Source organism: Schistocerca gregaria, chromosome 3 (assembly GCF_023897955.1).
Source record: "Schistocerca gregaria isolate iqSchGreg1 chromosome 3, iqSchGreg1.2, whole genome shotgun sequence".
Lineage (NCBI taxonomy): Eukaryota > Metazoa > Arthropoda > Insecta > Orthoptera > Acrididae > Schistocerca > Schistocerca gregaria.
In genome coordinates, this window is record NC_064922.1 from 254327679 (window position 1) to 254471857 (window position 144179).

Here is a 144179-nt window from a genome sequence, read left to right on the forward strand (position 1 = left end):
AGCGACGGGAGCGACATCACTGTACGTTTATAGCAGTCAGTAGGGACCTGTGAGATACCGGATCCTCTCGTGATTGAATGCTGGAACATTACAGCTTTGCCATGTTGTCAAGTAATTTCAAAAATATATCGTCAAGAAACATAATATGTCTCATTAGCTACATTTTTACTCAGAAACGAGCCAACGGAGACCACGGGTCATTTACACCTTGATATTAATTTTCCGGGTGAAAGCGAGGTTTGCCTTGTGCATTGAATGATTCCAACTTTGTCCTGCAGCGACAGGTAATGGTCAAGTGAACGCGTAGTAGTTTGTTCCTCTACCGTAGGCTATGTCAGTAAAACAAGCTGGTGCAGCAGCTTTCAGAGTAAAAGTAAACATTCCTTCTCCCGTCAAGGAAGAAATTTCATTCTCTGTATTAAGCTTAGCCGGCCGGAGTGGCGGTTCTAGGCGCTATAGTCTGGAACCGCGTGACCGCTACGGTCGCAGGTTCGAATCCTGCCTCGGGCATGAATGTGTGTGATGTCTTTAGGTTTGAGTAGTTCTAAGTTGTAGGCGACTGATGACCTCGGACGTTGAGTCCCATAGTGCTCAGAACCATTTGAACCATTTGTATTGAGCTTGCAACAGACGGAGAGGTGCTGGCTATCTCTGTGGCTTACAGTGATACGTCTTCCGGGAGTAGTTCGTGTACACTCAAAGGAAAAAAAAAAGAAAAAAAAGAAATTATCCGAATGGAACGGAAATCCGTAGACCCGATGTTCATGTACAGGCAAACAAATGACGACAGTTTCAGAATAATTGGATCATTTATTTAGAAGAAAAACTTTTACAAATTGAACAAGTCAGCAACTCGACAATTGGTCCTTCTGCAATCTGTAATTCGGCTTGGCTTTGATCCATGGACTTTTTGTGTTTCGTGACGCTATGTGTTCAACTGGCACATTAGATCGTAAAAATTTCGTGGTGGTTGGAGGGCCCCGCCTATGATGTTTCAAACGTCCTCAATTTGGGAGAGATCGGGCAACATTGCTGGCCAAGGGTTTGGCAAGATCGAAGAGAAACAGTAGAAACTCTTACCGTGTTTGGGTGTACATTATCTTCCTAGAACGTAAACCCTGGATGGCTTGCCATGAAAGACAGTAAAATGGGCCGTAGAATATCGTCGACGTACCCCTGCATATTAAAGGTGCCGCGGATAACAACCAAAGGAGTCCTGCTATAAAAAGATATGACACCCCAGACCATCATTCCTGGCTCTCGGGTCTTCAGACCGGTGACAGTCAGATCAGTAACCCACTGCTGTCCGGGACATCTCCAGACACCTCTTCGGAATCTAAAATCATTGGCTGGAGCATAAATGTCGTCAGTTACGAGTCCCGCTTCGAACTGAGCCCCTGTATCAAGCCAGGAAGCATTATCGGCATTATGGGCGGGATCCTCTACCAGGACTGGGATTTTGACGATCTAACGCGCCAATTGGAGAGAATTTGGCATGGTATCCCTCCTAACAACTTTATCAATAAATTACAAACCGAGTAACTGCTTGCGTAAGGGCCAGAGGTGGATTATAGCGTTATTTACTCGTACTTCCTCAATGTGTGAAGCTCTTTCTGTTGAATACATCATCAATTTTTTCTGAAATAATAATAATTTGTTTGTTTTCACGTCTACCATTTTCCATTCCATTAGGATAATTCCTTCGAGGCACGTTTGTTTTAGTGTAATATCCTAGGAGATTGCGATTAGTATTTTATCTAAACGTGGGTGTATTATTTGGAGGGTTGTAGGACAAGGAATAGAAAGAGCAGTGTCACAGTCCTACAGAATGGTGTGAGTGAAGATTTTCGTCTAGAGTAAAAGCTGTTTAGTAAATAAGGTACAGATTTCGCAGCTACACCTCTGGCCATTTAAAATGCTGAACTAAGAATGACATCAAATAACGAGATTATCTTTCTTATAACGTGATTCTTCAGTTTCTCCCGGCGTATTTGTTGCTCGAACAGTTTACGGGTGTACTACCGGTCCATCGTGTCCAACGGCCACAATATATCGGCGATCATGTGACCATCGTCAGGTGCGCTGACGAACTAAGCTCCTGTGGGCGGGCGGCCGTATTAAATCCCCTCCCCTCTCGAGGAGTTCTCTCCGCGATAATAGGACGAATATTGAGGAAACACGAGTAAGAACTGTCTTTTGCCCACCAAATAAAACACGAGCATTACTGGGAAGTGTCAAAGGAGATCTCAGTTTGCGGAAGGCCAGCATATACCGGATTCCGTGTCAATATGGAAAGATTTATATTGGACAGACAGTGCGAAGATCGTTGTCGAGGACATCAGAGGCACACTCAACTTGGGTACCCCAACAAGTCAGCGGTCGCAGAGCACTGTTTGTGCACAAATCACGAAATGGACTACCAACATACCAGGGTCTTGGCACAGGTATCTAAATACTGGGACACATCGTTAGAGAGGCTATCGAAATCTGTACCAGGGAGGGACTCATCAACTGAGAATGCGGCTACAACCTCAGCAGGGCATGGGAACCAGCATTGAGTCTGATTAAAAAGACGCTCAGCAAAGGAAACCAACAAGCGACTAGGGCGGAGGAGGCAATTATACCGAGGCCACAGCAGACACCGACGCCAGCGTCTCAGCGACCGCTGGCGCGCGGTCGCGGACCGCGGAGAGAACGCCTCGCGAGGGGAGAGGATTTAAGACGGCCACCCGCCCTCAGGAGCTCAATTCATCAGCGCACCTGACGATGGCGACATGTCTGATCGCCGAAACAGTGTGACCGCTGGACCCTATGGACCGGCAGCACAGCCGTGGACCGTTCGAGCGGGATCTTTCTTGTACATTCTATACAGTGTAGTAGAAGAATACGCGAGTAAATTTGTAGGCGAGTTAAGGGAGTACACATAGTAGTTACCTCTGCATAGGGTCGACCCGAGAATTACTGACTGATTCCAATCTAGTCCATCGCACTTTAGTCATAATGGCTGGCTAGTCGCGTAGTGACTATCATTCGGCAACCCACTACCAAATGTTTTTAAATGTTGTGGGAACAACAGTCAAGAACTCTCTATAAGGCCAGGACAACATCAACATGCGATTGTGCTTTAGCTTGTTGAAAGCTAACGTCACGCAGTCATCGAAGACAGGGCACAGTCATCTTCTCTAACGTGTAATAAATGGAAGGCCTGCTGTCCAAATTGGGGATATGTAGATAAGAGGTTATCGTGTTGTCTAGTCATTGGTAACCGGTGCCATAGAGCTTGGTGCCAAAACTGATATTACGAAGATTAATACAAATCGGCAACGTTCGTTCTCCGCGGATCATCCATACGCGGATGCATCCATACTGATCCTGCCCGCAGATGTGTTCATCTCGAAGGGTGACACTTCGATCATGTGTGGAGTCGTGTCATTGCGATCACCGCTCTGAGCTGGTATCAGATAGGAAACCGCTACGGTTAACGTTGTTCTGTCAGTCCGTGAAGCTCCACAAACCGTCTGGATACTTATCGTGCTGGAAAAAAGCCCGCTGTCCGAATTAATGTACGCCACTCGCCTGTACCATACTGTACGTCCGAGCAAAGAGTATATAGCTCCTCTCCGGTGTTAATCACGTCGAGACTGCTGAGATCCTACATGTCCTTGCGTGTGGCGGTACTGACCAAATACATTTGTTTTTTCGCAAGAAAAATCCGGTATTTACATTGTCAGGAGCAACAATAGCGTGGAACGATAAAGCACAGTCCTAAGAGGCCTTGTAGACTTGCGACGCGTGTTAATATGCGTCTCTCCTTTTTTCACGAATTGTAACACTACCTTCCCGCAAACAAATAACATCCGTATGTAACTTCTGAACGATAAATTCCTCCATACACATAGACTGTATAAGGCGATAATCCTTCATGTGTTGTGTGGTTTTGCTGATACGCTAATTATCTTTCACGTAGTGTACCTCATCCCACTTTTACGTCTGTTACATACCGCCCTCAAGTTGTGTGAATTTTTGTGTCCAGTAGCGTACTTTTCCAATATCTTACTGTCTTCAACTGATACGTTCCACGTGTGAACACGGTGTGGTTTCAAAAGGTAGTGGACATGTTCTCGAGTTTACGTAGGATTAACTCGTTCTGTTGACAGTCTGTTGCCTCTCCTCACAGACGAGTGATACAGGGATCTACCTGTTTGTTCTCTAAGACCACCAAGCATTTAATACGCTAACCTGTCGTTTCGAAATAGCGTAGAAACTGTCTGAGTAAAACATCATGATCATAGTGTTGCTTGCGTAAGCAACATCAAAGGCGTTGGCCATGTGACAGAAGAATCAGTGGATCATTTGCATGTAACTGTGGAGGAAATCTCTTTTGAGATACACTGATGGGCCAAAATTATATGTCCACTGCACACCGCAGGACTCGTCTAGCTAGCACGTGACACGTTAACGAAAGTACCTAAACTGTCTGATCAAAAGTATCCAGACAGCATTAATGGACATCTACGTGGTGTATGTTTCCCTTCGCCTTTTTGAAGGCTTGAACTCTGCTTTGGGCAGCTAAAGTGAAGGGTCTGAATATCTGCTGGGGAAGAGTCGTCATTACAGAAGGAGTGACTTTGGATCCAGGGGTTCTGGTACGACTAGGTGTTCTACCTTGTCACAAACGTTGTCCATTGGGTAGAGGTCGGGTCTCTTGTCCAATCAGTCCATTTCAGGGAAGTTACAGCCTGCAGACCATTGCCTCACAGATGCTGCATTATGAAATGGTTCATTACCACACTCGTGCAGACTTCATCTCCGAACTGTTCCCCTAAGTTGCTCAGTGTACAATCCCGCGAAATGTATTGATATCTTTCCACATTTAGTGTTTCCTTTAGAGCAATAATAGGATAACAAACTAACTAAGAGAAACACCACTGTTGCCACTACGCATGGCAGCAGGTAATCTTCTCAGGAAAATCCTCAAACACAAAGCCTTCCATTGGTTTGCAACATGGTATAGTATGATTCATCATTACAAATAACTCGCTTCCCATAACCCATTATCCAGTGGTGTCGTCCTTTACAACGTTTCAAACGTCATTTAGCATTGACTACATAAATGTGTGGCGTATGAAGAACTGCTCGACCAATGTCGCCCTCTCTTTTTAACTCCCTATGCACAGTTATTATGCTTGCTGGACTTCTGGTAGCATTTTGTGTAGTATCCTCGTCGCCACTGTAGAGTCCTGTATCGCAAGGAACAGGATGTTGTTATTGGTGGCCAGTAACCTACTTCTATAACACAAATGCACACGTGGATTAATACGGTTCCTTATTTACTTGCACTTGAAACATTTGCTTAACTGGAATAGTGTCCAAGTTCTGTGGTACAAGCTCATGAGTAACAGTCCTCTTGCAGACTGATGTGAGGTCATAACTCCGAACACTATGTACTGTCATAGCCTGTGATGTGAACTCAGCCCGCTATGCGAATTTACTGACAGATGTCAAACTGGAAGAGTGAGTCAGTGAGGCCCTTCAGTCAGTGGCGACGCCCTAAATACCTGCTGTCGAGAGGGCGTTGGCGGCCTCTTGCTTGCGGGTGTGTCTCTGGCCTCTCACGTGACAGGTGCACTTGATCGAGCGCCTACTAATCGATCTTCGCTTCATCTTTGCCGATCAGTGTGCTGGCGACAGCTTACGCCAGCACTATGGGACTTAACATCTGAGGTCATCAGTCTCCTAGAACTTAGAACTACTTAAACCTAAGGACACCACACACATCCATGCCCGAGGCAGGATTCGTACCTGCAACTGTAGCGGTGGTGCGGTTCCTGACTGTAGCGCCTAGAACCGCTCAGCCACCCCCGCCGAACTCTCCTGACCGACCCATTCCGCTCTTACTTCTTCTCTACTTACAACACAATACTTCCAGACTCCTTTTGTATTGTATTTGCGTCACCACCTCTGCGACATTTAATGGTGAATTTTGCAATACTTACATGTGTAAGCAAACTTTTGATGAGACAGCGTACATAATCAGAATAGATACGAATAGAGAAGCACTATAGCAATTATATGGGTCGCAAATGAGGAAATTCACTTAGCTAAGGGACTTTGACAAAAGGGCAGATCGTTATGGACCAGTGCGTGGTGTTGTATTTTAGTAGGCAGCGGTGCATTTTTGGGTAAATATGGGTGCAACTGGAGACTGAAGAAGTCATAGGATTTGCTGGGAAAAGTCTGACTGAATATTTGTGGTAGCTCCGCAACCTGAACCTCCTGCTGGCTAGCTAGGAGCCTGGCCACTGTAGCGCCGCGGACTGCAAGGTTTATCGCGTTAGTGAGGCGTGCCGCGTAGCGGGCCTGCCTATATCGACCGGGGTAGGGAGCGGCGCCCATACGGGAGGCGTGTACTGCACGGGGCGCGAGAGCGAGATAAGGTTCCGCTATCACGGCGCTCGATAGCGGCGACCGCATACCTCTGCTGGTCCTTAATTAAATATCGCAGCGCCCGGCCCCGGCCGCAACAACGTCGCACCTCACGCCGGCCGCGCTCGCAGGGAGAGTGCGTTCCCTACCACATTACGACTCGAGTCCCACTGTTATCACTTCCAGCTTAACATCCACTGTAATTGCAAGGCGCCTAACAGGTTAGAGAGAACAGCTAACGTTCTCACACATACAACACAATGCTGCACATACTTACAAGATGGATGATACTTTTTATTGTTCTGTCAGGCGACTATCAGTATATCTTTAGGAAAGGGAAAGTAACAAGAGAGACTTGTGACGTTTCGGTTGATACTGGAAGCAACACTGAAGAAAAATCAAGACACGTTCATAGGATTTGTCCACCTGGAAAAAGAATTCCACAATGTAGAATGACTGCTAGATGTTCGAAGTTCCGAGAAAAATAGTGGTAAGATATGAGGAAAAATGGGAGATATACTGTATCAACAAGAACCAAGAGGGAACAATAAGAATGGAACATCAAGATCGAAGTATTCGGATTAAAAACGGTGTACCACAAGGTTGAAATCTTCAGCCTCTACTGTTCATCTATACATCGAGAAAGCAATGACGGAAATAAAAGAAGGGTTCAAGAGTGAGGATAAAATTCAGGACATCAATGATAAGTTTTGCTCATGACATTGCTATCGTCAGTGAAAGTGAAGAAAATTTACAAATTGTACTGAACGGAATGAACAGTGTAATGAGTACCGAATTTCGATTGACAGTAAATAGAAGAAAGTCGGAAGTTATGAGATTTAGCAGAAATGAGAATAGGGTTGAAACTTATCATAACTGATGATCATAAAGTGGATAAAATTAAGTAATTCTGCCACCTTGGCAGCAAAACAATGAACGTAGCAAGGAGGCCTAAGAAACCTACCTAGCAAAGGGGGAGCAGGGCAGTTTTGGTAGTAAGATAATCCACGACGGATGTAGCAAGGAGGACATAAAAAGCAGCCTAGCACTGGGTGGAAGGGCATTACTGGTCTTAATTTGAGGAACAAATTTCTGAGAATGTACCTTTCGAGTAAAGCACTGTACGGTAACGAGACATGGATTTTTTTAAAACCAAAACAGAAGACAACCGAAGTATCTGGCATGTGATACTACAAACGAATGTTGAAAATTAGATGGACTGGTAAGGTAAGGAATGAAGAGGTCCTCGCAGAATTGGCGAGAAAAGGAATCTGTAGAAGATACTGAGAAGGACAAGGGGAAGGCTGATGGAACATCTGTTAAGAAATTGGGGAATGACTTCCATGGTTCTAGAGGGAGTTGTAGAAGGCAAAAACTGCAGAGGAAGAGAGAGAGTGGAATACATCCAGCAAATAATTGAGAACTTAGGTGGGAAGTGCTACTCTCAAATGAAAAGATTCGCCTAGCTGACGAATTCGTGGCGGGCCGCATCAAAGCAGTAAGAAGATTGATGACTAATGAAAAAGTAATGGAAACTGATTTCGTTATAATGGAAACCTTTTGATACAGTAATGTATTGAACTCCCCGCTCTTCTCATAAATCCGAGATCGATCTTTTCTAAATCAGTTGCTTTCGATTAAAATTACTTCATACTTCATAACCTAAATTATATGTAATAAAATTTACTTCAGTTGCAACATAACAGACACTAGATGCTGCTAAATATAACTTCTGAAATTACTGGTCCCTCGCTATATAGATGTTATTACTTCTTTTATTTTATTCGGTTTTTCGCATGGAACAGTTTTAGAGTTTGATTTCTCGTTTAGAAATTAACTCCAGCTTTACTGTGATGTATTGTAGAGAAGAACCAAGTCCTATTCACAGTGCGGTAATACGGTTTTTGCGGACTACTACCATCAACTAATCGTGCAAAGCCTGGTATGAGAATCTTAATTTTGATAGTTTCTAGGTAAAACGTTCTGAAGGAATTGCAGTAAGTCAATTCGAAGCATGATTTCTATACCGTGGAAATTTGACAATTAATGTTACTTAAAAGCTATGTTTTAATTACTACTAATTTAAAAAGAATGACGTTATATATTTCGATAACTCCAGCAGTATTTTGGATAGAAGAAATACAATTTAAATTTCTTTATCCTCGTCAAACAGAATCATTTGATATACGTCACGATAATATACTGTTTCATTTCTATTTTCACATGTTTCTAGTAATTTTTGTTTTCGTATGTTTCAGCCATTCTACAGCCTACTGACCCGGTTCAAAGAATATAATATAAGCATATTTTGCATATTATCGGAACCGGTTGTTTGTGACGGAGTCCTAATGTCATTAGGATGCGCTACATTATCGGTATAATTGACCGTCAACATAACTTAAATTTACATGATACTTAATTTGGTTGATAAGACAAAGCGGTTCTGACGTAGGGTACATCTGACGCTTTAAGGACGTCTCTAGCCGCTGCAATAAAAACAGCATTCTCAGGTATAGGTCACTCTGGCAGCAGTAGCAACCATGCCACGTAAATATATATGGGTACTGATACGCTTTTACAGCGACACAGTTCCCGGGATAAAGGAATCTTCATGGTTCTGAGCATATTTCACTAGTGGTCTTACTTTGGAAGTCATACAAATAAACATTACACCAAGTTATTTTCCGTCATTTGCTAAGTTAAAACACACCTCAATTAACTTATGAAGCCTTAGACCTAGTAAGTCACGACAACAAACGTCTACAAAGTATTTATATTTTCGGAATTTGTGAATCTGAAAATACACGTTATTAGTATGGTTTCTGACTGGCGCAATATAAGGAAATTATAGGCAGATCATATCTTAAGTGCTAACTTACGTTGTTGCAAACACATTTCAATTGTATGACAACGAGATTCTGTTCAGGAGTTATGAGACTAACATTACATAGAGCAAGCACCGTGGTGGAGGAAGCTGGCAAGAAGCATCGAATGAGCTAAGAGCACAGGACTGATAGGGGAAGTTACGATGTTTCACACACAGTGGACGTCGGAGAAACTGCTTCGGATACCACAGCACTAAGCATGCTTACAGTGAAAGCTGGAACGTTATCAGCATGAATATAATTGAAATGAAAGTGGCTCAACGGGTATAGGAGTAATAATTTTCAGTCGAAGATGTTGAACCAAATACCATTACACGTGTGTACCGTATGGAAGAATGTGTGTAAGACATTACTAGTGCCAGGTCACTGGTGCATGCAGCTCATTTAACAACTTAATTTATTTAGTTCCATGATAACTCGACTAGTGACAATGTAAATTGTGTGAAAATGTGATCCGTTTTGAATTCTGCGAGGTCAATTTTACCCAGAAGTGTTACACCTTTATTAAGATCATCCATCCTATCCACAGGTATCGAAGTCGCAGCTTTGATTACACTAAGCTTCTGTATTACATTTCTATTTCAGGAGCTCTTATTGGTAACTAACACAGTATAACTTAATAATATCTTCTTTCCTTAATTTCCTGTTTCTCACAACTTGTTTTTCAACTGCCATACGACGCCGTGTCTGGTAGCAGGCCTGTGTGTACAAACACACGTTATTTCCATTTGCATGTCATTGTAATGGCGCTGTAATAGCGTCGCTGTATGAGTAGGGACTTAATAAGAGAGGAAGTGGATGGGACGACATCCAGTTGGTTTGAGCAGTCGTAATTTAAATGTGCAGTACGGCAATACGAAGCACCAGAGTACAAGACATCCTATCTAAATGACATATGGTTAATTTCTGCTGTATTATACGAATTTAGTTGAAAATGTCCACTGAAAATGCCCATGTTTTTAAATAAATTACTTTAACAATCAAATAGTATTATTGCAAAGTGTTGTGCCCATGACTTCTTACAGACCAATGTCGTTTCTTTGTAACAGAACAAAAAATTGGTATTATGTTTCAATAGTTTAAAACAGTGTGTGACATTACGGATGGCGACCGTTTTTCGCCACGTAATTTAGACTTGTACAGTTTTTCAAATATCTCACTTTAACGTACTGCTCTCCGTCGCTGTGTATTAACATTAACAGAGCCTTATCCAATCCTTTAGCAGAAAGCAACATGGCCATTTACAATTAAAACAGGTGTGGTAATTATTAGATACCAAAGCTAGATAATTGCTCTGTGAGGTGTTGGCTGGATGTCATTGGGTGCAGAACAACCAGTCAAATGTCCATGTAGCAGAAGCTGCAGGGTGCGCGGCGGTCAGTCCAAATCTGCATCTAGCTCTCCATCTATATCTATACTCCACAAACCACTTTGTCAGACTTCCATGAAATATTAACACTGTGAGGCTAAACCTGTTGGCTAGCTAGATTCGTACCCACAACCTTGCCTGTCGCTGGCAATGTTCTTACAGACTGATCTACCCGGTAAAGAATCAGTAACTCCTGTATTACCACAATATACGGACGACGGGAGGTATTAGTCTGCAACTCCTCTGCGGCCTATAGCTGCACCAGGTGGGGCTGTTCGCTCGCAGAATGCCGGCGCACTGCACCGACTGCAGAGGCTAGCTCCCCGCTGGTCGAGGAACACACAGCTCGGCGTAGCACCGCTGCCGCCGATGCGAGTTTACGACACCGAGTGTGGGCGCTGTATCAACCCCCTGCGCCACCGGAGCCTCCATGAGGTGACTGTATCTGCCCCCGCGCCTCTCCCCGAATCACCCTTCGCTCTAAGCTATGATACGACTCATCACAGCACATACACTCGACGGATTGCCTGAAACTCGTCATTTTACTCTGCTCTTCCATTACTACTAGTTGTACTCATAGTACATAGCGTCGCCAATAAAAAATGCGTTAACTGTTGTGCGCCATCTTCTTATTGTGTAACAATCACTGTCCGCAGCTCGTGGTCTTGCGGTAGCGTTCTCTTTTCCAGCGCACGGGGTCCCGGGTTCGATTCCCGGCGGGTCCAGGGATTTTTCTCTGCCTCTAGATGACTGGATGTCGTGTGCCATTCATCATAATTTCATCATCATTGACTCGCAAGTCGCCGAAGTGGCGTCACATGAAAAGGACTTTCAATTCCGGCTGCCGAACACCCCGCATTGGGTCTCCCGGTCAACAATGCCGTACGATCATTTCATTTCACTATAGAATAATGACTCGTTCTCACAGCTTCAGTTCTACCAGTATCTCTCACCTGGGTGTCCAAATGTCACAAAAGCTGTTTCTACACTTTGCTTTCAGTACCTCTAAAAGTCTCCATTCCCCCCCCCCCCCCCCCCCCCACACACACACACACACACGCCATCCTTTTTTTTTTTTTCTCCTTTTGCAGGTAGCATATACGAAAGACTACTGCCGGTAAGTCTCTCTACAGATAACGCTTAGCTCTTACTGTGTCGTTCTCTCTGGGCATTTAGACAGATCTTTCCGCGATACACAGTCCACTCTCTGTAGCGTGAAGTAGTGAAAGTGATAACCTTACTTGTTTCCCAGATATTCAGTCGGGATTTTAAGCTTTTGCCAGCGTGTATTCTGGCGACACTGAAGTTGGAGTGACTGGGTTTAAAGATTCACATGAAGCATGTGATTGTGTTGCCTATACACGTTAAATATTTATAAAACCAACAAACTGTAGAAGCGGATTCGTGACTGAAATGGAGGAAAACAGGTCCTATAAACATGCATCGTTGCCACAGCAGATGACCCTGACGAATGACAGTCCCTCTGGCCACCTGCCGTTTGTTCCTAGCGTGTTCCAGGCTGTGTGATCGATGGAGCGTACTTGCAGTAGCACAATAGTCCCCTATTCATTTCAGACCGGCCACAGTGGCCGAGCGGTTATACGCGCTTCAGTCCGGAACCGCACGACTGCTACGGTCGCAGGTTCGAATCCTGCCTCGGGCATGGATGTGTGTGATACCCTTAGGTTAGTTATGTTTGAGTAGTTCTACGTTTTAGGGGACTGATGACCTCAGATGTTAAGTCCCATAGTGCTCAGAGACATTTGAACCATTCATATCGGGAACGAGCTGAGATGGTGTTTTCGTACGGCCTAGCATGTGGAAACAGTCGAGAGACAGCACGCTATACCAAACCAAACACCTTCACAGACACCAACCACATCACACAACATTTCAAGCCCTTTTTGGGCGATTGTGTGATCATCTCTCTTTTCAGACAGACGACGTTCAGGAAGGCCGCAGACTGTACGTGCATATATTTGGTGGACCGGTTTCTACATGACATGCTGCTTCTCGATCGTTTGAATTTGCTTGGATGTACAGAAACAGCATCTCGGCTTCTTTCCAGCATGAATAGCGGATCGCTCTGCTGCTTACAGTACGCTGTGTCAATTACACAGCCTGCAAACCTCAAGGAGCACACGGCAGGTGGTCAGAGGAACTTTCATTCGTCAGCGCCATCTACTGTACCAATGATGCATTTCTGGACACATGTTCATAGTACCTTTTTCCTTCCATTTTCAGTCACAAATCTGTCCTGTACACATCATTGACTCACAATGTGGAGGTGCCCATGGATTGTTAGATATGTTTCGGAAGAGGAATACATTCTCGTGGCACTCACACAATGGTAATTTATTTTAAAGATCTGCTCCTCAGAAGCTTCAGTAATCTGAAATCTGAGATTATGGCGTTTAGTGAGCAACGGCGTATCTATGAATCACAAGACTTCCAATTTGCGTGTTAGACGTCCCTCTACTGCCACGGATTTAAAGGGCATCAGTTTGTACGAACACGGAGTTTAGTTTAACGAATTGCATGTCATATAACGTCTTCTTGCACACTAATACGTTGAAATAGGACATCATTATCATTATTGAAATAGGACGTCATTATCATTACATAATCTGCACTATCTTGAAAAGAATGGGAGAAAGCGTAAGCCGTAGCTTCGTCAGAAGAGCACATCCCAGAGTTCGTCTGAGGGAATTTAGGAAAACCACATTGTTTGGAACCTAAGGTCCGTGTCGTAAAAACATGATGTACTCATTAAGACCGACGCCACTTTAAGGTATCTGTGACACTAGCAAAACTACGTCTGCATAAAATAATCTCACAAACAAGTTTTAAACAGTACGGAAGTAATGGCACAAACAAATTTTAGCTACAGTCTAAAGATAAATATTTTATGTTCTTACGGGAGAGTGAAATTACGGAACGTTGTTATGACTCTATTAAAGTGAATAAGCCATTCAGGAGCAACTGCACAATAGTTTTATTGTTTCCCTGTTCACTCCTCTTCTAGCTGCGGCACAACCGATATTGTTAAGCGGCAGTGACGTAAGGTGAGGAAGTTGTGCAACAGCGTCCGAGTAATAATAGCAGCACGTAACTCCGAGATGCCGCTTGTAAAACTCTGGGACTGGCGCCAATATTTCGACTTCTCATCTAATTTCACAGTTCCTCTCCGCAGTAACATCGAACAGCTGCACTGTGTCAGATGAGAAATGAGTTCCACCTTGAGCGCACCTACACGCCGACACAGCTGCTCGGCACTGCAATACAGCTGAAAGGGACATTAGTAAAACACTGGAACTTCATCCCCACAGTAGTTTGATTCTGAACATTATTGTTTTCTCCAAGTCGAATTTATGTATGTCCACTGAAAATTCGAAACATCGTATAGCAAGAGAGATTCGTCTTGTCTTACGTTTGCGGAAGTTAATCAACGTCACTTAGCCATTGGTTCCATCTAGATATTGTCAATGTGCTGGATTATCTTTTGAGGATTATAGCATAGTGTTTTTAGGGTTTCGTGCCTCAGTCTACATAAACGGAACATTTATAAGACCGCTTTGTTGTCCATCTGTCTGTGTGTTAAGAACTCTTTCTCAGGAAAGGGTAGACGTATCAGTTCACTTTTATGTTACGTATTATGGTCTATGGTCTAGTTATTGGTATTGACCGTGGCATTAAATGGTTTGCCGATGATGCTGTAGTCTACAGGACAGAAGTATCACAAGAAAGTTGTGAACAAATCAATGAGGATTTGCAGAAAATAAATGCGTGGTGTAATGACTGGAAGTTATCTCTCAATATTACACTACTGGCCATTAAAATTGCTACACCACGAAGATGACGTGCTACAGAGGCGAAATTTAACCGACTGGAAGAAGATGCTGTGATATGCAAATGATTAGCTTTTCAGAGCATTCACACAAGGTTGGCGACTGTGGCGACACCTACAACGTGCTGACGTGAGGAAAGTTTCCAGCTGATTTTTCATAAACAAACAGCAGTTGACCAGCGTTGCCTGGTGAAATGTTGTTGTGATGCCTCTTGTAAGGAGGAGAAATGCGTACCATCATGTTTCTTACTTTGATAAAGGTCGGATTGTAGCCTATCGCGGTTGCGGTTTATCGTATCGCGACATTGCTGCTCGCGTTGGTCGAGATCCAATTACAGTTAACAGAATATGAAATCAGTGGGTTCAGAAGGGAAATACGGAACGCCGTGCTAGCTCCCAACGGCCTCGTACCACTAGCAGTCGAGATGACAGGCATCTTATCTGCATGGCTGTAACGGATCGTGCAGCCACGTCTCAATCCCTGAGTCAACAGATGTGGACGTTTGCAAGACAACAACCTTCTGCACGAACAGTTGGACGAAGTTTACAGCAGCACGGACTATGAGCTCGAGACCATGGCTGCGGCTACCCTTGACGCTGCATGCAAATAGGAGCGCCTGTCATCGTGTACTCAACGACGAACCGGGGTACATCAATGGCTAAACGTAATTTTTTCGGATGAATCTAGGTTCTGTTTACAGCATCATGATGGTCGCATCCGTCTATGGCGACATCGCGGTGAACGCACATTGGAAGCGTGTATTCGTCATCGCCATACTGGCGTATCACCCGGCGTGATGGTATGGGGTGCCATTGGTTACACGTGGCGGTCACCTCTTGTTCGCATTGACGGCACTTTGAACAGTGGACGTTTCATTTCAGATGTGTTACGACTCGTGACTCTACATTTCTGCAGGATAATGCACGACCGACTGCATGTTGCAGGTCCTGTACGGGCCTTTCTGGATACAGAAAATGTTCGATTGCTGCCCTGCCCAGCAAATTCTCCAGATCTCTCACCAACTGAAAACGTCTGGTCAATGGTGGCCGAGCAACTGACTCGTCACAATACGCCAGTCACTATTCTTGATGAGCTGTGGCATCGTGTTGAACCTGCATGGGCAGATGCACCTGTACAAGCCATCCAAGCTCTGTTTGACTCAATGTTCTGGCGTATCAAGGCCGTTATTACGGCCAGAGGTGATTGTTCTGGGTACTGATTTCTCAGGATCTATGTACCCAAATTGCGTGAAAATGTAATCACATGCCACTTCTAGTATAATATATCTGTCCAATGAATATCCGTTTATCATCGGCATTTCTTCTTGGTGTAGCAATTTTAATGGCAAGTAGTGTGCTAACCTATTGCGTATAACAAGACGAAAATCAACATTAATGTTCGAGTACAAAATAAATGTCCAATCTTTGGAAGCGGTAACATCCGTCAAGTATCTGTGTGTGACTATTCGAAATGATCTCAAATGGAATGATTAAATTACCCAAGTAATGGGAAAGGTGAACTCTAGTTTGCGGTTTATTGGTGGAATCCTGAAGCGATACAGTCCTTCAACAAAGGAAATTGCCTTAGCAGTTGGGTCTGATTCAAGAGATTGAGAAGGTCCAAAGAAGAGCGGCAAGGCTCGTGACTGGTACATCTAGCCATTGCGAGAGCGTTACAAATCTCAATGTTTTAAGTGGGACATACTTGCAAATAGACGACACGCTAAACACAAGGGGCTGCTCACCAAATTCCGAAATCCGATATTCGCTGAGGATTTAGAGCAGATATTTCTACTACCAAGTTTCAAATCGCGCGATGATCAACATTGAAAGATTAGGGAAATTAGAGCTCGCGCCATTCGCGAACAGAGGTCTGGATGCGGGGGTGGGGGGTGGGGGTGGGGGGGGCTGGGAATTTTGCCCTCCGCCACACACCGCTTGGTGGCTATCGGAGCATATATCTAGGTGTAGATAGAGGTGTAAAGGTTTTAAGTTTCTAAGGCAGTGCAATCAAAAGGGACGGTCATTTATGTAACCAATTTTTTGATACTCGAAAACTCACTCATCCAAAGCTACAGGGTACTTCCCGTTGACCTAGAATCATGGCTTTCCGCATGAAGCAAGGTTTCACAGCACAAGTAAAGAAAAAAAATCTGATACTTGAGAATTTGTTATTATAACAGATTTTTATCTTTTTACGCGTCAGTCCGTCTGTCTTTTAAGGCCCCTTTTTGTCAGAACAGGTTGTCGCATCAAGTTGAAATTTATGGTCCCTTAGCAGAGTAAAAGATTTAAGTTTGTAAGTCAATGCAATCAAAAGAGTCGTTCATTTGTGTCACGTATTATGATACGCGCTAACTCGCTCATCAGAACGTACAGTGTACTTTCCGTTCACTTGGAATCATGGAATTCGGGTAGAAGCAAGGTTTCGCATGCAGTGCAAGCAAAGCAAAAAATCTAGAATGTTGTTAAATTGCCTTTATATCACATAAAATATGTTTTGCCATTTGCACATATACTGCTTTCACCATCCATCTAAATCATACTAGACGAATATTACACATGTAAATATAAAATGTAAGTTTACAGAAGAACTATCAAGGAACAGTAGTGTGTTTTCCGACGTTCTTATTTCATCTACACGACAAGTTTCGGCATCCCATTAATGCCACCGGAAGAATCATGCATGTTACAAACAAGGAGTACGTTGTAGTACACGTCGACGTAGACCATTAGTTGACATTAAAGTAAACGAATTGTAATAATAGAAGTACTTAAAACCTACGAAACGCAACATGCAACTTTACAAAGAGCAACTGCGCGCACAAAGCAGAACAAATAATAATACGTACACTTACTGGTTAGCATCGAAACTAACTATTTTGACATGGCAGCGCTACTACAGAACCTCCCAATATTTAAAAAAAAACTAAAAATAGACAAAATACAAAATTAGACGCACAAAAGAATTAAGTTTGTCTAGTGATCTTTGAAATTCTTTAAACGAAAATTTTCGTAACTCATATAGGTGAGGAAAAACTATTCTCATTAAAATTAGGAGTCGCTATTTGACCTATGTAGTAGTGTGTATATCTATCCCCCAAGTAACATCACCACTAGTGATTTATCAGAATTAATTGTCATGATATCAAAAAACGCTACTAGAGGCAAAACCCAAAGTCCGCAAAATTACTAATTAAACAGCCGTGAGAAAACAGCTTGTGGAGAATACCCATAACATAGAGGGCATAAAGTTATTATATGAAACAAAACAAAAAAAATAGAAATATATGACTTAGAGTTTCTTAAAGATCAAGTAGTCGGTGGATAACTGCTACGGTGGAACCAACAGGGAAACCCAAATATCATATTAACTAAGGGGAGTCCCCTGGAAATCTTAGTTGACTATGTAATTACTGTTCCCTTGGAAATACAAGGTACCACAAAATCAACCTATCTATAGAATGGTGAAAGCCATCCCGAAGCAAGCTATTTCGCAAAATTAGTGTGAAGACAACCAGGCTGAAGCACTCTAGTTAGGGAACGTATTGGCGCCAAAAGGAGTAATATTTGTGAGCAGAAAAGGAGTTGTTAAATGACCAGATAGTTCAAGCTAAAATGGAACGGAAAACCAAGTGAGTAAAACAGCCAATTTAGTAGCCACGAAACTACGTCTGCCAGGAGTCTCGACCAACATAGTAAATCTTGTGACCCACAAAAGTAGCGTATAACATTCTTAAAACTCACGACAGTAATCATGTCGAAGTCACTCAAAAATAGTTAAAAATCATACAATTCACGTGTATGGCAAGACCATCATAAAATTCCCCATAAGATGTATCGAGAAGTAATGGTCACACAGTTGCAGCTATGGTAAACAAACCGAAACGTATCTCGTGTACTGCAGTCAAACACCAACTACTCCACATACGAACTGGGGGAGTTTGTCAATTTGAATCTAAAATGCACCAGGTTAAAAAAACGCTTGCAAACAAATTAATTACTACAGATCAAGCCAAAAGGTAACAACCACCACTTCATTGTCCTAAATCTGAGATCTGAGAGAGATATCACTATCATAAGAAAAATCCCACACTACACTAGTACAAGCTCACAAAGGAAAATACTATTGATATGTCGCATGTTTTTCTGACTCACTGTTTTTTGGTTATTTGTAAGCTTGATGTCCTATCTCTCTATTTTTTGATTTGATATACAACATTATGCCCTCAAACTATTTTATGAGTATTTCCCGCGAGTTCTTGACTTACTGTTATTCATTTAGTAATTTGTCGGACGTTGGATATTGCTTCTGGTTGCGTTTGTTGATAACGTGACAACTAATTCTAGTGTCTAACTAGTGGTGACATTACTTGGGCCATAGATATGCACACTATCCTGTACTTCGTGGGTCAAATTGCGAACTTTAATTTGAATGAGGATAGTTTTCCCTGAGAACTACGGTGATTCTCATCTATATGAGTTACAGAATTATTTTATACAAAATGGAATGAGTAGACAGCACTATTTGACTGTGCGCCCGATTTTGTATATAATCTTTTCTTATTTTTGTTTTTTGTAATGTTTATCGTGCGCCATTATAACTCTGGCGCCCAAACAGTTTCTATGCTAAGCCGTAAGTGTACATATTATGGTATGCTATGCTTTGTGAGCACTAGTACCCTTCTTGAAGCTCCATGTTGCATTTTCTACGTTTTAAGGACTTTTATTATTACACTTCGTTTCCTGTAACGATAGCTAGTGTTAAACCCTGACATGTACTATATGTATACACGTTTCTAACGTGATGGCGAAACTTGTCGTGTAAATGAATTAGCTACTGAAAACATACGTCTGTTTGGTGATTTTTGTTTGGTAAATATCTGACCGGCCCCTGTCCCGTCTCCGCGATGGATCAACAGAGGTGAAATGTACATTGTAATCATGTTTTAGTAAGTAAACAAGATATGTTTTATTAAATCTTCTCTCTCTATAGATATAAACTAAAGTCCCCTGCTCGCTTCTTTTTATATGTCCAGGATGGTTTAAGGAACTACCGTAGAGATTTTGATACGATCTTGAAATTCCCAGGACTAATATCTGGTCAGCATAGATATCGGTAACAGGCAAAAATCGTAAGTCATTGTAATTCAAGATTCCCAGGATGGATTAACTATACATTTCCCCTTTCAGGCTGTACGACAGCCACTAAAAAGAACTGCTGAATCTGTTGATGAAATGTGTCAACTGTTGTCGAATTTTTGTGATCCACGAACGATTTCAGATTGTGCAAGTTCTTACTAGCTATGTTTTCTGTTAAGGTAACGTATTTATTGAAACAACGCTGTGGAATACTAATGGAAAAAAATCTTGTAATTTATTTTTGTGTGAAAATACGTAAAACGTAGATAGCTGTATAAGAAAATATCACAATAAATAAATAAAAAGTTCTTTGGCTCCAGCTGAAAACGAAGTTGACTTCACAAAAACGAGAAAAAATACAAACAAACTGAATAACTGCACAAGAACGACTTTAAAATTTCTGCAAGCACTGTTCAAGTCACCAGTTATGCAACAGGGTAATACATGTCAACATTCGAAATAGTTCTGTCTGTACTCCTTCATAAACCATTCTTTTTGCATTTCGTTTTAACTTATGACTAGAATACCACCCCACCGTTGTGTCTTCGTACTCAGCTCTGAGTTATTGTATTCGAAAACTGCTGGTAAAAAAACTTTGATCACGATAAACTCATCAGCGTTTTCAGGAGTTACGGAGTGTATCATATCTGATCGTTAAACTATATGACAAGGTCGTAGGTTGAACTGCAACTCCGTCCACAATGTCCTATGGAGTGAGGTTACGCAAAGTCGTTAGTGATTATCCATTTGCGAACTGGTAAAGTTATTACTGACGACTTCTGTTGGGAAAATCGTAAGTAGAGTGTTTACATCCAATTGTCTTTCATGATAATCACCATCACTGAGATAATCAAAGTCAACACTACACTTCTCAAGATAGGGTCTGGAAAGACGACGCGAAAAAGCTGTTTTCTGACCGCCAAGGAGATAAAAAGCTGGCAGCGTTCCGTTTTAAACATGCCTTAGTGTTGTTGAAAGGACTGATTTTCCTTGAGTGGCCGGAAGTAAACATGCGTATTATCATGTATTACGAAAACAAATAGGTGAAAATATACAAAATAGGAGGTAAGTTGCTGCAGTACTCATCTATCCGAAAAGTAGCAATTTCGGAGATAACTAGGAATGTGTGATTAAGAACTACTGTCATTATACCTACAAATTTATTTTAAATGTAAATTATTCAAAAATTTGTTATCTGACAGGGCTGCAAATTCAACGACAGACTACATTAACAACAAACTAAATACAGTGCATTATATCTTACAATTAACTGTATACTGATGCATGTTAAAGGACGTATTTCACTCATCCAAACATTTAGATGCGATACTGTACTCATCTCGGCGGCAAGCTAAGAATTAGAAATTATTAAAAAAAAAAAACAAAAAAAAACAGGATCATCTGGTAAATCTAGATAATGTACAATTCATATTTCAAATTCTTCAGCCATATCAACATGAGTGAGTTATCTTCCATTTTGAGATGTTCGAGACAGAAATATCCAGAGGATGATGGTCAGCTGAAACTTGATGCCACAGTCTTTGCCCATCCTATCCGTCTTAGACCATTTTGGTGGACCAGAGAACTCAGAAGTAAAATGTGCCGGTTCTCCATAATGCATCTACATCATTACCCAGCCATGGGCCGTTGTAGAAATTTAAGCCCAATTCGATTGGGACTTCATCTACAAGCTTTCATCTGAATTACTTTTTTACCAACTAGAACAAATTTACAGACTGAAGAAAGTGGTGCCACATAACCATACATCCGCAACTATCTTGCGAATGACTCATTCGTGGGCCCATGTTTAGGAGCATGTTTTTGCGTCTGTTATCGTATACCACCTCTGATGTCAGTTTTCGCTATTAATTGTGATACATCGTACCTGTCCAAGTGTACAATTTGTGAACGTTATGCAGAACCTTAACAATGTGTTAAAAATTGGAGTTTGGAAATGCCGGCGCTTACTGCATACCCTCCAAATAAGCACGATGCATACACTCCAAGAAAAAAGGTAACGACGTTCCACGACTGAATTATCCCACTGCGACGGAAATCGGTAGATGTGATGTGTAAATTTAGAAAAATTGATGATTTATTCAAAAAAAAAAAAAGAGCTCCACGAATAGAGCATTTGCCCACCGCTGGCCCTCATGCAGGCAGTTATCGGCTTGGAATTGTGTGATGGAGTTGTTGGGATGTCCTCCTGAGAGATATCGTGTGAAATTGTGACCGATTGCCGCATTAGATCGTCAAAATCCCTAGCTGGTTGAAGCGCTTTGCTCATAATGCTCCAAACGTTCTCAGTTGAGGGTACATCCGGCGACCTTGCCTAGATATGTATCGGCAAGCACGCAGACAAGAGGCGTCTCCAGACACATCTTCCGCTGGAATCTCATTGAAAGGAGTATTGCTGTTTTCAGTGATGAGTCCCAAGTCGAACTGAACCCCGACGACCAGCGGAGGTGTGTTTGAAGACGCCCAGGGCAACAATGGGATACCAACCTGACAGTCGCCAGCCTGACAACAACTAGGGATGGTATGGGGTGCCATTTCTTTCCAGAGCAGGGTCCCTTTGGTTGTCATCCGCGGCACGCTTATGTATTCTAAGCCCAGTTTTGTTGTCATCCATGGAAAGAAATCCTGGGTTTACATTTCAGCAAGATAATGCCCGTCGCACACGGCGAGAATTTCTGCTGCTCGTCTTAGTGCTTGCCGAACACCGCTTTGAGAGCAAGGTCACTAGATCTCTTCTCCATTGAGAACATTTGGTGCATTATGAGCAGGGCCGTCTAACCAGCCAGGGATTTTGACGACATAACGCGCTAATTGGACAGAATTTGGTGCTATATGCCTTTCGAGGACATCCAACAAGAATGTCAATCAGTTCTCACATAAATGCCAGAGACGGATCAACACGTTTTTGACTTATTCAATTTTTGACGCTCTTTCTCTTGATAAATCATCTAATTTTATCTGAAATTGTAATCATTTGTTTGTTTGTACATGCGCATCTACGAATTTCTGCCCCATTCGGGTAATTTCTTCATTAAGTTCTTATTACTTAGAGTCTGTATATCCATGGAGGCCAACGGCCTTGTCACAGTGGTAAAACCTGTTTCCGTCAGATCACTGAAGTTAAGCGCTGTCGGGCTGCGCTATCACTTAGATGGGTGACCATCCGGTCTGCCGAGTGCTGTTGGAAAGCGGGTGAACTCTGACCTTGTGAGGCAAACTGAGGGGCTACTTGATTGAGAAGTAGCGGCTCCCGTCTCAGAAACTGACATACGCCGGGAGAGCGGTGTGCTGACGTGTAGCGTGTACACAAATATCGTAGCAACTTGAAGTGAGGTGAGGTGAGATCTCAATAAGCTTCTAAGGAATTCGTCTAGGGAAGGGCAGGGGGATGTGAAATCCTGAATAAATGCCCCTTCATATCCGCATCCAGTGACGCCTGTGGACTGAGGATAACACGGCGCCCGGTCTGTACCGTTGGGCCTTCGTAGCCTGTTCGGGAGGAGTATATCCATGGCGCCTGTAGCGTCGTTGTATCGCAGTTGTCGTCTCGATCTGATTCAGAAATACTTTACATGATCAATGCTTATCCATCAGGAGCCGATGATGATTTATGAAAGTCTACCACAGCAAACCGTTCCTCTGCTCTCGGGAATACCAGCCTCCTAGCTTCCAACAGACCGTACACAATCATCACATTCAGTTCTAGGAACACTAAAATATCAGTGACTAAATTTCTACCGTAAACTAAAGAAAAGAACCGCCGTAGATGGCTGCAAGTGACAGATTGAGCAGCGAAAATATGCACTTCCACCGTCTTCAGAGCTAAAAACGCCTTACCCAACTACACTTTATTTTTGCTATTTTCTTTCGACTTCACCGATCTAAATTTTGCCATTCCTGAAATTTCCTTCAATTCCATGCTATTCACATCTCATTTCACATCCCCCTGCCCTCCCCTAGACGAATTCCTTCGAAGCTTATTGAGATCTCACCCCACTTCAAGTTGCTACGATATTTGTGGACACGCTACACGTCACAAACTTATTTGGGTAAGGGTCCTAACTCCTCATCCAATCTAAGCCTCAGACGGACCTTAATCAATTCTCAATTTTTATACAACACATGTTCCAAAGTAAATTCAACTTACTCCGTCTTCCTTAGCCAACACGTCTTACACAAATCTATCCTACTGACAGTGGTCCAGTTTCTCTCCCGTCCCAAAATGAAGTAACTGCCACTTATACCCCAAACCACTGTTCCACACCTCCCATTATCACTAGCTATGTAACAACAGATTACAATCCCCTATACAATGTTCGGACAGAATTTCACCAAGCTCCCGTTTTCTGATTTAACAATGCCAAGAGAAGCTACTAATTAACCAGCGGTGCAGAGCCATCAAATATCGAACATATGTTTTAATATAGTATTTTAACCTCTTTCCGGCATTGCAAATATTGATATAAGGTTCAAAAATCATATAGGGTAAAGAACGCAGTAGTGATACATGACAGCCCGCCACCACGACGGGGAAAAGGAAAGCTCAATAAACAAAATTATAAAAACGGAAGTAAGAGTGTGATGCGATAGCTCGTTCTAAGAATCTATTAAGGGGAATCGTCGACGGCTCACGTACCTGTTCAGGTTTCAGGAAAAAATATGATTGAGAAAACTTTTAATAAAGTTTTCGTGGCGAGAAACTTTGTTTCCTTCATTGATCGACCCCCCCAAAAAGATACGGTAATTCCTTACGCGTCACACTTGGGTTCATACTACTCATTGGTTTCACTTCTGAAACAGTACTATTTAAAGTGAACTGCACTATAACTGGTCACCTTTTTGCCTACGTAATGAAGATACTCACTTGCCACGATGGTAAGGCGTACGCTCTAGAGAAATCACTGAAAGTGAGTTGCGTAGTCCCCTTTCGAACAACTAAATATTGATAGAATTATTCGTATGAGAAGGAAAGGCATATATCACATGTGTATTGTGGAGATAATTTGAGTCGATGTGCTCATGGACTCCTTGTTGCAGCTGTTTACTAAGAGGACTGTATAGTTGTCATACATTTATAATATACTTGACAATTTATGTACTTTATGATAACACTAACACTTTCGTAATTAATCACACGCCCCTTAACAAGTACTGATTACTCAGTTCGTAGGAGAATAGACGCACTGTATGTCACTGCATCACAGTGCTCATACAGAAACGCCACCTTTCATTGTAAGAACACTGATCTCTTCACAGCTTCCTGTTTTAATATCCCCTTCTCATAAGGTAGACCACATCCCCACTGGCGAACTTCTGACAACTTGGGTGGAAAGAAAACGTATTCAAGTTTCTGAAGTAATATTGTCAGGGTTTACTTTATTTGAAATCTGTTGCACCGCTTTCCGATTCGACACACGGGTCTGGGCAGCGAGAAATATGAGGACAAACTGCACCCTGGTGACAGTAGAGACAGAGCGCCGCTTCTCGGAGGCCAGGCACAGTCTGGGAAACGGATACCCGGGGACGAAATCCAAAGTTAAGTTCCGCGCGGACACAGGCGGCAACAGCCAAACTCCGGACGCAAACTTGTTTCCTCGCAGAAGTGGATTCGCAGATGCGTCTGCTTGTCTGCCGCTGCCGCCCGCGAGAAATCGCCTTATGAGCGCAACTTGACGTAACTGAACTAAACTTGTCGCCGTCAGGGAAGAGCCGAAACTCACTGGCCCCTGACGCTAGTGTAGCCTCTCCGTTGCGTACACACATCCAGTTTGGGAGGAACTACTTAAACGCTCTCTGCAGCATTACTGCAGGGAGTAGAAAACCCCTGCGTGGTCGTTCTAGATAAGGTTTCCACAAATTATACAAATTAGCCTATTATTAGTTTTTCCTTTTGTAGTGCTGACAGTCATTATTTCTTTTGTTTGCGTTTCATGGGTTGCGCACTATGGAAACTAAAGCCTACAAATAAATATAAAACTCAAACGTATCTATGTGATTCTGGAGACTTTTTCAAGTCTCTAACATCCGTGAAGTATCTATGGAGACTGAAGCGAAGAATAAAAACGGATAACGACGCTGGGTTTTGAACTCAAGACTCCTGCTCCTAGGCAGATGCACTAAGCACTATACCACTCTGGAGCAATGACTTTCCACAACTGCACGAGATTATCTACCACGCCTCCCTCCTCAGTGCGAATTCTGACTAAGGAGGCAGTCTTGCTAGCATTGTCCACGGAGTTGTGCAAAGCCGCTCTGCCAGGGTGGCGTAGAGGTCAGCACCGCCGCCTAGTCAGCAGGAGACCTTGTTTCGAAACCCGACCATGGTAAAAATTTTCATTCGTCACTTCTCTCTGCATATACAGGGTGTTACAAAAAGCTACGGCCAAACTTTTAGGAAACATTCCTCACACACAAAGAAAGAAAATATGTTATGTGGACATGTGTCCATAAACGCTTACTTTCCATGTTAGAGCTCATTTTATTACTTCTCTTCAAATCACATTAATCACGGAATGGAAACACACAGCAACAGACCGTACCAGCGTAACTTCAAACACTTTGTTACAGGAAATGTTCAAAATGTTATCCGTTAGCGAGGATACATGCATCCACCTTGCGTCGCATGGAGTCCCTGACGCGTTGATGCAGCCCTGGAGAATGGCGTATTGTATCACAGCCGTCCACAGTACGAGTACGAAGAGTCTCTGATTTGGTACCGGGGTTGCGTAGACAAGAGCTTTCAAATGCCCCCATAAATGAAAGTCAAGAGGGTTGAGGTCAGAAAAGCGTGGAGGCCATGGAATTGTTCCGCCTCTACCAACTCATCGGTCACCGAATCTGTTGTTGAGAAGCGTACGAACACTTCGACTGAAATGTGCAGGAGCTCCATCGTGCATGAACCACATGTTGTGTCGTACTTGTAAAGGCACATGCTCTAGCAGCAGAGATAGAGTATCCCGTATGAAATCATGATAACGTGCTCCATTGAGCCGAGGTGGAAGAACATGGGGCCCAATCAAGACATCACCAACAATGCCTGCCCAAACGTTCACAGAAAATCTGTGTTGATGACGTGATTGCACAAATGAGTGCGGATTCTCGTCAGCCCACACATGTTGATTGTGAAAATTTACAATTTGATCACGTTGGAATGAAGCCTCATCCGTAAAGAGAATATTTGCACTGAAATGAGGATTGACACATTGTTGGATGAACCATTCGCTGAAGTGTACCCGTGGAGGCCAATCAGCTGCTGATAGTGCCTGCACACGCTGTACATGGTACGGAAACAACTAGTTCTCCCGTAGCGCTCTCCATACATTGACGTGGTCAACGTTTCCTTGTACAGCAGCAACTTCTCTGGCGCTGACATTATGGTTATTGTCAACAGCACGAAGAATTGCCTCGTCCATTGCAGGTGTCCTCGTCGTTCTAGGTCTTCCCCAGTCGAGAGTCATAGGCTGGAATGTTCCGTGCTCCCTAAGACGCCGATCAATTGCTTCGAACGTCTTCCTGTCGGGACACCTTCGTTCTGGAAATCTGTCTCGATACAAACGTACCGCGCCACAGCTATTTCCCCGTGCTAATCCAAACATCAAATGGGCATCTTCCAACTCCGCATTTGTAACTGACTGCAAAACCACGTTCGTGATTAACACTAACCTGTTGACGCTACGTACTGATGTCATTGATGCTAGTAATGTAGAGCAATGAGTCGCATGTTAACACAAGCACCGAAATCAACATTAACTTCCTTCAATTGGGCCAACTGGCGGTGAATCGAGGAAGTACAGTACATACTGACGAAACTAAAATGAGCTCTAACATGGAAATTAAGCGTTTCCGGAGACATGTCCACAGACATCTTTTCTTTGTTTGTGTGTGAGGAGTGTTTCCCGAAAGTTTGGCCGTACCTTTTTGTAACACCCTGTATAACTCTAAAACTGACTGTGAAAAGTCCTGTCCGCTGTTCTTTGTTTGTGGATGGTTTCTCTTTGTTTTGCTCTTCTTCAAGCCTTGCAACGACAACTTTTCAGTTTGCAACTTCCGATTAGGCGTTTGGATGAGTGGGCGCGGAAGAGAGGTTTTAAGTTTTCCACCGAGAAGTCTGTATGTGTTCTTTTTAACCGTTCTCGTTCGATTTTAACCTTTCCTGAGTTGCGGATGAGGGACACTATTCTTACTTTTAAAGACACGGTGAGGTTTCTGGGGCTCATTTTTGATTCGAAGCTCACGTGGTTACCTCATCTTAAAGACCTGAAACGGCGGTCACTTAAGGTTTTAAGTATTTTAAAATGTCTTAGCCACAGTACATGGGGAGTTGACAGGACTTGTCTGCTCCAGTTTTACAGGGCGTTTGTGCGATCTCGGCTAGATTATGGGTGCGCGGTGTATGGGTCTGCGAGGCCTTCTTACTTAGAGATGTTGGACGTTGTGCACCATGGAGGGCTTCGGTTGGCCACTGGGGCATTCCGAACTAGCCCCATACCAAGCCTCTGTGCAGAGGCTGGTGAACCGCCACTTCATATGCGGCGACGGCTACTTACAGTGCGCCAGACGTATAAAACTTTGTCCACAGCATACACCCCTGCATACGATACCGTTGCTCAGCCTCCTCTGACACAGTTATTTCATAATAGGTAACATGCGACGCAGCCCTATGGGATTCGCGAACAGGATTGCCTCGCTGCGATGTCTGTGGCTGGTCTTCGTGTTTTGCGTCGCGGTTGGAGCACATCCCCACCTTGGATCCTCCAGAGACCCAAACTTATTTTACATTTGACTAATTTTAAGAAAGATCGATCACCAGATTTTACATTCCAATCTCTGTTTTTTAACATTTTAGATGTGCATCACAGTTTCACTGTCGCTTACACTGATGGCTCCAAACAGGAGAATTTCCTTGGCTGTTCTGTAGTGTTCCCCGGTCAAGTTACCCGGATTCGCCTCCCTGCTGAATTTACCGATTTCGCAGCGGAGCTCCACGCGATCCTGAAGGCTCTGGAGCAGATGAACCGTGTTCGGGGCGATCGACTTCTTCTCTCCTCCGATTCTCTTAGTGCCTTACAATCACTGCAGAACCTGTACCCGACTGAGGGGATGGTCCAGCTGATACATGACCAACTGTACTTGCTCCAGCGGCGGGGTACAGAAGTATCCTTCTGCTGGGTGCCTAGTCATGTCGGCATATGGGGCAATGAACAGGCCGATCGGACTGCCAAGGAGGCCAGCAGAGAGCAGGATGTGGTACAGTGTCCTATTCCCTTGCAGTCAGTCATCGCTGCACTCCACAGGAAGTGCATGGAGTTGTGGGAGGACGAATGGCTGGCGGTGACGACCAATAAACTGCGATTGATAAAGTCAACCACTCGGCCGTGGCGTTCTTCCTCCCGGTTGCTCAGGCGGGAGGAGGTGGCCCTCACACGTCTTCGGATAAGGCACTGTCCTCTCACACATAGCTTTTTATTACGGCGGGAGGATCCTCCGTTTTGTGATGCATGTGGTGTGCACTTCTCTGTCCAGCACATTTTAACAGACTGCATTTTATACCGTGATGCACGGGCAGAAGCACAAGTTGATGGGGATCTGCCTTCTGTTTTAGCTAATGATGAGACGTGTGTGTCTAGGGTTTTTAAGTTTTGTGATGTGTCTGGACTCTGGCCTAAACTTTTAGGCTGGAGGTTTTAGTGTATTGCAGTGTGGCTAACTCCTCCCCTTTTTTCCTTGCGGTCAGCCAGCCACTTCCATCTGCTACATTGTTTTAGCTACCTCTATCGTTTTCTTCCTGTGTTGTCCATGTTTTACTGCTGACGCTCTGCTTCATCCCACGCTTTGGTGTGGGTGAGCACATGTTTTTCAACGATTGTCCCCATGTTTTCTGTTCCATTTTATATTCCTGTTCTGGGATTTTTCTTTACACCCGTCTCACTAAGTTACTGAACGGGCGCTGAAGACCTTGCTGTCGTGCGCCAAAAACCCTCTACTACTACTACTACTACTACTATGAGTAAGTTATAAACAATGTCCGCCGCAAAACCGATGCAGTCGGTTCTTGGAAAAAATGGAGAGGGGGTAAGAAGATAAAAGATTTCCCAAGCCAGTCCTCATTTTGTAGCGTCAAACAACATGAATACTGAAGAGAAGATTGTGTTAATTATCACACTGTTAGTTTTAGATTAATTTAGCAAATTTTTGTCATCTGCTAGTAAAAAAATCGCTGAACGTGTGTGAAAACGTGCTGGAAACGTTTCTCTATATATTACAGTAAAACAAACTAAATTATTTGACTGGTACCATCACCAATAACTCATACATAGCTCATCACACTGACACGTAGCCACTATGGTCGTATTTAAGTACCTAATTGTTTATGAATGATAGAGATCAGTCATCAGTCGTCTTTGTTTTAATTTTTTTTGATGGTTTTATTATGCAAATCCAAATTTTGGCCTGTGTATAGCCATAATCGATGTACTATTTTTTAAACACAATGCATGTTAGTTCCCTTGTTTGGACGTCAGTCACAGTTCTTTAGTCAGTTTAAAGAAAGTTTACCTATAGTAAAAAAAGAAGGCAAATAATAAGTGAAAAAAATGATGGAACTTCGCATGTACAAAAATTATTTTGTTATGTTTCACTGCTATGAGTGAATCCTGAATCCTTCCTGGTCATGCTGACAAAGTTTTGTGATTTGGAAAGGAATAGACAGTGGTGCCTCTCCCACTCCAAGCCGACCCGTTTGACGTCCAAACCCCCCTAAACCCTAATGTTAATGGCTGAATAACGGTACTTCATTTCGCTGTGATACATTAAACGCCTCGTCCATTTTGAGCCGAATTAACGCATGTACACCTCGTTATTGTTCAACAGCGTTTTTAATGCTGCAGCTTTGCTGACTGCAAGAGTGAACTGTTTCTTCTTCTACCACTGAACACATTTTTAAGCAAAGTTATGCACACTGTTAATAATTGCATGTAGTGCAATGATCGATTAACCAGAAACTGGATTTGAATCATCTTAATGTGGTAATCATTACAAAACATAATGGCTGAATTAAAACAATATCGAATATATTACAGCATAGAGTATTAATCACAACTGGTGAGACAAATAGTGATAAGTGGTGGTTGTAGTTAATTTGACGACTGTAAACTACTTCAAGCAAACTGTTAGAGAACCAGGTCGAGAGTGCGATGACTTGATCTCCTAGCAACCTACACGCCCGATAATTTCGATTCAGTTTACATGGAGAAGGTATAATATCAGTAGCAATGGGTATTACGAAGAACTCTACGGAAAATAATAAAAATGATTAGTTCTCCAGGAGTGATGGAATACAAAATGCAGAGTATCTGAGGACAAAGACTTGGAGCAAAAATGAATAAAATTCAAAATTACAGCACCAGCGCTTGTCGAGCAAGGTTGTAAGGCCTGGGAAACATCCAACATGAAGTTCCGAAGTGCTCCCCCCCCCCCCCCCCCCAAGGGGGAATAAAATGAGTCCCCAAATGAGGACATTGTGTTCAACTGAGTACAGTATTAGTTTTAAAAAAAAAATTAAGTGTTTCATTTGAATTATTTCACCAAAATACAGCCGTCAGGTGTGGCCGTGCGGTTCTAGGCGCTTCAGTCTGGAACCTTGCGACTGCTACGGTCGCAGGTTCGAATCCTGCCTCGGGCATGGATGTTTGTGATGTCCTTCGGTTGGTTAAGTTTAAGTAGTTCTAAGTTCTAGGGAACTGATGGCCACAGATGTTAAGTCCCATAGTGCTCAGAGGCATTTGAACCATTTTTCACCAAAATATATAAATTAGACGAAGTTTACTTAATGATTGTATACATAAACTGTGGGTGGTACAAAGATTACTGGGAAGCGCCCATGTTACTGGGCACATTCAGTTTTGTTTTGTGATACCAGAGATTGACAGGAGATGTCGAGTCTGTTCTCAAACACTCTGTTTGTGAAAATATGAGGACAACAGTCGCAAATGGTAAAATGTAACGAATATTATTATACTAAGCATTTATTTAGTATGTCCTTATATGAGGACGCAATGTCCGAAAGTGTTAAGGTAGTTTACGTAGTGTGTAAGTCTAGAGACCGATGACCTCAGCAGTGTGGTCCCTTAGGAATCACTCACACGATCATGTTTTGAAAGCTGTGGTATAATGTAATAGGGGAGAACAGCCTGCATAAAGTGTGAAAAACACCTTAGAAGAAAGCTTGAAAAATGACAAAAAAAATCTCTATTCTGGTTTGCAAATAACTAAGTTACTTTGAAACGGTAAATTAAGAAAACGGAAAGCGAAGTGTCCACTAAATAGCAATTGAAATGGAATACAGAATAACTACAAAAACGAAGGTTGGTTAAAGGTCAGCGAGCCGTCAATTCTGATGTCAAAGATGGCGCGAGAGCTCTGTTTTAACAAGACCGGCGACGTATATCAGTGTTGTCTTTCTTAAGGTAACCTGCCCGAGATTCACCTTGGGTGGCTGACAAGTGGTTTAGGGAAGTACACTCCTGGAAATGGAAAGAAGAACACATTGACACCGGTGAGTCAGACCCACCATACTTGCACCGGACACTGCGAGAGGGCTGTACAAGCAATGATCACACGCACGGCACAGCGAACACACCAGGAACCGCGGTGTTGGCCGTCGAATGGCGCTAGATGCGCAGCATTTGTGCACCGCCGCCGTCAGTGTCAGCCAGTTTGCCGTGGCATACGGAGCTCCATCACAGTCTTTAACACTGGTAGCATGCCGCGACAACGTGGACGTGAACCGTATGTGCAGTTGATGGACTTTGAGCGAGGGCGTATAGTGGGCATGCGGGAGGCCGGATGTACGTAGCGCCGAATTGCTCAACACGTGGGGCGTGAGGTCTCCACAGTACATCGATGTTGTCGCCAGTGGTCGGCGGAAGGTGCACGTGCCCGTCGACCTGGGACCCAACCGCAGCGACGCACGGATGCACGCCAAGACCGTAGGATCCTACGCAGTGCCGTAGGGGACCGCACCGCCACTTCCCAGCAAATTAGGGACACTGTTACTCCTGGGGTATCGGCGAGGACCATTCGCAACCGTCTCCATGAAGCTGGGCTACGGTCCCGCACACCGTTAGGCCGTCTTCCGCTCACGCCCCAACATCGTGCAGCCCGCCTCCAGTGGTGTCGCGACAGGCGTGAATGGAGGGACGAATGGAGACGTGTCGTCTTCAGTGATGAGAGTCGCTTCTGCCTTGGTGCCAATGATGGTCGTATGCGTGTTTGGCGCCGTGCAGGTGAGCGCCACAATCAGGACTGCATACGACCGAGGCACACAGGGCCAACACCCGGCATCATGGTGTGGGGAGCGATCTCCTACACTGGCCGTACACCTCTGGTGATCGTCGAGGGGACACTGAATAGTGCACGGTACATCCAAACCGTCATCGAACCCATCGTTCTACCATTCCTAGACCGGCAAGGCAACTTGCTGTTCCAACAGGACAATGCACGTCCGCATGTATCCCGTGCCACCCAACGTGCTCTAGAAGCTGTAAGTCAACTACCCTGGCCAGCAAGATCTTCGGATCTGTCCCCCATTGAGCATGTTTGGGACTGGATGAAGCGTCGTCTCACGCGGTCTGCACGTCCAGCACGAACGCTGGTCCAACTGAGGCGCCAGGTGGAAATGGCATGGCAAGCCGTTCCACAGGACTACATCCAGCATCTCTACGATCATCTCCATGGGAGAATAGCAGCCTGCATTGCTGCGAAAGGTGGATATACACTGTACTAGTGCCGACATTGTGTATGCTCTGTTGCCTGTGTCTATTTGCCTGTGGTTCTGTCAGTGTGATCATGTGATGTATCTGACCCCAGGAATGTGTCAATTAAGTTTCCTCTTCCTGGAACAATGAATACACGGTGTTCTTATTTCAATTTCCAGGAGTGTATATGCGGTGTGTACCTGCTAAGAGCGCTTCCGCACACGTGTAACAGCGTAAGCGTGCCACAGCGGTGGCAGTCGCTGCTGGAAAACTGGTATTTTTTGTATTTTGATGTCTCTGTTAAGACCCATCGATAAAACAATATCCAGTTAGGCTAATTTGGGACTGCTCTAAGCAAAGGACAAATAAAATTTCGATTTTAAAAATAATTTTGTTTGTAAACCGAAGAAAAAGGCGTTCACCGTCGGCACTAGGCGTCGCATGAAAGACAGGATGATCGAGATATGGACTGAGTCCAGCGACACACTGCAGATACGGAATAGCAGATATCTGATTGAACAACAGATAAAAACCGCCTGAAGGCTCTTGGGGGAGATAACTGGTATATGAGGATGTCGATTCTTCATACAGGTTACACTTTTCTTTGTTAGCGCCGGGAAAATCTTTTCCCTAACTTTTTCTCTGACGGAACTGTGAGAGTATAGGTATTATGATGCAAAACCTTGTTTATTTTGAACGTTTATCGATATTAAAAAGATGAGAAGAACTTGTTTTGTTCCATGATTACTTCAATTTTAAATCACACCTGAAACACACAAATCACAGTTAAAGGTTAAAAAATAATTACTTGCGTCAGAACATTGAAAGAAACCGTCATTTTACTAACAGATTTTCGCGGAGCACTTATTCACTTCCAACGGAAGTATCACGGTTCGACAAATCAAAGTTTGGGAGACCATGGTTTCCCTTTGCTTGCGGCAGTCATGGTAATGACAGTGTATTATACGTACCGGTACGTTGAAGGTGGAGGGGGCGAAGCAAAAGAAAGAGAAGAGATTACTGATGTTAGCTGCATCCGGATAATTAAGCGGAATCAGCGGCGACGAGTGAAAATCTGTGTAAGACCGGTATTCGAACCCGGGATCTCCTGCTAACTACGCACGTGTGTTAACCACTGCACCAGCCGGAACACAATGTTATTGCAGCTGCTTAGACTATCTCAGAATGCTCCATGGCCTAACCAAAATTCCCACCAAGCGTCACCTATCCGCATTCCCTGTCCATTTCCTCCATACTCGCTACTCTGATTCCCACACTTGCCAATTATATGAATGTGTGGTATCTGTTCTTTCGGATATGTCCGAAAAACAGACACCACGCATTCTTATAACAGGGAGTGTAATTGCAAATTTTCGTAACTCATGAAGTGAGTTCACGTAATTTGAATACGAGGGTTGGAACTTAAATAGTGGCAACTGTTTATTCACCATCGATACAAAGGAAAGACATGTTTCCACTTGTTACTGTCCTTCAAAGTAGTCACCAGCGCTGTCTAGAATCCGTTGCCAGCGATGTGGAAGGCGAGGTATACCGTTAGCAGAGCCTGTTCTGTTGATGGTGCGAATGGAGTGGTCTACTGCCTGTCGACTCTCTGGAACAGTTCTGAAGCGAATGCCATGAAGTGGTTCCTTCATCTTCGGAATCAAATCAAAGTCACAAGGGCTTAAGTCCGTGGAGTATGGTGAGTGGTACTGTACTTCCCAGTCCCATCGACCGAACAAAGTAGCCACAGTTTGCGCTGTATGCGCCCGCGCATTGTCGTGGAAAATGATGGGAGGGTTCCTCATAAAGTGTTGCCGCCTCTTTCGCAAAGCTGATCGCAGGTGATGCTCCAAAAACGAACAGCAATACTGTGCACTGACTGCACAATCAATCTTTATCCAATTCCGTTGCTACTCACAAGTGACTCTCTCGATTGTGCGCCTGCCGGGGACCTGGGACGGGCGAGTCCATTTGCTAGGGCCGGCCGCGGTGGTCCAGTGGTTCTAGGCGCTCAGTCCGGAACCGTGCGACTGCTACGGTCATAGGTTCGAATCCTGCCTTGGGCATGGATGTTTGTGACGTCCTTAGGTTAGTTAGGTTTAAGTAGTTCTAAGTTCTAGGGGACTGATGACCACAGATGTTAAGTCCCATAGTGCTCAGAGCCATTTGAGCCATTTGCTAGGAGGTAAGGCAGGTGTGTCAACAACGTGTGCTATCAGCGACAATAGTAGACTCCATTGCGTAGTTTCTCCACAGCAGTGTTGCCACTATTTAAGTTCCAACCCTCGTACATATTAGCATTAGCTACTTGTGACAGACGAAATATTGTGCTGGACTAGAACTCAAACCCGGATTTTCGGCATGTCATATACAGCCACCATAAGCACTTCGGGTATCGAAACATGCCCCAGTGCTAGTCCAAACCTCCCTATGTCATGCAGTCACAAGCAAACGCCCGCACTTTGATGAAACTAAGCCGGGGAGGCTGTTGTAATTTTAGTGTTGCTATTTTAGCCCCGCCATGAGCGATAATATTATTAATGAAGACCGTACCTGCATGTATGTCTCGAGGACACTATTGTGATCAACGAGTTATTGCCTAAACAAAGACACTGTCACTATTAATAATATTTTCGTAACTCCACTACCAGGATGCTAACACCTTCATTCCAGTAAATCTACGGTAATCAGTCGTACGTTGGAGACTAACACTGCTTCAAGAAAATTTTTTGGTGGCATGTATGCTTCCTCCGTTTATGATTGTGATCTTACATACAATTTTCCGCCCGAAATTTCATTTTCTGTTAAGTAATCTTGAGAGAAAGTATAAAAATATTTCAAGTGTTTCCCACTTTCAATAATTGGTACACAAAATTATTTGCTGTGTATTATACCTGAAAATAACGACAATAGTCGAAACCTTGTTCATTTTGAGACAACACCAACAATGGCGGGACAATATGCGAATGTTTTCCATGGCCACCAAGTCGTGTTAACGTATATATATGGGACTACATCCAGCTGTGAAAGCCAGATTTCATGAATGTCTACTGCTGTAGAAGATTAAACCTTATAAGCGAATTTATGCCCGTGTTCCTGAATCAGAAAACAGAAAATCATATTTTGTTCATTTGGGAAGTCGACTAAAAATTTAGGTCAATTCATTCACACTGTTAACGAATTCTGATGAGTGTTACGAGGAGGCCACAATTTACTGCAAAGGAGGTACTCAAACCGGTGAACATAGCAATATTGAAGTTAACGCGAAAGGAGACCAAATAGCAAATCGAGCATATAACTACAAAAACATGATAAAATACCAACACTCGACTTCGTGTAATACTTAACACACAAAGCTGAAAGAAAAGTCATGAGAAGATTGGTAATATCATGATCTGGATAAAGAAAATGACACTATATACTCGTACAAGCGTTGAATCCGGTACAAAAATTCCACTTGGCCGCTAAATATTTAACAATTTTGTGCATTTATTTTGAAAACGAAGGTTAATTGTGGATGTTATAAGAAACAAATCTTCCAAATACTCGTTCTGTAAACGAGAACCTGCTGCAATGGCGAAGAAGGAGAAATAAATAATGTCTGACTTACGTTCGAAAAGAGGTCATTGGAACTCTGTAAATTCGCAGATGTTGTCCTGTGTCTGTTTTTACAGTTACTATGTTGGATAACAATACTGATTCACGTAACAAAATTGGTGCTATAGTGGCGTTTTTTCGAACCAAGCGCAAAGTTATTCGAATTTTCAAGTGCTGTGGACTCCAGTAATCCCGAATATAAAAGCATTATCGTTAGTTCTGCACCTTGTTACTGCAGTCGAATTCCCTATTCACAATGGAATGGAGGTACCAAGTTTTTCATGAATTTCTGATTGTAGTCAGTATACGGAACGACGGCTACCGTAAAAAGAACATCGTATAGGCAGACATATTCGGAAATGCGTAACGCCCACAGCACTTGGAAAAGAATAAATTCCAGAAACGCGTTGAGCTACGGGCGGAAAAGCTTAACTCACGAGTAATTTCTTTTAAAGTCGTCGTAGTCGCATGTCACGGTTAAAATTATTTATTCACAAAGTCTACTACACTAATTCTGGTGGTTCAGCTATTTGCAAGTGGAGTTCAGCAACAGTTCCGTGCTTCAGTGCATATCAGATTTGAAAAATACCGGAGATGTACATTTTTAAAATTTCAACGTGTGCTGAGGCACATACTTTTTTACTGTACTCCCTTTTAAAATGAAGTACGACTGTGATTGCCGTAACGGATTTGACGAATAAATAGTGTTAACAGTCAAAGGCGACGGTGTCTCTCAAAAACAGCTAAAAGTATAACCTCAGTGACTAAAAATTATATATTATGTTATTTCAATAAATATTACCTCAATAAGAACGTAATTTATGATTTGTAAAATTAAGTTACCTCTGATTACCTTTGCTTTCTAGGCACCCGAAACTTTTTACAACAATGTTATAGTTATATAAGTAACATTATGTTAAGCTAATTATATTGTATATGCGCTTAAACTACCAAATATTGCTATGTTGTTGTTGTTGTGATCTTCAGTTCTCAGACTGGTTTGATACAGCTCTCCATGCTACTCTGTCCTGTGCAAGCTTCTTTATCTCCCAGTACGTACTGCAGCCTACATCCTTCTGAATCTGCTTAGTGTATTCATCTCTTGGTCTCCCTCTACGATTTTTACCCTCCACGTTGCCCTCCAATACTAAATTGGTGATCCCTTGATGCCTCAGAACGTGTCCTACTAACCGATCCCTTCTTCTAGTCAATTTGTGCCACAAACTTCTCTTCTCCCCAATCCTATTCAATACCTCCTCATTAGTTATGTGATCTACCCATCTAATCTTCAGCATTGTTCTGTAGCGCCACATTTCGAAAGATTCTATTCTCTTCTTGTCCAAATTGTTTATCGTCCGTGTTTCACTTCCATACATGGCTACACTCCATACGAATGTTTTCAGAAACGTCTTCCTGACACTTAAATCAATATTGCTATAATGCACGAACTGATGTGTGTGTGTGTGTGTGTGTGTGTGTGTGTGTGTGTGTGTGTGTATGTGTGTAGCTTTTTATACCGTTTATTAAATAAGGATTTAAGGGTTTTACACTGATCCATTACTCGGCCGCCCTCTCCCCCCCCCCCCCACACACACACACACATACTCACAGCTGTGTGTGGAACACAAACCTGCACGTGGACAAAGAACCGAACACTGAACAAAACGTTTACCACGTAGACAGACCATTAAATGGCGGAGATGCGACCATTAAATTCCACGGGGAAGAAATAAAAACTTCGTGGTTTGCCGATGACATTGTAATCTGAAAGAGACAGCAAAGGACCTGGAACAGCAGGTAAACGGAATGGGCAGTGTTTTGAAAGAAGTATATAAGATGAATATCAACAAAATCAAAATGAGGATAATGGAATTTTGTCGGATTAAATCAGATGTTGCTAACAGAATTAGGTTAGGAAACGAGACACTTACAGTAGTAGATTAGTTTTGCTATTTTGGGAGGAAAGTAAATGGTGAAGGTCGAAGTGGAGAGGATATAAAATGTAGACTGGCTATGGCAAGTAAAGAGTTTCTGAAAAAGAGAAATTTGTTAACATCGAGTACAGATTTCATTGCCAGAAAGTCTTTTCTGAAATCGTTCCTATGGAATGTAGCTATGTATGGAAGTAAAACATAGTTAAGAGAAGAACAGAATAGAAGTTTTCGAGATGTGGTGCTACAGAAGAATGCTGAAGATTAGATGGATATGGAGTGTGTAGAGGAGGTACTGAATAGAATTGGGGAGAAGAGGAATTTGTGGCACGACTAGAAGAAGGGATCGGTTTGTAGGACACGTTCTGAGACATCAAGGGATCACGAATTTAGTATTTGAGGAAAGCGTGGAGGGTAAAAATCGCAGAGGGAGACCAAGGGATGAACACACTAAGCAGATTCACAAGGATGTAGACTGCAGTAGTTATTCGGAGATAAAGAGGCTTGCGGAGAATTGAGTAGCACGGAGAGCTGCATCAAACCACTCTTTGGACTGAAGACCACAATAAACAACGAGCACGAAGAAACGACGAACAGTTCCAAACACCAACAAAACACTAACAGAAGAAAATCCCTGAAACTAACTGGAACTACATAAAAAAGACGTCTTCTGTAAGCAATGCTCTTCAGACACGTTGCAAAGCTGTAAATATAAAGTGAGAGAAAAAATATGGTCTTACATCAGTGACGTAAATATATGAAACGTGCAATGTACAATTTTTTTTTAAGGCATACGTTGGCTTCACCTACTGACCACCAAGTTGTTATTTCCCAAGCTAACCTATATCTCGAGCTACACTATTGTGCCGTCAGTCATAGAAACATTATATGAAACATAGATATAGTATACAAAAAAATCTAAATCATCGTTCCCCTAAATGGGTCGCTATCTCCAACAGCCCAGAAAAGCACTAACAAACAACACGATCTAAGCCACCATCCACAATAGATAGACGACATACTATGAACAAAACCTACGACCTACACTAACAGCTTAAAGATACGAACAAGGGCATACCAGGCGATTTCAAGCAACATCTGACGCCACACTTGAAATAATATACCCATGGCTCCTCTTGTTCACTAGGTTCGCCTAGATGTACATGTAAATAAGCAAATATTCAATGTGATGCCTAGTTGATAAGCATTTAAGTCTGTTGTTATTCTTATTTCAAAATAGAGTACACTAAGAATTCTGCTACAACTGCCATCCCTTCTTCCCTTTCCCCTCGCACTCTCCTAATCTCCGGTTATCTCTCTCTCTCTCTCAGACACACACACACACACACACACACACACACACACACACACAAACGGTGGAAATACGTCATGACAATGGGTGAAGCAGGCTGTTTTAGTGCATCACTAGATCCTTGTTACAGGGTTTTCATTGTTTGTATTCACCCTGTGTACTGGAAGCGTAAACAGTGGTAGCGCCTTTACGTCGCTGCACTGAACTCGGCGCCGGTCTTCGACGAACGTAAACATTACACTGGCGCCCGGGAGGTATACCGGTCGCTTCCTCACCGCTCCTGCTGTTGGTGCCAAGACGAGCTTGACCATCTTGGGGTCTTCGCCGATTGACTCTCTCTCTCTCTCTCTCTCTCTCTCTCTCTCTCTCTCTCTCTCTCTCACACACACACACACACACACACTTCCTATGGTAATCTCTGCGACTGGCTACTGGAGAACAATTGTAGTAAACTGAAGTTCAAAATGGTTCAAATGGCTCTGAGCACTATGGGACTCAACTGCGGTGGTCATTAGTCCCCTAGAACTTAGATCTACTTAAACCTAACTAACCTAAGGACATCACACACATCCATGCCCGAGGTAGGATTCGAACCTGCGACCGTAGCAGTCGCACGGTTCCGGACTGCGCGCCTAGAACCGCGAGACCACCGCTGCCGGCCAGTAAACTCAAGTCTACGGCGTACACAGTAAGAGACATTTGTATTATGGACGACGAAAATGACTCTTGACCGTTGGCCTCTTAACTTTAATTTTACGTCGGTTTTCGATCTGAACAGAGAACATAAATGTAGTAAGTAAGAATTAAGTAATACACGGGTATGTCTGTAGGGCATTACGTCTCTAAATTTTTTCTTTCACCATAATATTCAGAGAACTTTCGAATTGTCGTTTAAACAAAAAACTTCTGTTTGTTTTCTTGTTACTGGTGTCAATTACTCGTAGTTACGCAACATACTGCAGTCTACATGATTTCCAGGGCACGTTTCAAAATGTTCTTGTCTGTTCCACAGTATGAAAAAAAAATGGTTCATATGGCTCTGAGCACTATGAAACTTAACATCTGATATCATCAGTACCCTAGAACTTAGAACTACATAAACCTAACTAACCTAAGGACATCACACACATCCATGCCCGAGGCAGGATTCGAACCTGCGACCATAGCGGCCGCCCGGTTCCAGACTGAAGCGCCAAGAACCGCTTGGACACAGTATGGAGGATGCACTTAATGTTTTCATTGGCGCAATCACAGAAAACCTTTTGTCAAAAAATATCGGCTACCACTGGTCACCATCGAAACAATTAAAAGCACGACGAGAAGGTCAACAAGTAATGGTCTGCCAGGGTCTCGAAGTCTGCCATTTTGATAAAGCATTGCTTGGTGACCATCTGGTACTACATTCAATTGTTCTGATGATGACCAATGGCGTCAGATAGTGTTTAACAGTGCAACACATTTTCTATGGTTGCATTAATGAATATTAGGGTGAAAAAAAAAGCCATTCACTATTTCCCCACAAAATGTAATCGTTTTTCCAAGATGTTACATGTGACAGAATTTTCTTTCTATGAAATAAATATAGACAAATCTGTTTTATCTCAAAATAGCCAAGATCTGGTCATAAATAAATTTTAGTTGGCTGCCGGTTTCGGCCATATTATCAACTTTAAGGCCCATAAAAGTATTTACAACGGCCACGTTGGCAACTTTATTACTGCTGTGCCAAATAAGAGAAAGTCGACATAAAGACAGTTGAGTATACTTTTATGATACTTGAGTGTGATCAGACTATCGAAGCTGGTAGTTAATTGCGATTTGTTTATCAGCAACTCTTGGCATTCTTGAAACATGAATTTCTTCAAATGTTTGTGGGTTGTGCACAAATATCATTATTCTTTTACTTGCGTTATTCGTGTAACTCCAAACTTCCACGTTTCTGTGTCTAAACACTCGGGGCATTTTATTGTATGAAGGCAGAGAGTTCTCACAGATCTTATTATGAATTGGTTCATTCGTTTTGCAGACGACTGTGTGTGTTCATTTTAGTCTATTCTTTATCTGGCATGAAAGTATATATGCTGGAGCAGCTATAGCCATTATTTTGTAGAATCTATATTAATACATCAGTATTTCGAGATTTGTGTCATTTTTAGGGGCTCCACATGTTACTAGATTAATGTAAATCTCTATACACATCAATATCTCTGTATATCTCTACACTTTCTCACATGATTAATAAGAATGTAGCCATTCGAAAAATAATAAATGAAGATATTTGTATGTTTAGATGATCTCTCCAACATTGAGAGGCGGAACGTTAGGCAGAATAATGTTCCTTGGACCACGGCGTAATGAACGTCAGACAAAAATTACCAACGACGGACAGTTACAATGTTATTTGTCATCGGGAAGAAAAGTGCATTCGGTCAGCTGGAATTGTTTATCGAATCGATCCTTCAGAAATGGGTGTTACAACCTTGTCGAACCGAAAATGACAACATTCTCTTATCCATCATCGTGTAACAAAAGAAATATACGGTATTTCCGTTTACAAAGAGAGTAATTCTGACGCAACAAATATTATGTTAGGCAGAATTGTACGTACCGAAAGGACAGAAGTAACTAAAACGGAGCCGGCCGCGATGGTCTCGCGGTTAAGGCGCTCTGTCCGGAACCGCGTGACTGCTACGGTCGCAGGTTCGAATCCTGCCTCGGGCATGGATGTGTGTGATGTCCTTAGGTTAGTTAGGTTTATGTAGTTCTAAGTTCTAGGGTACTGATGACCACAGATGTTAAGTCCCATAGTGTACAGAGCCATTTGATTTTTTTGAACTAAAACGGCCCCATGTTTGTTGTTGTACCCCTAGTGTCACAGAGAACTAACGAAGAGGTCAGTTAATTTATGCTGGTAGCTGTTTTACACAAAATAACCGTCATAAACATCCTCGTGTGTTATACCTTCGTTTATGAAGAGTTTCCATGAAGCTCACACATGGTTACAGGACTACACTATTGAAGGCACTCAGATGAGGGCGCGGTGCTATTGTCGGGAAGCGTATAATTTTGAGCGCAACAAATTTATTTTTTGACATATAGTGACCTTACGAGGATTACTACATTACATCTTAATCTATTGTGGTGGTGGTGGTGGTAATTTAATGTGAGACCGAACTGCAGAGGTCTTCGGTCCATAGGCTTACACACTACTTAGTCTAACTTAAACTAACTTTCGCTAAGAACAACACAAACACCCATGCCCGAGGGAGGACTCGAACCTCCGACAGGGGGGAGTCGCGCCGACCGTGATAAGGTGATTCAGAAAGCGCGGCTTAATCTATTGTAACTACAAAGTACTGGAAGCGTAATTAACAAACAATATTCAATTTATTTGTAGTTTACAATCATACACTACAACATAAGCAACGTCTATAGGAAAGAGCTCAATGAAAGCTCAACTCAAGGCTGTAATGAGTCAAATGGTTTAGCTGACGAAGCCGAAAATGCTCTCTTTTCTTGCAGCACCACTTCTATACTGGCATCGGAAGGTCCACCCATGTTGACCGACAGCCGTGTCATCCTTACCGATTGACGTCACCGGATGCGGATATGGAGGGGAATGCAGTAAGCACATTGCTACCCGCCAAGTTAGCCGAGTGCGCTAACGCGCCGCTTACTGGACTCGGGTAGGCGCAACGGCCCCGGGATCGGATCCGCCCGGCGAATTAACGGCGAGGGCCAGCCTGGATGTGGTTTTTAGGCGGTTTTCGACATCCCCCTAGGTGAAAATCGGGCTGGTCCCCACGTCCCGCCTGAGTTACACGGCTCGCATCTGAACACTTTCGCTCTATTCCATGGATTACACTAGTCGCACACAGTCGGGGTACACTAATTCATTCCCAGGAAGGGCATCCGGCCACCCCTTCAACTAACATTGGCACATCCGATTAACCATGCCGACCCTGCGTATCCGCGGGAAAAACGGCACAAGCGAAAGAAAGAAAGCAGTAAGCACACTGCTCTCCCAGCCTTTGTCGATCTTCATGACCGAAGACTCTGCTTCTTAATCAGGGAGCTCTTCAATTGGCCCCACAAGGGCTGAGTGCACCCCGCTTGCTAATAGCGCTCGGCAGACCCCGTGGGTCATCCATTCTAATGCTAACCTAGCCCGACAGCTACCAACTTCGGTGATCTCATGGGTAGCGGTGTTACAACTGAGCCAAGGCGTCTGGCACATTTTATACAACAGGCAGTCAAATAAAAATGAGACAGATGCAGAAAAAGTAAGTAAACAGTTTATTATTTGAAAAGTAATTCCATAGATGTTATTACATTCATCCCACTGTACCTTCACGGGGAAACGTTTACTGTTGGTTTCGGAACGCTGATTGTATCCAGGCGTGTACCTCTTCATCCGAATCAAGCGGACGACCACGAAAGTCTTACTTCAATGTTTCAAAAATATGGAAATCGCAAGCAGAGAGATCGGGATTGTATGTAATATGTGTAAGGGCTTCCCAGCGAAACTTCCGGGCGGGCGCACATGTTGCCAACGTCGTGTTCCATTGCACTGAAGAAGTTTTGCTGGGAGCCCTAACCCATCCTCCATACAGTTCCTATTTTTTGAGACCTGGAGAAAGATATTAGTACGTGTCGATTTGCTTCAGGCGAAGAGGTGCACGCCTGAGTACAATCATGGTTCAATAGGCAACAGAAAACGTTTCTCTATGCAGGCATTGCCCGTCTTGCCTCACGGTGGGTTAAATCTATTAACAGCTATGGCGATTATTTTTAAAACAGTAAACAGTTTACTTACTTATTTTGTTACATTTTCAGAGCTATCTCGTTAGCATTTGACTCCCCCTTGCACATTTGGAGCACGTGCAGGAAAAACGACTCTTCCACACAATCAGTGTAAAAGCTTAAATAATCCACTTTCTTCATAAGTAGACGGTAGTACCTTCCTTAACATTGTTATTCAGTTTTACTAATGAAGATTGCTGTGTAAGCTGTGAGATGTTATTCAATTTTGCTAATGAAGATCACTAACTCAGACCAGCTGTGCAAATAGTGGATGCGAGAAGTGTGTCCCACTTTGTGATGTTCATGAAAATATGTTTTCAGTTATTGAGTGAACACAATGACAGAATGTATGCTGTGCTCCCACATTACTGCCAGCGTGACAGTTTTTAATGGCTCATAAACTAGAAGCCGTGGAAAACTAATGAATCTGCTCCGCCCCTTCGTGTTTCCTTCTACCCCACGAACTGGCGGCTACCACCGTAAAAGAGGTCCAATTACATATCAGTGTTGGCGCGGTGGACTTTTATTTCTATTTTCAGTCCTCTATTTTTGTTTGCTTCTTTATCTGAACACCTTGGCTGCATTATATCCCCTCAATAGTCAAACTTATTGTCACTGATTTTTCTACCATACCCGGTGCTCCCGAGCATTATTAGTTTCGTAAATCATTAATATTTGCTTTTCCTACTGTGTTATGAGAATTGTCTTTCATATTTACGCATTGCTAAGGGAAGCAGCCGTTTAATACGTGAACTGGGAATAGTGATTAAGTATATCTACGTTCTCTTGCAATCACCCGTTTCCTAACCGGGTAGCTTAACGCGCACACGCACACTTTAGTGATACAAGGATGTGAGCCAAGCCGGATTTCCTTAGAGCGGTTGATTAACGACCGTTAGCCTGAGAAACAGACCACACCCACTGTGGCTTTTAGGCGGTTTTCCACACTTGTTTAAGTAAATGTTGGACTTCTTTCCGGTCTTCACCTCAGCAAATACAATACACAAACATTTGAAGAACGTTAACATTCCGTAAGTTTACACGATAGACAGACAGGTGTCGAAACACGAATTCCATCCCTCAGGTTAACTTAACGACTGTTGTGACAAGAAGACAAAACGACCACGAAGTTGAAATAAATATAAATTTTCTAAATCATGAAAGTAACGGACCCTGTGCGATAGAATAAACACTAGGACAGAAAGAGACCCAGACGTGTAACTTTTCCGTGAGCAACTAGGCTTCTACTCTGAAAGGATGTGGTTTGGAACTTCATGACGGATTATAACTGCACGCAGAATCGGGTTTGGAGCCAGAGTGAGTGAAAATGCTCCTAACGACTGAACAACTCCTTCATAAATCACGGTCCGCCTTTAAGCCTGTACCTCCATCCCGCACTGCAAACCTCCCACAAGCTCAGCTGCATTTTTAGATAGACCACAACTTCTGGAAGAGACAGAGATGACTTCGTGACTATAGCATTTTCTGAAACCGTACAGGCTGTTTGAATGAAGCTTCCTTCGCTCCGGAAAATTCTTATTTTTGGATACTACTATAATTTCTTCTCAGTTTCCTTTAATTTACGTCTATGGTCACAAACTTTTTGTTAACAGATTACCGGTTTCGGTCTTTCATTACCATCTGTTTTATGAAACTGATCTGATGATGGTCATTAAAAACCGAAACTGGCACAAAAAGTTTGTGACCATAGACGTAAATTAAAGGAAACTTATTGCTTATACGGGTCACTGGTTTTTCGCGACGATGTCGCAGCTTGTGGAATAATTTCTTCGATCGCTCAACTACTTTCGATCATGAACACTCGATTAATTCTGCAAATTCACTCATTCAATTCTATACTAAACTGGAGGAATCTGCACTCTTTTCGAGATAGATGAAACGTATTTCAGACGTCATTGGGAAGAAATCTGCGTCACTGGCGCAACAAGAACTGTGAAGGGTCGTACTGGAACCGTAGAAAGCACGACGCAAGACAATGCCTATACTTACGATCTCTACATATACATCTACAAAAACTCTGAAAACTTCTGTGACGTGCATGGCAGCGGGTGCTTAGCATTGTACAATACGTTAGGGTTTCTTCCCATTTAAGTCGCATATGGAAGCATGAGAAGAATGGCTGCTTAAATACCACTCTGCAGTTTTAATTACTTTGGTCTATATTTTCATGTGCTGCAAATTTAGGTTTCCAGTATTTCCACGGTGCTCTGCCAAAAGCCAGACAATCCTGTGACCATTTGTGCTGCCCTTCTTTGTGTAAGCTCAACATTCGCAGTCAGTCCTATATGGTACAGACCTCACACCTAAGCCCTATTCTAAAATAGTATGCACTATTGTTTTCTATGCTATCTCCTTTGTATACTGACTACATTTTCCCAATATGCTGCCAACAAACGGAAATGTGTCATCTCCTTTACCTAATGATGGACCTATGTGATCATTCTATTTCATATCGATATAAATTATGACACGGAGCAATTTGTATGAGTAAACTGATTCCAACTCGAGCAAAGCTTGTTATAGGCTCTGTTGTATTTTAACCTTCTCTCTGTACTGGTTCCTTATTTAAATTACAGTTTTCTCTTAGGTAAAATTATTTTATGAAATAGAAGACTACTCGGCAACAATCTGGTAAATCACCATAAAACGTAGATATAAATATAAACTGTTAATATTTCGATCTCGCCATTCTACCCCGAGGTACTGTGCAATAATGACGAGGAATTAAGGAGTCGCAATGTACAATGTGTTTCAATGCCAACAGCCTCGATATTAATTTCAAAGAAAATTCTTGATTGGAAACACACATTTTCCTTGACAGTTGAGAACCACCAGAGTGATGAGCCATGGTCTCTACGTTTTCTGAGTGAAAGATTCATATTGATTTTGTAAGACTTTTTAATTCTTTCACTTCTTAAAAACTAACTAACCACATGTAAAAACTCTCTGGTGCAAAAATGGACATGCTGTACTCTACACTAATGAGGTGCATCTAGCAGCTCTCCTAAAATAGCGATTATCTGTTAATCACACGTATAGTAATTCCCAAAGTGGCAGTAAATTGCAGTCGCATTTTCATCAAAATAGTATATTATCATATGAGATTATTTTTCTTTTCAGGATGGAAGATATCTTACCTCGATATCTCTCCTCAAAATATACCTCCTCGCAGTTCCTACTCAATATATAGCTCCTCGGTCTCGCAAATTGTATAATGTGCATTTACGAAAAACCTGTATGTGTGAATTATCATTGGAATTACATATTTTACCTAATCCAGCAAGTTGCCTAATTCCGTAATTAACATTTTCGACAAGCTTTAATTCACAGCTGTCAAAAAGTGCAGAAAGTCATACCTGAAACACTGACAGATGCTAAGATGAATCATACTCTTTTGCTACCAGTTTCCTACAAAAAGTATCAGCTGTAGACATAGAAACCATCACTTTCGAAAACCTATACGTATACAGTCAGGGAACTGAAAATGACTCTTCTGGGTCAAATTAGTCACTGTCGGAAGAAATCTGCTTGAAGAAATTTTGTCCTTTGGCAGTTGATTTTCTTACAAACTTTATTTTCTCTGATAACGTTTCTTAAAGCCTATTTGAACTTAGTTATACTTACGATATCACTACCTTTTACATACAGGGTGTTGCAAAAAGGTACGGCCAAACTTTCAGGAAACATTCCTCACATACAAAGAAAGAAAATATGTTATGTGGACATGTGTCCGGAAACGCTTACTTTCTATGTTAGAGGTCATTTTATTACTTCTCTTCCAATTACATCAATCATGGAATGGAAACACACAGCAACAGAACGTACCAGCGTGACTTCAAACACTTTGTTACAGGAAATGTTCAAAATGTCCTCCGTTAGCGAGGATACATGCATCCACGCTCCGTCGCATGGAATTCCTGATGCGCTGATGCAGCCCTGGAGAATGGAGTATTGTATTATTACGAGCACGAAGAGTCTCTACATTTGGTACCGGGCTTGGGTAGACAAGAGTTTTCAAATGCCGCCATAAATGAAAGTGAAGAGGGTTGAGGTTAGGAAAGCGTGGAGGCCATGGAATTAGTCCGCCTCTACCAATCCATCGGTCACCGAATCTTTTATTGAGAAGCGTACGAACACTTCGACTGAAATGTGCAGAAGCTCCATCGTGCATGAACCACATGTTGTGTCGTACTTGTAAAGGCACATGTTCTAGCAGGACAGATAGAGTATCCCGCATGAAATATTGATAACGTGCTCCACTGAGCGTAGGTGGAAGAACTAAAATGAGCTCCAACATGGAAATTAAGCGTTTCCGGACACAAGTCCACATAACATCTTTTCTTTATTTGTGTGTGAGGAATGTTTCCTGGAAGTTTGGCCGTACTTTTTTGTAACCCCCTGTATATTAAATATAAGGTGACGGTGGTGACGATGGTCAGTTATAGCAGAAATAAAAATCTGTGGGACTATCGGTGTTTTCAGTATAATCACCTTGTAGCTACATATGGTTGAAATGCAACATCTGAAGGTTAAGTAAACTACATCTGCAAAATCTATTAGACCTATGTGTTCTAAGCAAGTCCCCTGCCAAGAAGTGCGAAGACTGATTCGACGCTGAATATTCTGAGGTTTTCCCGAAGTACCATCGGCTGTTTGTGCTGGCATTGGCCATTTGGGTCGTGTCATAAATGGCCGTCATTTACTACTAGACAGTTAATTTAATCTTTTAAATGCTGAATTTTTTCTAGAAGAAGGAACATTTTTATTTGTGTGGGAATGCTTTTAGACGACTTTTTAAGTAATTTTAGGTAACGTGTATGAATATCAAGAGCTCAGATGGCAACGCAGTTCTAAGCAAAGAAGGGAAGGCAGAAAAGTGGAAGGAGTATATAGAAGGTTTATACAAGGGCGACGTACTTGAGGACAATATTACGGAAATGGAAGAGGATGTAGATGAAGACGAAATGGGAGATACGATACTGCGTGAAGAGTGTGACAGAGCACTGAAAGACCTGAGTCGAAACAAGGCCCCCGGAGTAGACAACATTCCATTAGAACTACTGACGGCCTTGGGAGAGCCAGTCATGACAAAACTCTACCAGCTGGTGAGCAAGATGTATGAAACAGGCGAAATACCATCAGACTTCAAGAAGAATATAATAATTCCAATCCCATAGAAAGCAGGTGTTGACAGATGTGAAAATTACCGAACTATCAGTTTAATAAGCCACGGCTGCAAAATACTAACGCGAATTCTTTACAGACGAATGGAAAAACTGGTAGATGCAGACCTCGGGGAGGATCAGTTTGGATTCCGTCGAAATGTTGGAACACGTGAGGCAATACTGACCTTACGACTTATCTTAGAAGAAAGATTAAGAAAAGGCAAACATACTTTTCTAGCATTTGTAGACTTAGAGAAAGCTTTTGACAATGTTGACTGGAATACTCTCTTTCAAATTCTAAAGGTGGCAGGGGTAAAATACAGGGAGCGAAATACTATTTATAATTTGTACAGAAACCCGATTTCAGTCATAAGAGTCGAGGGGCATGAAAGGGAAGGAATGGTTGGGAAAGGAGTGAGACAAGGTTGTAGCTTCTCCCCGATGTTATTCAATCTGTATATTGAGCAACCAGTAAGGGAAACAAAAGAAAAATTAGGAGTAGGTATTAAAATTCATGGAGAAGAAGTAAAAACTTTGAGGTTCGCCGATGACATTGTAATTCTGTCAGAGACGGCAAAGGACTTGGAAGAGCAGTTGAACGGAATGGACAGTGTCTTGAAAGGAGGATATAAGATGAAAATCAACAAAAGCAAAACGAGGATAATGGAATGAAGTCACATTAAATCGGGTGATGCTGAGGGAATTAGATTAGGAAATGAGACACTTAAAGTAGTAAAAGAGTTTTGCTATTTAGGAAGCAAAATAACTGATGATGGTCGAAGTAGAGAGGATATAAAATGTAGACTGGCAATGGCAAGGAAAGCGTTTCTGAAGAAGAGAAATTTGTTAACATCGAATATAGATTTACGTGTGAGGAAGTCTTTTCTGAAAGTATTTGTATGGAGTGTAGCCATGTATGGAAGTGAATCATGGACGATAACTAGTTTGGACGAGAAGAGATTAGAAGCTTTCGAAATATGGTGCTACAGAAGAATGCTGAAGACAAGGTGGATAGATCACGTAACTAATGAGGAGGTATTGAATAGGATTGGGGAGAAGAGAAGTTTGTGGCACAACTTGACTAGAAGAAGGGATCGGTTGGTAGCACATGTTTTGAGGCATCAAGGGATCACAAATTTAGCATTGGAGGGCAGCGTGCAAGGTAAAAAATCGTCGAGGGAGACCAAGAGATGAATATACTAAGCACATTCAGAAGGATGTAGGCTGCAGTACGTATTGGGAGATGAAGAAGCTTGCAAAGGATAGAGTAGCATGGAGAGCTGCATCAAACCAGTCTCAGGACTGAAGACAACAACAACAACAACAACAACAGCTAAAATATTTATACAATAATATGTACCCATTTTCAAAACATACTTTGTGTACTTGGCATCACTTAAGAACTAAAATAACTCATAACGACTTATTATATATTGTAAACAATTGTAAAATAACCATTCAATTATTACCATGCAAAATAACGATAAAAATATTCAATTAAAAAGTGGATTATAGCGAACCAATTACATCTGTGTATTGTGGTGGTGAAGAGCTGCTGAGCACTACTACACTGAGTTGCTGATGTTTTCATAGTGACACCAAACAACTGAGAGCACGTTTGTATGATGAGAAGGTCGAACATTAACAATTGCGTATCTCAGGCTTCCACTGGGAAAAAATACTATGAAGGTTAATGTGCGCAATTGTAGGCTGAGAACCTGAAACGGTTAAAATAGCAAAATCGTCACGTCTGAGTGACCAAATCCGAATTCAGTAAATCCGTTACATAATCGACACCTGAGAACATTTGCTGTCAGGAATCTGATTAATTCACCGAGGGGGCGTTTCCCAACTCCACTCTAAAAGCAGTGTTTTCTCTGCCGCGCGATGAGTAACTGCTTACCCATTGTGTTTTATGTAACTGCACTGCGCATTAGTTTATCACAGACATAACGGTTTTACATTCGGAAGCGGACGTTTCGAATGTCAAGAATAATGCATGCATCAACTGAGAGAAACAAAAAATGTGATAAAGGAAGAATATCTTTGGTATTTCATCATCAAGTTAACACGAAATGTCTCATGAATCAGCGCAATATGTTTCATTTTTGCAATTTTTTAAAACCGAAAGTCTACAGGCGATGATATAATTTAACCCGATACGTTTGGGTACAGTAAGTAGCAGAATTCTGCATGGAATGAATTTACAAGTCGCATGAAATTACAAGCAGTTATCACTTTCCTTATTCCAGTACCAATAACATCCATATTGATGACCAAAACTCTCAGTACTTCATTATTTAACTTCTTTCCGAAAAATATATGCAAGGAAGCAGGGCAATAGTGAATTGAAAAATAATATGTGAATAAATGATTTTAAGTTTTCATTTTTCTCTCTTTCAACATCACATGGCACTAATTTAGGTTTCTAAAAAGTTACTTTTCGAACGCCGCTACCACTCTCTGAGTGTACCTCAGACGTCAGCACAGGGTAAGCAGATGTACTTCCGCTAAATTCCGTGAGACAGTCTGATAGTTTCGATGATCCGTTTTATCCAATGAATCTAAAGTACATTTGTAGTACTGTTACTTTCATAATGTATCCAACAAATTATAGACTGGCAGTCATTCAAACAAAACGTAAAAATAAATTCGTAGTGCGTTTTTAACCTTTGCAGAAATCAAGGAATAGATCAGAAGTATAAACTTAGAGCGTTTCCTTAAACTGATTTATGAAGCAGAGCCTATGACAATCCTCCGAATTTTTTTTTTTATTTTCTTGGTTTGTCAGAAGATCTTTTAGTAATGCAGTGCACGTTAACTCTGAAGGATAACACTACATGTTTCTTATCTCATTATGATAGAGAAACGTACATTTTCATAATTAGGCATCGTTTCATGGACGGTCAGATGACACTAGAGTAAAATTCCAATAAAAATTAATGTACCGCTGCTCAAATTATACACGCACAATGTCCAAATCGGAAAATGATCTCCAGGATGTAGAGAAACGTAGGAAAAGAATTTTGTGGAGAAACTGTTCTCTTTCATAACAAACGAAAGACAAATTCTAACTACATGATTAAATTAGAACATCGAACATAGCCAAAGTGAACTGACACATTCATGTACTGTTTTACATGCTTGCTCTATTGAAACGGTTTTATCCTTGCTGTGACAAATAAATTTGCTTTAGAGAAATCAAAATTTTTGTAGTTATATTCCCATTATAGAAAGCCTATGTGAAATAACGTTTATCCCAGTTATGACGAATAAATATCAGAGAAGCAAAATTATTCCAATGAAACCTGCATTTTAGTAGTGCCGTTTTGTAACTAGTGTTACATGATAAATAGTAACTTCATATATCAGTAGATCTGATTTTTGATATCATGACTGCAAAGTATAAATAATTTCTGTAAGATAAAACACACATGAACTAAAATTGCTATGTTGACTTTCTTTTTATAAAATATCCAAATTTTAATGGAGTCAGCGTAATTGAAGATCGTACATTGACTATTACAGTTAAAGTTATTCCCCATATTTTTCTGATAATGAAATTGTTCAATGATATACATGTGCTGAGAATAATCGTAGCCTTTACCAAAATGGGGCGAAATAATAGTCTGTCAAGAAAATAATCATTGGCATTATTTAGCCCCCTTTCACTGCACCCATGTGACAGTAACGTAAGGTGAAAAACTGTCTTTCTTATAAGAGTATCGTATAAGTACTCGTATTTTTGACCAGTTTTTCCAGAAAGAAAGAATGGCAGCAGTCAAGTGAAGAAATGGGGAATAAATGATCTAGAGTAATTTTTGACTTTCAGGAACAAGTAAGGCACTTCAGCGTGCGTAATGATATTGAAAACCTCTGCCACATAAAGTGATGAGGAACCTCTAATTTCCCCAATACCTAAATTCGTTGTGTGGTGTGAATGTGGCGCATAGCAACCCTATCTCAATCGCTGACGATGAATTATATTATATTGAGGGATCTAATACACAGAGTGACAGTGCAAATAATTTACAGTGTAACAATGTTCTGACAAGTAAATATATGCAAGGGAAAAATGCCATAATTTAGTCCCTTTTCACAAACTCCAGTGTGTAACTAATGTAAGATATAAAACATTATAGTTATTTTTATAGCAGTAGTCATCTTTTCGAAATTACATCCAGAAAAGAAAAAGAGGTATTATCAGGTGGAGAAATTTGCGAAGAAAAAACAAAACGTAATTTGTCCCTTTCAAAATGACGAATCAATCTGTATAATCACATTAAGTAATAGCACATAATGACAAACAAATATTTCATTTAATAATCTGCACAATCACATTAAGTGGTCGCATGTAACGAAAAACAATGCTATAATTTTCTTCCTGAGTAGCTTAATTCCTACTGTAGTTCATGTCAGGCCTAAAGCTACCGGTTATCAGATAATACCGGAAAAATATGGTAAATCAAACGAAAGCAAATCAACAGTAATAAAAGACAAAAACTCTAATTTTTATATCAGAAGACATACTTTTTCACCGTAAGACACCGCGCAGACAATTAGTAGACAGTATGCTGCTTGATATTTTATTTTAGTATATAAGCTTATTTTGGCTTTTACTACCTTCATCAGTATACGTCCTGATGTTGCAGATGGACATATGTCAACTTTCAGTGAACTGTCGCTGCTGTCTGTATTTGTTCGATGTAATATTTTTTTGAATAACGTTTTAAAGCATTTCGATAATTTGGTATTGTTCATATATTATAATACGTTTTCTATTGTTCTGACAATTGTAGAAAGATATCTTTCAAACAACTAGCTGTCAAACCTGAATTAAAATGACTGTCAGTATAATAAAAAAATTCGTTCTAATATTCATGCAACATAAAAATATCGAGAAAGTTTAAAAACATTATTGAAGAAAGTATTACATTGAACAACTACAGACAGCAATGATAGTTTACTCAAAGTCGACATATGTCGATCTACAATGTAAGGGCATATACTCATCACAGTAAAAAAGCTTATATAACTTTATATACTAAAATAAAAATCAAGTGGCATATTGTCACCTAATTCTCTGCATAATGTCCTACTGTGACATAATAGATACTACAGGTTCCACATTTAAGAAACATATGGTCATACTTTTTCGACAATGTATCTAGAATGAGAAAAGAAGCACAGTCTACTACAGAAGTATAGTTTCTCTAAGGTAAGTTGTATATACATAATTACAACAAGAGATCATATATGGGTAATGGCAATCAACAATTATATCCCTTTTGTGGTGTGTGTCTGCACTAACGCTACAATATCTCAGTTAACGTCTGAGAAATAATGGTATGTCCAACGAATCTTTGTTCTCTTGTATCTGTAAGACACCGAATTGTTTTCGTTTGACATACCGTTATGAGGATGAGGACTGAATTAAGAAGCAAGCTTTACTGTGCATTCAACTGAATAGGCTGTCAAAAATTTACTGTGCCTTCGAAAGCGAATGTTCTACACTAGGCGCTCGGCACGGGCACGCTTGACGCCGCTGAAGAACGGCCCGGAGCGGGATCAAAATACGAGTGGCAGTCCTAAAGTGGACGGCGTGACGGGCGCAAACTTTAAAGAGAATGGTTTTGGGCGGCAGCGGTCGTTGCCGTTCGATAAGCGTGCCGCGGAGTGCGGCTAGGCGAACACGCGGCCAGCGGGTCACGCGGCGCGCAAACGCACCGCAGCGCACCGCGTGCTCGCCTGCCCGCGTCGCAGCGCCAGGCGGGCGCAGTGCCGGCCGCACCGCAACAGCACAGCGACAGCAACGCTACGTTACCGTTTTGGGGAACAGGCTCGGCGCAGCGACGCGGTCCCCTGCGGCGGAGCGGCTCTGCTTGGTAGAGGAGAGAGACAGAGTGTGTGACAGAGAGAAAGAGAGAGAGAGACGGAGGAGGGTCTCGGCTCGGCGCTGGTCCGTGAGGCTCTGAGAGTCCGACGGCGACGTAGCCTGCGGACGATGCGCTGGCGCCTCCACTGTGCGCGCGCGGCCGGCGGCTGCGACGCGCGCGACCTCTGTAGGCGCGCCGGCCCGCCGCGACGCCAGCGCACTCGGTCGGCCGAGGGGGTGAACCAGGCGCTATTGATTCTGGCGCCAGCGTGACGCCGAGGCACGGCCGTGTCCGCCGCCTGTGGCCGGCCGACTCGGCTGCCCGCCGGCCGTGCTCCCCGGCGTGCCTACGTGCCAGGCGCACTTTCGGCGGCCGATAGCGCTAACGAGCCATCTTCCGGTAGCAACCTGTGTCATTTGCCCTCTCTGCCCTACACACGCAAGGGAAAGTATTTACATAGGTCAAGAATAACCTGGTGGTCGGTCACAGAAATACCAGGTGTAGCGTGCGTGTGTCAGTCTGACTGGGGTCATGTATAGTGCGGAGTGCTACAGGCTTCTGTCCTTGGTTTGTTGCTTTTCTCCATACACAGGGTGCTAAAAATGTATTCATATTCTGAGAGGGGGTATTTTGTAGAAATACAAGAAGTTGTTCAAGTAGCTCTGAGCAATATGGGACTTACCTTCTGAGGTCATCAGTCCCCTATTTTCAACAGCAACTGGTTTTGCCACCACTGCTAACGTCGGATACATAAGTTTCCAAGTTTTCTTAGCAAATGCTAATGACGTGGTATAACACGAATGCAGATTCAAATCATACTTATACCTATAAATCCGCTCAATTACTGGCCCCGATCAATAACGTCGATTTGCAATAGAGTTTTGGAACATATTCTGTGTTACAACATTACGAATTACCTCGAAGAAGACGATATATTGACACATAGCACGGATTCAGAAAACATCGTTCTTGTAAAACACAATTACCTCTTAATACTCATGAAGTAATGAGTGATATCGACAGGGGATGTCAAAAAATGGTTCAAATGGGTCTGAACACTTCTGAGATCATCAGTCCCCTAGAACTTCGAAATACTTAAACCTAACTAACCTAAGGACATCACACAAATCCATGTCCGAGGCAGGATGCGAACCTGCGACCGTAGCGATCACGCGGTTCCAGACTGTAGCGCCTAGAACCGCTCGGCCAGCCCGCCGGCAAAAACAGGAAGAAAACGTCCAATAAATATGGGCTCTAAGTGCACACCCTAACGCTGCAGTAGTCACACAACCTTTCGTACCATTAGTAGTCGCTGCTGACTGTCAGTCCGCACGGAAACAAATATAGATTTACAATTAAAAATCGGCGAAGGAATTGTGAACATATAATTTCCTATGTCAGCTGTTAATGGGAACTCGGACTCGCGCGTTCTGAAATGTATCGATGAGACAACAGGCACAGAAAATGGCTTTGCCGAGTGCAGCTGTCTGGGTTGTTAGCAGCATCAATTATTAAGGAATTGATACCTGCACCATTAATTAGGGAATGAAGTATGACCATAAGCCATCAGCAAGTATGCCTTTCCAGTTTTAGGTAGCATACAACTTGTCACACATGTCTACACCTTCCTCTTCCTGTATGTAACTATAATGTCTACTTTGCCCACCTCTTTATCAACATTGTCATCATGGTGGAAACGGGATACAAGCAGAACACTTTTGCCTTTCTTAGAAATTTACGATACAAGAGTACAAAATTTTCTGAAAGCAAATATATATCAGCCACAGACCTTCTGACCACTTATTTCTCTTTGCAAATTCAAGTGACGATTATGTTCCCCACATATGTACAAACGGAACGATCAACAAAATAGTCTAATAAATACAAAGTAACGTTGCACTACTAAGGAACACCTTGAGGATAAACTGTAATACGGCTGTAATGGCTTGCCATTTGCTATTTCTCCTAAAGGCAACTATAAAAACTACATCGAATGCTGTTGTTCCCGTGCGATTACCGGTTCGCAATTGTTAACCATTCCACCACAGCTGTTATAGTTCAAATGAACAAAGGAATATTGTAGGACTGATGATAGTAATAAGGTACTCAGCTGTTGTGATTTCTAGGTCCAAAGAGATTAAAAGGACTGGAAAAAAATACATTCGTGTGGACTACCAGTTAATGCGTAACTACTCTGGGGCTGACAGCTATGAGCGCTTGCTCATTTTCGCTAGTGTGAAACACACCTCTTCTGATGCAAGTTCTTTGCTATTACAAAACATTTTCATAATGTAGTATACAAGTGAGTAAACAAGTTAGAGCACATTATTCTGATTCTGTGAAATAGCAGAGCTGCTAATGTAATCTGTTTGTAATCACATACGACTTGCATTGAGCTATCACTAAGAGATGTGCTCAATATGGTTCCCATTTGTACTAAAGCACACTTGCGTCTCACGTCCGAGGGAATCACGTAATCTCTGGAAAACTCTAAGCTGATCACAGATGCGCTGGCTTGTGTTGATGACCTGTTCAGCACTGTTTGTACATAATTACTGGGGCTTGCATATTCAAAGACTTGAAGTGTCACCACAAACAAAAATCGTAGGAATTAAGGTCGATCTAGTCATAGTTGTGGACCTCCATGGCCTGTCCATTACTTATTAAATGTCTCTACCAGATGTTCTTTGACATTTCTGAGGAAATGGGTCGTTGTTCCCTCATACATGAACCACATATTCAGACCTCGGTAGAATGAAGCCTCCTTTAGCACGACAGGCTTGTAATTTTAAATATGAAACTGAAATGTAAAACCACTTCGCATGCTGATTTATTAGATGTAATGTATACGCTGCATTTAGCCGGAATATTAAATAATGTTTACAGTAAAATATGTTTATTGTATGTTGTATCTATGGACAATAACAGAGGAAAGTGTCCTCATTGCCTTAGCGCATTTCGTAGGGTGTTCGTAATAGCTAAGATCTTACAGTAACAGAGAAGCGTTTCACAATAGCGAAGTTGAAGAAGTTCTCATAGATCTCAATGTGCGCAGTTTGGATTCCATATTTATGACACATTTTTATCTTGTTTTGGTCCATTTTACTGCCTCTCAAAATATAGAATACCGTTTTTAACGCCCCATATATTAGTGATCTACTACAAAATATGAAAGGTGAATAGAAGCATTCTCTTTGCAGATAATTGGTGTGTTATTGTAAAACACAGACACATTACACAGGGTGGCGCAAGGGTACGGGAAATTTTGAACGTTACAGTTGGCAGCACTGTAGCACCGACAGATGTTCGAAACTTTGCACAACTGATGTGAACGCATTGCCATTTAGTAATCATGGAGAATCGGACTGGTGCGGAACGTGCAGCAGCTGTGAGAGCGTTTTGCAAAAATGGTGATAGTGCGACTGCCGCGCAGAGAACATATCGATAGCATTACCAGCTTGGACGTCATGGACGTGTCCCATCTGCACATGCGATTACAACGTGGGTGCGTAATTTTTGGAAAAACAGGATCTGCCATGAAAAAGAAACCTCCAGGGGGAATTCCAACGGTACGTCCCACAGAGAACATTTCAGCTGCTAGAGCTGCAATCGAGAGAAGTCCTCGCCGCTCCGTTCGACAAGAGCTGCAATCGAGAGAAGTCCTCGCCGCTCCGTTCGACAGCATGCATCTTTACTAGGGATTAAGCGACGAAGCTTACAAAAAATACTGCACGAATTAGACTTCCATCCCTATAAGTTGCAGACTGTGCAACACTTACATGAACGCGACCCAGCGTCACGTATGCAGTTTAGTAGCCAGATATTCGCTAAAATCAACGAGGACGCAAATTTCCTTGGTAACTTATGGATATCAGACGAAGTCCATTTCCACCTAACCGATTCGTGAACAAACAGAATTTTCGTTATTGGGCACAGGTCAATCCTTGTCAGTTTCACCAGCGACCACTACATAGCGCCAAGGTCACAATATGGTGTGCTGTATCATGTCATGGTGTTATCGGCCCTTATTTTTTTGAACGTGAGGGTGGCAGCTGCAGTGACAGTAACATCCGATCGATATGTTGAAATGCTTCAAACATTCTTTACACAGAGACTGTACGAGCTTAATCGTAACGTCGAAAACTTGTGGTTTCAGCAGGACTGAGTCACGTCACACTCTGCTTGAAAATCGATGGCAGCAGTACGTCAATTGTTTGGAAGACGCATTCTTGCACGTAATGGTGACATTGCATGGCCTGCGAGATCCCCTGGTCTTAGTGTGTGCGACTTCTTCCTGTGGGGATATCTTAAAGGCAAGGTGTGCCGTACACGTCCTGCAACAATCCATGAACTGAAGGAGAACATTGAAAACGAAATCACTGCCATTCCCCTAGATTTGCTACACCGCGCATTCCAGAGTTTTCATAACAGGATGTTAGAGTGTGAACGCCGAATGGGAGCACATCTTTCCGATGACATTTTCAAAAAGTAAAGAAACACTTTTGGACATTTTGATTGTAAAGACATACTGCATAATGGCATACTGAATACATTCACTTTCGTAAATAAATTACTAGTTCTATGAATTTATTCATGGAGATGACGTTATTTCGAAATTTCCCGTTTCCCTGCGCCACCCTCTACAAATAATATAGCTAACAGTTTAGTCAGGATCGTCAGCATGTGGTTTTCAGAAAGCGGATTAATGCTCTACTGAAAGAAAGAAAGAAAATCCACACCGCATACACTTTGTGACAAGGAACTAAAGCGCATTTGTAATCTGCCAAAGTGGTCAAACTGTCAATGCAATTTAGCATTTTAAATTATTGCCAGTGATGGCAGATGGATAGTTATCTACAAACTACCACGTTCAAAATCTTGATCTTGCTTTCATTGTAAGAATGATCTCGATTATCTGTGGCAATGTAATACGGAGGCTAGTTACCATATTCGCTTATCATAGCTCTAGTACACACATCAAAAAATGTTATTCATCACCTCGGTTACGGGAATTCAGGAACCTGTACACAAAACTGGAATAGAGAACAACATAAACATCATTCCCGCGTTTTTTTTTTTGTTTTGCTCATGAAAACCACACATTGCATGTTGTACTACCATACAGCGAGACTATACACACCGGTACCTCTAATACCCAGCAGCACGTCCTCTTGCATTGATGCATTTCTATATTCGTCGTGGCATACTATTCACACGTTCATCAAGGTACTGTTGGTGCAGATTGTCCCATTCCTTCGCGGTGATTCGACGTAGATCCTTCAGAGTGATTGGTGGGTCACATCGTCCATAAGTAGCCCTTTTCAATCTGTCCCAGGCATGTGCGATAGGGTTCATGTCTGGAGATCAAGCTGGCCAATTTAGTCGAGTGGTGTCGTTATGCTAAAGGAAGTCATTCACAGGATGTGCACGATGGGGGCGAAAATTGTCGTCCATGAAGACGAATGCCTCGTCAATATGCTGCCAATGTGGTTGCACTATAGGTTGAAGGATAGCATTCACGTATCGTACAGCCGTAACGGCGCCTTCCATGACAACCAGCGGCGTACGTTGGCCCCACATAATGCCACCCCTAAACATCAAGGAAACTTAAACTTCCTGCACTCTTTGGACAGTGTGTCTAAGGCGTTCAGCCTGACCGAGCTACCTCAAACACGTCCCAGACGATCGTCTGGCTGAAGGCATATGCGAAACTCATCGGTCAAGAGAACGTGATGCCGAACCTGAGTGGTCCATTCGGCATGTTGTAGGGCCCATCTGTACCGCGCTGCATGGTGTCGTGGTTGCAAACATGGATCTCGCCATGGACGTCGGGAGTGAAGTTGTGCACCATGCAGCCTACTGCGCACAATTTGTGTCGTATCACGACGCCTGTGTCTGCAAGAAAGCATTATTCAACATGGCGTCGTTGCTGTCAGGGTTCCTCCGAGCCACAATCTGTAGGCAGCTGTCATCCACTGCAGTAGTAGCCTTTGGCCGTCCTGCACTAGGCATGTCATCAATAGTTCCTGTCTGTCTGTATCTCCTCCATGCCCGAAAAACACTGATTCAGTACACTCCGAGACGCCTGGACACCTCCCTTGTTTAGAGCCCATCCTGGCACAAAGTAAAAATGAGGACGCGGTGTTGACCGTCTAGGCATGGATGAACTACAGACAACACGAGCCGTTTACCTCCTTTCTGGTGGAATGACGAACTGATCGGCTGTCGGCTGTCGGACCCCCTCTGTCTAATAGTCGCTGCTCATGTATGATTTTTACACCTTTGGGCGGGTTTAGTGACATCTCTGACCAGTCATAGGGACTGTGTCTGTGATACACCATCAACAGTCATTGTGTATCTTCAGGAGTTCTTGGAACTGGGGGAAAGCAAAACATCTTTGATGTGTGAATATAGGATGTAGTTACATTCTGTGGAACTCTGTTCACGCTTCAAGAACATTACAAGCTCAGAATATAGGCGTCTAACTGACCAACAGCGTCAGTGCAAATGCTTCGTCTAGAACATTGTTCAAGCCTCTTAGAATTCTGACACTGTCATCCCTGTGGACGTATTCCATAACAGAGCTCCTTGTTGACAACGATGACCCATCCACAAGAACAGCGGACACTAGACGGAAAAATTATATGTGCTTGGATAACAATTTCGTGCTCTATTTCGCGTGTTTCAGTGTCTACAGGAAGCTAGTATACAGAATAATATACACTCCTGGAAATTGAAATAAGAACACCGTGAATTCATTGTCCCAGGAAGGGGAAACTTTATTGACACATTCCTGGGATCAGATACATCACATGATCACACTGACAGAACCACAGGCACATAGACACAGGCAACAGAGCATGCACAATGTCGGCACTAGTACAGTGTATATCCACCTTTCGCAGCAATGCAGGCTGCTATTCTCCCATGGAGACGATCGTAGAGATGCTGGATGTAATCCTGTGGAACGGCTTGCCATTCCATTTCCACCTGGCGCCTCAGTTGGACCAGCGTTCGTGCTGGACGTGCAGACCGCGTGAGACGACGCTTCGTCCAGTCCCAAACATGCTCAATGGGGGACGGATCCGGAGATCTTGCTGGCCAGGGTAGTTGACTTACACCTTCTAGAGCACGTTGGGTGGCACGGGATACATGCGGACGTGCATTGTCCTGTCGGAACAGCAAGTTGCCTTGCCGGTCTAGGAATGGTAGAACGATGGGTTCGATGACGGTTTGGATGTACCGTGCACTATTCAGTGTCCCCTCGACGATCACCAGAGGTGTACGGCCAGTGTAGGAGATCGCTCCCCACACCATGATGCCGGGTGTTGGCCCTGTGTGCCTCGGTCGTATGCAGTCCTGATTGTGGCGCTCACCTGCACGGCGCCAAACACGCATACGACCATCATTGGCACCAAGGCAGAAGCGACTCTCATCGCTGAAGACGACACGTCTCCATTCGTCCCTCCATTCACGCCTGTCGCGACACCACTGGAGGCGGGCTGCACGATGTTGGGGTGTGAGCGGAAGACAGCCTAACGGTGTGCGGGACCGTAGCCCAGCTTCATGGAGACGGTTGCGAATGGTCCTTGCCGATAACCCAGGAGCAACAGTGTCCCTAATTTCCTGGGAAGTGGCGGTGCGGTCCCCTACGGCACTGCGTAGAATCCTACGGTCTTGGCGTGCATCCGTGCGTCGCTGCGGTCCGGTCCCAGGTCGACGGGCACGTGCACCTTCCGCCGACCACTGGCGACAACATCGATGTACTGCGATGGAGCTCCGTATGCCACGGCAAACTGGCTGACACTGACGGCGGCGGTGCACAAATGCTGCGCAGCTAGCGCCATTCGACGGCCAACACCGCTGTTCCTGGTGTGTCCGCTGTGCCGTGCGTGTGATCATTGCTTGTACAGCCCTATCGCAGTGTCCGGAGCAAGTATGGTGGGTCTGACACACCGGTGTCAATGTGTTCTTTTTCCATTTCCAGGAGTGTATAATGGTAAATCCCAAGTATTTGAATCAAAGTTAAAAATTTACTTATGGTACACGTTTTCTATTCTGTACAGGAACACCCTGCTGTTATTGTGATCTTTTCTCTTCACTCGCTAATTCTTCAGAACTTTTGTTTGCGTTTTATTGTTTCTTTAATTTTTTTGTTACGAATTTACTAATGAACATCCTGTAAACTATGTATTCCCCCTCACGTCACGGCCAAGCAGTACAGACTAGCATGCTCTCTAGGAACCTGTTACATAAATAAATAAATACAAGGACCAAGGTCAGCAATCCAAATAGTATTGAACAAAACATGTTAATATTTAATAATATATTTTTTTCGTTTCAGTATCGAAAAGTATTTTAACAACTGGTTATATACCATCTTCAGACATATAATTCTCGGCTGTGAACAGCACATCAATATGGCCTGCTGTATCTTATGCCTCCATTTCTGATTATTGTATGTAAGGCACTGAAATCTGTCAAATGTTAATAGTATATACAACAAATAACTGAGGACGATAGGTGTATTAGCTGCTTTGAGGTGAAGAGGTTAATACAGGACACACAATTGTGGTAGACCATATCAAACGTTAGATGACTGACTGAGAAAATAAGAAGAAAAAACATTTTATGCATATTGTCAGAAATTATATGATACTGTATTGCCACTCTAAAGTTTAGAACATATTGTCTAACTCGGGTGCTATTACTTAACTAAATATTATGCATGAGCCTGTTACTAATGGTCTGCTGAGGCAACCGGATACAGAATTATTTATTCGCCTACGAAATACATCAAGTCACTGTACAGAAAATTTCAGGTACTGAACCGCTTTAGATCGGTCACACAAAGCATTTGTTACTTTTGCAGCAAGGTGATAATAGAATCTTCAGTCCAAAAAGGATATTTAATTTATTAAAAACGAGAGCTGCAACCTTTGAAGTAGAAATTTCAGTGTGTGAATTAAATTTATTCACTGACCATACTAACTTTGCTGTTTGCTATACGATCTTAACAAGAAAATACTTCCCTCACGTTAAAGACTACGGGAAAAAAATTGGTGGTTCTGAATAACTCAACTTCTTCATTCATCATGGAAGTTAAGTTGCAGTCTTTCTTTTCAGAGGGAGGCCATCGGCACAAGTACACATGGACTAATGTGTTTTTGACTCATTTATAGACATGCAGTCGTGATGACATTTAAGTTACTTATTTTTAGTTTCAGGTGACTGGTTTCCATCTTCAAAGACATCATCATCAGACCTCACATTCCTCGATGACCGTAAGAACCGTTGGTGTGTAGTAGGTCCATCTGTACAGGCAGTGTTCTGTACTTCTCCACATATAAAAAGTCTCTATTGCATTCTTGTTTCTCGTTACTTTGAGAAACACCGCAGGTTAAATATATGTTAGTGTCCTTTATACGAAAATTATTACCTCTACACGTGTCTGCGGAATAAACGTATATATTTACCCTCCTCTCATAATTTTCGTCAAGTAATTTACATTTCTCTGATACATGTAGTTGATCAAAGAAGTTTAGTAAAAACTACAAGTCACAGAGTTTCCTTTCTTATCGAGAATGGGAACCGTTATCCTGAATTACTTACAAGGTGTTCACAGTTGGATGCGTTATCCAAATACAATGGTGTCCAGAATTAAAGCAACAAACCGACATTTTGTAAGGTTACGTTTATTTTGCCACAAAACAGTATAATCAGGCGATTGTAAAGTACAAACAGTATAAAACATACACAACGTAAACAACTGCAACATGTGTGACGGTAGACAAAACTGTTCTTCGTTTTTTCCAACTTAAAGGATTTGCGTATACATTCCAACAACTGGTTGATGCGCACACTGTTGGATGTGACTACCTCTGGCAGCAATACAGCCCTGACAAACTAAGGGGCATGCTGTCAGTAATGCCATAAATCTCGTGTTAACAACGGTCATTCTTCTTGCAGCGCTGCTTGTAAGTCTTGGAGAGTGGGAAGCAGATGCTGACGTGATGCAACCCGTGTCTCTAGTGCTCTATGCTATTCAAATCGTTAGAGCTAGCAGGTCATGCCGTGCGTACAATATCTTCTGTTTCCAGGAAAACAGAAGCCACCCGTGCCCTATGAGGTCGAACATTATCATCTAGCAATGGGAAGGTTGGGCTCATGCCACCTCACAACAACCGCACTTGAGGTCCCAAAATCTCGTCACGATACCTGACAGCCGTCAAAACCTTGCCGTTTTAACCCTACACTTTCATGGAGAGGTGTTCGAGTGGTCAACATCATTCCTGCCCTCACCATTACGGATCATCCTCGATATCAGTCTCTCTCGACAATGGTTGAGTCCCGAACGCGTTTCCACGTTCCCTCCAGATACTAATCCGTCGAGTATCCCTCTCCAGACCAAATCGAGACTCATCTGTTAAAAGAACATTGGCCCACCGTCCGACCGTCCAGGTAACGTGTTGACGGCTCCACTCCAGACGTTGCCTTCTGTGAAGACGCGTCATAAGTACACATACGGCAAATCACCAACATAAAAGGCCTCTCTGCCAAAGCCTTCTGTACACCGCTTGCACCGCTACAACAGGTCCAGTGCATGCTGCCACATCAGATGACAGTTGCTGTGAGGTACTAAGGCGGTATGCAGTACTAAGACGGTATTGCCTTGCTCTTAAAGCCAAATAACGGCTCCCTCTTTCTGATGTTGCATGTGGTCACGGGGATAAAGTTTCAATGACTATAAATTGTCACCACATGGGAAAAAAACGGAACGATTCACACTAAGCCACCGAGACAGATCTCCTGCTTCCTTTCCTTCTGTGGCCCTCCACCGCAGAGAGTCTGCAGGCGTCTTCTCTGTGCCGTACTGCACCTTCTGTGACTGAGTACACAGTGAGTGTGGGTGTGGGACTACCCTGCAAACACTATTCCGTTTGATAGATACTCTGACGTCATCGTTGGCGTGGTTATCCGTTAGCCAGAATGCCATATCACGTGCAGGACACGATCGCACGGTCATCTGTTCACAGTTTGTATAATTATATCGTGAATTAGGCACAGGACGGAGAAACAGTGGCTTGTCGCTTCTGTTTAGGACACCAGTGTCTCTTTCAATAAGGTCTGAGACCACAACATATCCTTCTACGCATATGCGAACCCAGAACTTCTAATCGTAGGGAACCGTGAATTTACTTTCAGAACTATTTCTTAAGAATTTACCTTATTTACTAGCGATTCATCAAGATTAATAACACATTTAATCACACTATGTGAGCGTGGTAGTAGTTTCCAAGAAGTAACTGATGAAATCAAAATGAATTTGCTTTTAACAAATGGAAATTTTATTCCTAAAAGCTTTTTTTAGAGAAACATATTTAAAAGTATAATTAGAATTCATCCTCTTAAATATCAAGTTACAATTTATTCAGAGGCAGAAAGAAGCAAATTTTTGAGTGTATGAGCTTTCGGGCTGTGAACCTTGCTGCTCCCTTTTGACACGGCTGTAGTTACAACCTCTGAAAGATTACACTGGTGCAAATCTGCAACACACCAGATTACTTTAAACTAAAAGTTTTAAAAATTCACACACGGACACAAACTATGCACCCTATAGGAGGGATGGAAATGGTACAATACACTAAAATTAAAATATTAAGCTTGCCACTGAAGGTGCAGCTTGATTTTAACTTCTAAGAAAGTCTTACGGTGAAAGGGTGGCAACTTTATATACTAAAATGATCATTTAAATAAAAGCCCATGAAATGAAATCTTATATAAAATTCTACAGGATTGGCCACACAAGTTAAGATGCTCTACAGTACACCGATACCGTCTCTCGAGACGATAGGCACGATCAAAACATGTTTCAGGATTTAGGCCGTTACACTCCAAGCAATAAATTCGTTAACACACCAAATCCGACAAACATGATAGAGGCAGCTCCGAACGACAGACAGACACTAACAGCCTAACAAATGCGGACGCGAGGCAGACGAGCAAGCTGGGGACGGGAGACTGACTGAGAAAACAAGTAGAACTTAACAAGAGTAAATCACAGAAATATCACCAATCACTTGACTTCTAATAAACTGGAGCACCCCCAAATCGCTCTCCCGAACCGTCCGCTGCCAGCCGCTTCAACGGACACAGGAAGGCGCGACAATCTCCCGTCTTTCCTGGTCCGAACCAACCGACTGACTGCTCGCTGCTCCGTCCGCGACTGCTGCTCCGCCGTGACTGCACTGCTGGTGTGTCTCCCACTCACTTGCAGACACACGACAGCGGAAATACTGGCTCGGACCCAACAATGCAGAGGAAACGCGCCCACGGGCAAAACGACATACCTGCACCAGGAAAGGACCGACCCAAACTCTACAAGATGGTAGCTGAAGGGGCCCAGAAGCTCTCGGAGGACTAGTTATACCACGACGTCGCAGCTCGCAACGGCCAGACTGATGTAGTGGGTTGACCGCGAAGTCACTGCCCCTCGCTATACGCCGCGGCCCACTGGACACACGTGGCGACCTCGCATACGCCGACGCTCAAGGCGGACATGTCATCTTGTGTCTCAGTGCGCGACCGACCAACCGATCGATCCAACCGCCAATGACCATTGCCTGAGCAACTAGAGCAGACTGGCGGCCTAGCGCGAGGACTCAAATGCAGGGACTAAGCCCCGACCGAGCGAGCACGTGCTCAATTCTCTTACTGGTGAATTGGAAAGACTCATTTATTCGGCTTTAAAGATTGATCCGAACGACAGACACACTAGCACTCCGAACGACAGACAGACACTAACTGCCTAACACAAATGCGGACGAGAGACAGACCAGCAAGCTGGGGACGAAAGAGTGTCCCAGACAGATCCAGTGGCGAGCTCATAGTGCCCCTTAAATGCACGTGAACAGGCAACCTTTCCCCTTTCCCACGAGAGGGAGACACCAAAGCTCCGACTGCCACAGCGGCGCCACCGCCAGAAACGGAGGGCGACTGCTTCACACTACGCGCTGCGGCGCGCTCTTCAAAACATCAATTTTTACCACGGCTCACGTACTCTGCTCTGACCGCCTTCTCAGCATCATCAGTTTTCAATAGCTAATTGAAAGTCATTGAATATCTTATAATTATCTCAAGACACGAAACGCCGTTTGGCAGCATTACCTCTTTCACATCACACAGTAAAACCGGCAATTTGAAGCACACATCAAACAGATTTTAGAGGTAAAACTGGGTGTGAATCGCTTGCTGGATCAAATGGAGCAACATTATGCAATTTTAATTCATCTGCTTGTATCATAACTGCTTTAACCAGTGTAATTTCAATCAATCCTTGTTCCTTTACTCAGTTAAGTATTAAGTTATCCATTGTTTAGTTTCGGTCGTAACATTGTCCACACTGACTACATTACTCTCCACTAAGTACAGATTACTCTTTTTTATTCTTATATAAATAAGTCTGTAAATCGGAGTTCACATCATTGTCCCTTATCCCGCTATATTCGCCGCTGTTTCGACCAGATCCTTCACCTCTTATTTAATGTGATTTAAACTTCTGTACATACAAATTGCTACACACTGATCTTCCTGTGCTGTCTCACAAGAGCCGATTTATTCAGAGATTTCTTCCTTGATTAAGCAAATAACTTCATCTTACTTCATTTTTATTTCACAAATGAAGGTTTAGTATTAATACTAATCTATAATTTTGCATATGTACTACTGCTAACTGTGCTGATACTTCTTTCTTAAGCTTAATAATATTTGCTTTAAAAGTAGTTGTTACTTCCTGCCAATTTTCCCAAAACATTACTTAATTTACCAATATCAGACTTTAGTTATGCAGTTAGTTCTCTCTCCAATCTACTAATGATAGACTTCAGTTGGAGAGTTAGTTCTGTTCCTAACCTACAGATGTTAGACTTTAGTTCTCATTCTAATCGATCAAATATATCATAGTACGATCTCACCTCACTGAACGCTCTTGGACGCATTGTGGATCCTCGTCATTTCTTTAGCCGCTATAGCCACACATAGTGGATTTCTTCTCTCTTTTTATATCGATGTTTTGTCAGTTACAATTTCACCTCTGTCCCCTTTCTTTCACTCTGATCATATTACAATATAAATAAACATATTTACGTGTCTCCATTCTACTTTGTCAGCCGGCCACTGTTACCGAGCGGTTCTAGGCGTTTCAGTGTTGAACCGCGCGACTGCTACGGTCGCAGGTTCGAATCCTGCCTCGGGCATGGATGTGTGTGATGTCCTTAGGTTAGTTTGGTTGAAGTAGTTCTAAACCTAGGGGAGATGACCTCAGATGTGAAGTCCCATAGTACTCAGAGCCATTTGAACCATTTTCTACTTTGTGCATGTTATTTGCTGGTTACTAATTAAAAAAGTGACTCTCAACGTAACTTACTAGATACCAATACGCCACCGTGGAGCATCCCCTCGTGCATAAGTTATGGACAGAGGCGTGAACGCCGCCGTCGAAAATTAGCAAACTTAGGGTACAGATGTTGTACGTCTTCTTCGCAAAGCCAGAGAGATGTCTTTTGAAATCTTGTGCAACTTACAAGGGAATGGTGCAATCCGACATCTCGAAATCCATACTGAAAACACTTGTTGTAGCTGGGATTCATAGTCATAAAATTTTTTTGGAGGACATCGCCTTTACTCCAATTTTTAGTACAAGAAGAATACACCGAAAGAAATGCACAATTTAAATTTTACCTGCTAAGGTCTCCTGCAAGTATTTTTTTTAAATATTAGTAAAGTTGTTCATTTTTTCCGCAGAAAAGAACCGCTTATAACATGGGATTGTGCAGGTCTTCTTGTCTAGCGTGCTATCGGAAAACAAGCAGACGCTGCCGTGGCCAGACAACGTATCGCCGTGCAGCGGGATGTCCGAAGTCAACACAAGCCAATTTAACCATAACAAAAAGTATCAGATCATTAACTTTTTTAGTAACTAGCAGTTTATAGCAAATGTAGTTCTTACAAAAGTGGCAACCTGAGGAAGGAAAATCGAGGCAGTGTATGATGTTACATTACCTACGACTTCCATCAGTCGAGACATTCATTTATTGACATTTAATATTCCTGTAGTACAGTTTTTATAGTAAGTTTTGAATAATGCATATTTAGCTAACAATGAAACAGTTGATTTTTTTTATTTTTTAAGCTCTGTAATCGTCACAAAAATGCGAAGTGTCAGTTCGGTGACGACAACAATCGTTATCCTTACACCAACACACCTGATAAAAGAATATTATCGTATTAAGAGACTTCACAGTTTCTACTACTTTTATTTATACAGAACGGGAATGGAGTAAGAAATGGCCATGGCCGTTGTTCTACCTATTGTGTTGCATACGTGACCAAATTCGTAAAATGTGTTGATGCAATCAGACAGTGAAGAAATTACTGGAATTAACAACACTGTTCCGTATACAAACCTGAAATGTGAAAGAGAAAGCATAATTTACATTGTCCCGCAATTTCCTGCAAAATAATTTACTCTGTGCAAAAACTGTTTTATCGAGAGCTGAAGCATATGAACAGTCTTTTCGTCGACCTACTAACAACTGTGGTTCCTTTATGTCCAGACCGAATGTCCATTAAAAGCAACGAATGTTTTCAGCAAATGAAAAAAAAAACATTTCGGATGTAACACCAAAAATTATTGTCTCATTTGTCCAGATTGTGCTACATACGAGGGCTGGAACTTAAATAGTGGCAACTATTTATTCACAACCGATACAGGAGAGCTACTTATTTGCACCTGTTACTGCCCTTCAAAGTAGTCACCGGCGCTGTCTAGAACCCGTTGCCAGCTATGTGGAAGGCGTAGTATACCACTAGGAGAGCCTGTTCTGTTGATGGTGCGAACGGAGCGGTCTAAAGTTATGGTGATTCTCGTGTACGACTGTGATGGTGTTATCCTAACGCCTTACGTTCCACCACGGAAGACTGCCAGTGCACAGTATTACTGTTCGTTTTTGGAGCATCACCTCAGACCAGCTTTGCGAAAGAATCGGCGACCCTTTCTGCGCAACCAACCCATTATTTTGCACGACAATGCGTGGGCGTATACAGCGCAAGCTGTGGCTGCTCTGTTCGGCCGATGGGACTGGGAGGTAGTGTACCATCCACCATACTCCCCATACTTAAGTCGTTGTGACTTTGATTTCATTCCGAAGATGAAGGAACCACTTTGTGGCATTCGTTTCAGAATTGTTCTAGACATTCGACAGGCAGTATACCGCTCTATTCGTACCATCAACAGAACAGGCTCTGCTGCCGGTATATTTTGTATCGGTTGTGCCACTATTTAAGTTCCAACCGTCGTAGATTAGAAGATGTTTGCAAGTAAACAGTTCTTGTTTTAGTTTTTGGCCCTAATTTGCCATGATACACGGTTATAAAGCTGCGAAAAATAGTAATCCACTGATACTTGTCACTGTAATTATTGTATACGAATGCTCCCAAAGAATTCATTAACTACACAAGAGCTCTGTCTTCTTTTCGCTCGAAATAGTAAAGTCCATTTCTTTCACGAAATCGTACTGATTTGATTTATGATCAGTTTTAAGTGATAACAAGAAGCTTTGCTTCACGTCAGCTACGATTTCTCTATAGTATTACCTGTTGATGACATCTCCTCTACACATTCACGTGGGGTTATCTTCGTAATTTTGTGACTTAATATTGTGACTTCTTTTCGCGTAAAATTTGCTGATTTTTTTTGACCAGGCTTGAGAAGCCTGAAAACGAATAATTTTCATCTCACTTGCAGTTCAGAGTGAGTAATCTCGTATATCTCCCTCGGTAACGGTGCACTAATCCTCACTACCAGTTCTAAGTCTTTCGAATAGTTCTTCGTTCAGACTGTTAGAGTTTCATTTTGGGGCATATTCCATACTTATTGTAAATCTTTCTTCCATTCACATAATTCATGTACAGATTTTACGATATGAAACCGACTTTGCACACTGCTGAAGTTCAAGTGTTTTTTCCCTCTTTCTCTTAAACTCGGAAATTTACAGCCTTTCCTTATTACTGAAAGCTGTTACTGCACATGTTTTCTTTGGGCCTAGGACGGTACTTTCTTTTAGTCCTGGGCTTTAATTAGCACAACAGTAATCGTTCGAACCACAATTTACGCAATTGTCCAATTTACCTCCTGTTTCTTTAATTGTTTCTAATAATTTCTAACGAAATGACGACAGCATTCGAATGAATGAGCAACATATAAAGTAATAAATAACACACATGTAGGTCTTCAGGAGAAGTAGGTAATATCACATTCATCTCCGGAGGATGAAAACATTAACTGGATTCCACATTACAGTGAAACTGTGGACGCTGCACAAAGACAGATGCTATTAGCAACCACTGCTAGCTATTATGTTTATTTAATGTGGTGTAAATTCGGGCGAATTGTAACTGTTAATAATAGTGTCATTGAAACTGTCAATGAAAACTGGAACTCGCTTTACAAATTACGCTCGTGTAACGCGGTGTTATATGTTTACCGATGTGCCATCAAACGAGACTACGTATGTGGCTGCCGTTGTTACGCATGCGCTGTCTGCTACAGCTACGGCAGAGATGTACAATTCTCCAGACGTCTGCGAGCTACAAATTTAGCAGTTTTCAATATTTAAAAAGTTCTTTCAGTGTGTCTATTTCCGCATTCTGTTTCTTTGGTTCTATCCTTTCTGTTTAGAAAAATTTCGTCGCAGGTTTCGACGTCGGTGTGGTCAGTTCCTTCGGGAGAAAGTAGTTTGCCGGTACTGACGACGAATTGTCAGCAATTCGAAGCGGTGAGGGGGAATGGTAATGTAATGCCTCCTCCTTGTGTGTTATACACGGTGTTCTAAACTATACGCTACAAATTCAGGACATGTTCCTCACACATAGACAAAGAAATTATGTTACGTGAACATAGGTCTGGAAACTCTTTGTTTCCGTGTTATAACCCTTTTTCTCTAACTGGTTAATAATGGGAAAGACAAACGAACAGAATTCACCAGCATACCACATGCAACTCTTTCTCACAGGAGATGTGCAGTATTCCCTCCCTTGGCATGAGTACAAGCATCATCCTGCCATCATAGTGAATCTAGATTGCGCTGACGTATCCCTGGAGTATTGCATATGGTTTCACAGGCTTCCATAATACATTCACAGAGACTCTGGACACCTTTTCCTGGGGTTCAATACGAAAGAGCTTTCAAATGCTCTGACATATAAAAGTACAGTCAGACAGTCATGTGGTCAACATTCAGTGTTGCACCTACATCTCTTGTACTGGCAGTAGTATCGTCGTCAACTGCATAAAAAATTGCTGCGTCTCATTGCAGTGGCTTCGTCCTTCTAGGCCTCCCCTGGTCATGTAGTAGGCTCAAGTCACGATCAATGCCTTCAAACGTTTTCTATCGGGACAACGTCATCCTGGAAATCTCTACCGGTACAAACGTTGCGTGCAAGCGACTTTGCCATAAGTTATGCCAAACAGGAATTTGGCATTTGTCATCTCTGTATTTGTGTACACTGTCACTGCATAAGTCAAATCTGTTGTAGAGGGTATGTTGGACGAGGATGGAAACTGTCAGGATGCTCCGTCCGAGTTTAGCAAGTCATTTATTATTTCCAGCTACAGTGCCCCCATTCCTCTCGGTCTGTTATCACCGGGTCCCGCAATTCTGAGGACATCACTATGCTATCTCCAAAATGGCTTGGCGTGGAATGGCTGCCTTAGCAACTCATGCATCGCCCTGCTGTGTGTCGCCATTGTCTGACCGTAGAGTTGTGATGATGCCAGGCTGCTCTGGCAGTCGACTCAGCGGTCTCTGTCCCCATTGTCTCAGCATCGCTCCCAGGAGCTGCAAGGCGTGTGTGGTGTGCTTCCTTGCCAGCGTAGCTAAAATTGCAGCGACCACGAGCGCCTGCAATCCAACGCCCAAATTTGCGGCCCTTGCCTCGGGATGGCTCCGGCATGTGTTGGGAGCTAACAAGACAGCCTGCAGTAGTGAGCCACGGCGTGCTTCTCCACTGTCTGGCTGAGGACCCTGCTTTGGTGTCAGAGGGTCGAAACAGCGGCCTGCTGTGGTTTGGAATGCTGGCGCCCCATCTGCTGCTGCATGTAACTGGTGATGTGACATGCACCGCCGTCCAGGAGAGTTGTCACACTTAAATCCCCATGTTTCTGGCACCCCATTTGCTGCTGCATGTAGCCAGTGGTGTGACACACCCCACCGTCCAAGAGAGCTGTCACACTTGAATGCCTCATTAGTGAACTGGCGCCTATTTATACGCTGCTGTGCACCTCTGTTTTGCCAACGCGCTACCTTGAGTCATGTACTCATAACACCTGGGTTGGGGAAATGGGACCCTTCTGCCTGTAACTTGCGCCATGCAAACCACTGCGTTTTTCAGCGGGTCTGCGGCCCTGTGGCCTTCATTCTACTTCGCAACCGCTGGTAGCGTAACTTTATGTCAACAGACCTGTTCCTGGGTGCAACTTGTGCTCTCAGAAATATTGCACTGAATTTAACTTTTTGCTATCTTTAACGGTGGTGCCGCTACAATGTCATTAACTCGACGCAGCAGCCAGTGTGCTTGCAAGCTGTTTTCCTGGAACAGTTGACGTTACCTGTTAACAACTAATGACGTACGTCGCATGGGCATAGGGACATCTAAAGCAAAACATTGAAGGTCCACAACGTAACCATACGTCAGCAAGAGCGCGTGTTTCCTAAGATTCTAACGTTCTGTTCTTGTGTGTTTCTCATGATTACTGTGTTGGGGGAAATGAGCTGTAACATGCAAAACAAAGCATTTTCAGACCCATGTTCATATAATAATTTCTTCATCTGCGTGTGAGGAATATGTCCTGTAATTTGTCCCATACGTTTTCAATACGCCATGTAGGTCCACCAGAGCATGCTAAGCCCTCCTAAGAACATGAAAACTCTTACATTGCGAAGGCAATGTGAGCAACGCAATAGCTGACTATCAGCGCTGAATACGTAACCGTTGTGCTGCCCGTGTCTATGTCAAAGTAAGTGCCACCATCTGGACATTTGACGTCGTGTGGCTCTCCAGAATCGCCAAGGGCCGCATCACGTGCAGTAATTGGTAAACAGCTGCTCCACGTATTTAGTACAGCTCGTGCTCAACGTGCAGACTAACTACTGAATTTTATCCAGCTAAAAATAACTTTTGCTTGATCAAAAGATTTTATTTATTTCAAGTCTTATCCTGGGTTAAACGTCACTAGGTTGGCAGCTGTCCTTGCTAAAAATGAGACTTCAGCTTGTTGGAAAATTAACTGATGCCCTTAGATCCAGAGAAATACGTTTCATATAACTGACTCCTCTTGGAAAATTAAGTTACGAATAATGGAAATGAGCATTTGGCGTCATTGCCTGTGGGGCCCTTACGGGGCAGGTCCGGCCACCTTGGTACAAGTCTTATTACATCGACGCCAAATTGGGCGACCTGATGGGAATGAAATGATGATGAAGACAACACAACACTCAGTCTCTGAGAGGAGAAAATCCCCAGCCGGGAATCGAAGCCGGGCCCCTTAGGACGGCAGTTCATCTCGCTGACCATTCAGCTATCAGAGCGGAGAGTTACGAATATAAAAACCGTAACTGGGGCCGTACAATCCGCATCTGAGTGCAATATAAAGTTTTTTGTATGTCCATTCCTCTGATTGAAGGTTTGAGGATCTTCGTCCGTTCACTTACGTAATAAGATAGGACACCCAAAGCCATCCTTTCGATGTTGCTGACTACATGGGTACCAGTTTCGGTGCTTAAGTACACCATCTTCTAGTCTTAACTGAAGCTGAGTGAGTTAACTCCAATCGTGTACACGATTCCACCATTAGTCAACATCTATGAACTAGTTTCCGCAGAAACGGGTCCAAAGATGTTGGCCATTGATGGATTCGTGTATACTGTTGGTGTTACCTCCCAAAACATCAGTTAAGGCCTGAAGTTGGTGCACTGAAACACCTACACTGGAAGCCAAATTGAAAATAACATCGAAAGGATGGCTGTAGGTGTTTCATTTTAATGCAATAATTACCCTTGAAACGGGTGACGCTATCAGAAACAAGAAACACTAAATATTAAATTAGACCAATTCTGGGTCTCAATTATAGGCACCGAGTTTAAAAATCTGCACATTGCCTGTGGGGCCCTTACGGGGCAGGTCCGGCCACCTTGGTACAAGTCTTATTACATCGACGCCAAATTGGGCGAATAACTTGATTTCAGTGCACTATGTAAAATAAACAATTGTTCATTGAACTAAATCGCAATATAATTTTTAAATAACGTTACAGACACTGTGCTTCTTGCAATGTCTTTCTAATAGTCTTTGACAATTATCAGTGCTAACTGCAATACCTCTGGAGCAAAAATGTATGGGTCAGTTCAAAAAGAATACCATGAAATAAATGACTACCAAAATCTCACAATTTCATTGTTTCTTGAATGACAAAGGCGGGTTGTGTATGGGACCATTGTTTTGCACCTCCTGTGCATTAGAGTTCCTAGAACTCGAGGATCGGTGCTAACTCGAACGATCTTTACTGATTATTTTAAAAAATTCCTAAGCTGTTAATAAAAAGGAATTTTTTGCCACTTGCCGACTTTCTACCATTATCAACAATAGTCTACTATTCATTTTCATAGCCTAATATTTGAAATTATTATTTTAATGGAGAGTAAAAATATTATGTAACTGTATCACTACAATGCGATGTATACATAAATGGGAAGATCAATTGCTCGTGGATTGCACTGTTAGTAATAAATCAACATAAATAGTAACAACCGTAAAATATCTAGGTGTATCTCTGCAGAGAGACCTAAAACAGACCCAGCACGTAAATGTGAATGTGGAGCACAGATTTGTTTAGAAGTAATGTAATATATTGATCATTCGTTGCTGCTGTAGTGTCATCTTGAAAATGTGAGAAAGAAGGACAGGCGCTCCAAGGCGTGGAAGCAGAGACAATGCTGAGGGCAGAAGAAACTAGGAGAGATATTGTTACATGAAGTAAACCGTAAGGGGAGATCCCGGCGAAAATGCAGGCTCCCCCAGACGTGGTCCCAGGGCGCTAGTTACTCTTCAAGGAATTAACATGTAACTTAATATGTCGTCTAGACGCTGTGGTAGGTTGCCACTGTAGAACTTTGTAACCAACAGGCACGTAACAGTGTATAAAGCCAGCTTGATACCAGCCCTGAGAACAGCAACGTCAGTAGGCTCACAGGAGTTAGAAAGAGAGAGAAAACGCCAAAAAACTGTTGACGTACCAGTCCCTACTGCGGGGAGCCCGAGAGGCGGGGCTAAATGACGTAAAACAATAATGATGCAAGCCTTATTTGCCTGAGCAGTTACGTTTAGCTTTCAGCTGAACAATTTGATACCAAGTACGGACTTAGTTAGTGCAACTGGATGAACATCCCCACCTTAGGAGCAGTAGAGGGGACCTACCAAAACCAGGATTGGGGGCACCTGCAAGAGACAAGTGGGATTTACTGGGTGGCTTTAAGTGGGAAAAACAGTGCCCCCACGCGACTCTTTAAAACCCCTAGAATCCGCATTTAGGCGGAATTCTCAGTCAGACGATCTGGGTGTCGAATCCACACCCGTCGACTCCGGCCTCTATCCAGCTCACGTAAATTTGCTCTCTCACTCGGAGTGCCTCAGTGAACAGTGTCACATTCAGTATGTTTTGTTTTGCAACTAAGTTGTTGCCTTAAGATGCTCCTTGTGTTTACTACTGTGGTTATCATCCACTGCTGGGACTTCTGCACTGGCTTCTGTTGTAACAGTGTGATTCATGCCTTTTCTAACCCTAGAACTAGCCTCCAGTGTATTAGTTAGTCCTGTCTGGAATAAACAACTATTTCAAAACCCTGTTTGTCCAAGAGTCTCCACAACGAGTTCCCTACCAAGTCTCACCACCTACATTTCTAGTAAATGCCTGTACCAGTGTTGGCTCAAATAGAAGAAAACAATCATATGCTTTCAATGTGAATTGTCCTTCTGCCTTCTGCTCTGTACCGCTCTGGAGCGCAGACTGACCAGTAACCCCTTCCTCCCTCTCCCACCTATGCCAGGACACGACATTAAATCATTCCCTGTGGGAAACGGAAAATCAGGAAATTAAACAATTTGAAATGTGGTATTACACAAGGAATTTGGAAACAAAATGGCTTGATAGGGTAAGAAATTGGGAGATGTCCCACAGCACGGGGTGGAAATGAATATTTGGCAGGAAATGCTACATGATGGGACATCTGTTAAGATACCGGAGAATAATGTCTGTAGTATTAAAAGGAACAGAGAAGGCAAAAATTATATGTGTAGATAAGTACTGGAAAACAGACAATGAGTATGGCGTTGCGTGCAAGTGTCGCTCCAATATGAACATGTTGACACAAGATAAGAAATCGTGGTGGGTCAAATATAATCAGTAATATGACTCATAACAAAAGACGAAGTCCGGACATTTTGCTACAGGACCAACTCGTGCGATATTTTACTAAACACCTTATCTAAAAGGCAATAGGGAACAGCTAGCTAGAGACCGAACTCGTTAGGGCAATGCCTTACGATTTCTTTTTTTTTTTGTTTCGATCTCCAAGCAATACGGTCATACTGTCTTTATCAGGAAACGTTCGACTTCACCTTACAGATGACGAAATTTCTACAAGCCTTCCAGGTTGCTAGGCGACTTGGAACGAACAAGATATTGATAATGGTTGCCTCGTTAAGTGCACTATCAATTACTGACGCTTCAGTATTGCCGATGAAGGATGGAAGAAGAACGACTAAGCATGAACGCCCCATCACGGCAAGGTCACCGGAGCACGGTCTCAAGTTCGAGGAGGAAATATTTACAAATTTTTCCCATGCCATTTAGCGAAATTATGGGAAGTATAAACTTGGGTGGTTGGACGGTGACAGAAATCACCATATGTGAATGTGAGTCCAATGTGCTACCACTGTACCACCACGCTCTTTATTCTGGTTATTGTGTTGTTTCTATCTCACAGTTAAGTTACTTTTCTTTAGTTTCATAAGGATTATTCTTTCAGTGATAGTTCCTATTGCAACTATATCCACAGCCATAAACAGTTATCCAGAGGGTGCCAATCGTTTTTCGGCAGTGTTTTTCAGGAAATGTTCTGTTTTTTTTCCGAAATTCAAGCATTTCCATAATATTTACTTTATGTACAGGGTGTATCAAAAAGAATCATCAAATTAGTCACGTCTATATTTATGAAACCAGTAAACATACAGTATAAAAAGAATTTTGTTTTTTGATGAACGGGAAACTCAAAAGCTTCTTTTTTTACACCTTTCCATAGGTGTTCAATATGCCTCCCTTGCGGTGCACAGCATACGTCTATGCGGTATTCAAACTGTTTTCATACTGCAGCGATCGCGTCTACAGTTATGGCTTCCACAGCTGCTGTTATATGGTATTTCCGTTCATTCATTTCGGTGGTAATGGAGGTGCATAAACAGAGCCTTCTATAAACCACCCACAAGAAATTATCTCATACAGTCGTATACGGTGACCTTGGAGGCTAGTAATGTAAGTCTGAGACTTTCTGTCCAGTGCGACCTATCCATCGCTCAGTAATCCTTTGATTTAAAAATTCCCGCGCTTTCAGGTGCCAGTGTGGCGGTGCCCTATCCTGTTGGTAAATAAGTCGTTCGAATCAGTCTCCAACTGTGGGAAAAGAACTTTCTCAAGCATATCAAGATATGCGCTTCCTGCAACAGTGTTCTCGGAAAGAAACATGGACCATACGTCTTTTACTGCGAAACAGCACAAAACACATAAAATTTTGGAAAGTCACTCTCAAGTTGCACAGCTTCATGTGGTTGTTCCGTACCTCATAGTCTCACATTATGACGGTTCACCTTTCCATTTAAATGGATTGTTGCCCCGTCACTAAACACTAAGTGTGGAAGAAAATTGTCATCCCTCATCTTACTAAGAACGAAATTACAGAACTCCACACGTTTTGTTGTTTGTCACCTTCACGAAGAGTTTGCGGCAGCTGAATTTTGTGTGGTTTCATGTGTAAGCATTGACGCAACACACGCCAGACGGACAGCGGGGGCATGTTGAGCTGTCGAGCTGCACAGCGAACGGAATTCTAGGGACTCCTTGTGAAACTATGGCGGATGCGTTCGACGTCTGTGTCAGACACTTGAGGACGTCCCGGCTATTTGCCTTTACACAAAAATCCAGTTTATCGGAATTGTTCATGCCATCATCTAATCCTCCGTGCTGTAGGAGGATCCACAATAAACCTAGTACAAAATTCAAGCTGAACCTTTATTACTGATCCGCAGTGTGTGAAATGTACAACACAAAACGCTTTCTGTTGTCCCGACACCATTTTTACTAGAGCTGCAGTGGGCGCTCCCTGCTGCTACCTAGCAGGAACCATGTAGAACTCGAGAGTTTGCTCTTTAAAGCATTACACAGTTCACTCACAGATCTCAAATAACATAACAGTTATGCTTTATTAATAGGATGATTCTTTTTTATGCACCCTGTACTTTGAAGTGTTGTATGGCCAACTGTCTAAAGAGAATTCTGTGTAAGCGTCTGCAGCGGACACTACACATTATGCTCATTACTTGTTTCTGTACTACGAAGCAATCTTGCTAATTGAAGAGGTGTCCTAGTATATGAGCATAACACATTCGCTGATGGTATTGCTATCCTCGGTAAAAGTGAGGAAGAACTGCACGAATTGCTGAATGGAATGAACAATGTTAGAGCACGCATTACGGTCTGAGAGTAATATGAGGAAAGGCGAAAATAATAGCAGCAGAGATGAGATCAGCGATAATCTTACGGCCTTGAGCAGCCGCTGGTGAAGTATCAGTGCAGCGGTAGTGCAGCAGCAGTGCAGTAGCGACCAGCATATTTACCTTTCATATTTGTTTTGTAGTTTGATTCTTAATTTCTTTCCGAGTGTTTGTGCGCTTGCATATTTAATTACATAAAATCCTTACGTATTCTCGTATCTGAGAGGAGTTATATTGCTTATTAATAGCTGTAAAGTATCAATTCGCGGAGTCGTTAGACAGTTGTTTGTTTTGGACAGCCAGTGCTTTGTTTATTTCGTAGAGTCAGTCAGCAGCAGACAGAGGCCAGTGCAGTTTCATCTGTGCTTGCAGAGTGACGTGTGCGAGCAGCAGTAGCAGAAACTAGTCGTATATTCAGCTTTTCGTATTAGTTCCGCAGATTTAATTCAAATAACTTTGTGTGTTTGTGTGCTTGCGTGGTAAAATTTTTCGGATCTTTGCGTATTTTCGAATTAGAATGCGGTAGTATCAAATTTTAAAAACGGTAGAGTGTAACATCGCGTAGGCGGTTGTCATTTGTACTAAGACAGGGACAGGATCGCATTGTAATATCTGTATGGTGGCGTAGTCGTGGTTATTTGATTGCTTAATTCGTAAGTGATTGTTCATGTATCGCAGCTCAACCTGGAGCTGGTGACGCAACTGTGCAGTCACATATTGCTGTTTTATTTGTCGCAACTCTATACGTCCAGATATTAGCAGTAGGATGGATAGGGTCTGTGCGTGCTGTGTGAGGGCGCAGTAGGAAATGGCCTTGTTGGACACGGCCAGCCGCCTTCAGGCTGCTGCCTCGAAGTGCAGCGACGGCGGAAGGCCTGGCGCGTCGCATGAGGCACCCCATATCTCAATTGCTGCGTCCGCTGACTCAGCCGCCGAGGCACCTTCTAGTGTACCCGGCGCGTTGGGGCCGCCCTCACCTCAGGGTGAGTGGCGGACTGCAACGCGTTCGCGTCGCTCGAGGCGGAGGGTCAATGTGGAGGCTGGCCGGCTGGCGTCGCCCGTTCATCCTGTCAGTGGGCAGATGACCTCGCCTTCAGCAGGGCCCGAGCAGACAGACGGGGGCAAAGGGTTACTGGTTATTGGGAGGTCCAACGTTAGGTGGGTGATGGAGCCCCTTAGGGAAATAGCGTACACGGCTGGAAAGAATTCCAACGTGCACTCGGTTTGTCTCCGGGTGGGGAGGGGGGGGGGGGGGCTCATCCAAGGTGTGGAGGCGTCCTTGCCTGCGACTGTCGAGCATACGGGGTGTAGTCGTCTGCAAGTAGTTGCTCACGTCGGCACTAATGATGCCTGTTGCTTGGGTTCTGAGGCGATCCTCAGTTCGTACGGGTGGCTGGCGGATTTGGTGAAGACCGCTGGCCTCGCACGCGGGGTGCAAGCAGAGCTCCCTATTTGCAGCATCGTCCCCAGAGTCGAACGGGGTCCTTTGGTTTGGAGCCGAGTGGAGGGTCTCAACCAGAGGCTTCGTCGACTCTGTGACGGTCTTGGCGGCATATTTCTAGACTTGCGCTATTGGGTGGGGAACTGTAGGACGCCCCTAGATAGGTCAGAGGTACACTACACAAAGGAAGCGGCTACTCGGGTAGCAGAGTACTTGTGGCGTGCACATGGTTTTTTTTAAGGCTAGAGTGTCCTGATGAACACTCACCAGTCGACGTGCAGGCAGGGAAACCAGGACACGCTCAGTGTAAAGACACGTCAGCTATCAAGATATTAGCAGTAAATCTTCAGAGTGTTTGGAATAAAGTCCCTGAATTTACTGCCCTCCAGGAAGCGTGTGGCGCGCAAATTATTCTCGGGACTGAGACCTGGCTGAACCCTGAGGTAGGAAGTTCTGAAACATTTAGTGAGGGTTGGAACGTGTATGGGAAAGACAGATTAGACACCGTAGGAGGTGATGTCTTCAAGGCAGTTGACAAAAATATTGTGTCTACTGAGGTCGAAGTAGAGTGTGATTGTGAAGTTATCTGGACACGTTTAACAGGGCTATAAGAAATAAAGTTAATTGTTTGGTGTTATTACGGGCCACCAGGTTCCACCGTGACAGTTCTAGAATCATTCATAGGGAGTCTACACTCTGTATCGCAGAAGTACCCTGATCACGCTATATTAGTCGGAGGCGACTTCAGCCCACCTAGTATAGACTGGGATGTCTATGGATTCATTACAGGTGGTACAGACAAGACGTCGTGTGAATTACTTTTGAACACATTATCCGAAAACTGTCTTGAGCAGCTAAATCGACAGCCAACGCGTAATGGAAATATTTTAGGTCTCGTAGCCACGAACAGACCAGATCTCATAGACGGTGTCAGTGTTGAGACAGGGATTAGTGATCATGATGCTGTCATTACGACTATGGTTACGAAAGTTAAAAAGTCGGTCAAGAAGGCTAAGAGAGTATTCTTACTAGAAAGAGCAGGTAAGCAGTTGTTAGCATCCCACTTAGTAAATGAATCGACTTCATTTACTTCCGGTATGATGGACGTGGAAGAATTATGGGCAAATTTTAAACAAATTGTAAATCACGCATTGGAGAAGAATGTATCGAAAAAGTGGGTTACGGACGGAAAAGACCCACCGTGGTTTAACAGCACAATTCGTAGAATTCTCAGGAAGCAAAGACAGTTGCACTCGCAGCGAGGAGAGGAAGCTGTGAAAAAACTGACAAGAAGAAGGAAATAGATGATAGGCTATATGTTAAGACATCAACGGATAACACCCGTTGTGCGTCAGAGTGCGGTAGACGGTAAATAATGTATAATAATTGAGAACCTTAGGTGAAAGTGCTACTCTGTGATAAAGAGACTGGCACAATGCCGGAAATCGTGGTTGGCCTCCTCAGACCCGTAAACCATTCAAAAGATTGATTCAAAAGCGAATGAAAATTTCCAAAAAGAAAAATCATAGTAATAACATTTCAGAATAACAAAATAACAAAACATCAAGAAAGAAACTGTCTACTAAAATACTCCAAAACCCTCACAAGCTATGTGGAAAAAGAGAATTCGTTTTTATGGACATCAGGAAACTACACGAATCTTTGATTCCTTACGTAGTCTCATAGCGACACCTAGTTGGCTTAGGAAACTGAAAGAGACCTAAGAGACTTAAAAATTACAGAAAAGTCATTACTCTATAGAACATCTCGGATAAATACATCAAGAAACTAAACGAATCTTTGATTCCTTACGTAGCCTCATAGCGAAACCTAACTGGTTTAGGAAACTGAAAAAGACCTACGAGATTTAAAAATTACAGAATAATCATTACTCGATAGAACATCTCGGATAAGTATTTAAGACTAAACCACAAGCCTCCAAGAGACGTTTAAAATAAAGCCATTTCACAAGAGGGGAGAAGAAGAATGTCAGAGGGTGTAAAGAAATGCTGGGATTAAAGCATGGAAAAACACGCAGGGAAATGATATTCATGGCACTGTAAAAAGGATGGAATGAAAGTTGATGAAGAAGAAGAAGAAGAAGAAAAAGAAGACGAACAAGAAGAAAATACAAAAAGCACGTCAACTTTTTGACATTTCCACCTCCATTGGCCGGGCGGTGTGGCCGTGCGGTTCTAGGCCCTTCAGTCCGCTACGGTCGCAGGTTCGAATCCTGCCTCGGGCATGGATGTGTGTGACGTCCTTAGGTTAGTACGGTTTGAGTAGTTCTAAGTTCTAGGGGACTGATGACCACAGATGTTAAGTCCCATAGTGCTCAGAGCCATTTGAACCATTTTTGAGCCATCTCCATTGTCCGCCATTATGACCAATGCAAAGTGACCCTTAGATGTTTGAGAAGATTTATGACAACTAAATTACAGTTCAGGTTCTCATGGATGTAAATATAGAAAAATTTAGAATTTTCTGTAACTTATTGTTGTTCACTGAAGCCTTATGTCCAGTAGTGTGTTAATGAATTCTGTTTTATCTAAGCTCAGTAAAACACCTTTTGCAAGTAACCTGTCACTGTTCACCAAGAAAGTTTTATTTACATTTTTAAGTTTTTAATTTTGGGAGTTACTATAATGCTTGCATCATCATCATAGATAATTATCTCAACTTCTACGATATAGAGGGGATGCAGTAGGTGATGAATTGCCCATAAAAGATACATATTATCCTCTCTGAAGATACTGGTATGTTGTTAACACTCCCTGGATTTCATTACAAGTTACCCTGAATTTCTCTAGTTAGGTAGGATGAAACCCAGTTCTTCGTTACGAATGTATTTCTAGATAACTTCTGTGAGGTTAAAGACTCATGTAGTTCTTCATATGACGCACAGTGATCTTCGAGAGCATTAGTTAATTTTTTTTTTTTAATTGACCAGTTGATGATTCGACTTTCTAGTCTTTGATTTCCGTTTTATGTTCACAGGAAAATCACGAAAACGATTAGAACTTGTACAGAGTTCCACTGCAATTCGTCAAAAATTTCACATAAATCAGTGTAGATTCGCATTGCGATCCTCCACCCAGATATATTTTTTATTTATTTACTAACGTTGATTTTCGGAAGTAACGGTACCTGACATTTGTGGACAAAGCGCTGCAGCCCTGAATGAATGAAAGACAGAGAATGCTCTAGTTGAAACAAAACATTCCCTACTTCATCAGGTACCTTGCTGCAACTTTCCGACTTCAAATGGGCTATATGCCAGTATTAAAAATATGGATCCGCCGACTGTTTTTAGTCTGAAGGATTGTATTATTCCGATAGCATTTTCAGCCAATATTCTCACAAAATATGTATTATTTTCTTGTAACTAAAGCTTAAAAATCATTAAATTTCAAGATTTGGTCAAGTGATCGAAAACCTCTATCATTGGTTGCAGCTCTCGTGACGCTACAGACTAGGAGTAAGACAACAGTATCTCTTGAGCAGGCAATTTAGACATTTAGTGAAGGAAAACGCATTTCAATTTTGTAAGTAACAATGGAAAGGAATTTTGTGCAGGCTGATAGTGGAAAACTTCTGAAAATTGAAACGTTTGTGGTCTCTCTTTTCTATAAAAAAAAACAACAGATTTTTATGCTCCGGAAATAGCAAACGTGAAAACGGCACTGCACGATGACTGTGATGGAGGTACTGCAACGCAAAAATAAGTTGCGCAGTTGTCTTAAAACTGAGTCAATCTGGAACTGGAGTATTTACTCAGCCCATGCTGAAAAGGTTTTCCAGATTTACCTGTGAAATCCTGCACAATAAATCGCAGTAGAAACTTTTTTCATTCAGAAGATAGTTCTGCCTGTGAATTGCTTTGGTTGTTACCAGAACTACTCTTTCCTCAATGTTCAGATTTTCAAATAGTATACTAACACTTGTGGGAAACAGCAGAGCATCATCGTGATTGTCTCCAATAGCTTAATAATTGGCAGCTCCTTTATTTCTACAAGTCATCAACTTAAACTACTGTAAAATTACGTTAATAAAATACCTAGCTGATGCAGTAGAATTTTAAGGAATTTATTATTCTACTGCATACTTACCTGCTGCTGAAATACTAACTTCTAAAAGTTGTTAAGCAGATCAAACTTCCATTTTATCGTAATAGTCTGGTCTAATTATATTTCTTCATAGGATCCAATCAGTGTTCAATTCTTCTTTTTGTCACTAGTGTACAGCTTTCCAACATGCTCAATTGAGGCAGTTTGAAGTGGCAAATTATTGGGGTGAATAATGTAGTCGGAAATCATTAAACGGTTTCTCATATTCTCATGTAGGGGAGCTATATAACGCATGATATACGGTTTCTTAACACTGCCTTGGACATTCATCTCAAATGCATCAGATGTAAACCTGAAAATAGATACTTAATTGTAACATGGTACAGAATTTAAAACTCCTACATAGCTGAATACTTGCCCCGAATGAGGGTCCATCTTCCGAACATTGCATTGGAAGTCCAACACGTAATCTATCAAAATTATCGTTACAGAAACAAACACACGTTGTGAATACGATCTCGTCTACGTCGCTACAAGGGAGCTGCAAGCACTCCACAGAATTACGTCAATTTGTGATGAGTGATCTCTGCAAGGTTCTTGAACTCCATTGAATGTGTATGGGAATACTTTTGAAAAAAGGAACCACTCTTTCGTCTACCTGCTATTTTTGTATTCCTGACAAGCCTGAAACGCGGGCGCAACAGCCAAAGCTATTACTTCTGTCCCTGATACTCGATACCGCTTCCGTCTTATGCTTCGCGAGTTATGAGGATTCGGACATTGTTGATTTGAACTGATATTTGTATCTGATCAGATGTTTGTTTTGCATCCATGTGGTGACTATAGAATGAAAGGACATTCAGTCTCTTTAAATTGTGTAGACAGTGAAAATTTTTTCATATTTCAGTTGCGTCAATATTGTGTACTCACCTCATCTGATGTCTTACTCAATGAAATCCGTCTAGTGACATTAATGTGATGACCTATCAAAAGCCTGAATAACCATCTTTTGCAACGCGAGTCACTGCAGTATGTACAGAAAGAGAGTCATTGAGGTCCTGGAAGGCATCAAAAGGAATGTGGAACCATACCGACTCCATTGCAGTGGCCAGCAGTGCTAGGCTGTTTGGTCGAGAATCCACGGTGCGAACAGCCTGATAGATGTAGTCCCACAGATTCTCGATTGGGTTTAAATCTGGATGGTTTGGTGGCCAGAAGAGTAAGGTTAATTGATCCTGATGCTATTCGAAACACGCATGTACATTGGAACCTATGTGACAGGTTGCATTGTCCTGCTGGTAGATACCACCGTGCCGAAAAGAAACTAACATCATGGAAGTGTTGACATGATCCCCAGGGGTAGATGCATTCAGGTGTTGATCCATTGAGCCCTCCAGAATGACGAAATTACCCAGGGAAAGCCACTAAAACATTGCTCAGATCCTAACGATCTCCCCCCACGCCTGGACACTTCCGGTAGTTGTTGCGGGATGTTTGGTTTCAGATGTTTCACACCAATGGTCATTTGTGCGATGGAAAACGTGATTCATCTGAAAAGGATATCTCTCGCCATTCACAGTGAGTGGACATCCAGCTGCGGTACTGCCGTGTAAATTCCAGCTTTCATTGCCGATGAACAACAGTCAGCATGGGTACACGAACCAGGCGTCTGCTGTGTAGTACTATACGTAGCAACGTGCGCTGAGCGGTCCTAGAGGAGACACAGTCAGTGCCCTCTTGGTTCATCTGGGCGGTCAGTTACTCAGTAATCACGTGTCTATTTGCATGTACACATCCACTCAGCCAACGTTTACCCCCTGTCAACAATGGCCCTTAGTGCACCGCCTCCACCTCGGCTCCGGTTTTAGATGACGCCATTTTTCCTTGCTATACTTAACCACGGCGGTATGAGAACAGTTTAGAAACAGGCGTTTCGGCAATGCTTCCACCCTTGGAACCCGAAGACAGCAAGCTTACCCTTTTTGACGTAAGATAAATCACATGTTTCCCTTATAGAGACGTCCGCAGCTCGTGGTCTTGTGGTAGCCTTCTCGCTTCCCGCGCACGGGGTCCCGGGTCCGATTCCCGGAGGGGTCAGTAATTTTCCCTGCCTCAAGATGATCATTTGCAATGTCAAACCACCTCCGCTAGGACCTTGCCTGATATGGCGATGCGGGGGTTTCCCGCATCGTCTCCTACGCTTCTCGGAGTGTGGGACCTTAACATCCGTATTAAGACAACTACATCAGAGTTTCTAGTGCCCCCCCCCCCCCCCCCCCGTTTCACATATCATCCACTGTTAGAGCTGTCAAAGGCCGTCTGTGGATGGTTACTGCTCGTTAACATCGAACGTAGGCGGTCGTCATTTTATTGTGACAATACAGCCAATGTCGCCACGACGGTATTTATGAATTCGGTGGTTGTTAAAACTAGACTCTCCAGCCGATAAGTAAAGAAGAGTGATCTTCCATCAGAATTCTGGTTGTAAGCATACCACATAAAACGGTTTGCGTCTCAAAAATAGCTAACTGAAAATTGAAAGAAGTACAATGAAATATTAGTTATGGGAGTGGAACAGTTCTTCACTTCTGGCACTAGTAACACAAATTACATTCATTCTGTTTCACAGTTCCTATTACACACTAGCAGACGAAGTCCTGTCAAGAAACTAACGTTCGGATATTCACCGTTTGAATACAGAATAAGTTTAAAGATCGCATCACTTCCAAATTTCCTTCTTCACGATGCGGTACGTAATGTGAGAGTCGTACAATGAATGTATCGAGAAAATTTTCCTGTTCACCTCGCTCTATCGCGTAACAATTCATTCCAACTACAAAAATGGCTCCGGGAAACGTAGCACGTAGGTTACATAACCTTAGCACAGGAAAAGCGACGTCAATTGTGTCAGTTGCATTAGGAGATGTTCGAGTCTGTATTGGTTTGTGAAATCAGAGCCGGAACAAAAGGAACTGGACAGACGTTACTGTCTATCCCCATTTCAAAAGAATTTCTTTTGGTTTTGTTGTTCTAGTACACAATTCCTTAAGCGATTTCCATGCTTCGCTGTTTCCTTAATCATTTTTTAACGTTGACCTCATTTTCTTTTTATGATATATAAGGAGTTCGTAGTCATATTTGTACTAATAAGTTATTTCTTAATTTCAGCATTATGATACTTGATCGAGGCTCGTTTAGTGACAGTATTTCAGATGTGGATGACATACTACTCACTTATCGGCAGTTCCCTGTCGTTTAATTGCCGTGGGAGCGGTTCGAGGTTTGTGGTGCATTTTACCTGTGGGAGTAGGTTTCATACAGTCCAACCAGTTGCAGGGTACGCTGAGTGCGACGTCAACTTGCATAGCACGCAAGGATTTGCTCCAGCCGGCCGTGGTGGCCGAGCGGTTCTAGGCGATTCAGCCCGGAACTGCGCGACTGCTGCAGTCGCAGGTTAAAATCCTGCCTCGGGCATGGATGTCTGTGATGTTCTTAGGTTAGTTAGGTTCTAAGTTTTGGGGGACCGATGACCTCAGAAGTTAAATCGGGTATTGCTTAGAGCCATTTGAACCATTTGATTCGCTCCAGGTTGAGGAGCCATATTCACCAGTGGAATACTAAGCTGCTCCTCTTTTGCTTTTACCACTTAGAACTTGCCTCTCTGCAGAGGATACTGTGTGCCCCACTGATTTTCAGTTTGGTTTTGGTGCTAACATGTAACGTTTATCGCTACTGATTTTCAGTTCGGTTCTGGTGCTAATACGTAACTGTCTTGTCCATCATTACATCACAGATGTTTGGTAGGGACTGTGCTCCGAAAGCATTCATCACTATGTAACAGGGAGGCCTCTGGAAGCATGGCTGTTCCAAGAATGAATGTACAAATTTGAGATTTTGAGGAGTTATGCTTAGGTTTTCTAGATAGTTTTGTTTGAAACTCGCCTGGGCTTTAATGAGTTCAGTCACCACAGACACACTGCCGTTGATGACCACAGCTCGTTTAAAAAAGTGTATCGAGTTCTTGTTACCATTCGGTACTGGCTGGCACTTGGTAAATAATGCTCGAAACAGTAAGTTCTGTTCCATTACCTTAACTATAAGTATTTTTAATTTCTGAAATAGTATCGAAGTAATTATTCTGATGTGAGAGATATTCATTATGGAACGTAACATACGTTAATTTAGAAAATTTACTAAATGATGTAGCAGAAAGCTTCGGAAGCTCTTAAAGACTTTGGAGATGATACTGTTGTCTATGAGAACTTAGCAACGCCAGGAGATGTGCAAGCACTGATTAATGGTGTAGACTCAGACAGGTGACCCAGACCGTAAATAAATGTAGAATACTGCACATACATGCGAACAGAAATCCACTGCTGCACACCACTCCATTAATGACAAATTACTGGAAACATTGTCTACGGAAAAATATCCGCTGGTAACTGTCCAAACGAGCCTTAATTGGAATGACGATTTGAAACTATAGCTGGAAAACCAGACGCCAGACTGGGATTCATAGGAAGAATCCTAAGCAAATGTAGCTCATTCACAAAGGAAATGTCGTACAGTGTTCCTGTTCGACAGAATCTTGACTATCGTTCGTCAGTCTGGGATCCTCACCACGTAGGACTGATGAAGACATAGTAAAGATCCAAAGAAGAGCGTCAGAAGATCGTTTAGTACGAGCGAGAGCGCTACAAAGATGCCCAAAAAAGTCCATTGGCTTAAGGGACAAAGGAGCAATGTGCATTACGGAGAGGTTTACAACTGAAATTTCGAGAGAGTACTTTCCGGGAAGAGACGATTTCCCGTCTCCTTCTACATACATTTTTCGAAATAACCAAGAAGAGAAAATTCGAGAAATTAGAGCTACAACAGAGGCTTTCCGACAAAATTTATTCTTATGCGCCCTTCGCGAGTGGAACAAGGAAGGGGAAGGGGGAGGGGGGTCAGTTAGTGGTACAGAAGACGGAAAAATGCTAACTGAATCAGCGATCATGATCTGTGAAATACGTGCCGTTGATGGAGCGATGCTTCATCCTTTTCCTATGGTGTTATTGACTGATAGTGTTGATAACCTTCTGCTGTTAATATTGGTAATTGCAACCAGAATTGGATGGACACCATTCTTAGAAAAGTCATTTGCGTTACCGCGTATAAATCAGAAGACCAGATGTGGTCATCAGACACACTAATCGATCAGACACTTTCGAGGCTAAATGGTATGCTGTCAATCAACATCAATTACAGGCCCAAAAGACAGAAAAATAGACACCCACAGGATGTTTCAACCTAATACCATGTGACGCCGACTCTAGACTTGAGAACGGTCTCAATTCGCACAGAAGGAGTCCACAACTTCCTTCAGGTATGTCATATGCAGCTGCAGTCACTGACTGATTATTGTGTCCTGGACAGCTGCCAAGTTACGGAAATATACGAGTAGACTGCTACCTTTCACCAATTGTTCCAAGTGTTCCCAGACATTTTACATAGGATTAAGATCGGATGTTTCAGCGTGCCAGTCAAAATGCGATAAAGTGCCTGAGTAGTTGCCATATCAGGAAGGTATATGTGCTGCCCTGTGAAGACGAGTCTTGCATCATTGAAGGCGACAGGGTCCATCACATAAACATTACGGAGATTTGGAAGAAAAAGCAACACTTGCTCACCGGAAATGTCCAGATTGGCACGATGGTTCATGTTCACGGTAACCTGCATAATTGGATCCAAGTTACTGAACTGTTGCACAGCAGAAAAGTTCAGCAGGGGAAGTCAGAAAATTTCTAAGTTCGGCAGCCGAGCATAGCATCCACAGTGAAGCCAGTGTTTGAAAATCCGCGGCGTGTGTCGTAAGGGAGTATGCTTGGTTAGCAAATCGGCAGAAACAGCAAGGTGAGCAAGGCAGAGTGTGACAGCGAGCGATTCAGCAGGAAGTGAGACAGACGTAGGCAAGCCTTGGTGCGCCTCCGTAACGTTATGCTGGGAGCACGATTCACTTTGCATCTTTCCTCACTTTGTGTTTGTCAAGAGGACTAGAGTAGCAAAACGAATTGTTACGAAAATGTACCAATGGGAGAGGCTGTTGACGGTTAGGGATAAAAGCGGACAGTTCGGTCATTATGAATGACATCTAACAGCAAATCCACTTCCCCAACCGTAATACGCCAGCTGACAAGCCAGGAGTGTCGATGTGGTTCACCTCGTTCGCACTCGGTTTTCTGATTACTGTTGGGTAACAGTCTGTGCAAGATTGTTCAAGTTCTCTGGCACACCTCCGCTACACTGTAGGGCGAGGATGACTGCATCTTTCTGAGCTGCCAGGAGGCATCTTCGAGATGAGAACGAAACCTGCCGCTGGTGAGCCACTGAGGAGCCTTGTCATCGCGACGACGAGCTGCGGCTCAAGCTGCTTTAATGTCGCACTCGCCGATCCACCATTATGTCAGCACAAAAACCGATAATAGGTAAACATACAGTGCTGGTTGGGAAACTGCGTAGTGCACCACGACATCCGGCAGCTCCACAAGACTGTGCGGAAAGGCCAGAGAAGGGGCCGAGCACTCCCACATCCACTCAGAGGTTGAGTCAGAGGAACACAGCAAGAGACAGATTTGAGGATCTGCCTCTAGGACCTAGGAAAGAACATAAGACGCCGTCTGGACTTTAAAAGTACGGAATAAACAACCATAATGAGATTTTCACTCTGCAGCGGAGTGTGCGCTGATATGAAACTTCCTGGCAGATTAAAACTGTGTACCGGACCGAGACTCGAACTCGGGACCTTTGCCTTTCGCGGGCAAGTGCTCTACCAACTGATGGGGTGTGAGTCGTGCTTGGGTAGCTCAGTGATAGAGCACTTGCCTGCGAAAGGCACAGTCCCGAGTTCGAGTCTCGGTCCGGCACACAGTTTTAATCTGCCAGGAAGTTTCACTGAATAAACGTGTTTTACGATCGATTCGTCTGTCATTACGTCTGCTGACGCTTCCAGGAACCTACCACGAACAACCTGAACATGGTATGGGCATTAGCCTGGCGTGCTGACCCCTACACAACGATAAAACACACCCGAAATGTCACAGAACTATCTGTGACCAAAACGACACCCTCCATACATGGTGAATGAAGCGCCGTGACCGACATTGTTTAACAGAGCAAAAATCGCGTGTTTGGACCACATCATACGTCTTCAGTCAGATAGTGTACAGATTCTGAGTAGTTTTGCCAACTGAAGACATGCAGGTTTACGTGCTGCTGCTGACAGTGCCGTATTTAGAGACACCCAAATCCAAATACCCATGTATACTGTTCCAATGTTCATTTGGGAACTTGTTCGGATGGCCCTGCGTCCACTGACAGTATCGACTCCATCAGATACTAATACCGATCGTCATCCAGAAGGTGTTACAGCCGCCTGTAGCCGCTGTCGTTTAAGATCTTTTTGCGAACACAGTTGTTGAGCCCTGTTATATGGACGCGAGTAATACAGCATTTCCTGTAGACATATCGGAGAGTCGTCGGTGATGCGCCAACAAATCGAACAATTTAATTCACTGAGTGGTCACGTGAACATTCACACACGATAGCTTGTTTCTGCGTATCTGTCACGTCTCGACGTCGTTCATTTTACTACGTTGATTCCATGTAACAGAGTGTCAGACAAACATTACTTCACTTCCGTGACTCTTCAGCTGCGGAGGTTCACATGACCGTCTGGTGCCAGTCCAACACCATTTAAAGTGGTCCAAAGCAACTAGTGTGCTCTACCAATGGGGTGAATAATATTTTGTCCGTTGATCTCAGATTCAAAATTAGGTGAGACGAGGAGGTGCAAAATGAATTCTCAGAAAATTATGGAACCACACGAAAGTTAGACTGTCCTGTGGTTAGCAACGAAATAGTGGAGAACACGACACGTCGAGGGTGTATTCAGAGTACTGTTTTGTTTGTGGTTTTGTGGCCGGCGGTCGCAGCTGACATTTTCGTTTGACAGGTGATCAATATGTATGCTGTTTAATTCCGGCACTCCGTAAGGCAGAATGCAGATGTTCGTGACCCCATCCTGAGCGCAGGCGCGTTAGGATGCCAGTAATGCTGCACTTGTGCATCCTGGTCCAGCGAGAAACTGCTGGTGATGAAGTATTTTCACGCTCTATATATCGTCTCAATATAATGAGTTTTGACGGAATTACGTAAGGAATCAGAGCGCATTAAAATTCATGAGGAAGTAAGTGAGTAGTGAACCGCACTATCAGTCCAATTTTCTACTGAATAGTACCAAAAGTTAATGGGAACAACTTGCTGGGAATTAACCAGAGAAAGTGACATTAGTCAGTTCTCTAATAGACAAATACGGCTCACCAAGAATATTATCCTTCATAAGTGAAAAGAAAGCTCCAAATTTAATTCACTGCTGATGCATTATAATGCTGATGGAAAATGAGTAGGCCCTACATCATTAGTAAAGTAATTCCCCCTTTCTGCGTCCTGTTTAATCGCTGATATCAGTGCTAAGATAAGCTCAAATAAAAATTGAAAACATACTTCATTAGCACCCGTACAAATTATTTGAAAATATAGATCCATTAATAGAAAAGTTATTTTATCATGATGTTCATTTCTCCCTATGTAGGTGGGTGCCAACAGAATGGTTTTTGCAATCGGAGGAAAAAAACTGGTGATTGACGTTTCATGAGAAGATCCCGTCGCAACGAAAAAATCTTATTTTAATAATTCCCACTCTAATTCATGTGTCATGTCTGTGCCACTATCTCCCTTATTTTGCGATAGTACAAAACGAGCCGCCCTTCTTTGAACTTTTTCGATGTCATCTGTCAGTCCCACATGATGCGGATCCCACACCGCATAGCAATAATACAGAATAGGGTGGAAAATCGAGATGTAAGCAGTCACTTTAGTAGACTTGTTGCATCTTCTAAGTGTTCTGCCAACGAATTGCAGTCTTTGGTTGGATCTACCCACAACATTTTCTATATGATCATGCCAATTTAGGTTATTCCCTAAGTATTTAGTTGAAATTACAGCCTTCAGATTTGTGTGTCTTATCGCGTAATCGAAATTTAGCGGATTTCTTTTAGTACTCATGTGAATAACTTCACACTTTAACTTATTTAGGGTCAATTGCCACTTTCCGCACCATACAGATATCTTATCTTATTCATTTTGCAATTCGTTTTTGTCATCTGATTATTTTACAAGAGGGCAAATGACAGCATCATCTGTAAGCAATCATCAAATAAGAAATCAGAGCGCATTAAAATTCATGAGGGAGTAAGTGAGTAGTAAACCGCACCATGGAAGGCTACTCAGATTGTCTCCTGTGTAGTTAATACAGATCAGGAACCCGGATATTTCTCCTGTTTTGCTCGATGACTTTCTGTCTATACCTATTCACTGTGACATTTCTGACAGGAAATCACGAATCCAGTCGCAGAACTGAGACGATATTGCATAGGCACGCAGTTTGCTTAGAAGACGCTTGTGAGGAACGGTGTAGAAAGCCTTCTGGAAATCTAAAAATATGGAATCAATTTGACATCCCTCGTCAATAGCATTTGTTACTTCATGAGTATAAAGAGCTAGTTGTGTTTGACAAGAATGATGTTTTCTGAACCCGTGCTGACTATGTGTCAGTAAATCGTCTTCTTTGAGGTAATTCATAATGTTCGAACACAGTGTATGTTCCAGAAACCTATTGCAAAGCGACGCTAGTGGTCTGGGCCTCTGATTCAGCGGATTTATAGGTATATGTATCATCTGAATGTGCAGTCGTGTTAATACTACGTCGTTGACATTTATTAAGAAAACCTAGAAACCAACGTCAACAGTCGTGGCACACTCAGCTCCTGTCGAAAATATACAATATGGCTGTAATTAAACTTTCGCTACTTGAAAGGGATTCCTTGAAAGACGAGTGTCTATAGGACAATGGAAGTTTGTAGACACATACGTAAGGAAACGTGGAAGGGAAATGACGAATGAACGATTGAAAGAAACAAATTTTCATTTCCATGTGAGAGCTGGTTAGTTGGTTGATTTGGGTGAGGGGACCAACGAGCGAAGTCATCAGTCCCATCGGGTTAGGGAAGGAAGTGGACCGTGCCCTTTCAATGGAACCATCCCGGCATTCTCCTGAAGCGACTTAGGGAATGCACGGAATATCTCAATCAGGATGGCCCGAATGCGAGTCCAGTGTGCTAACCACTGCGCCACCTCGCTCTGCCCATATGAGAGTGTAACGTTTGTTAACAGTTTACTATGTTTACGTTGCATGTTACATCTATATTCACGACAGTCTGGAACTGCACTAGAAGTACTGTTCCATATACGATCGCAGCACTTTTAGAACAGCGGGCCATAGTCGTCGTGGCACACCTCATGCACTGCTTGTAGAGAGCACATTGCGTCCACAATTCTCAGCCGAGACAGAAGTAACTTCTTCAACAATTTGGGCGCAACTGGCCGTTGGCCACTGGCAGGTACCAGTCCCCAATCGCTAGTTAATTCGAACTTCTGACTCATGTTCTTGAACCCCAGTGCGGAAACATGACCACTCCATATTTCCTTAAGGCGTAGATACTCGCGAAGATCAGTAGTTGCTGTTGCTTTGGTGAAATAGCTGCTCGCCTTGTCCAGACCCATGTAAATTGTCTGCAGCTGTAATGCAGATTGATGCTTGTGTTGCAACTGAACTTTCCCCTAACGGCAAGTGACGACACTAAAAGTACCAAGAACGCAAATATTGCAGCGCACAGTCAGAACAAAATTCCTATGAAGTTGGGTATCCCGTTTACACTGGCTCAAGCAGCAAAAGTTTAATTGTAACCACCTTGCACGTCATTAGCACGGGAGGCACGACGCCTGTGCACGGATGTACAGTTTGGTTCTTATTAATGTTTAAAAACGCACTAAGCGACGTAGATGACTCTCAGACAAGTAATCTAAGACACATGGAGTCGCAAATGGTCGGGAAACACCCCAACAAGGGCGACAAATGTTGAACATGTGACACCACCACATGAAGCGCTTTACCACATCTGCTGCAGCTGGGCTTCTCCATCCTACCCTCGCCGGTAGGGGGCAGTGCTGCACATCGCTCCGCTAGACTACTCTTTCTTCGAACACCTGTTGTAAATGTTATCTGTTGTGAACTTAGAAGTTACATAATTGTAGTCTTTGCTGTAACCCAGCAAAAGCTGTTCTTATTTTGTGCTTCTTTCCTTTTGTCCATTCTTCGTCTGTTTACGTACTGTAGTCAGTAATGAAAATTGTGTCAATTTCTGGTAGCGGCGCAATTCGGAAGCTTATACTAGTTTATTTGTGACGCAATACGCTGGGGTTTTGTTGTACAGTACTTTTCAATAAACCTGTCGAAAATGGTAAGTAAAATAGCGATACTTACCTGAATGGAAACACATAAATGACCTTTCTAGACTCTGGGAAGCTGATCTGCAGAATCGAGCACGGTTTTAGGAAACAGCGGTCATGTGAGACACAGCTGGTTCTCTTTGTGCACGATGTACAACAGGCTCTAGATACTGGCTCCAAGGTTGATGTCATATTTGTCGACTCTAGAAAGGCGTTCGACTCAGTTCCGCAATGTCGCTTGCTCCAAAAAGTGCGCGCTTACGGTCTATCCGATGACATATGAGGTTGGATAGAAAGTTTTCTAACAGACAGGTAGCAGTATGTCGTCCTGAACGGGGTGACGTCAACAGAAATAAGCGTAACTTCAGGTGTGCCCCAGGGCAGCGTAATAGGTCCGCTGCTTTTTACGATTTACATAACGATCTGGTTAATGGTATTAACAGCGGCATTAGACTGTTTGCTGATGATGCTGTAGTGTACAGGAAAGTAGTATCACACGAAAGTTGTGAACAAATCAATGAGGATTTGCAGAAAATTAGTGCGTGGTGTAATTACTGGCAGTGTAACCTACTGCGTATAACAAGGCGAAAATCACCATCAATGTATGAGTACAAAATAAATACCAAGTCTTTGGAAGTGGTAACATCCATCAAGTATCTGGGTGTGACTATTCGAAACAATCTCAAATGGAATGATCAGATTACACAAGTAACGGGTAAGGCGAACTCTAGACTGCGGTTTATTGGTAGAAACCTGAAGCGATACAGTCCTTCAACAAAAGAATTAGCTTACAATACATTAGTTCGTCCAGTCTTAGAGTATTGTTCGTCTGTGTGGGACCCTTACTAGTTGGATCTGATTTAAGAGTTGGAGAAGGTCCAAAGAAGAGCGGCAAGATTCGTGACTGGTACATTTAGTTATCGCGAGAGCTTTACAAATCTTACAGAAGTTTGAAGTGGGACACACTTGCGGGTAGACGGGGCGCTAAAGGGAAGGGGCTGCTCACTTAATTCCGAATTCCGATCTTCACCGAGGATGTAGAGCATATATTAGTACCACCAATTTTCAGATAGGGCAATGATTACCATTCAAAGATAAGGGAAATTAGAGCTCGTACTGAGGCGTTCGGAGAGTCGTTTTCGTTTATCCCACGCGCGAGTGGAACTGAGGAGAGGGGGAGGGGGGAGGGGGGGGAGGGGAGGAGGGGGAAATATGACTTCTGGCGCGAATTGGAGTATATATGTAGATCTATATAACTGCCTAGCGCAAAAACTGGAATACTGAGCCACATTCACTTAAAATTGCTTACGTAAGCCCGGAGTCACACCACCTTGACTTGGTTTGGGATGATGAAGTGCGACAGACCGACAGGCACAACCACCACACGTACGGCGAAGTACGTCATCTTGTGACGTTCAACATTTATCATACAATTTTGAGGTATTTCCAGAAATCTGCAGCCCTATGTGACTGATATTATATTACTTGCCTCAGCGTCATCTACGTCGCTTCAGCGGTTTTTAATCGTTAATAAGATTCACTCTCGAGAATGAGATTCACTCTGTCGCTAGCAGCTGAACGCTTAACCTGTGTATCCATCTGTAGCTGTCTGGGTAAGCCAGTTCAAAGTTTGAGGAGTTCATTGCCATACAAACTCCAATATGACTATGTACATTAGAGTTCTGTGATGTTCAAATCAACCTTCGCGTTGATGACAGCTTTACCTTACTTACGACTACGTGCTGTTATCCAACTCGGCGTTTGGCAATGTTCACAATGAGAAAACGCTCGAAATTAGCTAATATTGATTAGTAACCTACTGGTAGCTTGACGCAAGTGATATAGTTCGAGAAGTTCATAGCCGAATCGCCACCCTTCCTTAGAAAAGATTGCCCGTACCAGGCATACAACAACATCTGCGCCAATAGGACACGAAACCTCCACCTCTTTTGCTCCATATTTAGGCAAATTAGGCGGTTGACTGCTGACACATGCTTCTCCCCTGTTAGTTTAGCGGACTCAGACCTTTACAAGTGGCGTCGGAGTTCTGGAAGGCGCGCCACGTCACGACACGACGCCCGCTCGCGAATATCAATATCGCACTGGCGGCACGCCAGCCGACGCCAAATTAAGCACGGACAGCCCTGCGGTGACCTCCTTGCGCGCCGTTTTATAGCAGTGTCTGCGACCAGCTCAGCAGATTAAACCGGTCGCTGCACCGCATCTGGCTGTACCTTCGGAAACCCAAAAGAAGCAGCGTGTAAGAATTAATAGTAGTCTGCTACTCTCCGTCCGCTGTTAGTGATTAGCCAGGGCTGACGACCCTGCTAGAATTCCAAACTGGACTCTTCTAATCAGATGAAGGAGGTGGCTCTTTTTAAAGAATAGTGTTCTTGCGATTGCACACAGCTGCACTTCGTCGGTTAATGTTCCATTTGTCCAAGAACAATAACTGAAACCCTACGGAAAACTACCCTGACAATTTAGCTAACATAATCGATATACTAACGTTTCCTAGTCTGTGCACTAGATGAAAGTCAGTTATGTGCTTGTGAAATGATATAGCCCAATCTTGCAGCTTACATTTCCTCCCCCGATAGCTGAGTGGTCAGCGCGACAGAATGTCAGCCCTATGGGCCTGGGTTCGATTCCTGGCTGGGTCGGAGATTTTCTCCGCTCAGGGAATGAGTGTTGTGTTGTCCTGCTCATCATAATTTCATCCCCATCGACGCGCAAGTCTCCGAAGTGGCGTCAAATCGAAAGACTTGCACCCGGCGAACGGTCTACCCTACGGGAGGCCCTAGTCACACGACACTACTACAACTACAACTACAACTACAACAACAACCACTACTACTACTACTACTACTACTACTACTGATTACATACCGACTGTGGCGCAGTTACACTGTGAAGTAACTCACATGCTGCCTGAGACACTATATGTAACACATAAGATATTATAAAGCCGAAAACGAAACAGGACGCGTATGATTTTGGTATCTTAACTGTCTCTCTTGAGAAGAAAGTGATGCAGTCTGAATTTACAATTCTACTTTAATCCAGTGTGATGGTAACTACTAGGAATTGAAAGCACACGCTAGTTAAAAGGGTGGGCAAAGAAACACTAAAAAACAACACTTAATTAAAAATATTCTGTTGAGAGAAAGGACCTCCCCGACCACTGTGGATCACGCAGCCGCTCCTAATTTTCTCTCTCCAGCTCGACAATTTACTAATAAGAGACAAACAAATTACGAAGAGAAATTAACAATGCAGGTTATAAGAATGTATAAGACTCACAGGTTCCACGTGATGTTTCAAATAGACCATAAAACAAACTTCACCCCTTAACCATCAAGAAAGTAGTCTGAGTTTCTGCGACTCACGATATTTTCAGCTGAATGTTGGTCACTAAAAAAGAAGATTATGACCAATCAAGAAATGCTACACGTATATAAAAATGGTGGGGAGAAGAGGAATTTCTGGCACAACTTGACTAGAAGAAGGGATCGATTGGAGGAACGTACTGTCATAAAGGGATCACAGACTTAGTATTCTGGGAAGCGTGGAGGGTAAAAATTGTAGAGGGAGACAAAGACATGAATACACTAACCTGGTTCAGAGGAATGTAGGTTGCAGCAGTTACTCGGTGGTGAAGAGACTTGCACAGGATAGAGTAGCATGGGGAGCTGCATCAAACCATTCTTTGGAATGAAGACCACAACAACGTCAATAACATCTGCGACACACTCTCATTATAATATAGGTGACTGCAGCGGTAAATTTTGTTTGGAGAAGAGAATGTCACTTTCAGCTGAGAACAAATGCATACTACGAGGGTTGGAACTTTAACAGTGGCAACTATTTATTTACAACTCGTACAAAATAGGTAATTATTTTGTAAGAGCTGTAAATACATAATTGCCACAATTTAAGTTCCAACCCTCGTATTTGCGAGCGACGCATGCTGAAAAGACATTTTGTTCACCGTCTAGAATAGAACAATGTTAATCGTAGTGCCAATGTAATCGAAGGAAGGAAAGGAAAGACATTTATTCATATTACAAAACTGCACACATGCCAACCACAAACACTGTATAATGAGACTGGAGCTAGTACATCTAAACATGTCTCAAGATAATCACTATTCATAGATGCATCTGCTTTCTGCTATGCCCTGGGAAAAAAACAAACTCTCCCTCAAGCTTGAAAACATTCTCAATGTTCACTAGGAATAGTGTTGTCACACCACATGAGGCTCTCCGGCATAGCAAATATTTGTCGATGTGACACGCTAGGGATGTCAGAGTCTTCTCTATCGACATACATTCTAGAGAGAGTTGTAAGATGCCTTTAGCACTACGCCGTAAGATGCTATAAACGATAGCATCTGGCAGAACACCAAAGATGACGATTTATATGAGCATGTTGTTATCTGCACAAACAAGGGTTTGGCCTCATAGAGACATTTGCTTGCATTCGATTTTGATTCATAGTGTTGGAAATTACTATTTATACTGGTTTTTTATATGGCAATAGAACTATCAGTATCCCAAAACAGAATATATTATCGAAATAAAATTATTATATGATCTCTGCTTGTATTCTTGTAGTTAGCGCATCAAATTTATGTACACACATGTATACATACACGCATCACATTCCAGCTACGGGAAGTGCTGCCTAGTACTCCATCGCATCTTCTTCTATCCATAATGCAAATGGCTGCCTTATGAAGTTTTATCAGCCACTAATGATAATATATCGTCGTGTAAACCATATCCGCGCAACTCAGTGGTCCCCAGTCTGTCTGGTAGCATTACCCATGAGTGCAGTTAGATATTACCCAGTTCAAATCCCCCCCCCTCCCCCAATGATTCCGTCTCTTCCCAAATCATCAACAACATTAGCGTCTAATTAACCTTTCGAAAGAAGAAGAATTTTCTTTTTACGTTTTCGGTTTTAAATCACTACATGTAAATGAACTTTAGTTTCTGTGGATGTTTTATTAAATTACCAACAAATGAGACAATTGGTACTGCTCATTTCTGAAAACTTTTCAACATACTGTAGAATGATGAAGTAATTCTCAAAGCATCGCGAATGCTGCTCACAACACCTTCTCAGAAAACGATTCACATTGAGGATAAATACTTGTTGCAAAATGTGCTTTCTGCACAGCAGCCCTTTCTCTATACCTACAATCATAATGAACCAACGTAAAATGTGTACACTGTACTTACGCCTACTGTTTGAAATCACTCTATTCCTGGACCCCTTACTTCTGGACCGGCCGACATTGGAAGAATTCAGGCAGGCAGCGTTTTGTGTCTCTCCACTGCTACTAAAAATAAAGGTGATAATTCAATAATGATAATAACAATAATAATAGTACACTGCAGACCGTACAGTAGTGTAGTAGCCATTACGCAGCTACTATTTTGTTGTTAACTGGGTCGTTTACTTGTTGCCAAGTAAAACTAATTCCTGTTTCATTGTGAGAACTACCTACAACTCGGAGAAGGCGTTTTCGAGAGAGACTGAAGCATGCGTTTCTACATTTATCTGCCGGATGGAGTGGCGCTACAGTCTGGAAACGCAAGACAGCTACGGTCGCAGGTTCGAATCCTGCCTCGGGCATGGATGTGTGTGATGTCCTTAGGTTAGTTAGGTAGTTCTAAGTTCTAGGGGACTGATGATCTCAGAATTTGAGTCCCATAATGCTCAGAGTCATTTAAAAAAACACATTTATCTCTCAATGTTACTGTGATAGATGCAAGGTATAAAGTAGTGCGTAGACCGTAGAGTATGTGAGAAATCCGTTGTTCATACATTCATTTCACATTATGCAACCTACACCGCATTGCGTCAGACGTTAATGCTAGAATTGCAAGAGAAATTAATTATTAGTACTTTATGTAATCAGCGTTTAGTCTTATCAAACAGCGATAATAGTAAAGATATCTTAAAATTATTACACGCATGTTTGGAACCAATGGCGTACCTAACTGAATAAACTTTTGAAATGTACGCTGCCATTCTGATCGTTCTCCGTCTCTTGATAGCATATTACTTTGTGTCTTCTGCTTGTCTAGCTAAATGGACAGATATTTTTATTTTCGTGCAAAAGAGGTTTCCTAGTCGATAAGCTATCTACTATGTTAACTACTCGCCGGAATTATCAGTGTGGCAATGTTCCACAAGCTTCCAGAACTAGAGCTGTACCTGGCAACACGCTCTTCACGGCAAGCAGAACCCACGGCTGTACTTCCCCATGTAGTGTCAGACAGCAACCGCGCTATGTACATCTCTATAGACAGAAACATCTTAATTTATTGATGATTAGTTTCACTTGATAACATTAGGGCTTGCAGCTTCTCTCTTACATCTGTCTGTATATGTGACCGGACACCCTTAATAACTCAACGCTACAGCATATATATATATATATATATATATATATATATATATATATATATATATATATATATATATATATATATATAATTTTTAAGAAATGTCAGTCTCGTTAACACTGCGATACGCAATTTCCTCATTAGGTTATGTTTGAATGTAACGACATGATGTAAGGCAAACGTGTAACTACAGAGCTAATCAACATGGAGAAGAACTTGGCTTGTAGGAGGAAGAGGTACGAAGATGAAATGTTAGGGAGAGAACAGGTGTGTTCGGAAATTCCCGTTGTAAACTTTTAGGGTTTGTAGAGTGGACTGAGTAGACAATACTTTGAATTGGAACCCATGTCCGGAAAGACCGTTTCATGCTACAGCCGTTTGAAAACATGTTTACTGGGTAAGCATGCAACAGAGTAGTCATGGCTGGGGGGTGCTTGTGTCTGATCGCCTGATGTCATTTGAGGTCTGTGGTTCCTCTCTCACTTCTTTCGAGCTCATTCACGGGTCTGTGAGTGTTACAGTGTTAGGTTGTGTACACTTCTGCAGACTACACCGACATGGTCCTTACGAATGGCGAAGCTCACAGTAATGTAAGAGCTGCTCTTTGCCTTTTTGAGATAGTTATACAGAACGTATGACTCCATCACATACCTTATTCTGCACAATTACTCAACGGATTCGTGAAAGGGATACCTTCATCATGAGCAGGCGTGACTGTGATGCGCCAACGAGGCGCTGAACGTCCGAAGTGGAAGATGCCGTATTGTATCACGTTGAATATATCCCGTCAACGGATACACGAGAAATTTCTTTGATTATTAATGAGCGGAACTGTAAAACACGCGATTTATTGGGTCATGTATAATAAATTAGTTGTAAATTTTGTCACGTTACTAAAATGTTTTTAAATGGTCGTGGCACGGAAACGTTACGTTCCCGGGCATGGTTTCCTTTACAAAATATAATGTACTCCCTCCCCTCTCCAAGTACTAGAAGTTTGTAACAGGAGTTTCCGAGCACCCTGTCTATTGGTGAGAAAAGTATGCGAGAGTGACAGCGATACAGAGGCACGTTCATTAGTGGACAGGAGGAAAAATTCCAAGGTATGCTGACAACGAAGCGTCACAGTGTTTTACTACACGCAACTCTGTTGAAGGCGGTCCATCCTTGTCTTCCCTCTTGCCCAGTTATTAACGTTGCTACGAACGTTTTTCGCATTTTCAATGTTTCGAACTCTGGGATTCAAAATAATACAAGTGTCAGGGGTTTCAGAATAGTTTTACATAGGCAACTAGTGGTCACAAATAAACATTAACTTCTTATTTCTATAAACAACTTTCGTCTAATAGCGTCCACGCAATATAGTAGGAAGTGTTCAAAGTTACATCCGTCAGACTCAGTACATGCACTGCAACATAATCAATTGCCAGAACTGTTATCTGGATTCAAAATTATAAGACCCTATTGCTTGCCACTATGTTTGTTTACCTTAGCGGTGAATACTCTAGTTAGAGGGTAATGTAGCAACAAACATTCTATGTTTCCTGGTCGGTACTTCTGTCTAGTGACTGACTCCAGGTTCACGTGAAGTGTGAGTATTTGGCGTCATTGGTCAGGAAGCCCTTTGCGGGGCAGGTCCGGCCGCCTTGGTGCAGGACTTATTACATTCGACACCACATTGGGTGACCTGCTCGCCGGATGGGGATGAAAACGTGAAGTAATGTGCACCTTACAAATCGCCTTAAGCAGTTTCCGTCATTTTCTACAGATTTTGTTACTGATAGGCATTAAATTGTGTTTTGCGCAGATAATATTTCGAGTTCTACACCTGTGAATCCTTTGTAATGCACAGAACCTATTTGGAATATACTGTCAACTCTTCAGTTACAGAATTTTATGGCTAGCAAAATTCTATTTAAGTACAGGGTGCCTGTAATTAAAGTTCCAATTTCAAAACGGTGTAGAAGGAGAACCGCAGCTGAGAATAACCTCATATAATTGACGAAGGAAAAAATATCAAAGTGCATAAAGAAATAAAAAAATTAACAGAACGAAATATTTAGCATAGATGGTTCTGTAAGCGTCCTAACGTAAATGAGGTCGCCTACAAATGACAGATGAATTACAATTCGACAGCTATGGTTTGAGCTGCACATTACACCATCCGAACTGTTCGATTCGCACGACGGCGCAAGTTCGGCAGTGAGCAGTTGTGGCGCTGTAAGTTAGGCAAGCCCATCCACCAAGGCAACATCGTACCACATCGATCGGTTTTTAACTGTCCTGCGGCAAAAAGACAAATAAAAAACAAATGACATCAGTTTTTAATCGTCGAACAACGTTCTTTTATTAGTTTTTTACATGCTGAAGGCGAAAAATCAGAGAATATGTACTCTAGAATGTCTAACGTTTATGGTGGACGTTGTATGAATCGTGCAAATTTTTACAAGTGGGTAGAGCAGTTTAAAAATGGTCGCGACTCAGTGTCTGACGAACACCGTTCTGGCCGACCAGTTGCAGTTTTAACTGCCTCATATACTTCTACGTCTCCATCTACATCCTCTTCCATTTAAATAATATTGTCATCAAGTACATCGCCCTTGTATAGACCCTCTTTATACTCCTTCAACCTTTCTGCTTTCCCTTCTTTGCTTAGAACTGGGTTTCCATCTGAGCTCTTGATGTTCATACAAGTGGTTCTCTTATCTCCAAAGGTCTCTTTAATTTTCCTGTAGGCAGTGTCTATCTTACCCCTCGTGAGATAAGCCTCTACATCCTTACATTTGTCCTCTAGCCATCCCTGCTTAGCCATTTCGCACTTCCTGTCGATCTCATTTTTGAGACGTCTGTATTCCTTTTTGCCTGCTTCACTTACTGCATTTTTATATTTTCTCCTTTCATCAATTAAATTCAATATTTCTTCTGTTACCCAAGGATTTCTACTAGCCTTCATCTTTTTACCTACTTGATCCTCTGCTGCCTTCACTACTTCATCCCTCAGAGCTACCCATTCTTCTTCTACCGTATTTCTTTCCCCTATTCCTGTCAATTGCTCCCTTATGCTCTTCCTGAAACTCTGTACAACCTCTGGTTCTTTTAGTTTATCCAGGTCCCATCTCCTTAAATTCCCACTTTTTTGCAATTTCTTCAGTTTTAATCTACAGGTCATGACCAATAGATTGTGGTCAGAGTCCACATCTGCCCCTGGAAATGTCTTACAATTTAAAACCTGGTTCCTAAATCTCAGTCTTACCATTATATAATCTATCTGAAACCTGTCAGTATCTCCAGGCTTCTTACATGTATACACCCTTCTTTTATGGTTCTTGAACCAAGTGTTAGCTATGATTAAGTTGTGCTCTGTGCAAAATTCTACCAGGCGGTTTCCTCTTTCATTTCGTACCCCCAATCCATATTCATCTACGTTTCCTTCTCTCTCTTTTCCTACTACCGAATTCCAGTCACCCATGACTATTAAATTATCGTCACCCTTCACTATCTGTATTATTTCTTTTATTTGATCATACATTTCATCAATTTCTTCGTCATCTGCAGAGCTAGTTGGCATATAAACTTCTACTAATGTAGTAGGTGTGGGCTTCGTATCTATCTTGGCCACAATTATGCTTTCACTATGTTGTTTGTAGTAGCTTACCCGCATTCCTATTTTCCTATTCATTATTAATCCTACTCCTGCATTACCCCTATTTGATTTTGTGTTTATAACCCTGTAGTCGCCTGACCATAAGTCTTGTTCCTCCTGCCACCGCACTTCACTAATTCCCACTATATCTAACTTTAACCTATCCATTTCCCGTTTTAAATTTTCTAACCTGCCTGCCAGATTAAGGGATCTGACATGCCACGCTCCGATCCGTAGAACGCCAGTTTTCTTTCTCCTGATAACGAAGTCCTCTTGAGTAGTCCCCGCCGGGAGATCCGAATGGGGGACTATTTTACCTCCAGAATATTTTATTCAAGAGGACGCCATCATCATTAACCATACAGTAGAGCTTCATGCCCTCGGGAAAAATTACGGCCGTAGTTTCCCCTTGCTTTCAGCTGTTCGCAGTACCAGCACAGCAAGGCCATTTTGGTTATTGTTACAAGGTCAGATCAGTCAATCATCCAGACTGTTGCCCCTGCAACTACTGAAAAGGCAGCTGCCCCTCTTCAGGAACCACATGTTTGTCTGGCCTCTCAACAGATACCCCTCCGTTGTGGTTGCACCTACGGTAAGGCTATCTGTATCGCTGAGGCGCGCAAGCCTCCCCACCAACGGCAAGGTGCATGGTTCATGGGGGGAGGAAAACTGCGTAAAAAGCAAAATACATTGGTTTTTAAGTGTCCTGACGCCAAAAACCGCATAAAAACCGAAATGGCAGCGCTTTATCACTGTCGTCGGAGGGAAGCAAGAGATGTTCCATGAGTTGTCCACCGTTTTCCGCAACAAAACGAAATCGAGGAACAGCATGTTCCACAACAGATCGAAGTATGGCAAAGATCGCGATCAGGGGGCGCTGCACAGCACAGTACGTGCTTTCAGTTCAGCTACGTTCGTAATTGGAGCAGTGAACACAATATCTTTCGGATAACCCCACAGATAGATCAGGCTATCTGGAGGGTCAGTTTGTAGGGAAATTGTAGTGTCTATGAGTCTGCAGCAGCCACTTTACTGGCTCTGCAATTTGTGGAGGAGCTCCATCTTGCATAAAAACGATCCTATCTGCAATTCCACGCTGTTGAAGAGCTGGAATGACGTTGGTGCGCGAAAGACTCTCATAGCGTTTATCAGCTATGGTACAGGTAAAAGAACCTGCAGGTAGATATCGAAATAGACGACAGAGGGATAGAGAAACAATTAAAATCGCTCAAAAGAAGAAAGGTCGCTGGACCTCATGGGATACCAATTCGATTTTACACAGAGTATGCGAAGGAACTTGCCCCCCTTCTTGCAGCAGTGTACCGTAGGTCTCTAGAAGAGCGTAGCGTTCCAAAGGATTGGAAAAGGGCACAGGTTTTCCCAGTTTCCAAGAAGGGATGACGAACAGATGTGCAGAACTATAGACCTATGTCTCTAACGTCGACCAGTTGTAGAATTTTGGAACATGTATTATGTTCGAGTATAATGACTTTTCTGGGGACTAGAAATCTACACTGTAGGAATCAGCATGGGTTTCGAAAAAGACGATCGGGTGAACCCCAGCTCACACTATTCGTCCACGAGACTCAGAGGGCCATATACACGGGTTCCCAGGTATATGACGTGTTTCTTGACTTCTGCAAGGCGTTCGATACAGTTTCCCACAGTCGTTTACTGAACAAAGTAAGAGCATATGGACTATCAGACCAATTGTGTGATTGGATTAAAGAGTTCCTAGATAACAGAACGCAGCATGTCATGCTTGTGATGCGAATACATAGAAAGATAGGTCCCTTATCATTTAGCTACAAAATAGCAGGTCATCAACTGGAAGTAGTTAATTCCATAAATTATCTGGGAGTACGCATTAGGAGTGATTTAAAATGGAATGATCATATAAAGTCGATCGTCGGTAAAGCAGATGCCAGACAGATTCACTGGAAGAATCCTAAAGAAATGCACCCGAAATCAAAGGACGTATGTTACAGTACACTTGTTCGCCCACTGCATCAATATTGCTCACCATTGTGGGGTCAGTACCAGCGAGGGTTGATAGAAGAGATAAAGAAGATCCAAGGGTGAGCAGTGCGCTTCGTTACAGGGTCACTTAGTAATCGCGAAAGCGTTACGAAAATGATACATAAATTCTAGTGGAAGACTCTAAAGGAGAGACGCTCAGTAGCTCGATTCGGGCTTTTGTTGAAGTTTCGAGAACATACCTTCACCGAGGAGTCGAGCAGTATATTTCTCTCTCCTACGTATATCTCACGAAGAGACCATGAGGATAAAATCAGAGAGATCAGAGCCAACACAGAGGCATACCGACAATCTTTCTTTCCATGAACAATACGAGACTGGAATACAAGTGAGAATAGATAGAGGTACTCAAAGTGCCCTCCGCCACACACCGTCGGGTGGCTTGCGGAATATGGATGTAGATATAAATGTAGACTCACCCACTGGAAAAAATAATGCCATACGACAAATGATGCCGGCAGCCCGTACCTTACAGTCACCTTTGCAGAATGAAGGGGCCCTAGTTGATGGGCGTGCGGAATTTCCGTTCCGCATATTCTGCACTTCTGGGTACTGACAAGTCCTTGGAGATAGAAGTGGGGTTCCTGTTCCCACGGAATGTTTCATGGCCATTCACCAATCCACTCCCATGCGAGCAAGAAATTTCAGAACTAACGTTGGTCTTTCTTATAGCTTAGCAGCGTGCAACTCCTGAGGATGGATGATTTTGTGTGGATAGCAATGCGGGGTGTTTCATAGGATTTTATGCACGGCGCTCGCAGGCATATGAAGCGCTCGGCCAATCCCCTGTGCACCGCATGTTGTAAACCACCCCTCGACTCTTCCTGCAATTCTGTGGCAACATTCTCGAAGGACTTCGGATCACCTGCTTTCCTTCATCTGCCACAATGCACCTATGTCCTCGAATTTTGTAATCATAAACAAAGAGTGTACGGGCTCCAGAAACAGGCAGAAATAATTCTCTTCGATGACAGACCTGATCGAAAAGCATGAAGAGCAAATGAAAAGCTCGCAACTTCTGTGGGAAAAAGAGGATGGAAATATTTTCGAAAGTATATAATCCCAACACAAAAATAACCTTTAATAATTTATGACCAGTCAGGTCACTATGACCCTAAGGATCATATGTGTACAGATTTTTTGAGGAAAGGAGCAGAGTTAATAACCTATCTTCCAGTACCTCCTATTCTGCGACAGTCCACATATTGAGGTATCTATGACTATACGATGAGGGCTATTTTCTTCAATCTCCAATCGGTCGCAAAAATGGAAACCGTAGTGATAACAAAAATAATATTTTATTTGCAACATTTAGCTACAACTTCAGCTACTTGTCTACATAATCCTCGCTCCACTTTAGGCATCTATGTAAGTGGGGTTCTAGTTTTCCAGTTCCCTTCGCTGATCTGCAGCTCGTTGTCTATGCCAAAATGCTTTCCTCATACGTAGGGTTCATGTGCTCGAAGAGATGAAGATCAGAAGGATCTTTGTATCGATCAAACACTTCCCATAGAAAGCACCGCAGGAGAGTCTTCGTTGTATATGCAGTGTGAGAGCGCATGTCACTTATGTTATCTGGATTGCATGAAATCAGGCGAAACCTCTCAGCAGGAACTTCACACTTGGCGGGAGACTATTGATCTAGACATCTTTACCTGCTCACCTGGCTTTCAGAACTGTAAAAAGCCACGTGACACTATAGACAGTCACACCAGAGACACTGTGCAAAATATTTGCGCAAAGAGTTGCCGATTTTTCACAGTGGTTTTAATTTCAACACTGATCGGAAGGTGGAGATAAATAGCCCTCGTATAACCCACACGTATCGCTCTTTTGGAAACCACGGAAACAAGATCATGCTAGTTAAAGTACACACGGAACGGTAGAAGCAATCACTCCTCCCTACACACGCGATGTAATCGGAAATACACTACTGGCCATTAAAATTGCTACGCCGAAAAAATGACGCTCTACAAACGCGAAATTTAACCTACAGGAAGAAGATGCTGTGATACCCAAATAATTAGCGTTTCAGAGCATTCACATAGGTTGGCACCGGAGGCGACACCTACCACGTGCTGAAATGAGGAAAGTTTCCAACCGATTTCTCATACACAAACAGCAGTTGACCGGCGTTGCCTCGTGAAACGTTGTTGTGATGCCTCCTGTAAGGAGGAGAAATGCGTACCATTACGTTTCCGACTTTGATAAAGGTCGGATTGTAGCCTATCGCGATTGCGGTTTATCGTATCGCGACATTGCTGATCGCGTTGGTCGCGATCCAATGACTGTTAGCAGAACATGGAATCGGTGGGATCAGGAGGGTAATGCGGAGCGCCGTGCTAGATCCCAACGGCCTCGTATCACTAGCAGTTGATATGACAAGCGTCGTATCCCCATGGCTGTAACGGTTCGTGCAGCCACGTCTCGATCCCTGAGTCAACAAATGGGTACGTTTGGAAGATAACAACCATCTGCACGAACAGTCCGACGACGTTTGCAGCAGCATGGACTATCAGGTCAGAGACCATGGCTGCGGTTACCCTTCACGGTGGATCACAGACAGGAGTGCCTGCAATGTTGTACTCAGCGACGAACCTGGATGCACGAATGGCAAAACGTCATTTCTTCGGATGAATCAAATGGTTCAAATGGCTCTGAGCACTATGGGACTTAACTTCTAAGGTCATCAGTCCCCTAGAACTTAGAACTACTTAAACCTAACTAACCTAAGGACATCACATACATCCATGCCCGAGGCAGGATTCGAACCTGCGACCGTAGCAGTTGCGCGGTTCCGGACTGAAGCGCCTAGAACCGCTCGACCACCGCGACCGGCGAAATATCATTGATATGTGGTACGATGGTATGTTCCCTACGGTAGGCTCCTCACAGAATGTGTGAATATCTGTTACTCTAAGACGAAGACACACGTCATAAATCTTCCGACATTTCCGTGTGAAACTGTCCGTGGCGTCCTTTTACACGGTAGGACGTTAAAAGCGATGCGTGCCACCATAGACGGCCGTGTAAATCAGCGCTCTGTGTGGGGTAGCGCTGCAGCTGTTCGCCAAATGCAGCGGCGATTACCGCCAGTAACTGCCTCGTTGACGCGAAAATAGAGCGAGCGTTAATGGCTGACGTGAAACAAGCCCTAAAAAACCTGTCCAGCCGGGCATTACTCGTATTGGCACGGGCACTTGATGGGCTCACGGGGCCGCGAAGAGCGCCCTACTGTTTGCCAGAGCCGCGTCCAGTCCGGCAGACATCTCGGCTAACAGCGCTTCTTTCATTGCCTGCCCTCAACAGGTCATGTTTCATAGGTAACTGAGATACGACAGCTGGAATAGAGAGCAATATGATGACATTATCTGTAAATCCGGACTACAATATCCTTACAGGGTGTCAATATAACTGATATGGACTCTTTGTCTGGGTAACGTTAGTGAATAGATACGATATTGCAGTTCCTGTGTTATTCTGAAGTACGCAACGTTCCTTCAGAAATCCATGCAAGCGACTTTCATGCATAACGTCTCACCTGTACATACATAACTGAATTCAACCGCGCGGTGTAGCCGTACGGTCTCAGGCGCCTTGCCACGGTTCATGCGGCTGCCCCAGTCGGAGGATCGAGTCCTCCTTCGCACATTGTGTGTGTGTGTGTGGTGTGTGTGTGTGTGTGTGTGTGTGTGTGTGTGTGTGTGTGTGTGTGTGTGTTGTACTTATCATAAGTTAGTTTCAGTTAGATTAAGTAGTGTGTAAGCCTAGGGACCGATGACCTCAGCAGTTTGGTCCCATAGAAACTTACCACAAATTTCTATATTTCCAAATAATTGATGTGCGAGTACCGGTTGTATAGGACATGTGATAGTCTGGTTCAGGTTAAGAGCCGGATAGCCAAATGGTAAGGCGACCGCTGGCAATAAGCTGGAAATCTGGGTTCGAGTTCCGGTCCGGCACAATTTTTCAGTGTCTTCATTCCGTTCTAGAGCTGATGGTTGTCCAAATTCGCAATTCCAATATACGTGAAATGTAATCTAGTTTCACCCGCGCAAATAGTATAAATTCTCTATTGAAAATAGTGACACGTACACAGTAATGAATGGAGGAAGCTGAAGTGCATTGAAATAGGTAGCTCTTAACTCGACTGATAAAAAGGAAAAATTTTTGTAAAATAAGTTATTATCAGATAGACTGAGCTTACAGAATTATTTTGGTTCAACACAACTTGGGATAAGGTGATAAATGAAATAAATCATCTAAGATTTTATTAGACTCGCATTTATACTGAGATAATGCGATACTTTTACAGTGCTTCTGTACATGTTTTTGGCAATAATTCGAGCATCAACAAGGTGCGAAAAAATACTTTTAATTGTTGTAAATTTAAATTCGTCTTCGAATGTTTTAAAAGTATGGACATGAAACGTTCTTGAAGATATAACATACAAATGGCTGAATCCATCGTAGTCCAGAGACGCAAAGTAGCAGTGGAGTTCCATTGCTTGTAAAGCATCCCTATCAACGAAGACCAAAATAGTTTGGAAAGTGTAAAAAATTGAAATACTCTTAAATTTTTTACACTGGTAGGAGGGAGTGCAGTAGGGACCACATACTGAATTTCAATGGAATGGTATATCTAGTAGTATAGTTGTCAGAAACAAAACAAGAATTGAGAAATACATTAACTTCAACACGTTCAAAAGAAAACCATCAATTAAGCTTTTATCACTAGATCTTTGGCATAGTCAATAGTGATGTAACTTTTCTGCCTCGTAGGCAGCATACCTTTTTCCTTTCCTAAGAGTCGTCAGGCGGATTTCCTCCGGTTTTCGAGAGATATCTGCAATTTCATTTTTGCATTCAGTAGCTGGGGTCAACTCAAACAATTGCCACTCGTCACGTTTTTCATGCGACGTCCGGTGTCAACAGAAATTGCTGGAATGTTTACCACTACAAACAAAATTATTTTGAAATGGAAATACTATGCGAGCAGTCGATAGGGCGGTCCCACATTATTCTAGTGCGATATGCGTCTTATCGGCATGTATTAATAGGTGCTATAAAATACGAAGAATAAACACTAATCCAGCAGCGACTCGCTAGCGCTGCATATTTGACGGTAGCAGTGTGCGCGGGATACTTTGTTGCTGCCGTTGCTGGATTACTGGTTTTTTTTTCGAGTTTCGCTGTTCGTGTTAACACATATCGATAAACCAGTCTTGAACAGCTCTATCGAGTGGCGGCGTAAAATTGCTCTTTAAAATAATTTCGTTTGAACGGAAAACAAGCCGACATTTTCCATCGAGACCGGCAAACGTATGTTAGACGTGACGAGCAGAATCAATTTTTTTAAAAAATTGACAAAAGAATCTAAGAAGTAAAAAAAATGTATTTCCCCTATAACTTCAATATAAGTAGTAACATATTGATCCAAGCAGCGTCGATTCGGGGGCTGATAAGTAAATTACAAAAAAATAAGAAGTTAACAGCAGCTGTTCTTTCTAGAACAGCGTAATTCTATTATTATTAGGTAGAAGCCTGTCTTGTCTGGCGTCATCTCTTTCACTCCTGCACATCCCGCGTCCACATCTCAAAATAGACAGTGAAGTTACAATTACGTATTGTATAAAATATCAAAGAATTGAATTACCTATTTATTTTATCCCATACCTTTAAATAATTACGTACCAACTGAGCATCATGCATTAACCTACCTTCCATGGTCAATGTCTTGGTTTGATAATAGCGTACTAACTCACCCAACATTAAAATTTGACCGTGTGTTGCGCGGTGCTCGGTAGGCGGCGAGCGAGGCATAACCAAGTAAGGCGCCACGAATGGGACGTGACCTAAGGTCAGGCGACGTTGGCGGTTGTGTCTGTATTGCGGATTTTCTCGAGTAAATTAAATAAGACTTAGATTCAACGATGTGATATTGTTATTTTGGCATTTATCTACGTTGTCCCTTTAGGTAGCTGACTTGTATTTTAATTTAATACTACATCGTTTTTAGATGAATTCTGTTTTTATTTCATTTACTTAGCAGTCTCACGACGCTACAACGCTTGAAAGGAATACACTACTGGCCATTAAAATTGCTACACCACGAAGATAACGTATACAGACGCGAAATTTAACCGACAGGAAGAAGATGCTGTGATATACAAATGATTAGCTTTTCAGAGCATTCACACAAGGTTGGTGCCGGTGGCGACACCTACAACGTGCTGATATGAGGAACGTTTCGAACCAATTTCCCATACATAAACAGCACAGTTGACCGGCGTTGCCTGGTGAAACGTTGTGATGCCTCGTGTAAGGAGGATAAATAAGTACCATCACGTTTCCGACTTGGATAAAGGTCGGATTGTAGCCTATGGCGATTACGGTTTGCCTAATCGCGACATGGTTGCTCGCGTTGGTCGAGATCCAATGGCTGTTAGCAGAATATGGAATCGGTGGGTTCAGGAGGGTTATGCGGAACGCCGTGTTGGATCCCAAAGGCCTCGTATCACTAGCAGTTGAGATGACAGGCAACTTATCCGCATGGCTGTAACGGATCGTGCAGCCACGTCTCGATCTCTGAGTCAACAAATGGGGATGTTTGCAAGACAACAACCATCTGCACCAATAGTTCGATGACGTTTGCTACAGCATGGACTGTCAGCTCAGAGGCCATCGCTGCTGTTACCCTTGACGCTGGATCACAGAGAGGAGCGCTGGCGATGGTGTACTCAACGATGAACCTGGGTGCACGAATGGCAAAACGTCGATTTTTTTGGATGAATGCAGGTTCAGTTTACAGCATCATGACGGTCGCATCCGTGTTTGCCGACATCGCGGCGAACGCACATTGGAAGCGTGTATTTGGCATCGCCATACTGGCGTATCACCCGGCGCGATGGTATGGGGTGCCATTGGTTACACGTCTCGGTCACCTCTTGTTCGCACTGACAGCACATTGAAGAGTGGACGTTACATTTCAGATGTGTTACGACCTGTCGCTCTACTCTTGATTTGATCCCTCTGAAACCTTACATTTCAGCAGGATCATGCACGACCGCATGTTGCAGGTCCTTTCTGGATACAGAAAATGTTCGATTGGTGCTCTGGCCAGATCTCTCTAGATCTCTCACCAACTGAAAGCGTCTGGTTAATGGTGGCCGAGCAACTGGCTCGTCACAATACGCCAGTCACTACTCTTGATGAACTGTGGTGTCGTGTTGAAGCTGCATGGGCAGCTGTACCTGTATACGCCATCCAAGCTCTGTTCGAATCAATGGCCAGGCGCATGAAGGAAGTTATTACGGCCAGAGGTGGTTGTTCTGGGTACTGATTTCTCAGGATCTATTCACTCAAATTGCGTGAAAATCTAATGAAATGACAGTTCTAGTATATGTGTCCAATGAATACCCGTTTATCACCTGCATTTCTTCTTGGCGCAGAAATTTTAATGGCTAGTAGTGTATTACTACTTAGGCCTACCCTTAGCCTTGATGACAGCTTCAACTCTCGCAGGCACACGTTCAGTCAGGTGCTGGAGGGTTTCCTGGGGAATGACAGCGCATTCTTCACGGAGTGCTGCACTGAGGAGAGGTATCGATGTCGATTTGACGCCGGGCACGAAATCGGTGTTCCAAAACATCCCAAAGGTATTCTTTAGCATTCAGATCAAGACTCTTTGCAGGCCACTCCATTACAAGGATATTGTTGTCGTGCATACTCTCCGCTATAGGCTGCGCATTATGAACAGGTGCTCGATCGTGTTGAAATATGCAATCGCCATCACCGAATTGCTCTTCACTAGTGGCAAGCAAGATCGTGCTTAAAACATCACTGTTGGTGTGCTGTGGTAGTGCCACGCAAAACAATAAGGAACTGCGAGCCCTCTCCATGAAACACACGACACACCGTAACACCACCACCACCACCGACTTTTACTGTTGGCACTACACACTCTGGCAGATGACGTTCGGGGCATTCGCCATAACCACACGCTGCCATCAAATCGCCGCATTGTGTACCGTGATTCGTCAAAGTTTTTCCACTGTTCTATCGTCCAATGTTTAGGCTGCTTACACCAAGCGAGGCGTCGTTTGGCATTTACCGGTGTGATGTGTGGCTTATGGGCAGCCGCTCGATCTAGAAATCCAACTCCCGCCTGTCACAGCACTTGCAGTGGATGCTGACGCAGCTTAGAATCCCTGTGTGATGATCTGGATAGATGTCTGCCTATTACACATTACGACCCCCTTCAACTGCCGGCGGTGTCTGTCAGTCAATAGACGAGGTCGGCCTGTACTCTTTTAGGCGGTACTTGTCTCTTGACGTTTCCACTTTACTATCACATCGGAAACAGTGGCACTAGTGATGTTCAGGAGTGTGGAAATCTCGCTTACAGACGTATGACAAAAGTGAAACCCAATCGCCTTACTACATTCGAAATCCTTCAGTTTCGTGGAACGCCCCTTTCTGCTCTCCCACGATGTCGAATGACTACTGAGATCGCTGATATGGAGTACCTGGCAGCACAATGCACCTAATATGAAAAACCTATGTTTTAAGGATGTCCGGGTACTTTTGTTCACATAGTATATATTAGACTTAAAGGGGCAAGTCATACTTTTTTTTGCTTTTTAGAGGTTTTTCTGTCGGTTTCTTTTTTATTTTTAATTTAGTTTATCTCATGCATTTTAAAATTCATATTTTGCTTTAGACACAACGACACTATCGCGACATTCACACTTGCGACTTTTTCACTTACTCTATTTACGTGTGTTTTTTTTAATTCACATACATATCTATTGACTATATATATATATATATATATATATATATATATATATATATATAGCTATTTTTTTGGCGACGTAAGTAAAAAGCAGTGGTGACAATTCTGAATTAAATCAGAAGAAAGTGTACAGTCATTGCACTCTCTTGCAATATGCTGACTAACCTGTTAGGACAAATTCATTTACTTGAGTAGTGAACTGTACACATTAAAAAATTACTACAAAAAGTCTGCTAGGGTATAGTCTATACTTTACAGTTGAGTCACAATCACCCAATGTCTGTTTTGTAGGTGCTGAAACTGGCGACTTCAAACGACAAAAATCATAATTTTTGGTCTACCTAAGAAACAAACCTATGTTCTCGCCGCCTTTTTTTTTAGAGATTTTTGAGCTCTAGAATCTGGTACAGCGTAACTTGATGTAGCACTTACGGATTACGTAGCGTATGTCAAGAGGTCGTGCTGGTGGAAAACCGTTTTACGTAATTTAGCTAAGGGAATCTAAATGGCTGAGAAGAATTTCATGGAACATAGCTAAGAACCATTCTGATTAAACCAGTTTGCAAATAAAAATGTAACCAGCATAAAAATCAGACTTTTCCTCTGGGAGTTGCGATACCGCAGACAGATACACAGATACGTACGTTAAACTTCTAATACCCCTCTCTTTGGGGCGGGGGTTAAAAATTCGCGAATATGTCAAAATATTTTGATCTAAATTCCTGTGAATTTGCCAGATCAACCGAAAACCTAGTTCCCTTCTGCTGGATCCCTTACTCTGTCTATGACAAATTCGCCTTTTTTGATGCGGTAGGAGAATTTTTCATTCTGGTGTTTTCATTACTCGTACGATCTCTCGCTACTGCCTCGCTGAGAGACTGGTAGTTGTCAAATGTGATACAGTCACACAAGATAACCCAGAAATATACTCGTATGTCTATTTTTAATATAACTCTGGCACAACATGCAACGCAAAATACATATTTCATTTTGCACTGATGTGAGCGCTGTTTTGAATCTTCCTGACAGGCTAAAACTATGTATCGGATCAGGCATTTAATAACCACGATAGCAGAAACTAACACGATATGGGCAAATCCCAGCACTTTAGTTTTCTTATGAGCGCTAGATTTTCTGTAAGTCTTTTTAACTGCCACGTTTCCGTTTTCTAATATTAGCAAACCGCAATGGCACTCTCTTTGCAGATTCCTCTGTTCGAGTTCGCATCGTAACTAGGCAGTCATCATGAATTGTACAAATATGGTTAAGAAGGATAAAAGGCAAGACTCGTAAGTCAGGATGTGGAAATAATTGAGGCAGTTCAAGGAAAAACAACGTTAGTCTGGTTCGATACGTTACGACACAGGTTGTTGAATTCACGCTCGAAAACCACCTAGCACCCATGTCAGTGCACAACCGCTTATTCTTTGCGTAATGCGATAAGAAGCAGCAGCATTTAGTGCACGATATTCACATTTGCGGTATGTAGTAATGCACGATTCGATGATACTTTTCTAGGGCACTGAGAGTCACGGAATGTTGATGGGATAGTTCATATTAATCTACATTCTATTTTGAACGGGTATTGCACCAGGTCAGTTTTCCTCCATATTCGGATAATTACTATGAAAACGACATACGTTTCTTCGTCCTTTTCTGCTGTGTCTAGAGAGTTATTAAAAGAGGAGATGCTGCTAGAGCACAATGAAGGGTATCTTATAATGAACAACGATTTTATTACATTTATCACAATGGTCAGTGTGAGTAAGACTGATATTTTTGTCTACTAAATGACCAAATCGTTATGGTCTTCACTATTCACTTTTCGCCACCCGTATCACAGGTCTACAAAGAAAAACTTGTTGAGAGATGTTTTACACTTGAAAGATGATTTTTAATATCTCATTACCGTTGGCTTCAAAAATTACTTCCGTTTTTCTCCATCACACCAGGTTTTTTGTATTGTATATGATGCTTTGTAGAAGAGCTGCAAATGAACTTGTGAGTTTTTTTCTACCTAACTTCATATGTCCTTTCTTATAAGCACCTCATCAGTAACATCTTGTTCGTTTGGCTATGAATTTTTGTCTCTTGGATTTCCCTTTTTGTTTCTCAGTAGAATCCCTACACAGCTTGGAGGTGGTTCATCGAACCCTCTGCCAGGCAGTTTATTGTGAATAGCAGAGTAATCACGTAGATGTAAATGTAGATGAAAAAATCACAATGGTGATGTTCTGTTATTCAGAGAATTTCATATTTGATCAGTGAAAGTATATACAACAGTTTCTGTTGAAAAGCCTTTTTGAAAACCAAGCAGAAATTTTTTATTACTCCATTTTTATAAATATGTGAAGCCACACTTGAACACATTACCCTTTTAAAAATATATTTTGTGTAAAGCTGCCAGAAGTGGGACCGGGCGGTAATTGTTAGCATCAGACCTTCTCCCGCCTTTATGCAATGGTTTAATGATAGCATATTTCATTCTATCAGGAAAAATGGCCTGTTTCAATGAGCTGCTACATATGTGGCTGATAATCCTACTTATCTGTTGGGAACAAGCTTTTAGTGATCTGTCTGAAGTGCGTACAATTCCATATGGGCGATTACTTTTGAGTGAATCTGTTATTTTAATAATTTCAATAAGAGAGGTGTGTTGAATTTCAGTTTTATTAAACAGTATAGGCATTGCCTCTTCCATATGCAGCCTTGCAGTTGCTAAGGAACAGGTGGATCCTGTCTGAAGTCGTTTAAAAATGCTTATTACAAAAAATATTTTCTACTTCTGATTTTTCGTTAACAAACTTGTCACTGATTCTGATACAATTACAGCCCTCCTGTGCTCTTGGTTACCCTGTTTACCTTTTAACAATGTTCCATATTCTTTTCATTTTACTATAAGGAGTGCTAATCTCCGACGTAATGCACATACTTCAGCATTTGTTAGTAATTTTCCTCAATTGAGTGTAATACCTTTTATAATCTTTGAGTGTTTCTGGACCATTACTCCTTCTAGATACAAGACAAACTACCCTTTTCTATTTACAAGATCATTTTATCCTCTTAGTAAGCCATGGCTTTTTATGTGGTTTCTTACTCTTTCCTTAGGGAAACTGTTTCCAAATATACTCACAGAGACGTCATGGAATAGATTAAATTTAAAATTAGTATCATGTTTCCAGTACGCTTCATCCCAGTCTAACTGTTGCAGGCTTACCCTAAAATACAAGGACCATGCACTATTGGTTACATAGTAGATGGTAAGTTTGGAAATGTAACTGTTTTTTGTTCTTTGCATTAAGAGCCTTCATATTGCATGCACAAAATTAAGACACTATTGTCATTTTGAGGTTCACGCCTTAGTATTGATACTGCGAAAGTTAGCGATCGTTTCTTCCTCTTTGTCCAATTTCGTAAGTCTTCAGGGCAAACACTGCCCACACTACGACAAGCTGAAGTTCTCGATTGGACTCCTACTACTTTCTTTTCTGTTTCGCAACAAAACTGCACCAAAAGTAGCAAAGCGAATTTGGATTATTTGAAAAACACCTCCTTTCCACTATTCTGTATTGAATTATGTGTGCTAAAGATAGGAAAATGGTATAAGCAGATTTATGGCAATAGATGGCAGTGTTGTAGTGCTGTAATGGTTCTTGCCCACACAAATTATAGTCAAATAAATAACAACTAAAGATATTAATTTTGAAAAAATCCTTTGTAGTACAACTAGGTGGAGTTCATTTTTCGAATCAGGACGTGTAAATTACTATAAGAAAACCTCAAAATCTAAAACAGGAAAATCGCTTTTGGCCTGTGTAGTCGTCGTCGCTGTTGTCTGTGTGGATGCCTATTTTTTACCAGGAGTGTGGACGCCTATTTGTTACCAGGATATTTTCGGCTGTAGGCTGTTAGTCAAATTGTAGTTTGTTTCTGAAAGACAGGTTCAGTACTGACTTCTGAACAGTACGTTCTTCAGACACTGCTGTACGTGTGCTACCATTGCTCTGTCTGTTTATCGTTTATTAGGTATTTCATTGCTACTGAACGAAGGCCATTTCAATTAATCTGACTTAATCGATGTGAATCTCCTAGCATTAGAAACATCTAATAACTCGACTTCTTTAATGTCTGGTTACAGAAGTGAAAAAAATGAAGTCTGATTTAATTTCCTCCTCACCAGGACGTAAAGTTTCGCACCGAATAATATACAGACTACGTCTTTTACAGTATATTCTCTCCGGCGTATGATTTTGATATCGTTCAGAACGTTTCTACTTTCTATCTGGCGTTTCATACAGTTTTCCTTCCTTGTCATGGCATATGTGAGATTAATTTCCAGGAGAGACGAAATCTGAGACGTTATTCGGTGCGCTTCGGTGAATCACTTCTCTTACTCCAATATCCTCATCCGTAACGCGATCTGTTTTCGTAATTCGTTTCCAGAGTGATAAATTTTTTTCTTTTTGACATCTCGGAGCTACGACTAAAAAACCTTCCCATATTGTCACAAGAAAAATGTACTTCTACTGCTGGAATACGAATTTTTTTTAACAGAAGCTGATATGATGCATGTTCCAATTCTCAATCATATTTCTCATTTCACATTACCTGTATTCAAAATTTAATAAGGATGTGTCCTGTATCAACGAAAAGTAAAACACTAACATCGCATTAATATAATTAATAGGCACACAATTTCTTATTCCTCAAAAGAGTGACAGGTACAACTCACCGAAAAGAGACAGTTCACAGCAATAAGTAAACCTTAAGTCCCCATCTGAACAGGTACCCACCAACCATTTTCAAAAGTAGTCCAACATTATAGAGAAATTATTCCACAGATGATGATGTTAGCTGGCCGCGGTGGTCGAGCGGTTCTAGGCGCTACAGTCCGGAACCGCGCGACTGCTACGGTCGCACGTTCGACTCCTGCCTCGGGCATGGATGTGTGCGATGTCCTTAGGTTAGTTAGGTTTAAGTAGCTCTAAGTTCTAGAGGACTGATGACCTCAGATGTTAAGTCACCTAGTGCTCAGAGCCATTTGAACCATGTTTCATGATGTTATAGATAAATTTACGCACAGAAGTTGACAATATGAAAGCCACATTGACCTCAGTATTGCGTAATTATTCCAAATGCAGTACTGATTCCCTAACAATGCGAAATCTAAAATTAAGCTTAGCCTTAAATAGTCGTCAATGTTGATAACTTGGAAACATCCCGTAAATAACAACTGTTTTCTCAAAAGAAAATTCTCAGCATGAATCCCATGCGGAGCAATGGATTTATTTCTATATGCTTGGAAGCTTTTTAACCCATCATAAAACAAATTTATTTCCAAATCTGTGTAAAACTCAGTATTATTGTTTCCGCGTCTTAAGCTTACCGTAATTTAAGAGTACTTTTCACGAGACGAGCTTCGGCTTCACGTATGAAGAATCTCTAGCAGTAATTCCACCAATATCGTATACATAAAAGTCTCTGCATTTTGGTATTTATAGATTATAAACAGCTTTTATATGTAAATTTGCCGTACAGTTTACTTACCAAGTTCTTGCCTCTTGCTTATATGCTCTGAAGTCCCCTTCCTTTTTCTTTATTGTTTGCGGACTTTGAACTCAAAAAAAATCTGGTTGCACAGTCAGATTTCGCAATTCCTCGACTTTTATGAAACGGCTTTTTCTTTCACACCACCTCACTTTGTGTGCTTCACAAGACAAATAGTATTGTAGTCTCCAGTATTTCGCACCCAACGCAGTGTTTTTGTTCGAAGTACTCACAAGCTACATGAGAAGATATGAATGAACAAAAACACTCCTCACCTGTGATAAGCATAAGACGGTGAATACAGTAATAATTGGTATTTAAAAGAGGCTGCGATGGACGGCAATTAAAACGTACACATTATGCGCAACACTCATTTACAATTACAACAACATCTTATACTCACGAGCAATTTTTTCTCTTCAAAACACAGACTTTTTTATATGAAGAGGCATACAGTTTAGGTTGCATAATTGGATTTTCTGTTTTATTTATCCTCAAATGTGGTGTTTCGCCTTACACAAAGCATCTTCAGATTGGCCTACGAGAAGAAATGCAACCTTTCGTATAAATTGTGTGACCTGCATTTAGCAAAGTAGGACTAGCAACGAAAAATGAAACAACTTACTGGCAAAATACGGTGTTAAGCACAAAAGATGCCGCGCTTATAAATGTCCAAGGAGGTAAGACTGTGAAAAAGCACTGTGCTATGTCCTATAACAGTAAAATATATCGTAAGATGACCAACAAAATGTTCAGAAGCCCGTAAACAGTCTAATGCAATAAAAACATAAAAAACTGAATCAAAACTAAAAAATTTGAAAGTATATAAGAAACAATTTATTAATATACAAAATGTTATATAGAAGGGAAACCACGCCTAAAACACATGAAAGTCCCAGCAGGTAGTTGCCGCCCCCCCCCTCCATCATTTTTTATTCTTTTTTTTAAGGCCTCGTGCAGTGTCCTATAAGACACACCATCTCGAGAATAGCCAAGAGGTATGTAAAAGCAAAAACCGGCTTAGTCTCGCGAGAAGTATGCATATCTGTATAAACGGGCAGCAGATTACTTTGTCATATATGCTGTGCCGTCCACATCCACTAAAACAGGATAAGGCTACATAGATGCATAGTACAGTAAATACGTAGGAGGGGCAGCTGCTCGTGTTTCCGTCTGTGCACATGGTACTCTGCATAGAAACGTAGAACAAGTTTACGGCTATTGTACACGGCTCACAGCAGATGGCGCATGTAAGTGACGGGTTGCGATAGCCATTAGGTTTCCAGATATAACCACAAAGAGAAACATGACAGAAGTAAAGCTATATAAAAGATCTTTCTTAAAATTGCAGTTAAAATGCATATACATTTGGGCAAGATCAGCTACCTGCATGTGATTTCCTGTGTTTTAAGCGCAGTTGTGATTAACATCTCCTATATCAGTAAATTGTTTTTTTATGTACTTTTAAATATGGTTTGATTGTATTTAGAGATTTTATTGTGTCATACTGTTTAGTGGCTTCTGATCACTTTGTCGGCCATATTACGATATATTTTACTCTTATCATATAGGACACCGTACAACTTCTTTTTCAAATTCTGACGACTGTGGTTTTCTGCTGGGACATTTGTAAGCGCTGTATCCTATTTGTATAACCCCGTATTTTGCCAGTACGTTGCTTTATCTTTTCTTCTTAGTCCAATTTGGCTAAATCAGGGCCACGCGATTTATATGAAAGGTTATATTTTTTCTCATAGGTCTACCTGAAGATGCGTTGTACGAGCCGAAAGGCGTCCTTCAAGGATAAACAAAATAAAAATCTAGTTTTGCAACGAAGACTGTTTCAACTTCCAAATTGTTATCACGGTTTCTGCGTCACACCCCCGCGGACCAGAAAATAAATTTATGTTAAGAACTTGGTAAAAGCCACATGTATAGAAACTTGAGGTACCATGTGGCAAAGTACAACCTCCAACCACGAATCGTACACTTGTGTTATCAAAACAGACAGTGTGTGTAAATAGACATTTGATCCTGAAGCTTCTATTTCACTGTGTAAATGGTTCAATAACATTGCGTAACGAGAGGCAGTCATTAATTTACTCTTTCCTACACTGCCAACAATATGTTTCCCCAGAGAACTACCACTTCCCCTTAAAGAAAAGCGTTCTCATTCAGTTTGTGTACCTTTATGTGTAATAATAAACGGTTATGACATGAGTTATTTTCTGTCTTGCGTAATCGTGCACATTATGCTCCAAATTTTCCTAATACAAGTTTATAACGTACTTGCACGAGTGCTTCTCGTGAAAAGTGATGAAACTCTGTCGCCGCTATATGTGCTGAATTTTATTCACGATATTTTGTAACTTATTTTATGAGGTGTGTATCATCTCAGCAATCTCAGACGACTTAATGATATGGCCTTCTGTCACAGTACCATAAATTCTGTTAATTTAATTAGGGTATGTGAAAAAGAACTTGTCATCTTAGAGTGACAAAGTACAACTTCATTGATTCAATTGTAGATGGAATTCGAAAGCTTTAAATATCATAAGAGATGCAGGTTTCTTTCGAATACTCGCTATTATCGGCGTCTTTAGATCTCTGAACACATGAATGATATGTTACTCTTTGGATACCTTGGGTTGTGGTTGGAGCACAGAGGCTGCAAGTAGAGAGTGTGTTGAGTCATCGGTGCCTGAGGATTTCTAATGGCCGACTTGGAGAACAGAAATGAATTCTTTTTAGATATTCTCAGACGTATCTGACAATAGAGAACGATTTTGAGATTAATTATAGAGAAATGAAACATTTGAAAGAAGTTTAATTTCCCCACTATGTGTTTCTGTATGAAATTTAGCCCAAATTAACCCTCCACTATATAAGTAGTATACATACTATGAAAACTATGTGACCAACAAACTGTTATCAAGCTCAAGCTCGTATATTAACCTTTGACCAAACAGAACCTAATTCGAATTGAACTGTAACTTGTCGTTATATTAAATCCACAAATGATTTTTATAATATTTCGAAACAATACTCAAACTGTTGCATACCATATAGTGCGATGGGGACAGTAATAACTCCTGTGAAATGATATTCCAAGACAACGATTTTAAAATAAAGTGTAGATTCAGAAATATAGAGTAAAGCTTCTCTGTATCCTTACATGTAACACTGATCTGAACAATACTATGCTTAACAAAGCCAAGAATGATTTAGAAAGGGTACAATGTTAACAGAGAATTTCTAAAAAAAATACGTCTTAATCAGTTGATATGTTAAAGCATGACTCAGGGAAGTGGGATAGTCTTTCTCTCAGCTGTGAGCCAGTGAATGAAGTTAACTAGCTGACAATAATCTTTCTGACCAACTAGTTGCGCAGTGCTGTGGTCTTACCTCAAATTTCAAACTTCTTCTATAAAAAAAAAAAAAAAAAAAAAAAAAAAGTCTATCAGAATTTACATTCTTTTCGCTTTTCGATATTTACAGCAAATTAATCCTTGCTGTTGTTTACAATAAATCTTCGTTTAACAGGTACACATATCACCATTGAATGCGTCCATCACCTGCCACACTTCAACTAAGAATGTACCAGACTGTTCAGAGCCAAAGAATGTTCCACACCCGCCGGCCGCGGTGGTCTCGCGGTTCTAGGCGCGCAGTCCGGAACCGTGCGACTGCTACGGTTGCAGGTTCGAATCCTGCCTCGGGCATGGATGTGTGTGATGTCCTTAGGTTAGTTAGGTTTCAGTAGTTCTAAGTTCTAGGGGACTGATGACCACAGCAGTTGAGTCCCATAGTGCTCAGAGCCATTTGTTCCACAACAAGACAAGACAAAAGGTTATATAACAGTAATAAAACTTTCTCTCTCTCTCTCTCTCTCTCTCTCTCTCTCTCTGACGTCCACGTCGATAACTTACAAAAATGAAATTAAGATGCCCACCTTACAAAATTTAACATGAATAGAGATTTCATTTGCTCCAGGCACTAGTCGAGTAATTATTATAGTGTAAGGACAACATTTTTTCAACAATATCATCCTTTTCAAATCCAGGTCCTGCGTTCAGAATTTTAATCAATATTCGTCACTCTTCACTTTTAGTTGAACAATCTTATGAGAAAAGAAAAGAGTAAATTTCTAACTTAAATACTCTTTGTCTAAATCAGTTCTCATTGTATATGATAGCTCCAACAAAAGATCCTACTTTCATGATCATCTATGTCACTTCTGCGTTATTTAATTGATCCGAATACGACTTCACCTTTTCATTCATTTGCTAACGTTTCACTAAGCTTATTCTTACAGGGTCAATTGACATCGTAAATGACTGCGCTGTCACATATAGCAGTACTGAGTGGACATTATCTGCGTTTTTGGACAGATAATAAAATTCTGATTTGGCAAAGCAGCCTAAGGGAAACGATAAAGCAGTTAGTCGCAGAGTGTTCTATTTCACCGTCATGCAGAGTTTCAGTTCGTATTCTTACAACTGAACAAGACAGGGCAGAGCTTAGTTATCCGCAGCCAGTAATAAACCACAGAAGGACCTAAAAGAAACTTGTGAGATGAAGTAGGATACACACTAGTGGCCATTAAAATTGCTACACCGCGAAGATGACGTATACAGACGCGAAATTTAACCGACAGGAAGAAGATGCTGTGATATACAAATAATCAGCTTTTCAGAGCATTCACACAAGGTTGGCGACGGTGGCGACACCTACAACATGCTGACATGAGGAAAGCTTCCAAACGATTTCTCATACACAAACAGCAGTTGACCGGCGTTGCCTGGTGAAACATTGTTGAGATGCCTCGTGTAAGGAGGAGAAATGCGTACCATCACGTTTACGACATTGATAAACCTCAGATTGTAGTCTATCGCGATTGCGTGTTATCGTATCGCGACATTGCTGTTCACGTTGGTAGAGATCCAATAACTGTTAGCAGAATATGGAATCAGTGGGTTCAGGAGGGTAATACGGAACACCGTGTTGGACCCCAACGGCCTCGTACCACTAGCAGTCGAGATGACAGGCATCTAATCCGCATGGCTGAAACGGATCGTGCAGCCACGTCTCGATCCCCGAGTCAACAAGTGGGGACTTTTGGAAGACAACAACCATCTGCACGAACAGTTCGACGATGTTTGCAGCAGCATGGACTATCAGCTCGGAGACATGGGTGCGGTTACCCTTGACGTTGCATCACAGACAGGAGCGCCTGCGATGGTGTACTCAACGACGAACCTGGGTGCACGAATGACAAAACGTCATTTTTTCGTATGAATCCAGGTTCTGTTTACAGCATCATGATGGTCGCATCCGTCTTTGGCGACATCGCGGTGAACGCACATTGGAAGCGTGTATTTGTCATCACCATACTGGCGTAACACCGTGGGAAATGGTATGGGGTGCCATTGGTTACACGTCTGGGTAACCTATTGTCGCATTGACGGTACTTTGAACAGTGGACGGTTCATCTCAGATGTGTTACGACCCGTGGCTCTATCCTTCATTCGACCCCTGCGAAACCCTACATTTCGGCAGGATTATGCACGACCGCATGTTGCAGGTCCTGTACGGGCCCTTCTGGGTACAGAAAATATTCGACTGCTGCCCTGGCCAGCACATTCGCCAGATTTCTCACCAATTGAAAACGTCTGGTCAATGGTGGCCGAACAACTGGATCGTCACTATTCGCTAGGCCCCTACTCTTGACGAACTGTGGCATCGTGTTGAAGCTGCATGGGCAGCTGTACCTGTGCACGCCATCCAAGCTCTGTTTGACTCAATGCCCAGGCGTATGAAGGCCGTTATTAGGGCCAGAGGTGGTTGTTCTGGGTGCTGATTTCTCAGGATCTCTGCACCCAAATTGCGTGAAAATTGCGTGAATGCATTTCTTCTTGGTGTAGCGATTGCCAATAGTGTAGTATTCGTTGGAAATTTTTTATATAATTCAGTAGGTGCATTTTCTAATAGTGCTCAGTTTCAGTACGTGACAGTCAGCCATTTTGATGGGATTCTTTGATGAGGAAGCTATTCTTTGTACTGTTGATCACAATTTTTTGTACTTAGTTTCGTTTATAGATAATCTGATTCAGTTTGGAGTAGATGTCATCATTCGCGGTGCACATAATTTACACAGTAAATTTTCGTGTTAAAGAGTAGGTTAGCAAAGGCTATTCTAGGTAGAATACATGGGAGATACTGTAACCGGAATTTAAAAAGTCACACGGTTTTGAATTACAAGTTTTTCTTATTATATAAGTTTTCGGGTGATTAATTTCAAACTGACTAACGTTTCAGATTAGTATTCAAATTCACTGCGTTAAATTTTTAACAGTGCCACTCTAAAATTATGTAAAAAAATTGGTGTAGCATTAGATGATACTCTTCCTTATGCAGTCTACGAAACGAATATCAGCGACTGCTTGAAAAGCCTTGAGTTTCATCTATTTGAAAGTCTTAGCAAAATCTTTGTAGTAGTGTCATAGCAAAACTTCTTACTATTTCAAGAAAATTTACTGGAACTATCACATATCTAGGTAGTAAGGAATTAGTCTACTTACAGAACCATGGACCTTGCCGTTGGTGGGGTGGCTTGCGTGCCTCAGTGATAAAGAGAGCCGTACCGTAGGTGCAACCAAAATGGAGGGGTATCTGTTGAGAGGCCAGACAAACGCGTGGTTCCTGAAGAGGGGCAGCAGCCTTTTCAGTAGTTGCAGGGGCAACAGTCTGGATGATTGACTGATCTGGCCTTGTAACATTAGCCAAAACGGCTGGTACTGCGAACTGTTGAAAGCAAGTGGAAACTACAGCCGTAATTTTTCCCGAGGGCATGCAGCTCTACTGTATGGTTAATGATGATGGCGTCCTCTTGAGTAAAATATTCCGGAGGTAAAATAGTCCCCCATTCGGATCTCCCGGCGGGGACTACTCAAGAGGACGTCGTTATCAGGAGAAAGAAAACTGGCGTTCTACAGATCGAAGCGTGGAATGTCAGATCCCTTAATCGGGCAGGTAGGTTAGAAAATTTAAAAAGGGAAATGGATATGTTAAAGTTAGATATAGTAGGAATTAGTGAAGTTCGGTGGCAGGAGGAACAAGACTTTTGGTCAGGTGAATACAGGGTTACAAATACGAAGTCAAATAGGGGTAATCCAAGAGTAGGTTTAATAATGAATAAAAAAATAGGGATCCGGGTAAGCTACTACAAACAGCATAGTGAACGCATTATTGTGGCCAGGATGGACACGAAGCCCACGCCTACGACACTAGTACAAGTTTATATGCCAACTAGCTCTGCAGATGACGAAGAAATTGAAGAAATGTGTGACAAAATAAAAGAAATTACTCAGATAGTGATGAGAGACGAAAATTAAATAGTCATGGATGACTGGAATTCGGTAGTAGGAAAAGGGAGAGAAGGAAACGTAGTAGGTGAATATGGATTGGGGGTACGAAATTAAAGAGGAAGCCGCCTGGTAGAATTTTGCACAGAGCACAACTTAATCATAGCTAATACTTGGTTCAAGAATCATAACAGAATGTGGTATACATGGAAGAAGCCTGGAGATACTAAAAGATATCAGATAGATTATATAATGGTAAGACAGAGATTTAGGAACCAGGTTTTACATTGTAAGACATTTCCAGGGGCAGATGTGTGCTCTGACCCCAATCTATTGGTTATGCACTGTAGATTAAAACTGAAGAAATTGCAAAAAGGTGGGAATTTAAGGAGATGGGACCTGGATCAACTGACTAAACCAGTGGTTGTACAGAGTTTCATGGAGAGCGTAAAGGAACAAATGGCAGGAATGAGGGAAAGAAATACAGTAGAAAAAGAATGGGTAGCTTTGAGGGATGAAATAGTGAAGGCAGCAGAGGATCAAGTAGGTAAAAAGACGAGGGCTAGTAGAAATCCTTGGGTAACAGAAGAAATATTTAATTTAACTGATGAAAGGAGAAAATATAAAAATGCAGTAAATGAAGCAGGCAGAAAGGAATACGAACGTCTAAAAAATGAGATCAACAGGAAGTGCAAAATGGCTAACGAGGGATGACTAGAGGATAAATGTAAGGATGTAGAGGCTTATCTCACTAGGGGTAAGATAGATACTGCCTACAGGAAAATTAAAGAGACCTTTGGAGAAAAAAGAACCACTTGTACGAAAATCAAGGGCTCAGAAGGAAACCCAGTTCTAAGCAAAGAAGGGAAAGCAGAAAGATGGATGGGGTATATAGAGGGTCTATAAAAGGACGATGTACTTGAGGACAATATTATGGAAATGGAAGGGGATGTAGATGAAGATGAAATGGGAGATACGATACTGCGTAAAGAGTTTGACAGAGCACTGAAAGACCTGAGTCGAAACAAGGCCCTGGGAGTAGACAACATTCCATTAGAACTACTGACGGCCTTGGTTGACCCAGTCCTGACAAAGCTCTACCATCTGGTGAGCAAGATGTATGAGACAGGTGAAGTACCCTCAGACCTCACGAAGAATATAATAATTCCAATCCCAAAGAAAGCAGGTGTTGACAGATGTGAAAATTACCGAACTATCAGTTTAATAAGTCACGGCTGCAAAATACTGACGACAATTCTTTACAGACGAATGGGAAAACTAGTAGAAGCCGACCTTGCGGAAGATCAGTTTGGATTCCGTAGGAATATTGGAACACTTGAGGCAATACTGAACCTTATTTTAGAAGCTAGATTAAGGAAAGGCAAACCTACGTTTCTAGCATTTGTAGACTTAGAGAAAGCTTTTGACAATGTTGACTGGAATACTCTCTTTCAAATTTTGAAGGTGGCAGGGGTAAAATTTAGGGAGCGAAAGGCTATTTACAAGTTTTATAGAAGCCAAATGGCAGTTATAAGAGTTGAGGGGCATTAAAGGGAGACAGTGGTTGGGAAAGGAGTGAGACAGGTTGTAGCCTCTCCTCGATGTTATTCAATCTGTATATTGAGCAAGCAGTGAAGAAAACGAAAGAAAAATTCGGAATAGGTATTAAAATCCATGGAGAAGAAATAAAAACTTTGAGGTTCGCAGATGACATTGTAATTCTGTCAGAGACAGAAAAGGACTTGGAAGAGCAGTTGAACGGAATGGATAGTGTCTTGAAGGGAAGATATAAGATGAAAATCAACAAAAGCAAAACGAGGATAATGGAATGTAGTCGAATTAAGTCGGGTAATGCTGAGGGATTATATTAGGAAATGAGACACTCAAAGCGATAAAGAGTTTTGTTATTTGGGGAGCAAAATAACTGATGATGGTCGAAGTAGAGAGGATATAAAATGTAGACTGGCAATGGGAAGGAAATCGTTTCTGAAGAAGAGAAATTTGTTAACACCGAGTATAGAGTTAAGTGTCAGGAAGTTGATTCTGAAAGTATTTGTATGGAGTGTAGCCATGTATGGAAGTGAAACATGGACGATAACTAGTTTGGACAAGAAGAGAATAGAAGCTTTCGAAATGTGGTGCTACAGAAGAATGATGAAGATTAGATGGGTAGATCACTTAACTAATGAGGAGGTGTTGAATAGGATTGGGGAGAAGAGAAGTTTGTGGCACAACTTGACTAGAAGAAGGGCTCGGTTGGTAGGACATGTTCTGACTCATCAAGGGATCACCAATTTAGTATTGGAGGGCAACGTGGAGGGTAAAAATCGTAGAGGGAGACCAAGAGATGAATACACCAAGCAGATTCAGAAGTAATTACGTTGCAGTAAGTACTGGGAGAAGAAGAAGCTTGCACAGGATAGAGTATCATTGAGAGCTGCATCAAACCTGTCTCAGGACTGAAGACCACAACAACAACAACTAACAGTATGATTTTGTGAGACGAAGAATGTTTGAAATATTTACAAGCTTTGAAATTTCGCAATCGCAGAATTCTGCCAGCTGCACCAATCTGGCTTCAATTTTTAGGTATCCTAAGCCTTCGGTAATCAATGAAAATGCTGTATGTCAAATAATGGACGAACCAGCTTCCACGATGAAGTGAACGGTGAGCTACCGATTTCGTAAATGCAGATCTGATTCGTCTCTTTGATAAAAGGATTGTAGAAAGCTGTATAGTCACAATATCGGAGCTTTCTATCATTTTCGCCAGATTAGGTGTATACTGCTGGGAAAAGTGATCATCGAAATTTGGGCTGCTGTAAGTATAATGCCAGATGAGGGCGGGTGACAGAATCCACGATTACGGAATTTCAGACGTCCTGAAACTACGACAAATGTCTCAGTGTATCTAGAAGCAATGTGAAAAAATGAATTACAGTATGTACGTTCACACTATTATAAAAACAAATTCTGTTACGTAATTCACTTACAAGAAACTTCAGAAGGCAAAACTTGGGTGAGTTTCAGGCTTTTGCGACTTGAACTCGAGGTGTATACAGGGTGTTACAAAAAGGTACGGCCAGACTTTCAGGAAACATTCCTCACACACAAATAAAGAAGAGATATTATGTGCACATGTGTCCGGAAACGCTTAATTTCCATGTTAGAGCTCATTTTAGTTTCGTCAGTATGTACTGTACTTCCTCGTTTCACCGCCTTGATTTCATACGGGATACTCTAACTGTGCTGCTAGAACATGTGCCTTGACGAGTACGACACAACATGTGGTTCATGCACGATGGCGCTACTGCACATTTCAGTCTAAGTGTTGGTACGCTTCTCAGCAACAGATTCGGTGACCGATGGATTGGTAGAGGCGGACCAGTTCCATGGTCTCCACGCTCTCCTGACCTTAACCCTCTTGACTCTCATTTATGGGGGCATTTGAAAGCTCTTGCCTACGCAACCCCGGTACCAAATGTAGAGACTCTTCGTCTCGTATTGTGGACGGCTGTGATACAATACGCCATTCTCCAGGGCGGCATCAGCGCATCAGGGATTCCATGCGACGGAGGACATTCTGAACATTTATTGTAGCAAAGTGTTTGCTGTCACACTGGTACATTCTGTTGCTGTGTCTTTTCATTCCATGATTAATGTGATTTGAAGACAAGTAATAAAATGAGCTCTAACATGGAAAGTAAGCGTTTCCGGACACATGTCCACATAACATATTTTCTTTCTTTGTATGTGAGGAGTGGTTCCTGAAAGTTTGGCCGTACCTTTTTGTAACACCCTGCATATCCACCTGTTAAAATGATAAACGCATCTCCACGTACACTCCCGCATAAGTACTGTCGAACGCGACAGTTCGCTTTGATCTGTGGAAGTGCGTAGTTTTTCGGTTATGACAACTCCGGGAGATGTCTTGGGGACTCTGCTGAGCTCCGTCGAGAGTAGTGAAATTTTTGTATATTAAATCATCAAATGAAAAGGAAGTAAAAATATTTTACGAACTTAGTATTTTAATCTACTATTGTAACATTATTTAATGGTACTAGGGAACGATAACACACACGCTAACAGACACAGCGCTTAATTAATACAGTGGAGCAAATGGCTTATTGTCCTATTTTCGTCGAATACAGGAAATTAATTTCTGATAAATTACTGCATGTTGTAATAAGAGAAAAGCAATGAAGTGTTCTAACGTGTGTATTTGGTAATATTATTTGCCTGTTTGAGTAAGGTTAACACATGGAAGTATGCAATATAGCTCTGTGCTGCTAAACTGGCGTTTCGCTTTGTTGCGGTAGCAGATCAAAACACAGTGGCGTATACACTGATCAGCCAAATATTGTGGCCACCGACCCACTATAAACCTGTCCACGCGATAGCTGCTTCACCAGGCGCGGAATGAGCGCTCCTCACACACATGCACTTTGCATGTGGTTTCAGTGGTCTTGCTTTTCGTGTGTAGAATGTAGAAAGCAACAGGATTGTTTGAAACTGACAGAGTTCAGATTCTGGAGCCCAGAGGCTTCGCACAAGGATTTCGGAAACTTCCCTTCTCGGGTTTCGAGGAGTGCTGTTGAGGGTGTCTTCAACACTTGGTGAAACTAAGGTGAAACCACGTCCAGACGTCGTGGGATGGGGGCCACCCCTCATTACAGATATTGGATGTCGTAGGCTGAGCACACAGGTGGGGACATGTGTTGAAACTAACGTCAGACATTAATGCTGGGTACAGTAACAGAGTATCTGAACACACAGTGCACCAAACATTTGTAATGATGGGCCTCCGCTGCCGACGACCAACGCATGTGCCAATGTTAGGAGCACCACATCGGCAAACACGACTGAAATAGGCACGTGACCATCGCCAATAAAAGTTGTAGCAGTGGCAGAGTGTTGTATGGTCTGATAAATCCTGATACCTTTTTCATCAAGCCGATGGGAGGACGTGAATTCATAGTCTTTCAGAAGATCATCTCCTTGACACCTGTAGTGCAGTGGCGGTTCCAGGACATTATGCTATGGGAAACCTTCACGTGGGCATACATGCACCCACTGAAGCTCGTGCAAGGCACCATTACGACCAATGAGTATCGCACGCTGGTTGCAGACCAGGTACACCTCCTCTTGGCGATCATGATTCCCGATGACAGTGGCATTTTTCAGCAAGAAAATGCTTCATTTCACAGGGCAAGGATTGTGATGGAATGTTTAGTTGAACACAGTGGCGAGATCCAATTGACGTGCTGGTCCCTACCTCGCTCGATGTAAACCCGATAGAACACATCTGGGATGTAATTGAACGTGGTGTCAGAGCTGATGACCTCCCTCTCCGGAATTTACAGGAATCAGGTGATTTGTATGCGCAGATGTTGTGCGAACTCCCTCCAGCAACCTACCAAGTCTCATTGCTTCCATGCCACGACGCGTCTTCTCTGTTATTCGTGCCAAAGGGGGACACACCGCCTATTAGGTAGGTGGTCATAATGTTCAGTCTAATTCGTGCATAGGTGAGGCTAGAGTCCCGCGGTACGATTGTGCAACTGTAACAGCGACGAAAATGTCACGACCTCTGTATCGCTTATACCGCTCCCTACACACACACACACACACACACACACACACACACACACACACACACACACACATTCTTCGCTTATCCTTAAAATCTTAAAATCTAATAAAGAGAATTAAGTCAGCCGAAATCTGTACATCAGCCTACTTGTAAAGCATTTTAACATCCGTTATTCAGCCATCGTTTACACGGAGGGCTTACTTCTCTTTATGCTGAATAATTTCAAAATAACTCTTACAAAATTCAAGTGCTTGTGAAGTCTACTAAGTACACGCGGCTTTCAATAGAGAGGCAACTTTCGTTTCAATGTCGGAAATTAATGTATTATTAAAGAGGAAAGAGGATTAGGACAGAAAAAAATAAACATCGTAACCCACCATGAGAGACTGAATCGTAACAGACATATTTTAGATTTATAATATTGGCGAAAAGTACATAGTTACTTATGTATCATGCATTATTCTAGAAACATAGGCAAGCAGATTTTCATTTCGTATAGAATGAACGGTTACCTCAGCGACTTCAGATACTGTCGGTTGTTTCGTCTTTACATTTCTATTCCAAGGGTCAACTTTTATCATTTTCTACTAATGAAATTTAAACAAAGGTTGATTCAGTGTGTCGAGAAAGGCAGTTTACCAAAGTCTCCTACCTTACCATTCAAATAGTTCGAAAGGACGAATTGCGTTTGGACAGTTGCTCTCACGGGATATTTCGCCCATGGCTGTTACAGTCGTTTGGTGTCAACGTTTCGTCAGCAACTGTTTGTTGGCCCTTCACTTGTTTCCCATACTGTCGTGATCTGCAGCTCTAGGAATTGTTTCTTGCAGCTTTTCACGCTTCTCTGTCCTGCGCAACACTCTCCATCTCCGATTAACTACTGCAACCAACATCCATTCGAACCTGCTTACTGTTCTCGTCTCTTGGTCTCCCTCTGTTATTTTTACCGACTACACACCCCTCCAGTACTAAATTGACGGTTTCTTCACTTCTCAGAAAGCGACCTATTAATCGACTGATTCTTTTAGTCAAGTTATGACACAAATTTGTTTATTCCCCAATTCTGTTCAGTACCTCCTCATTAACTACGCGATCTACCCATCTAATCTTTAGTATTCTTCTGTACCACCACATTTCAAAAGCTCCTATTCTCTTCTTACCTGAATTGCTTATTGTCCACGTTTCACTTCTGTACAAGGCTGAACTCCAAAGAAATGCTTTCAGAAAAGATTTCCAACACTTAGTTTCATATTCGCTGTTAACAAATTTCTGATCTTCAAAACTGCTTTACTTACCATAGGAGTTCTACAGTTTGTATGCTCTCTACTTCTACCGTTTTAAGTTCTCTTACTGTCCCAATAGAAAAACTCACCTTCTACTTATAGACCCTAATTTTATAATCATATCTCCCTAGTAAAGTATGATATAATTCGACTATATTCCATTATGCATGTTTTAATTTCTTAATGTTCATCTTATATCCTTCTTTCAAGACATCATGAGCTCCATTCATCTGCACTTACAAGTCCTTAGCTACCTCTGGCAGAATTACAAGTGTCATTGACGAACCTCAAAGTTTCTGTCTTGTACCTGAACTTAAATTCCCTTTCAAAAGTTCTCCTTGCTTTCCTTCACAGCTATATATATATAAAGTTGTAAATAACCTTTCACTCCGTGCTCTCTGCATTATAACCCTGCTACCTTCAGAAATTTAAAGAGGGTATTCCAGCCAAATTTGTCACAAGATTTCTCGAAATGTACAAATGCTATAAACGTAGGTTCGCGTTCTCCTAACCCAGATCAGTAAACCGTCCTGTGTTCCATTAGTTATCAGATATCCAAACCAGCCTTCACTGGAGTTGGGTTCTACCAGTGTTTGCATTAATCTGAAACTAATTCGTGTCATTATTTTGTAACTATGACACATAAAACTTATAATTCGGTAATATTCACATCTGTTAGCATCTTCTTTGTTTGGAATTGGAATTATTACTTTTTTATGTCTGGGGGTAATTTCCATGTCTCATATGTCTTCCAAAGCAGGCGTAATAGTTTTTCCATAGCTGGCTCTCCCAGCGATGTCATGAGTTTTGAGGGAATATCATCTACTCCAAGGGCCTTATTTCGGTTCAGGTCTTTCAGTGTTATGTCAGATACGTCTCGCAGTATCTTGCCACCCATCCCATCTTAATGTACTTCCTCTTTCTTTTTTATAATATTGACTTCAAGTTCATCTTCATAGTATAGCCTATGTACACACGGTGATGGAAGTAAGACAGGCCCCGTAAATACAGCCACAATTACTAAACATATCCTGATGCGGTTTTCATCAAATTATAGCTGACAATATGGCTAATTTCCTGACGTTCCTAAGTAATTCTTATCCTTTATAGTCACCGAATTACGACGCAAACTTTGTGAAGACATGTCTGATTACTCTTCATCGTACAACCCCACCGTTCCTTTAATAGTTTGGCGATATTCGCTATAAACAATATCCACTTTCTCCACTGTCTTATACAACGTGAATGTCTCAATAGCCTTACAATCAAGTTACCTGGTTGCTACCGGAACAAAACGCTAAATCTTTAACTTCTAACGGACAGGTAAACACAAGAGGGGTAACGCCTTTGCTTACAGTTGGAATAATAGGATAGATGTTTGTGGACTGTCTTCTGGTGACAGCGGAACAGTGATCTGCGGCGCTGTTATTTTGATAGTCTTTGACCAATTTCCATACGTGTTATGTACTTGAAGTTATGTTAGGAGTTTCTTTCAAATGCCACAGCAGTTCCATTAGGAAACAACAAAGTAGGTGTCGTGATTCCGTCTCAATTCAGGATATTCAAGCAACTGCTTCTCTTTTCTCCAAAAGCCCCTTCAACTGTTTTCTTGTTGACATCTATTTTTCCCCCAGGTAACGTGCTTCTGTAGAATTATATTTGTCCTCTAACCACTCCTGCTTAGGCGTTTTGCCCTTCCTGTCATTCGCATTATTACACGTTCGTGCTGCCTTTCACTTGCTTCATTTACTGCATTTTTATATTTTCTCTTTCATCAGTTAAGTTGAGTATCTCCTCTGACATCCAAGGATTACCACTATGACTTGTCTTTTTGTCTATTCCATCCTCTACTACCTTCGCTATTTCATGTCTCAGAGCTACCCATTCGGCTTCTACAGCATTCCTTTCCCCTTTTTCAGTCAATCGTTGCCTATTGCTCGCTTTGGAACTATCAACAACCTCTGGATCTTTCAAATTACCCTCAAGTTACCCAGATCGCATCTTCTTATTTTCCTACCTGTTTTCACATTCCTCCGTCTTTATCAGTACTTCGTAAAATATAAATAAATTATGGTAAGTGGACGGCAGCGTGGAGGGCAAAAATCGTAGAGGGAGACCAAGAGATGACTACACTACGCACATTCAGAAGGATGTAGATTGCAGTGGGTACTGGGAGATGAAGAGGCTTGCACAGGATAGAGTAGCATGGAGAGCTGCATCAAACCAGTCTCAGGACTGAAGACCACAACAACAACAACATGGCAAGTGTCCACATCTGCCTCTGGAAGGGTCGTACAGTTTAAAATTTGGTTCTGTTATCTGAGTATCATCATTACATAATCGGTCAGTAACCTTCCGATGTCTCCTGACCACTTTCACATATATAACCAGACACGTATTCCCTCACTGACAACAGCCATGGCCTTGCACAACAACAACATGGCAAGTGTCCACATCTGCCTCTGGAAGGGTCGTACAGTTTGAAATCTGTTTCTGTTATTTGAGTATCATCATTACATAATCGGTCAGAAACCTTCCGATGTCTCCTGACCACTTTCCCGTATATAACCTGACACGTATTCCCTCACTGACAACAGCCATGGCCTTGCACAACAACAACATGGCAAGTGTCCACATCTGCCTCTGGAAGGGTCGTACAGTTTGAAATCTGTTTCTGTTATCTGAGTATCATCATTACATAATCGGTCAGAAACCTTCCGATGTCTCCTGACCACTTTCACGTATATAACCTGACACGTATTCCCTCACTGACAACAGCCATGGCCTTGCACAACAACAACATGGCAAGTGTCCACATCTGCCTCTGGAAGGGTCGTACAGTTTGAAATCTGTTTCTGTTATCTGAGTATCATCATTCAATAATCGGTCAGAAACCTTCCGATGTCTCCTGACCACTTTCACGTATATAACCTGACACGTATTCCCTCACTGACAACAGCCATGGCCTTGCACAACAACAACATGGCAAGTGTCCACATCTGCCTCTGGAAGGGTCGTACAGTTTGAAATCTGTTTCTGTTATCTGAGTATCATCATTACATAATCGGTCAGAAACCTTCCGATGTCTCCTGACCACTTTCCCGTATATAACCTGACACGTATTCCCTCACTGACAACAGCCATGGCCTTGCACAACAACAACATGGCAAGTGTCCACATCTGCCTCTGGAAGGGTCGTACAGTTTGAAATCTGTTTCTGTTATCTGAGTATCATCATTCAATAATCGGTCAGAAACCTTCCGATGTCTCCTGACCACTTTCACGTATATAACCTGACACGTATTCCCTCACTGACAACAGCCATGGCCTTGCATCGGTGCCTCTATTACTGTGCTGATCGCAGCACGTGGCTTACGCCTGCGCACTTCGCCGACCGTTGTTACCTCTGTCATGGAGGCCGTTGGTTGCCTACCCAGCTCATACGCAATCAATGTAATTGCTGAGGAATGAGAAACTTATCCAATAAGAAATCTTTCCATGATTGGTCACATCCGATACCTGTCACCACGCCACTGCAACCACACCCTGAGGCGTGAGATGCACTGCATGCTGACAAGTTCTAACCAGTTTTAACTGCCACTGTAAAGGTCGTACACCACGGCCTTTACAGGGGAACGATGGTAATTGGTTAACTTGCTCCTAAGTTATGAGGGCAGAATATCACATGTGAGAATTCTTCTGCGTCACACTGATTAAGGACATATCCTCCGGAAAAGGAAGTTAACAATGTTGGGAACTACACAGAAAAAGAAGCCAGAGATTCCACAAATTATGACTAACTAGGAGGTTCGTAGCACGTCATTTTACTACACTAATGTCACTGGCGTGATGAATTATGTTTCTCAGAGAAAAATAATGTTGTATTAACGAGAACATCCCACCATTATGATGGAATCACTGGAAGGGCTGATAAGAAGCCAAAATAACTTTAGACTGAAATTCAGCTAAAGCAATTATAGACACACTTTATCAGCTAACTGGTATAGGTGGAAATTAGAAACCAATAGGTGCCCCGCGATAGTCTTCCACAATATTCATGATGTTTCTGCTTATAATGCATAGGTCTTGTGGACTTTAATTGAACCTAATTAGAATGCAAGAAATTTGACTAGAAGCAAAGTATTCTTGGAGGAACTTGGAAAAGTCACTGGGAATACCGGACATTACATCAAGGAAGCATTTCCGAAGGACAAAGAATTCTCTGAGAATTTATTTATTTATTTACATCTAACCAGTCATTCTACTTATTTTACATTCATATGTTTTAGTTTATACAAAAAGTGAAATAAACAATTAGAAAGGCACACCTGGAAAAATACATACATATATAGTTTATATTCGTAGATCATAAGTAGTGTTATAATTAGACATTATTGAAGACAGAGATTTTAGATAGGAGTGCTAGCAGCAGGCACTATGAGGGAGACTCTTGGCGAAGGGAGGAGAAGAACAGAGAGACATGATGAAACATAATTAAGGAAATATAAAGGAAAAGGAGATTGCGTGGCTAATAGAGATAGATGAGGAGGAAGGCATCTCAGGAGCAAGATAG